This window comes from Takifugu rubripes, chromosome 20 (genome assembly GCF_901000725.2).
Source record: "Takifugu rubripes chromosome 20, fTakRub1.2, whole genome shotgun sequence".
Lineage (NCBI taxonomy): Eukaryota > Metazoa > Chordata > Actinopteri > Tetraodontiformes > Tetraodontidae > Takifugu > Takifugu rubripes.
Window position 1 is genome coordinate 14,196,337 of NC_042304.1, and position 144,179 is coordinate 14,340,515.

Sequence of the window (144,179 nt, forward strand, 5' to 3'; positions counted from 1 at the left end):
TAATCTGTTTTGTAGGATATTATCAGATATGTGTCGTGATGAAAAGCCACAATGGCCAGAGGACGGGGACGTTTGATGCATGGTTATATTGTGGTGATATTCATGAACAGAAAACTGTCCATAAATACAATAAAGAGAAACCAGTGAGATAACTGCAGGAGAAATGAGAGGGGTCAGCCCATGACAGAACTCACCACCTTCCGAACCCTTTGATCCTCCGAGTCCCTCTGGTTCTGGTGGAGCTTGAGTGGTGCTGCGGGAGATGACAGAATGGGGAACTGGCAGGGCTGAATCTTCAATGAAGAGCACACAGCAACACTGACGACAGAGAGGCCAAAGAGCTTCGATATCCTCAGCCGACTCTCGCCACCGACTCATCCATCAGCCCCCCCGCGGAGCTGTCGTTTCACTTAACTCTCCAGGGACTCCAGGGATCCCCCGTCTCCTGCCACTTTGTCCCTCCAGCTTATACTGTCACTCCATTTCACCCTCACACTCCGGCTCTCCCTCCCTCTTTACTCTCTTTTCTAAAAACAAAAGCTTTTCATCCACCAGCATAAACTCAGACCAAAAAAAAAAAAGGGTTGAGAGCCCAGAAATGAATTAGACGGTTTATGTAGAATCATCTAGCTGATGGTTAATTACCCTGAGTAGGGTCAGTTCACCCTGACTGCTGAGCTGTCCAAGGCTTGTAAAGGAGTCGGTCATTTTGTCCCATAACGTGGGCCTCTGATAACGGTGTGTGACGCATTATTTATGCCACGCGTTGCTAAACGTGCTGGATGACGTAGCTCAGCTGAGTGTCAGCAGCTTTTAAATTCGTCGCTCGCTCTTCTGGTTGTCACCAGTTTTCAAAACAAGTTTGTTCTGTTCCCGATTATGACCCAAAGGTACGTATTCAGTCACTGTTCTTGGGTCCTGAAGGTGCTCAGTGACTTTTGCGGCTTGTTCGGACTCATCACGCAGTTCTCCTGGATAAGCGTTGAGCTCTTTGCACCTTCCAAAGGCAGCCTCGGCGCTCCAGCTGCGTCAGGATGTTTAGGGTGCAGCACGTGTGTGTGATTCTCAACCAAACATTCACAGAAGCCAGATGGAGCCAAGACGCATCGTGGGACAGTTTTTATAAATTTAATATATCAATATATAGAGATATTTCTCAACAACTTGATTTCATAGAAACGTGGGTGAGACCATTTTGGCATACAGTACAGGTAATCCATGTCAGTACAGAAGCTAAGGTTTTCCCCCCTAACCCCTCCAATCCCTCCCTCCCCCCCCGCCCACGCCTCCCACACGCACACTCACACACACACACGCACACGCACGCACGCACGGAACACGGAACCAAAGTGAAAGTACGCAGGAGCACGAAACAAGGCACCAATAAATTAAAATTGATCTTTAAAATAAAAAGCAAAACCAAAAAAACCAAAAACACAGCACAAGGAAATCTACCCGATGGAAGTAAATACAGTGTGACGGCTAAAACTCTGCTGTTAAAAAGCAACAAACAAACGGAGCAGAAGGACAGGAAGAAGTTAAATAAAAACACTTTGGCAGATTATTAATCGTAGTTACAATCAAGTAGTAAATAAATCCAGTGCTCTCGTGTTCAAATAAATTCATATATAGTCTACACTCCTTTGCCCCCCAGAGGTTTATGTACAGCTTTTTTTACAGACTTAAAACATTATCAAAAAGTTGTTTTTCTTTTTTGCCGTATGAAAATGTATTTACAAGTCAGGATTCAAAACCACCGGACCGTACCACTGGACTAACCCCCCCCCCTCACCTTTTTTCTCCCCTCCTAAGAGTGTTTTCTCTTTACACAGTGCAGAAGGCTCCTTGAAAAGTTTTGTGCAACAAACAGCGTAAAAAAAAAAAAAAAAAGCCGCTCACATGAGTGTGGGGTGGATGGAAACCCAGGTAGATTCTTCTGGAACAAAACGTAGGTAGTTCTGTCAAACCTGACTCGGGTTGAAGTTCATCAAATAAGAAAAAGACGGTTTTAAGCCCAACAGTGTTGATTTTTATCAAAATATTGCCCCCAGATTCTACACTGGAACATGGAAAACAAAGAACGTCAGCATTTAGAACGTGTGACAGAGTCCAAACGCGACGATGGAGAAAACAGTCCAGCGGCGAGGCCTGAATGAAGCGCCGCTTCTCTTCGTCCCGCTGGTTCAGGATCCAGACGGTTCATTGGTCGCTCCAGTGTTTCAATCCTTCAAGTGTGCTTGTGTCGACCTGGAAACTGATCGCTCGCTGAAAGGAAGGATGTCACAGATGAAGATGGAGGTGGGAGGGTGAGGGGGATGAGAGCGCGGAGGCGGCCATGCTGACGCCGCTCTCCCAGCTCCAGCTCAGCGATCCAAAGCTCGCGGAGACGTGAAGGCGGAGAGGTTGGCGAGTGATGCTAAGGAGCGTCCTGGTTCCGTCTGGATCAGGAACAGACAGAAGCAGCGTGCAGAGAGGAAGCAGAGGACGAGCGGGAGGACGGGCTAAAACTGGGAGCACACTTCAGGCTTTGTTAGGAGAAAACTACTGAACCCAGTTAGTACGGCGGTTAGAATTTGCTCTGGCGAAGCAGAAAGATCTACGGACCATTTGGTCCTTGAAGCGCTCGACGCTTTACGATAAATCCACAGAGGAACGTGGAAGAGGACATTTCTGGAAAGACGGATATCCACCCTGAAAGCAGCCCTGCGACTAAAACAGCTCAGCTTAAAAAGCCCCCCTCTCTACGCAGCAACACACCTGGATTATCCAGGAAGCAGCAGAACCACGCAGATAACTCCTCCAGCTCTTCAATAGGAGGTTCAATTCCTCGGCTCAATAACAGCAGTCTGGGTCTCATGGAGCCCACCGATAGTAAAGCGTGATTGCTCTGCCATCATAGCACCAATAAGCCTTACATTTTATTAAAATACTATATATTCAAATTAATAATGCGCGCCAAGGGACGTCTACCCGCCACAATTACAGCATGATGAATGAAGCCGGCTCCCTGGTATCAACGCGGCTGCAGACCGAGCGAGCCAATCTGTCTTTGCGCCGGAGCAATAATAGGCTTTCTACAACATCAGGCTCAGTAACCTCAATAAATAAGCAATTCATACTCCGACTTCAAGCACTCAGAACGGATCCCAATTAGGCCTGCAGCAAACATGATGTGAGAGGAGCGAGCGCGCCGCGGCGTCGCGATTGTTTCATCTGCACTTCGTATCCAAATCCGACCTGTGGCTGTTTACTCGGCGACTTCGTCTTAATTCTTCCATTAGGATGGGAAGGCATGAAGTCCACGCGCGCCAGACGGAAGGACAGCTCGACGTGCCCGAGAGCGCAGCAAAGCGGAGCGAGGCTGAGCGCTCGCCGCCACCACGCGACGCGTTTTTATTTGACTTCATCTGTAAAAGATTAAGATGAAGAGTGAAGCCTCTCCCCGCCTTTGTGCTCAGCCTCACTTCATTTGATGGAACGGGCTATAATTTATGTCTCGCGCCGCGCGCACGGCGCCGGGCAGGAGGTGTCATTTTTCTGAGGGAGACGAGGAGCGAACGCCCCATTAATGCGACACGGCATCAGCAGAAATCCGCAAAAATACATATCCCTCCATCCATCCTCTGGCCACAGAGGTGTTTGATCGCTCAGAGATTTGTCTAAATTCTGCCCCTTTTTTTGTCTTGGCATGCGTTTTCCTCTGTCCCAGGAGGCCGGAGAAGAAGCTGTAACTACCATTAATCAAGACGAGCCGATTCTGAGAAGACTGGAAGACTTTTTACATCCTATTGTGTTTCTGCTTAACTGTAGTCGTCTAGACACACAAAGTAAGGAAGACCAGTTTTTTGCAGGACTACTGTATATTTGCAGTTAACTTTTAAAAGTGTTTCAGAAATCAGGAACCTCTAAAATACCCAGTAACGATAGTGACAAGTGGAATACAGCAATTTATGCTTCAAGACCGGTTTCGGCTTTTCTCCTGACGTGATTGCTCGTAGTCGGTGAGACAGTGAGGCGGTATAATCACTGGGCCCGGATCCCATCAGGCTGGGTTGGAAGTGTGTCTCGAGCCAATAGAAGATGAGCTCTTTACGCTGGTTTACAGTGTTTCCTCCGCGTGCACATCTTTCAGATCGCATCAATGCATATTAAAAACAAGGCCAGGAGCACAAGTGACATCATTCCTCTTCAGTGGACGTTTACAGCAGCAATGTTAACAATAAAAAGGCTGAAGAAGAGGGATCAAAACCAGGCTTCAGTCTTCATGGGCTGTTTAAACTTTGATAACACTTATACATGACAGAAGTCGGCACCATTTGCATATTTTAAAGCAGTCGCGGTGCAAATGAGCTGTAAATCTGCCAAATTCTGTACCTGGAGCAGCCACGCCTCCAACTCTTGGCGCAAGAAATTACCCATAATCCATTGCATTTTCTGCCCCGCTGCTTTTTGCTAGTAGGCACTAGCCTCTCGTGGCACGGATCCTTCTAAAAATGGAAACTCTCCCTGAACTCACCTCCAAACATGCAGGTAAATGCCATCATTTTCCCTGACTCCTCTCCCCTTGGCTATTCTTAGCTTTGGCTGCATGTGGCGCGCCGAGGGGCAAATCTGACAGAACGGATGAGAGTCCCGGCTTAAAAAAAAAAAAAGAAGAAAAAAAGAAAAAGAGGAAAAATCCATCCTGCTTGATTACAGGAGCCAGCATTTTCTGTTTGAGTGGTCAAAGCTTTTAGGTGCGTTTTCGTCACGTGTTTTAGTAAATTTGCGTTTGTGTGTTTATCCTAATTTATTAGTTGTTCCGCTGTTTTGCATCTCAACCTTGCCTTAATCACTTATTTAATTAAATGGCCGATGACTACTCTGTGTAAGCCTTTAGTGCATTAAAGAGAGACAACCCCGCCCACATATTTACATAATCAAACACAGAAACAAAGTTATGATCTGTGGAATTAAAAATGCTGAATGCCAGTTTGAGTCCCCTACAGCGGGCAGACAGTCTCCTATTTACAATGTGCGCTGAGACGGCCAAATGAGGTTAGTGTGAACAAAGTCATCAAGCAGCATTCAACACACCACTACAGCTAGTAAGAGGCAGACAGAAGAGAGGAGTGCAACAGACACCGTAAATACAGCGAGTAGTCATGCTAATGTTGTTATTCCAGAGGAGCAAACATGGAGAGAAAAATCCCATCCCCGTTTCCCAAATAGGGAGTCAAAGTGAGGACTCCTCTCTCTATATCTCGTCTGTGTCGTGTTGCCCTCCTTGTAGTGATGTAGAGGTTGTGGTGAGAGGAGGGGAGGGTGCAGCGCACATTAGCCCCCCCTCAGGGGTAACCATCATCCTCCAGACTGAGTGCCACGCGCTGGAAACAGCAGATAAAAAAATAAATGTTACCACAGCAAGCTGGTGAAGGCGGGACAGAGGTGAGAGGGATGGAAAAAAGCACAGCAGGGTGAGCGGAGAACAAAGGAAGAGAAACAGGAACGCGGCGGAGCGTCAACAGCGCCGGCGAAAACGAGTCCGCGCGGCGCAGCTTCTCCCGTCACTCCCTTAATCTCCCTCACAGTCCCCGGCTCCTGCTCCTCACCTCCCGCCTCTCACCTCTTCCCGTTCCAAAATGGTCTGTTTCAGCGCGGGGGACGCGGCGAGCCTCGCCTGTGGCTGCAAATGTGTGGCCCGCATAATGCCAACCTGATTTCCTCGCCATCAAACGAAGGCGAGAGAAGGAGGGAGCGGCGGTGGAAAGGAGGAGTAAAAAAGTAGAAAACAATAAGGGGGATACAAGTGACACATGAGCGCGAGACAGCACAGAAGCCACTGTTCAGTCCCCTCAGAGGGTGGCTGTATCGACCTTGAATATTAATGACTCAGATGTGCACCTGTTTATGTGTGTGTGTGTGTGTGTGTGTGTGTGTGTGTGTCATCTCCAGCCTGTCATCATGCCAGAGATACCCAGAATTCCTCCTCTCTCTAGAGCAACACCACACAAAGAAAACTGTGTTACCATGCCAACCACTAAAAGCGCCAGACCCCCCCCCCCACCCACCCTTGCCATAATCCTTTTTTGCAGCCTTCTGCTGTTTTCTTTTACACAAAAATGGATTCAACACTTAACGATATGATGACAACACGCTCTGATACACTGTTTTGAGGGGCTCCGAACGCAGCTGCCGTTGTTCCACGCCGCTCAATAATTCCATAAACACTTCACAAAGACGCACCAGCAGGAGAGATCGGGCCATCCTGCAGCTGAAGTCACGGCGGGATATTAGAAATACTCTCTCTCTCTCTTTGTTTTTGTTTTGCTGTCTCTCATTTGTGCTCCCAATTTCATCCCCAATTTCAGCTTAAAAAGCTTAAAACTCACTCGGCGGTGATGTGGATGGATCCATTTTGTGTGTTTGTCCTGTCCTCTGCCGTCCTCTCAGGCATCGTTCTCAAATGAAATGAATGCTTTTTTAAAAAAAACATAAATATATGTGTATCTAATGCTGTCTGAGCTTCACCGTGGCACACGTGTGCTGGCATTTCTCATGCTGCTGTCTAGTGACGAGCACGCCAGCTGCTTCTGTGTGACCGTGTAGAAATAAAACGAACATATATCTCCCAATTACCTCAACAAACACGTCGACATCCATTAATATGTACGATTTGATGGGAGGCTGGCGATAAGAAGGTGATGACGATGATAAAATGGACGTACTGTATGACTGCGGTCATGAAGATGACACAACGGTGGATGTAACGCGTTGGTGAATGTGCGCGAACCTCAGTGATGATTTAGAAATCCTGTGTGAAAGTGGGCGTGTGCAAGGCTGTTCTTTCTTTCCAGGCCGCGTGCAACAATGGTGTTGCGCATCCCTGCGTATCTGCAATATTTCAAACTGCCTTTCATTTGCTGCTGGAGAGCATCGGCGCCCCCGAGTACCAGTGGGAATTGCTGTCTGTGATGCCGCCCCCTAGAGGAAGTGCTAAGAATGGCTGACTGTGGCTGCCACTCACTGCTGGGTACACGTGGCCGATGGACTCGCTGTGTCGCCCGATGTGGATCTCGTCGTCGTCGTCCTCCGTGGTCTTGCGGTAAACGGGGTTGTCGAAGTTCATGCTCTTGGTGTTCTTGCGCCGCCAATTGCGCCAAACCAGGTAACCGCCGGTGCAGAGTAATCCGATGACCACTGTGGCAAGGATAGGGACTGCATGTGTTTAACACACACACAACAACAACACACGGCCGGAGCGTTAACACAGCCCAGGGGACACAGAGCGGCGCTTTAAGCACTCATCCAGCTACAAACACACTTTTCATATTCACCCGCACACTCAGGGCTCACTATTTTCTGGAATACCTAAGTGGTAACATTTAATTACGCCAGTCAAACATCCGCAAGGCGCGATATTACTGCTATCAGCCACTAGAGGGCGATGTAGATATTTGGGTTTCGCCTTTGAGAAAATAAAAATCTGTCCGTTTTCCATAATCTGTGGTAATAGCATGTGTTATGGCACATAATTAGCAAGTAAAGGGTGAAAATAATGAGCCTGAATGTATCCATCCGTCTCTAGGCCAACATCCCAACGATGATTACACACACAACAACACACACGCACAAACCACAGTAGAAAATGCGCACAAATACTGTGTGAAAAAACAACAATTGCACAAACCGATAACTGCACGGCACTTGCAGGAACACAGAGCAACACAAAATATCAAACTCATAACACTCAGTTATTGAATCCAGCAATTTCAAAATGCATTTGGATGTTATTCGTGTGGACAAACAGACAAAGGAAGAAGAGGGAGGGAAAGGGGGGAGGGCAGATTTGAGATAAACTGCCTCTCTCATCCCATTATCATATCAGCATGGCTGCTTAGCTGCCCAGTCGGACCTGTGTGTGCAGAGTGCACGCCGAAGGCAATCAGCGCTTCTGCAGACACAGCAGCCGGGGGCGGGGGGGTATTTATGCTGTTTAACGCCTATAGCCTTCATTTTACATCCCCTCTGATTCTAATTGCCCTTTTGCCGCATGGACACCTTTAATCCACGTGTGCGGGGGCGTTTTACTCAAATTCATAGATGTTCTTTTTCATAAAAGACACTAAAAACTGAAATTTCTAAAGTCTGATTTCATTTCAGTGAAACAGCCTAAAAACCAACAGCAGTAATTGGTCGGCTGCTTTCCTCTCGGAGAGCGGTGGGTGGGCACGGTGAATTAGCGTGAGTGGAGAACTGGGTTGCAGAAATCTGGCCCCTGTGGACCTCCAACAATAATTACTGTTTCAAATCTGTGGAAAAATACAAAATGAGGGGATTTATGGCAGCAGTGAGTGGCAGAAGGACACAATGAGGGGTGCAGGAGGAAGAGTTAATACTCTCAGGGGCTGTTTTAATGAGCTGATATCTCCATCACTGAGAAAAGAGAGCAAATGTTTTAGAGCTCCCATAATTTGTCAAAGGCTTCAATATTAGGGATGAAAGAGATGTTAATTAGGGACATGCAGTATGCTGCTACAATCTGAGCACCGAGTTAGTTTGCTAGTGACATTGCTCTAGGTTATTGATTAAAGTATTAGCCCCCTACACGTCTGTAATTTCTGATTTTTATGGAATAAAGCTATAAAACCTGCTGTAAGATCTACCAAAATCATATTTGGTTTTACAGTGGGGAGAGTCGGTCATTATTAGTGGATTTCTCGTGAATAACAACCTAATGAGCACATTTAAATGCCTGTTTATTACTGAATGGTAAACTCCATTACCCATAATGCTTTAAGCCAAATTGTTGTTTGATAACCTTCTCAGCCTTGGTACATTTAAACACTAGTCATTTGTGCACAAGAACATGAGCACTAATGCTGAAATCGACTTTTTTCTCCGTGGTATTTTCAGCTGAACTGAATCTTAAAACGTTAAATTTTAATCAGTTGGAATCCAAACATTCCTAATCACCAACACACACACAAACACACCAGTCCAGCCCTGCACATGCAAACACTACGCACAACTAGAGCAACAAGTAAAGACAAAGGAGCAAGCAGAGCGGAGCAGGCGAGCAGAAAGCAGCAGGAGTACTCACCGATAGGAATGACTATTCCCAGAACAGCTACGGTGATGTTGTTCCCTATGAGGTAGTGATCACTTCCAGCTAAGAAGGAAAAGAGTGGAAAAATAGGCAAAAGAATTCAGTTTTAGGCTTCCTGCATAACAAATATAGAGAACCTCGAGTGACACTTTGAGGAGCTCTCATGTGCACAAAAGATGGATGATTTCGCTGAAATATAATAAAGCCCATCTCTGAAAGAACAATGCATAAAAATACTTGCAAATAACATTCAAATTCATACCAGAGGAATGCATCTTTCAAATGAGCTTCTGAAGTACTGCAGGGGACACTGAAGGTGAACCGAGACACCCTGCATCTTTCACCACAACGTGTCTTTGTATTGATTATCAAACGGAACACAGCATACATTTGCATCCTTTAAACATCTGCCCTGGTCTCAATTAATCCAGCTCCTCAACCCAATTAGCAGCAGGCTAGCTATTAGCCAAAGTGTGATCAAGTGGTTATAATGAAGTCAGAAGAGATGGCTGTGCTACACAGTGCATACTGATTGGGCCATTCTGGATAGCGACACACAACGTGACCATGACATAAGGACCAGATGGGAAGTGCAAATGCATTTTAGACACCAAATCTCTGACAGTCAGCCATAAAAAGGTAAATTGCTTGTTTGGGAATCCACCCGGACGCATACTACAACAAAAGGCCCAGTGGGGAATCTCTCAGCACTGAATTAGAGCCTGAGTCAGCAGAACTGAGTTTAGCTTTTCTTGTAAAGTAGCGGTGAGGTCCAATGGGGAGGGGGGGGCTAAGCCTATAAAATAAATGAAGTACTTATGGAGGAATTCTTAAAATTTTAAAGAAAAGTAAAAGCTCTCCGTTTCACCAGCACTGCTGTTATCGGAGGGCTTTTAGGCTGCAGAAGTCTGATTAATTCATTACACAAACTCTTTTTTTGTCCAGAAAAAAATCCGACGAGCCGCAGCGGGCATCCATTCTGGACTTTTATGTGCCACAACTTTGTGGTTTGCCTTTTTTCCCTGAAACTCCTGGTTCCTCTTTGCTGCGCCGAGCCGGCCGCGGCGCTTCCGCATGCCTAACAGCTGACGCCGGCAAACTTGACAGTGTGCACTCAGTCGAAAATTACAACACATGGCCCGTGGGTTTGGAGACGCGTCTCGCTCGTGCCCCATTTTCCCGTCCGTGTCTGCTCCCCCTCTCATCTGGAACGCTTGTGTTGCAGTGAAGATGCTGACAACCTCAGAGACTGAGGAAACACTTTCCTGCTTCTTAGGGATTCTGGCAACACCACATTCTGGCTGCTAAAGCTGTTTTCCCAAATTCAAATTGTCCTCCGTTTCGTCTCGTGAGGCCGTTCTCCCAGCATCCCCGTTTGATAGCGGGCCAATGTGCGTTTTTCTGCACTGTTCATGTCTCCACTGCGTCCTTCCATCCCACAATGTCTCCACCTCCTTTTGTTTTGCACTCTTATATACAGTTTCCTCATGCGGTCATGTTTAATTGTTCTTGACATTTATTCACATAGACTAGTGCTCCATTCTGGAGTGGAACTTCTCTGATGTTCCCCAGAGCTCAAAATGTGAGCCTCATATGGCCGTAAACCACGCAAACACCTCTAAATCAGGCACTATTGGCAACTATAACCACAAAAAAAGTTAGTAAAATACTGGAGGGACTGTCAAGGTCTCGGTAAAAATCTTTCCGCTGTCACCATTTGCGGCTGCGCAGCAAACTCAATCGGTGGCGTCGCGCCCGTAGAGGGTGGTGCAGGAACAAAGAACGTTGTCAGAGTTAGAGGGGAAAGACAAAGAGAGGGAGAGAGCCTGTCAGGAAGTGAGGATGAGTGATGAAGGGTGGCAGGTAAGAACGCAGGGGACTGTCATCCGTTAGCGCTGACGGATCTGTTATATGCTGCTCATGAGCGAGCGATGAGCAGGCTGCCGTACACATGCGAGTGTGCACGTGTGTGTGAAAGAAGAAGAAGAAGGAATGAAAAGGAAGGAACAGCCAGAGAAAAGTGGAAAACCGGCACAACTTACAAAATAAAAGCACCACTGATTCTTACCTCTGTGGGAGAGGTTTCCGTTGCTTTCTCTCTGAATACTGTTGGGGGCCACCGGGGCCACCCGGGGAGTGCGGGTGGAGGTGGGAGCCTGACGCGTGCTGCTGAAACCCGTCGTTTCCGTGCTGGTGGTGGACGTGGCTCCTGGCTGCTCCGTGGACGTGCTCCTGGGAGCGTGTGTCGTCAGGCGTCTGACTGTCGTAGCCTCTGATGTGCTGGTGGTGGTGCTGGAGGTCGTTGTCATGACAGCAGTGGTGGTGGTGGTGGCTGTGCTGGTGGTGGTGGCTGCAGAGGTGGTGGTGGTGGTGGTCGTGGTGGTGGTTGGAGGCATCGTTGTTGTTCTGGGGCGAACTGGACAGGACAAAAATTCATCTATAATGTCAAATTCCACACAGACCCGGTTTTATTCAGGCATTCCACCACTACATCGGCTCTCTTCCCTGCAGCCATAGTCTGGTTAGTCTGGTGCCACTCACCAACGGCGCAGCGCCTCATGTCGGGTCCCAGTTCCATGGCGTCAGGGCAGGCACAAGTGTACCTGGGGGAGTGCTCTGTAATCTGTGGGGCCTTCAGACAGAGATACTCGCAGCCTCCGTTAGGCAGACTGCCCATGTTACAGGCATCAGGGGCTGGAGGGACAGAAGCAGAGTGAGCAGAGGATCCCACAGGACTTGCTGTTACACCTGATCCATTTAATCACTGTAAACATGGACTGAAAAATGAAATGGAATGAATTTTGTATGTGTTAATAGTCTTTTTTGTGAGACGAGACATCTGGATTACCGGTATATAAAATACACTTTGTTACACGGCGCCAGACACTCCAGATAACGCTACACACACTTTAATAAATTCATTAAAAGAATTTATGAATTCTTCGGCTGTTGTACAGACTTGAATATAAAGACAGGACCAAGGTGAAGCCACAGAGGCTTATGATCACAGCACATCAGTGGAAATGGATATTAAGAATTTAAGACAGGCCCAGTTTGGCTCTTGGTCAGCATTAGAAACAAAAAAGGTGCACTAAGATTTACTGATGGTAAACATCTGATAATTTGTACACATTCTCAATTGGTCCTTTGTGTGATTTCAGGTAAATAGCATCTTCCACCTATCAAGATAATCAGATTCATTAAGATAATCATGAATTTCTTGGTGATGTTAGAAGTGGAGGTGCAACAATAAGAGAAAGACTTGAGAAATTAAGAAGCTTTGTAGGTCATGATGGAATCTCCAGATTGGTGCAGAGTGAGCAGCACGTCAGCGTAATCATCAGGAGAAAACATGGACGGCACCAGATCACAAGCATGTTTCTAACCGGCTGGGATACATCGATGTGGAACTAACAAGGAATTAATACCAATAAATAAATCAAAGACCAAAGTATATACCTGCCTGCAAGATTATTAAACATAAAGCTCTGATGAGAATGTGCAAAAAAGCAGGCAAATGGTTTAATTCCTGCAATGAGTCTCTGAGGTCTTTGGATAAAAACTGAGACTTGCTGGAACATCAAAGCACAGCTGGATGGACAAAAGGAATACATAAATAAATATTAAAAAGGCCACAGTGGAGGGGGGCAGGGGAGAAGAAAGGAGCTTTTGATGAGACGCGTAGTTTATCGTGACGTTCGTGCCTTTAGTTTGGTTTTCAAACAGGAACAATGAAAAAAGCAGGAGACGAGTGGAGGAAAGAGCCTGGGTCAAAGGTCACATTTGATCGGGATTCATATCAACCGCAACCTGCTTCTTTATTTAGCCTGAGAAAAATTCTGTAATGTGTCTGATTTTTTTTTCTTTTTATTGTTAGAAACATGTTAGCTTTAATTTCTCAACAGAAAAAAAACCAACAAGGGAGATAAAGGAAGATCAAAGCTGCTCTACATACATGCTATATGATGCTTTATAGAAATAGTGACTCCACTAGAAGCAGTTCTACCTTCTGCTTGAGCTAACTGCAGAGAGAAGAAGAAGAAAAGGCCTTGTTGACTGCTGCTGCGGCTCTCACCTTTGGGCTGCCGCTGTTCGTGAAACACCACCAGGTCCAGAGGGTTGTTGAGATGCTCAGCCACCTTTGCAACATCGTGTCCCGTCAGGCGGTTGGCGCTGTATATGGCTTCATCCTCCACGTCCGTCCAGTACAGGCGATCCTGGAGAATTCCGAATAAATGAGAACAGCTCACGGCTACTGACATTCCATCCAGGCGTTTGCACGTTTTACTGCACCATTTCTACTAACAAGCACACGATTCTCATTTGTAAATGTGGTAACAGTGCTTCATAGAAATGAACGCGCACACTTCTGCAATCAAAGATTCACAAATTCCGTCTCAGACCCCCATGAAATTCTTGAAGATCGGTTTGGATCAAAAGGGGGAATCTAATTACTATCTGGTGGAAGAAAAACAGCCCTGGGATGTTCGTGTTCAATTGGCCAAAGTTGAAATCGGCCCAGGTTACGGTCCAATTAACTCAATAACAAGCAAAAAAAAGCTTCATCGTTGAAATGTTGAAGTTCTTGTTATCAGGAGAGGCTTCATTTCAGTTTTTAATCAAAGATAAATGAGATATGAAACGATTGCTATGGTTTTCTTCATTTTTATTGACATAAATGCAGCCGTTCTCAGCTATCCAGATAGATGTATATCCTTCATGTGCTCTGAAAACGCATGCATGTTTACTCATCCTACAGTTTTTCAGATTTGACCTTCTCTCACCTACTTTTTAATCTGCTATGCCCAGCTGCCTATCGCAGGATCTTGTCCTATGAATAATCCGATAACCTTGACTCAGGTGCGAGTGTTGTTGAACAAAGACAGAAAAAAATGTCATCAAGCGCGAATCTCTCGGTCCGTTTCGCTTCGCCTTCCTGCCTGGGTGGTCACGCTCTTTAACCCCTAAAGCTTCATACAGCAGAGACTCCATTGGCCCTTGTTGGAATATTTAAAGACACCAGCGTGGGTCTGAGAACACGGCTTTGTGTCGACGAGGCTCCATCGAGTCGCTTTAGGGTCAAACGTTGATGAACCTGTCATGATTCCACCGAGGACTTCAGGTGAACCTTTGACTGACACGGCGGCTGAGCTCTGGATCCCTCTTGCATATGTTACAAAAGGAAACCATGAATGAAGGCTGGAATAAAGGTCACCCTCTTTTAAAGCTTTCTGGGGCTTTGATGCTTTCACTGTTACAAAGAACCAAGGTGCTTAATGAATCATCTACTAGATCCAGGTTCTGTCTGGAGTGCGGCTGTTGAACAAAACTCTGTTTGCTCTGACTTTACGGTATCACATCATAGATAATACAGATGTGGGCTGGATAAAACATCCAATCATCCACTGACTGCACCAAATATAGGTCTGTGTGTGACAGTTATAGTTGGGTGAGTCCTTGAATAGAACAGAACATAAAGCACCCGAGTGTCTGTGTGAGCCTGTCAGAACCCCCTTAATCCACCGGTGGTGTTCACAGCAAGACAGAAAAATATTTACTTTCTCCTTTACTGTTTATGTCCATTGTCTTCTTTCAGTCCTCACCAACTCTCTATTTATTCCTCCAAAAGCCATCTCCCTCCCTTTCTGCCCTCCAGTCAAACACAGATGGGATAAAGAGAAAAGCAATGATACTAAAGCCGGAGAGAAAGACAACATGACTCTCTGCCGGCTCCGTGTCCTCCGGGCTTGTGTCGAGGCAGGGGGCTGACATCGGATTTATCAAACTCTGTCTTTTTCCAAGTTTGGATTTTCATACAGGACACCAAAATTTCAAGTTATATAGCTGCTGTGCTCAAAGATGGGATTTTATATAAAGTATTAGCCAAACTTTTCAGAGGCTTAGAGGCTGAATATTAGTGAATATCAAAGGTATAAACTGATTTATTTACCGGATATTTGTGAAAACGGTCAGATTAAATGAGATTACTGATCTGCAGATTATCCTCTTTATTTGACCAAATGTCAACAAAATGTGTTTATGCAAAAAGGGACAATTTCAGAAGGCACCAAAATCAGATAGGATACAAGCATAATTAGATGAACAGAAAGGTTTGGGGTAACTTAATAACCTGCCTAATATGCAGCAAACTTCAAAATCTCAGTCAGATGGGACGACGACAATCTGCTAAAAGGAGTTTAAATTGGATCTGTATCACAACAAGAAAGAGAAACCGACTGTTTTAATCTCAAGAGAAACCTCCATGGCTGTCTGAAACTCTGTTTCACTCTGCACACACACAAAAACACACACACACACACACACACACACAGCTAGACATGATGAATGTTCCTTTCTCTTCCTCGTTTCTCATCATCACGCCGTGCAGAAAAAAACACCGCAGTGTTCACATTTTTGGCTCCCTCTCTCCTCCCAATCCCCGCCCTGTGCTCCTCCAATCCTCTGCAGCTTCCACATCATCTATACTTGATGGACTTTGATGGACCGACTCCCCCTAAATACACTCAAATGAGTTTCATCGATTGCGCCGCACTTAAGTGTAACTCGCCCTTGTCAGCCTTCGAGAAGATAATGCTTCTACTAAGTCATCCGCTGTTCTCCTCTGGACTTGATTTCTCTTCATCAGTTCTTCAGCACCTCACACTTCTCTTTTTTAAGCAACGTCTGAAGACAGTCTCGGCAGGAACAAGAGCTGGAGCTGTCATTTAATGTCAGGATCTGTGCACGCAGCACCATGGGGGACGCACCAGCGACCACCAGTGACAAATTTCCTGATGCTCTGCACCACCACAGTTGGTTCCAGGTCACATTTTCCTGTTTCCTTTAAGTTACAGCTGATGGAAACTGAGGGTTAAGCTGACTGAATGCAGCTGTTAGGGGCAGCGATGATGTGGTTCCGTACCTCAAAGACGGTGACAGCGAAGGGGTGTCCCAGGTGATGATGGGAGGACAGCAGCACTTTGCGGTTGTCTCCGTTCAGATCCACGCTGGACAGCAAATGCAACTTTGAGTCGACCCAGTACAGACGCTTGTTTGACAAGTCTGGAGGAGGGGAGAAAGGGTGAGAGGTCATCCCAGGAGATCATTAACGGACCGGTGGCCACGCCATCAATCTTCTGTGGCAGGAGGAACCACACAGGTGCGATTGTGGGTTTGAAGACTCCTGATTAAGTGTCCGTCCCCAACAGAGCGGATGTTCAGTTCAAACAATCACAGTAATGCTGCGATTAGGCTGAAAAAAATCAGCTTTTTTTAAAGCAACATTTTTGAGAGGAAATCTAAAAGCAGCGCCACAATTTGAAAACAGAAAGCAGAAAGCAAACACAAAACACATTTCATTGTGACTCACTTCCTGAGGCAAACTGTGGAAAAAAAAAATCAATGACCCAAAAGCACATTTGCCATTTGTTAAGCTCTCCATGCAGTTTAGCTGCAATCTTGCCATTTGTTAAAAAAATTATTTTCACCGTGGAACATAATTTGTTTTCATACAGATTTAGAGAATTCAACGTCTGCCGCTCAGAGGCAGCACAAAGAGAACAGGGTATAGTCGTAAAGGCAGCTGAATGGGGGAGAGTCGGTATCGACAGCGCCGAGCGTCTGGCTTCATAGCGCCGTGGCCCAGGTTGACTGGGCTGATTGATGAGAGTCAGACACAAACTGAGCTTTAAGTTCCGAGTGTTTGTAGCACCACTCTGCGTTTTCTCCTCTCAGCTTTTATAGGCCAGCACTTTGGCTTCTTTCCCCAGCTATATTCTGTCACCAAGTCTTTCTTTCTGATGTATTCACACAAATTGTGTCATTTCTCTTTTTTATGAAACAGATTCTGGGCTGACGTTGGTAGTTTTCTGACCACTGAGCCCCATATGTTCATATTTCTCTCTTTCTTCTTACCAAGGGTGATTCCGTTGGGCCACTCGATGTGTTCAGACACCAGGACCTGTCGATCCACTCCATTCAGGCCGGATTTCTCAATTTTAGCTTGACCGCCCCAGTCTGACCAGTACATAAACCTGTGGGAAGATTTACACAGAGACTTCAGTTTCTAAAAAAAAAAGACAAAGCTTTCAACTGGAGAAGAAATCAAACTGAGAAATAAATGGGGGGAAAAACAGGGTTCTTTGGAACCGACATGGAGCTGCACCATCTACCAGCTCGAGCATCATGACCCTGCAGCTCACCCCTGGTGTGGATCCACTGCGATGGCCCGCGGCTCGCTCAGCTCAGTGGCGATCAGAACCTTCCTCTTCCTGCCATCTCCCGAGGCAACGGAGATGCTCTTGTTGCCCGAGTCAGTCCAGTAGATGTTCTTGTGGATCCAGTCGACGGCCAGGCCTTCGGGGGAGTGCAGCAAGTCGACGAGCGTCACCTGCTGAGATGAATCGCCGGCCTTGTTGATGTAAGCGCTGGTGGAAAGCGGAGGAGGGCCTTGTCAGTGCTGTTTGATTTATGCCACCGAAAATAGTCACATCAGGACGATCCGTCAAAAAAAGTTAGACTTGCTGGGGCTCCGAGCTGGAAAAAGACTGAAATGAACTATTGTGGTTATAGCGGGGAGCAGGTGTTCTTTACTCTGGATGATGGGATGTCAGGGGCTCCTGAAAGCTCCACCTCCATCACAACCTCTACCAACAGCTCCCTGGATGAAAAGGGCTTTTTCTACCAGCAGCCAGCAGAGAAACACGTCTTTTTGTCTCTATTCTTGTCTCCTTTTGTCACCCGTTCCCTCAAACTCTGCATGTAATGCGGAGTGATGCCGACATGCCAAACATGACACACTGGTGGTTGTTCTGCATGCGTGTAGAATGTATAAAAACACCATATGGTGGTGCAAATGAAGCCAACATCTTGGTTTCTGCTGAACGGGATGAAAAAGCGGATTTAACAGAGCTAAAAGAGAGAAATGTGGTGAAAATGTGGGACGTGTCAAAGATAGATGAGGCAGGAACTTAGAAGCAGATTGTGGCGCTAATTGAACTGTTTGCTATTTTCATCGGTTTGGACCAAGTCTGCAACCGTCCCGTGATAGATAATCTTCTGCTTCTGTTCTGTCTGCCAGGCTTTTTTTTTTAGTATTCTGGATTGTATTTGGGAACTAGTCAAAATGAAGGTGAGAATGAAACAACACTAGCAGCCACAAATCCTAATAAACCTAAAATTTATTCTAAGTAGAAAATGTGAACGCAGATTTTAACATACAGTAATTCAAATCAGATCATTTTAATCGTGTCCCTTTCTAAGGTGCAATCATCGAAGCAAAGCACAATAAATGGATTAGAGAGAACAACACGGGGCAGAGGAATAAAGACAGGTGAGTCCAAGCCCACTGAGCCCACTGCAGCTTTATTTGGCTCCACTACTGTTGATGTCAGAACCAGCAGGAACCCATAAGATCTGATCATCAACATAGTCGCGCATCATTTTGAGGCTACTTATTTCTACATTATAATGTCTCTCAGTGAAGCCAACCTCATTTAAGAGATTCAGTGAGAAATCAGGGTGTGTGTCCCCTCACAATTACAGAATATCAAGAAGCAAAACCCTCATTCTACTAGCGAAATGGGGCCATGTTTGAAAAGTGGGGTCATTTTGCTGGTCCTCACAACCAAAAAGGACTGTTTGAGGGTTGCAGTATTGTTTCGAGGTTAGATTTGGGTTGAGGATCTTAGTTGGGATGGTTAGAGGCAGGACAGCGAGCTGGGTACTGTATTATGACTACAAAGTCACCACTAATATATAAAGGTGAGGATGTGTGTGTGTGTGTGTGTGTGAGAGAGAGAGAGAGAGTGTGTGAATGTGTGAGAGAGAGTGTGTGTGTACAGATGTGCATGATGGGATGAATGATGGTGGTTATTATTGAGACAGTAAAATTGAAGAGAACATATGGTTATGCTGAAAAGACAGAAAGCTTCTGCCTGCCACCCATCATGCTGACGCACACACGTTCGATACATGCGGACCCGCTCAACATCTGCGTGAAGGGCGAACGCCTCCACCTTTCAATAATTACCAGACAGACGACACAGGCCCGCAGGGGTAACCGACACACACACCCGCGCGCTCACAGGCTGCGTTCCCGTCGCGCAGCCAGAAGGTGTGACAGGTTGAACCAGGCAAGCCGGATGATCCCAAACGGGTTCGGAAAACACCGCCTGACCTTGAATGTCAGAGCACCCCGGCTTTGGGCCTACCTGTATATCTTCCCGTGATATAGATCACACCAAAACATCTTGTTGGTGGACACGTCGACGTCCAGAGCCACAGCGTTCTTCAGCATAGGAACCACCTGCGTGTACTCGCTCTTCAGCAGATCAATGCGTCGGATCTCGTGGCGGTTGGTGAACATCAGGTACGGACTTTTTCCTGATGGAGAAAGTAAAGATTCCAAGGTCACAACCCAGGATTGTTCTTGTCGAAATGGGAAACGGCTTGACGGGCGTTAACCTTTCATTATGTAAAGACATACGAGTCATGTTTAATATGCTCGCTCGATCACAGGCGTGCGGTCGTGCCCGACCTCGACGGAAGTGCCCGTCGAGCTGCGGTTCAAAGGTCACGCAGGTCTGCGTCGTCGCCGATATGTAGTTGACACCGTTCCCAAGGAGACAAGGTCAGATTGACTCGCTGGCAGAGCGATTTCAAATAATTCCGTGCAGCCATGTGTCATCATGTCGCATGGATTCACCTTTTCACGCTGTTGCCTGCGCCCTGCTTTCCTCTACACGTCCACTAATAGGTTTTAATACAGCTCCTTTTAAAATGTTGATTTTCTAAAATGATTATTCCATAGAGGGCCACTTAAAGCTTGACTTAACTTATGAATTAAGACATCTCGCGGTTCATTTCTCCTGTTCCAAAACCTAAAAGCGTGCATTTCTGATGATGTGAGCATAAATAAATCATCCAAATAGACCATTTAACAGGGAAATATATTCTGGACAGACTCATTCACCATTATGCCTGCACGTCCTTTTCAGCTCAGCGTTTTTGTCATCCAATTAATTATTCACACAATTATGTCCTGGATGGAAATAAAAGGCAATTTATGAGCTGCCTTGCTGCTTGAGGAGGCAAGAGCGTGTCGGTGGATCAGGTAGCTCCAAAACTAGTGTGACAAATGTTTCTATTTTTAGCCAAACACCTCGTCAGGAGTATGTTCCTCAGGCGCGTGGTGTTTGCTGTCACATCGGTAGCATGGGTGGGTTTTTTGCAGCCTGCTCAAGGTGAGGGTGTCTCTGGCATTACAATAATTGCAGTATAAAAAAAATAAAAATGATGCGCTTCATTTATTTTATTGACCCCTGGGTTTCGATCTGCCTGCCCGACTCACTTTGCATCCTTGTGCGAATCGCCATCCGTTGGACATGTTTTACATCTTCCTCTCCTTCGCTTTTTATCACACACACACCTTTGTACTACTATCTTTGTGAGGACCGCCGTGGGCATAATGCATTACCTAACTCTGAACCCTAACTCCATTGTAGCAAGTACGAGAACACACACACACACACACACACACACACCACCCACAGTCACACACGCACAAGGAAAATATATCTACTGTTGGGATGCAATCATTTTTCTCTACTTGGCTCGTAACCATCACCTGCTGAGGGAGAGAGAATTGTTTAAATTGACAGAGTCGGACTCTTTAAAAGACAGCTTGTGCAGCTTCTCTCAACCCGGCAACACTTTCTATTTCCTTCTGGCTTCGCTACTAGACATGTCATCAAAAAGTGTGAGATTATCTCGGCTAAAAAGAGTCCAGCAGCTAGATTTCCTAATAAGACCAGTCCGTTAGATTCATTTAAATCGGAACCACCAGTCTGGGGCTGTGCTGCCACAGCAGCCAATTAAGATAATGCAGTGGAAAAGACAAATACAGAGCGGGAAGAAGCTGCCAGATGCTGCGAGAGCATCCATTTGCCTCAGATCAAAGCGTGTTGTGATATGCAAAGTAACAGAAAATAATGCCACATAAAGGGAAGCAAAAGGTCAGAGATCCTGCAGGGTAAAGGGGATGTGCGGCAGCTGTGATAAAAGATGCTGGATCACATCATTAGGATGATTTTATGACTGAACCCACATAGGTTCAGGTGAGACATCCTCATTAACTCATACTTCACAGGACATTGTACAAAATGACCGTCAGCGTGAAACAGAAAGAGAAAACTGCCAACAATTTGTGCCGAGGGGTGAAAAAAGTCCTTCCATCCTTCTGCTTCTCCTGCTATAAAAGACTTGATGTTTTCAGCAGGGGGGAGACCAGATTCCAAGAAAATACTGTATTTTCTTCTAATTGACACTTGTACCATGTACACATTTCGAACTTAGTTTAAATATCGTGGTGACCAGGGCTTTAAACCATTTTGAAAACTGTGTGCTCAAACTGTCAAATATGGCAAAAAACCGCTCCTGGCACTTGGATGAGCCCACGGTGTGATGGCGATGATGCAGGGAAGAGCGAGAGACAAGAGAAACAAACAAGAGCGAAAGAAAGCGTCTACGGGCATTTCCTCTCCATCTTTTTGACAGCCTGTGCTGTTTAATCAGCTAGCTGATGGTTGTTTCTGTAGCATTTCCCATGCTCTCACATCTCCCACGTCCTCTGTCGCGCTGCTGTCTACATAATCCAACAAAGGTTTTTTCGCTTCCTTGAAGAACACGTCAGTCAACTGTTCACTGCAGCTACATTTGCCTGTTTTCCTAAAAGCACCTAAAAATGCTGCCAAAACTCTCAGTCGCCCACCTTATTAGCCAATCAGGCCGCGGTTCTCTTTGTAAATGATGTTGTCCTTCAGCCTTTCTAATGAATCGTGCTGCTACAGTTTGTCGTGCATGAACCCACCCTGCTCGATAACAGACGGACACAGGAACCCTTCAGGTTCAGACACGTCCGGGCACATGCTGCCCAGCTAATCTTGAATTTGTAGCCCGTGTAGCATACCAAGATGTGTATTTACACAGCAAAATCAAGCCCGAGCGCTCAGCAATTCGCACTGCGCAACAGTAAAAGTAGACACAAAACAAAGAATGCAATTTGTGCGCAGCAAGGACTTGTTCAGCTACCACATCATACAAAAGCAGCTTAGATGGGCTTCACTTTAAATTAGCATAGCCAGTCTGGATTTATACAACACAGCCTCCCGTTGGGACTTGAGCGAATCAAATATTGTTTGAGGAGGCCGGAATGCTGTTACTTAAATGTGCCTGACTTCCCACCAACTGGCATAAATAAAAAAAAAAAAGCAAAATAACAATGAGTGGAAATAAAACCGCACACTTGAGTGATGTGTTTATTGCATGCAAGGAGCATCCTGACATTTGTAGCCTGAATTTCAATATGAGCAAACGCTACTGAAGCTTGTCACATCTGATCACAGGCTGTGAGACTCCTCTGGGCCCGCCAATTACAGAGAAATTGTTCCTTTGGATGAACTCTGGTGCCTCGGCCAAAAATGAATCCGTGCGTCGCTCTGTGACTGGAGTCCTGAGTGTGTTGGAGTGCTGCGGTCATGAACGTGCGCGGTTGAAAACACACATTTGGGAATCTGCATATAGGACTGAAGTCACTGCAACCCCTCCATTTGTGACTCGAGATTAATAAACGAACCTCCTACGCATTAACTTTGCAAGTGTTCCTGTGAGAGCACAAATACCTCTGCAGCTGCTTGATGCCCCTGTACTGCCCTCTATAATAAAAGCAGCAGCCTGAAAAGGCCCATTTGCCCTGCATAACACTAATAAAGACTCCCACGGAAAGACATGAAGGAATCAATGATGGTTTTTATGCTACTTACCTTGAGAGTGAGGTCCTGTCTTACCCATTAAACCCGCTCATTAACAGACCAGTTAAGCCTATAATGACTCAACCTAAGACCGATGGCTGCAATCACCAACAACACTTTTCTCCCTCTTTACCCACAAGGAAAAATGAATTTGCTGCAAATTCAATCAGTTCAGTCCAGGTAAGGATGTTGCTCCCATAAAAGGTAATAATGCAGATAACAGTAATCCACGTGTGCGTCTGCAGGTATCCAGATTAAAATATGCAGTTTTGTACCATCAAAATTAACTCAATTATTCATAATAAACCGAAACGGCTCCCGTTCCTGCCACTGAAGTCCAGTCCTCATCATTCTCTAAGAATTCAAAGCAGATGCACCTCAAAGCTGTAACTGGAGATAAACTAGTGGCTTTATGGTCATCAGGTGCAGAAGCTCCTCAGCAATAAACCAAAACTTCATCAGTGATGCCAGAAAATAACGGTTGAAGAATCAGAAGGACGATTAAAAATACTCGGTATTATAAAAATCTTTCCTGGATCCACTTTTCTGCAGTTTCTGAAGCCAAAACACGACGGCGCCGCCTCGAACGCTAAACTTCCCGATCGAGTGTTTACGAGGTTTGTGTTGCGCAGGTTCGTCCTCACGGCATCCTTCCCTCGACACTTCAGGCACATCAGAGGCTGCAAACTTTTACTTCTGAATGCAGCAGAAAAATGTGGGACGTATTTATCTTTGCTCCGATTGCTGCGTGCGTCCTGAATACAGAGCAGTTCTTCCATTTTACAGCGTGAGAACTTCCAGTCGCCACAGGGCAGCTGGAATGGGAAGGTGGCGTGTTTGGGGTGTGCGTGAGAAAAGTCCTGTGTGGTTCTTTTTAAAGTACATTTGTGCCCATGAATATATTTCAGGGGGAACATCCATCACCAGCAGGACTGTATGAATAAAAACAGGCGACTCACCCACAGCCTTGCAGGTCTTGGTGACAGGGTCCATCTCGTAGCCTTCGTAGCATTCGCACTTATAATCTCCTTTGTAGTTGATGCAGATCTGGCTGCAGGCATCCGGGTTCTCGCATTCGTCGATGTCTGGAACCCGAAGAGGAGACGTGAGGATCGAGTGACGGCGGAGAGACAAAAAGTCACCGTAAAATTACACAAAAGGATGCTAATCTCTCCAGGAAGTCCATCATTTGAGGTCCAGATTGATCTCCATTTAATGGGTTTAATATGGTTCAGCAACATGTGTCCTCAAGCAACTTTTCAGCGTCATGTACATAAGTTGTGATATTTTTATTTAATATGAGCCTTTACTTAAAGCAGAAGACACATCGTTTCTCTCCTTTACCTCCACAAGTCTTTTTGTCCAGGAGTTTGTACCCGGCGGGGCAGTCGCATTCGTAACCGATCCTTCGGTCCCTGCAGATGTGGGAGCAGCCGCCGTTGTTGTCCTCGCATTCGTTCATACCTGCAGGAAGAGGGGAAAGAGGACGGGGGACAGGGGACAGGAGACAGGACGGGCACAAAAAGAGAGGGGGGGAAGGAAGAAGTGAATCAGATAGCCTTTTTTAACAGAACAATTGAGCCTGCATGAAACACAAAGAAAGTGTCTCTGCTTGGTTTTAATTATCCTGCCAGGATAAGTTAGTGTCCCTCAACGCACCATCATTCCAAAAGAAAGAGTTTTAGAGGACACGGAGAAACACCTGAAACAAACATCTCCCCAACAGGGACATCTGTTTCTTTAATTTTGAACTGAGATTGGTCTCATTAAGGCTTCCTCCATGTCCACATCATTCTGTGGGGAGGTTTTTGTCTTTAAATCACCCTTCAGGGGCAGAGAGAGATCGCAGCACAAGGCAAACGCTGCTGCTTCATTACCAGAATAAATTAAAAATTGAGGCTGTGGGGCTTCAGAGTCTGCTGTGAGAGTTCAGAAATCCGGGGTGATGAGCCTGGCTGACGAAGGACAGAGTATTTTCACTAAATAGTTTGAAATTTGCCACCAAATATAGTAAATTCATAATAAAACAGACAGCAACCGGTTATGGATCGGTCACACAGCACAAAATAGACACCTACAAAACTGAACAGGAGCACATTATTCCTCTTTTAGCCATAGATTTACTATGGAATGATGGGCTGGAAACAACAGGAGTTCTCAGTGAAGAGATCCAGGTTCCACTAAAAAACCTCCTTTGTCTTTAATCATAAAGGTTAAAATGGAAAATCCCTAAACTTCCTCCTAAATTTCCCTGGAAGACTTCAACGCTGTTGCAGCTGCCTGCTGATTAACCGCGGCGCGAGGCAGACACCTTCTCCTCACGGTGATGCAGTCAGGTCACGTTCTCCCGGCTAAGATCGCTCCGGAGGGCACAGAAACATTCCTTTGATCATAACAAGACAGCTGAGAAATGGCGTGATTTACTCCGCCTTGATCAAATGGGGCTCCGTTTGCGAAGTGATCGCCCGCATTACCGGCCGCTGATGGCGCCTGAACACATCGCTGCTGAGAGGGCGAGCGGAACGACCCTCGCGTGCGGACGGATTTAAAGAAAGAAGCGAAAGGGAAGTGATCTCACCGCACTCCTTCCCGGGCTCATCGGACCAGTCCTTGCAGTCCTTCACGCTGTCGCACACCCTGCTGCTGTCGATACACTCCCCGTTCTTGCAGCGGAACTTTTTGAGCCCCTCGCACTTTGTCACTGGTGCCAAAACACAACAGAAATGTCCCAAATCTCACGTTTGCCTCGGTGATACAAATAACACAGAATGAAAAAGGGCATTTTTAAAACAGAATGAGGTTCATTATTTTAAAAGGTGATTATAGTTTGTAGAGATCATTTTAAATAATGCATTTGGTTGATTTTCTTTAAGTTATGGTAGCCTAAAGCTGCCAAAAATGACTTGGTTGTCCTTTAAGTGACGCCTGTAACGCTGCACATACAGCGCTCCACTGTATAGGCATGTACGTGCACTTTGACCTTTGGAGAACACAAAAAAGACCAAAATTCAATTTCAGATTCACAAACGAATTTCAAACCACCTTCAAGATAAGTCCGGTTGCAGTTCTGAAGGTCGTTTGGCGTCCTTGAGGTTTTATCTGGACTGCTGGCCGACAACAAACACATGCAAATGTGCATTTCGCAAACACGCCGACGCCTTAAATAATTCGTCATTACGCTCATTTACACTTCTGTTCCTCTGTTCTTCTCCCTTTGGCAGAGCAAAATTAACTTAAAAATGATCTCTCAATGGGCAGATTTAACGAGCGCGGCCAACCGCAACCATCTGTGCTACTTTGTTTCACGTCCCCAGTGATTCCTGCGAGCGGTGTTAAAGTTGGGGATTTTGTTTTAAAGGGTGATCAAATACGATGGTCGATGAAGTGCAAGCTGTGCTCGCTGCTCCGGGTTAGCAAAACAGCTTCAGAAGACGTGCACGTGTTGAGTGTTGCAGAGCAAACCGGTTCCTACCGTTGACACACCCGGCCTCGTCGCTGTAGTCCGGACAGTCGTGGACCTTATTGCACTGTTTGGTGCCGTGGATGCAGGATCCGTCACCGCACTGGAACTCATCGGGTCGACATGTCAGCAGAGCTGGGGGACACCAGGGAGAAGGAAAAAGTTAGGGGCACATTTCCAGGAGCAGTTGATCGGATTTAATCCCGTTCCCAAAAGTGCTCCTGTAAAGATGCAAACACCAGTGTAACTAAAGGCTTCCTTTCCGACCCAGCGGTAATCAGTCAAACCAAACTCTGGATTATAAAGGGGAAAAATCCGGCGGAAATGAAAATCATGTGGGTTTTTATCGACTGTCGGAGGAAATCCCACGTACACGGATCTACGGAGGAACTGCAGAGGTGCGTTGGGGCATTTTTTCCTGCTCTCTGTAACAGCGGAGGGCAGGTTTATTTAACTCATTCGTCTTTTTAACTGGCTGTTTAATAATTCATGCGCTGGGTTTTGGACCGTTCCCTGCCGAGGGAACGCGGGCGGACGTGATCGATAGCAGCGGAAGCCACAAAGACACCTGGCGCGCAGCACCCGCCCGTTTTCGCGCCAAATGAGTGGACATGCACGGCCCACGTGAGCACGCCGGCGTGGCAGTCAAGTCAACGGACGCTGGGAGAAAGAATTAAAATGACAAAGAATTAAAAATAACCATATTCTGACACCGGAATCAGCGAATTAGCGTGCTAATTACGATAAATCCCAGCACAAGTGGAGCTAATAACGGACAGCCGTCGGCAGGTGTTTATGAATGCAGATAAACCTCGGCTGCTTCTCAAGCAAATTAACCTCCCGTCAGCGTTCCCACAGTGTCTGGTCTCAGCACATCTGAGTTATGACGCACGCTCACTGAGATAGATGTCTCAAATATGTGGGAAATCATATCAACAGGACGATCCGAGGAGGAGCGCACGACCCGGAGATGTGCGATGACGCCCGCATTTCTAATCTCCATTAAAATGATGCATCGCTCCCAAACAATTACAGCCGCTTGTATTCACAATCTAATGAACGCCGGCCCGAATACCTGCATCTGTCTCGTGTCGGAGTCGTGATATCATGTAATTATGTAATCGCCCTCCTGCGCTCTCTCAGGTAATTACTCTAATATCAAGCACAGAAAAAAGGCTGTAAGCAATCAGGATGTACAGAATGTGGTAACGTACGTAATAAAATGCAAGTAATGCTATTTAATTTTGGCATTGGAACAAGGTAATCTACATTTGCCCATTTTAAACTGTTTAAGAGAGGAACCATAGGAACTGAGAACGACATGGAAAGATCACACCAGTCGTTTAATCTGTGCAGATGAAAATCTCTGGATGTCTCCTGATTAAAATAATAACTTTTTCTTTCATTTTTAGGTGTTTACACACGAGTGGGACGAGCGTTTGGTATGAAAATGTCGCTGTAAACGCACGTTAACACGCGGTGGGTCTCTCCACACGTGTCTGGTGTGGATTCATGTCACATTCTATGTGTGAAGCTGCTGCCATCTTCAAAAGTGGTGAGTGGGTGTGTGAAGAGCAGAACAGATGGGGGTCTCTTGTGATGGAGCTAGACTGACACACACACACACACACACACACACACACGCACGCACGCACGCATTCGCTCCCTGTCGCGTTTCCACAAGTGACATGGTTGCATAGCAACTTACTCTTTAATAATCCCGATAACATTAGCCCTCAAAGGTTTTGGGGAGCACCACATAAGGAGAACGGGAGCAGCGTGGAGCCACGAGGAATATCTGGTTACTGTTCTACACTTACTTTATGGTGTTTATTACAATTTAACAAAAGCAAATTAAAAACCTTTTTCCAATTTCAGGAAAATTCCCATTGTTGTAACGAACACTGCGGTGGAATTCAGCTTTGAGACAGCGTTCTGGACATCAAGGTCACTCTTTGGAGATTGAAAAGGTGGTCCCGAGGTTGCCGTAGCAACTGCATCGGCTATATTTGTGCCGATTAAAGAAGGAAAAGCCCCTTTGATGCCGATTCGCCGCACACTTACGACAGTTCGCCTCATCCGACTTATCCTTGCAGTCGGCGTCTCCGTCGCACTTCCAGTTCATGTGGACGCACTCCCCACTGCCGCACTGGAACTCGCCCACGGGGCAGCGAGGTTTCTTGGGCTCCGTCCTGCGGCTGCAGCGTTCCATGGACTCGTCCGACTTGTCCTTGCAGTCCGGGTCGCCGTCGCAGCTCCACAGCGTGGGGATGCACTCCGAGTCGTTGCAGCGGAACTCGTGCTGGCCGCAGGTCGGAGCCGAGCACTTCTCTTCGTCGCTGCCGTCGTCGCAGTCGTCGTCGCCGTCGCAGACGAAGATCGGCGCCACGCACTTCCCGTTACGACACTGGAAATCGGTGGAGGGGCAGGCCTTGCCATCTATAGGAGGATGGAGACAAGTTAGCCAGGTGGAATGTCAGCTGAAGACAATGTTTGTGGAGCCCAGGCGGAGTTAGCTGAATATATTCCAGCTCCTTGGGGGAGAAGGAATCTGACATCTTCGTTCTAGCTGGAGATGAAGAAACACAGAAAACATTTGAGTTCCAGCGTTGGCGTTAATAAGCAAAGGGTAATTCCAGTTCATGTGAGCGTGCTCTTGAGTTATTGCCTTTTGGTAAAGGAGCGTGATCTGAAGTCAAGCGGATGTATGTCGACACTAATGAGGAGCGGGAACCATCAAACTGGGAAAGAGCACCAAAAAAGATACACAGTTATTAATGACTTGGTAATAGACTCTTATCAGCATGTGTTCAATATCAGCATGCGTCAACTGCTACAAACCAACCCAGCTCATTTGAAGCGGTGCAGGAAGCAGGTGTGTTATGAGCACAGATGCAGGTGCACGTTGCTGCCTGCGAGCAAATGTTACCGCAGGAATGCCTGTGGAGACCGGATGTGTGCCATTTTCAGAGCATTTCGGATTCTTTCTTTCACACATCGCGTGAACGTGATGGTAAGCGGCGCGTTTTCTTCTCGTCGTTTGGGACATTAAATAAACCCAGGTAGGTCGGACAAACCCAATAGATTAATATTTTCTACAATACAACCAACTTGTTAATCGCTAACTCTCGGTGTGACTGACAGAAGTGCTCAGTTAATTCCACCCCCACCCCTCCACACACCCACACAGTGTGCCAAAGGGACTCATTATGATAATAAGCTACTGGATTCCCTGCAAGCTATTAGTGCTAGCATGCTAATCACGTCACACTCATATCCAAGTAATTTAATTAACAGGACTGTGTAAACATCATCACTGGCACATGCCTTGGTGGTGGGACAACAGTTTTAGTGCATTTTTTCCCCAACATTGGACAATTTTTTCCCCCTATAAAAGTTTACAGAAATGAGGCTATCGGTCTTGTCATCAACTGAAACTGGCGTAGCACTGGGGCATGAATATCCACATCAATTGCTTGTTATTTCCTAACGAGACACAAATAATACTGAAACCGAAGAGTTAACAGAATTTCCTCAGTCCGGAATAAAGTTAATCGTCTCTGAGAACTTTCCTCAAAGTCGACACAGAGCACAAGAGGCCCTCGGCTCTCCACAAAACCGTTCCCTCGACACTTCCTTAACCTCACCGCGCATCAGCCGACACCTACCAAGGAGGTTTCCGTCAGTCACTCGGTGAGTGTGATGTCGTGGCAGCGGAACAAAAGTGATCCGGAGCGCAGACGTGCTCAGGGGAGCCCGGTGGGTAAAGCTGCTTCAATGGCAGAGTTGATAAGAAAATGGCATTTTTATTTTATTTATCATAAAGGACATATCCCTGGAATGTCAGACAAGTAAAGTCAGAAGAAAAACGCTCAAAGTTGACAAGGATGTTAATTATCTTCAGAAACTCCACTGAAAATATCTTGGATTCAATATACTTGTATTCTAAATCTGGGTCTGGACAGTGGTGCAGTCCACTAATTACAAGTTTAAATTGGCCATCAGTAATCTAAAGGTGATTACAGCTCCACAGTGACCTAAGTCACCCGCACGTGAGTGTGTTTAACTCTGCATCGCACCTTTGTTTCATCCAACCATCCCTCAGATCCCCCGTTGGACAGTTAATAGATAGAATAGAGCGATAGCGCCACAGGTCATTGACCTTGGCCTGGAGGACAAATGATCCCTCTGACCGATCCGAACACAATCATTACAGAACACACTCAAACAGATGCACACACACATGTCTACATGAACATCAGTCAAACTGAAGTTACAGACTGAAGCTCTCCGAACAGGGCTAGTTTGGCTAGCTAGTCACAAAGTTAGCAAACTGTGGATTACTGGCTCTGCGATGTACCAAGTCAAACATTTCCCCGTGTTTGGTGGCCTCTATGCCTAATATAGCAGCAGTGATGGAAATAAGCTGCCTGCAGCTGTAGCTTGGGCTGAGTGGTGCCTGTATACCTTCTGTACTAATTACAGAGATTCGTGTTTCCGCAGCCTTGAGTCCGATGCAACTCCGGCCTCACATGTGAGCCAGCGAGCCGTGGCGCGGAGGCGTTTACACCTGCGCCCGCACGTCCAACCACGCGTGTGCACTGCTGGCTAGCCTCGCTTTACCAGGTGCGCAGGAGAATATTTTTCACGACATGAGACGATTTAAGCAGAAACTGAAGCCCGACACAGGAGGGGACAGATTGTTGATTCAAACACTACACCCAAATCATCACCTACTGTATATTTATAAGGTTGCTGGGATGAAACAAAACACAAATTCCAGAAAAGCAAGAGGGAAATAGAAAATCAGTTCAATAAATGACCATTAAAAACCACACTGGCATTCAGAGTTACCATCAGTGGGCTGAGCAGAGCGACTGCTCGCTGTCTAAAAACCTTATTTTCACGAGCAGCTGAGCACAGCAGCCGTCTGGGGGTCTTCCCAGCACTTCTGCTGGTTCCCAACAAGAGCAAAAGGAGTCATTCCATGAGCTGTACCTCCCAGTTCCCACTAAATGAGCTACCAGAAGGCAGGACCATCACCATACCAAAGCAAATGTGCAGGAGCAACTATTGTTATATCTTAAAATGCACCATTTTTAAGGGAGCGTCTGGACCAGAAGCCTGATGTAGACAGTGTATATTTATCAAATTTGATGCTATTTTTCATAAAACTGAAGCATGAGCTTAAGAATTATCAGAAGGAGCACAGCTCTAGGAAAACACGCTCTCTGTTAAGGTCCCACTAATGAATTATGATCCACTTCTCCAACGCCTCCACACCTACGGCAGATTAAAAATAACACAGCTTCGAACGTAAAAGCAGCGTTGCACAATTACAGGGTGGCGGTTTCAAACTGCAGAATCCTGAAATGACTACAGGAGTTTGATTCACAAATTGATCCCTGAATCTGATTCTTTTCTTTTTTTTTTAGTTATGGCAGCATTTGCAGGGTAACAGGCACCATTTTCCCCGTCAGACGCAGGTGCAGGTGCAGAAATGTGCTGTTCTGTAGGAGATTAAACAGAGTGGAAGAAAGACAAGGACGAGAAGAGGGAAGAGAAGGACATAATGAAACATTTAGCAGGCTGGACAGAATTGCCCTGCGTGTGTGTCTGTGTGTGTGTGCTCTTCTGAGTACCAAATCTGCATTCTACTAGCAAAGTGAGGACATTTTGAGGGGTTAAGACCTGGTTTTAAGGTTGAGGTTAGAATTGGGCTTAGGTTGGTGTAAAAGCTGGGAAACACTTCACGCATTACGTAAGTACAAGTGTGTGTTTGTGTGTGTTTGTGAAGTCAGACAAAAAAAATATTCCCTGATCTGAATTTCATCCCAGAAGAATCAAAAAGTCTGTTTCAAGTTTCAGCACATTTGGAGGCTCCGACAGCCGCAGACACACTCACCAACGGCTGAGCAACAGTCGGTCCTCAGCCTGCAATAAAAACCGTCCTCTGTCCTTAATGGAATCCTCGGACAGTAAAGAGGGAGATGGAATTCTGAATACATTTAGCAGCGACTTCTAAACAGAAGGCAGGAATTTAAAGCACGGCCCAAATGGGATTGACCAGGATCCGAGCCAAGATACTGTATATCACTTCAGTGGCATTGGTGTTGTGTTTGCACGGGGGCAGGAAGCCTAAATGACCTCACAGAACTCGGAATGAAATGATCAGGTTTGCAGCTTCCCTCACGGAAGCTGAAAATCTCCTCGTAATGGAAAGTCAAACGCTTTAACGCGCCCGTGAAACCGAAGCCTTAAATGTTGTCATTACTCAGAGCACAAATTGAATGTCAACGAGCTGCACTTTAGCTCGTCAGAGATTTTTAAAGCCTCACGAAAGATTCCTGGATTTTCCCAATTCCTCCGAACGTAGACTCGGAGGTTCGACTGCGGATCTTTCTCCTCCTTGTTTTATATTGTGTTTCCTAAAACTAAACGTGTCGTCATAGAATCGGTGCATTCCTTAAGGTGAATGCTGTTATTTCCTTACAGGTCATTGAACGGGTGGTCGTGGTTTTCCGGGTTTTCCGATTTTTCCTGTGACGTCACTGAAGATGTGTAACAGCAAAAAACACACAAATATCCCTGAAAAACGGCTCCTGTTAGGCTGCTGTCCACCTGGGAAATTCCTTCTCTTTCGTGATGACAAACACACACACACCTACAAACACACACACGTGCACATAAACTCAATATCAGCTTTTAACCGCCTGGAGAGCAGCTGCAGTGGATGAAATGTGCTGAAGGAAGTCCAGTCCCGGAGTTCAGCGGGCTGCAGATTTATGCTGGACAGGTGAAGCAGGAGGGAAGCGGCGCTCATAATGTGATATTTCACTCCAAATTAGCCATTTAATGCAATAACAGCTCACCCCAGAGACTCTAAATCTGCCCCCACATTGAACACACACAACAGTCATATATTACCCCCCCCCACACACACACACACACACACAGAATACGTACATGCAGTCTGTATTTTCGCAATAGATGCTAAATAATGCCGTTACTACCATTTGTATGACCAAAACCTTGTTTTTTTATTTTTTTTTAGCTGTAAAATTCAACCTCGTGTCCTCGTCTGCCACATTAAAGACCATCGCCTGAGGAAATTTACATGGAGAACAACTTTGCAATTACCTGGGAAAATTAGCTGAGAAAAATGGAAGTAAGTGGTTTAATTGTAGTTAATCAACATAGCCAAAGTGTAGATGTGTGTCAAAGGTGTATGGAAAATAAACATTTGTCTAAATACTGAAATAAATGCATTGAACGTGCTATAAATAGCAGCTCATTAGCTATTTAGCATAGATAGACGATCTCTGCAGAGTAAATCTGAAAAAGAAACACGAAAATGCGCTGCGGTATTATTTTTGCTCATCTCTGACAATATTTTTACCAGGTTTGGCAAAAGAAAAACAACGTTTTCATTAGAGTAAAGGTTCTATTTTACGTCAACGTTGACGAGAAAGAAAAGAGAGCTGGCAGATGTGATGTCAGCCAAACCAAACGACCGTAACGACATTACAGCGTTTGTAGGTCTTTGAGAACGAATGAAGAGACGTGCATGAATTAAAGATACTCTGAGTTCATTGTTTCCACAGGTACAGAGCAAAGTTGGAGCAAAACAGCAACAAGAGGACGAGCTGGTTGTAAGGAACCAGCCTCCCGTCTCTACAAGAATCAGAAACGCCCGTGGTGGCGCGGCGAGCCTGTTCGAGCATGAGGGCGCCATTACATGACACCTACGCACACGGTGAGAGGAGTCAAAGGATTATAAATGAAGGAGGATGTAATGGGAAGGAACTACGAGATGTGTGTGGGGGGGGGGGGGTTACCGTGCAGTCGCGTCTTCTGCTGGAAACCTAGTTGAAGATAAAAGAAGCCACAGCAGTGCGTATGCAAAGGTTCACGCTCGCACACCTGATGGCTCGTGGGTGGACTCTTATTCAGCCATTTGGATCTATTATCAAATATTAGAGTAAATTACTTCATATCTACAGAACAGCAGTGAGGTATCTGCTCCCCCCTCTGCACAAACAACACACCCCGACACACATGCGCACTCCCGAGCCTTCATGCCCTGCTATGAAACACCAAATAGCGCCTCCCCGGTGGGTATCGAGCTGCCAGCATCTTGCTGGAATGTAGCGCTGTAGCACAGTTTGATATGAAAAGAGCAACAGGTCCCCGGGGCCCACCGGAGCCCCTCTGAGTGCAGCCTGCACCAGAGGCTGGGCAGCTGACAGCAGGGAGCCGGTGCGTTCAGGAAGTGGTGGGAAACAAAGCGCTTTCCAGGAAACAGATTCTCGACAGATTGTCAAGTCCTTACAAATGGGCCATGAGTTTTCTCCGGGTCTGGAACCAAACAGCATTAGAGGTACTTTTTTACCCCAAGACCAACCTAAAGCCTGCAGCTGCAGGCGTCTTTGTGTCTGAAGAAGCACTTTCACGTCAACTTGAATTAAAGTTCCTACGAAGCCAATTAGGTAACCTGTTCTTCAGATCTCCTCTTCCGATCTCGTCCCCAATTGTAGCTGCTGTGCTGAGACCCTTTACCAGGTTTTGGGGGGAATTTTACTGTTCTAAAGTCAAATCTATTTTTTTTTTTTTTTGCAGCAACACATTTAAAATATTTTTGCAGAATTTTTTTTTCAATTCCCTTTTCATGGTCAAGTCAAGGTCACAGCAGTTTAAGATGCGCGATTCAAAATAAAGCCAAAATTTCAAGATCAGTATTTTAGAAAATGTGTAACTAAAGTAAGTATTTATTCCAAAGTGTTTCCCATTTTTAGCACCAGACCAAAATAGGATGATTTTGATCCAACAAGATGGACGCTGGGCCTGAAGCAGATCTCTGTGGGCTTTTATAGCAACGCTGAAGCAGGAAATCAGTTATCGTGAAGTTTGAAGGGATTTATTAAGAGAAGGTCGAAGGGGTCCAAGATAAAGACAGGAAACAGATGTTGTCTGAGTGACCCCAACATCAATACGCTGAACCTATAAAAAGGAATGAAAAAGGTGGCTGGGATGGACCAGAGAGGAGAGAAAACACTCTTTTCAAAGAGAGGGATGTCAGAGGTGACCAGGACCAAAGCTCAGGATGCTTTACTACGGCAGCAGGACGGTCATGGTGGTGCACTCAACAAGGTAGCAACACGGGGAGATAAATGAGGGGAAAGTCAAAGAAAACAGACGAACGAAGGGGAAGGGAGGGGGGTGGCTGGTAAAATGTGGTGGAGCTGCGGCAAATGTATACATTTCAGCCCTTTGCATCACCAAGGCACATGCACGGCATGTTCAGTTTCTGCAGGAAAGCCCAGGACCTTTACATTAATCATGAATAGCTCGTAAACTGCAATGAGATACATCAAAATCTAAAAGAGAACGATCGAATAGGAGTAATTAACATTTATTTCCTGTACCTTTCATAAAAAGATAGAATGTTATGATGATAACGGTGGAAAAAATGGTTTCACAAAATTTAGCTTGTGGACATTGTGGGAAGATTATGAGGATAGTGTGTGTGTGTGTGTGTGTGTGTGTGTGTGTGTGTGTGTGTGTGTGTGTGTGCAGCACATTAATTATACATGCATGTGCACGACGCTGCATTGTTCATCACCTCCAGCAGATGTGGGAATGTCACTGTGCCTGAGGGATGATGAGAACATTATGCTAACAAAGATCTCTCACTCTCTCTCACACACACACACACACACACACACACACACACACACACACACACACACACACTCACAAAAACAAACACACAATCTGCTACTACTGAGTTTTACAGTGACAGTAGCACTGCTCCATGATACTGACACACAATGAAAATTAAGCGCTTCCTTAACACTTGTAATATTTGTATATCGATAAAAAGTCAAAGACAAACTAAAGGTTCCCGTCACCTCCTGCCAACGACCCCGATGTTGCATATTTCACCTGCTTTATTCTCTCAGGAGAAAGTGAAACCTACCGGCAGCACACTGCTCCTCGTCTGCTCCATTCTCACAGTCTCGCTCCCCATCGCATCGCCATGACAACGAGACACACTTGCTGGTGGGACCCCCACAGTCGAACTTCTCAGGTGGACAGGTCTGTCGGCCTGGGATGGGAGTGGTGGTGGGGAGGGGGATGCCGATGAAGAGGAAGGAGTTGGGAAATGGATTTGGGGAGGAAATGAGCGAGGAGACGGGAGGAGGTGAGAGACAGAGAGAAGGGACAAACAGTCAATGAAACAGTTTGATAACTTGGTTATCTTGTAGACAGAATCGATTTCACTTGGACACGCGGCGAGTAAACAAGGCCCACAATGACACACACAGAGAGGCAAGAAAAATCTCAGGAAGACACAAAGCCAAGAAAACACAAAGAAAAACACAAAGGAAACAGGACAAAAGGCTCTGACTATAACATAGTAACATCAATAAAACCATATTCATATACTTTGAGGGCTTCACTGTTGCAAACGCCTACCCCCTCAAACACACACACACACACACACACAGACACACACACACACACACACACACACACTCTGATGTTGCATCAATGTGATAAAATAGTCCCTTTTGGTAAAAGCCCATTACAGAGCAGAAGGCCGTGCTTCGTATATGTGGAGCCCACGGGATTCACACAGGGACAGAATACACACTTCTAATACATCATATTTTTTGCCGTGTGTGTCTCAACCGCAACACGCCAACCTCAAACACACACTGATCGACCTCAGATCCCAGCTCTCATTACTTACACACATTTATGATGCAACAAGATTTCCTGTAAGCCAAGAAGGCTGCTTTCACTGACCTATAGATCCAGTAGGATTTGGCTATTCTCAGATGCACTCATCTTTAATTTCTCTGTTTCAATAATTTTAGTGCAAGTGATTGAGAATAAATAGCCCACGGAGCGTAAAAGCCACTTTATTCCTTCTATCTGTGTAGAGCAGCGAGGGAGGGGGTGCTGTCACAGACACAGAAGACTGTCCCTGGGGGGTTGAGTCCAGTAAGTGTCTGACTGACAGCCGGGTTAAAAGGATGTAATTTGGTAAGTGACCGTTTCAGGGCCAATACGCGAGGTAGGCGGAGTCAGCTGCAGGGTCAGCTGCCGAACAAACGACCTCATATAAGCGAGCAGGAACAACGGGAACCACGGCCGATGTCGGTCATGACAAAAATCCTTAACCCTCCTTCTAGCCGTGCTCCGTGTAGGTATGAAGGGAGCGGACATGGAAACGTGACGCTGCAGCCGTCGGGGTTCCGTTACGTGACGAATGTAAGAAAGGGATAATGGACGCTCCGAAGATTGGTGGAATCCTGTGGGATCCACAGCAGAGTTTCCTAATTGCCTTAATCAGTGTGTCACCATTCCCACTGAGCTGAAATCAACGGGATAAGAAGTCTATTCCACGAAGAGGCCTCTAACGCTTGTGGGAAGACTATTGTGACGCCAGGAGTCATAAGATATTTAACCAGTAGTTCCTTAGAGGATATGCAAATGCTAACTGCAGCTAACTGCTGTAGATGTAAAAGGCTTCTCTTTGAGCTACCTCATCACCATATTTCACCGAATGGTTTGAGTGATTACTACTTCATTCTGAGGGATATTCAGCCTTTCATGAAGTTCAGAAAGTGTGATTGAAGAAGTTTAGCTGCTCCAGAGGTCAGAACATTCGTTTAGCGCCGCTCCTGTCGCGCACACATCCTGCAATTCAAAACAGCTCCTAACCAGAAGTGGAAGAGACTTGTCACGGGCGCGTGGAGCTCAGAAAAGCACTGTTTGTCAGTGACTTTAACACCAGCCGGACTGACACAGACACATACCAACGCTCATTGATTATTATGAGGGAGAAAATCAAAGGGATTCCCAGGAGACATCAGCACAGTGATGTTTTTGTGGTTATCAGACTCAAACCAAAGGGTTAATCTCTGCAAATGTGACGGAATGAAAAGGTTTGTGAAAAAATATGAAATGGGTCTGAAGGCTCTTGGTCACATCATCAGTCAAACCTAAACTAACAGGCGGTCTATAACAGCCATCGTCAGTAAAATAGGATAATTAAATTCATGTTTCAGCCGTGAAGTTGCCCCATAAATTGGTAAGTGGCTGCTTGAGAACAGTAAATGTTTATTACTTCGAAGGAGTGGGGGGAGATGCCGCGGCGACTTTGACTTCACACAGGAAGCACCCAGAACGCACGTCAGGGTCGATGGGTAGGAATCTGATCAAATTAGGGCTTTTTCTGACCCGGAGGCTTAAAGACGACGGACTTATTCAACCGGAAACATCTCTACGACCCAGCGCAGACATGCGTAGCGTGGAAAAAAACACAAAAAAGGAAACAAACATGGGGTGTGGAATGTAAATTTCCCCAGGTTATGCTGTAAGCTAATGCTCATGAATGTGCTGAAGTGCCTCTGATAGCATACTCTTTAATGAGTCCAGTATATTGTTCACTTCATGGTTTCAGTGTTTGACCTCCATATTGTCCCCCACGAACATGCAAGAAATACCAATTTTTTTCAGTTTTAAACCTTGAAATGAAATGAAACCAAGACATTTGACAAGATGACATCACGACAAATTGCTTTTAGGACAGGCATGTGAGCTTTTTCACGTGTAGCCACAGTCGCTCACATCACCACGGTGATGCTAATTATCCCCGTACACTGTGTATATATGTGGGAGGGGAAAATGTAAATAAAAAGTGGCTTTATGCAGCATGCACCCACTTAAGAACCTCACGTTTGAAGCCTGAAGACAGATATTTCATATGTATGCCCCACTTCATGCGCATATGCATTCAAACGCGGTCTGAGGAGGGTTGCGTACATTGTCGTCTGAGCCAAGCATGGATACATCAAATACACGGAAGTGGAGGAGTCTGTGAGCATCTAGGATTATCTACGTCCGTGAGGAAAACGGACATAAGGAATGAAAAGGTGCTTGTGTTTCAGGCCGTAAATGTTTCAGGACCCCCACGTAATAATGTTCTATACATGAGACAGCCATTGACATAAAGAGAAAGCTCTCTGTGCAAATTTAATCTGATCGTTTGTGTCCTTTATCAGACTTTTCTGATGTAAATGAGGAGTTTAGCCTCGCAGGCCAGAGCTGACCCACCACCCCCCCTGCGCCTTGTCCTTCAAACGCGAAATCCAATTTACGAAAAGGGCGCTTGTGGTTAATATCAGATTACATTTTAAATGAAGGTTATTGTTGATTAGTGGCTTTCATTGGAACACTGATCTCCTGTTATTGCAACCCTGATGTAGGGAACAGGAGGGGTGGGGGAAGAGGAGGACCAAAGTCAAGGGAAAAAGGAGAGAAAAACAATGGAGAACATGTTCTGCTGTTTAAAATAACTCATTCATGGGGACTGTTTGGTTTTTTGAAAACCTGGTTTTGCATGCGTCTGATTGGCTGGTGTGATTTTAGACCCTTAACCTCTGACCTCTCCACGTTGCTGCGATCTTCATTTTGCAAATGTTGTATATCGCATATCGACTTTTCCGTGGAAGATTTAGGAATCGGCCTCGGCAAACGCGTCTTTGTAAACAGCTCCACGGCACGAGGACACGAATACATTTGAAAAAGTTCACTATGAAGACTCTGTTCTGCCGTCCTGATGCTCCTCGGGGACATTTCTTCAAGAAGGATGTGCAGTGGTGTATGCAACCTCACTCTTCTTCTGTTTCTCTCACTCTCAAGGCGGTGTGAAGGAGGAAGAGCCTATTAAATGTAGTACCATTATCACGCTCTAGACTGTAGGTCTGCCAGTGCCGCAGGGGAAGAAATGCAGCGCAACACCAGCAGTCTCATAGGAAATTGCCACTTTCTTCCAACAGGTTCCTCTTAATGGTTGTTTAGTGGATGGCGCATCGGGTATTAAAAATAGCGCCAGTGGCTGGTGCCACATCTCAGCGAGGCTGCAGAAAGAGGGGAAAGAGCCCAGAGAGGGAGAGTGAGAGGCAGGTCCTGTGTGATGGGATTCACAGAGGACGGCGCTGAACTCAACAGCAGATCTCTGAGCTCATTTCCTTTGTGGCAGGTGATTCACAGTCCAGGTCGGGGCACAGCTGCAGAGATGGCTCGTAAAGGCGGACTAATTATCTGCTATCTGAAGTCTCCTGACTGGATTTGTAAGTTTTCCAGTACCTGTGATGCTTTCATGACAACAACAACAACAACAATAATACCTATATATTCTGCAGCCGTAACCAGAAATAACACCGATGTTAGCAAGCAATAAAAGTCTAGAAGTGGAAGGAAAAAGGACGAGAACAGTGCATACAAAAAATGGATGCCTGGATTTGCTCAGTATATATTATTTTTCCCTATAATTGATTCGATGACCTTTGGTATTTGTATTAAGCGATTGGTTCAAGATGAATGCTGTTTGCGTTTGTTATGTTAAAGCAGGACCTTCCTGTCTGTCTCCAGCTGGGCTCATATTTGCCTTCAACACTTTTTTCCTGCTAGGTTTCAGCTGAGCTTCCTGACCTTCTTGAAAAGAGAAGGATTTGGACACAAAAACCAAAGGTAATAAGCCAGTTGACACGATTTCATAAGATAATGGTTGTCATGCTTTTGCACACAGGTGGAAATCGCTGGCAGAAACAATCCCATCAGGATGTTTTAGCTCCTCAGGACACCGAGGAGCAGAAACATATTGATCACTAATCAATGGTAACCAGCCACAAGCAGGGGTCACTAATTGAATTGAATTGAGTTGCAGGAAAAACGGCATGGCGGCTGCTGCTGCGTCGGTGACTTTTTCCCGTCTGATTGGCACGTACAAACTAAACAAGGGAGGAGGGTTGGCATAAACAGCAGTTCTTGTTCAGTTAAACACACACAGTTGCTGATATAGGCAAACTGGAAGCGTAAAGAATAAATTATACAGATATGAAAACAAGTTTGCTTCACAAGAACCTGGAGCCAGTTGATAAAACTGTTGTGCTGATGTTAAATGTACGAGCAGAGAGCCACTCCTGTGTGAACTGTTTCCTATTTTCGATGGCTACATTTCTGTTTCTTGCTTGTACTGCAAATCCTGTTTGGTAAAGAATCATTGAATGGAAGTTTGTGTGCCAAACCGTCGCAGCGGGTCCCTGAACAACAGTCGCGGCAATGCTGCTTTAAAAACTGTTGCGATATTAAACTCAACGTCACTGATAAGTGTGTTAATCTGCAGTGCAGGGAACAGGGAAACTTGTGTTGGGCAGGTAATTGACACAGCCAAGGGAAAGAGTGTGTGTGTGTGTGTGTGTGTGTGTGTGTGTGTGTGTGTGTGTGTGTGCGTGCGCGCGCGCGTGTGTGTGAGAGACTCACATCAAGTAAATTGAAGCATTCAATTGGAAAAAACTGTAGCAGATTAAAGATAAATTATATCAGTCTGAAGTGAAATATCAGAGTGGCCACAGCGTGTGCACCTTTCAAATGCCAGCCTCTAACACACACACACACACACACACACACACACACACACACACACACACACACACACACACACACACACACACACACACACACACACACACACACACACAGGTTTGACCTGATTGAATGAGAAACAAGGTTACTGAGAGAGAAAGAGGGAGAGAGGGAGACGCCACCTGGGAAATTATGTCTGGTGCTAACGCTGCCTCAAGCATGAAATTGAAGCCATCCCACAATGCAACTCACGGGATCTTTCCCGTTCATATTCCAAAACAATTAACCAGCGTGACCTCTTGCCCCCTCGCTGTAATATGGTGGGCCCGCCTATTGTCTCCGGATCCCCGGCTCAGGAAAAACACACCTCAGTCGACTGGGGCGGGCGGAGCTGCTGACAGTGGAGCTTCGTCAAAGTTAAAGCTTTAACATTAGATGTTGGGATGGACAGCTGGCATCGCAGCTGCTCTCAGATCAGCATCTCAGACAGATTAAAACATCTGTTCCACACTTTTAGCTTGATCAGAGTACCACATGAGCACAACTGAAGCAATACTGGACTCATTTAACCATTTAAAATTGGTAAAATAAAGTGGCTCAGCCAGCACCATTAATAGTTTATTCCTTCTCCTTCCTTTGTAAATAAACTTAACAACAAACACAATGCAGCCTTTCTGAGCTTAACCCAGCAAAATCTTTCAACCCCCACAAGACTGAATTTTATGACTGCTTAGAGACCAGATTGGTGAAGCTGCGTTTTCTTCAGCGTTGCCATGAGCAACACTTAAATGCCTTTATTTGGAATGAACGTTTACAGTTTTAACATCACTGAACTGGAATCAGCTCTTGTTTCCCCACTCTTCTAATTTAAAATGGTTCATGATGGAAGTAGTAAGCCAGAACAACCAGATGTTGCACAGCTGTCCTGCACTCCACTGTCTACAGTTACGTCCCATAATAACTCTGTGAAATAGAAAAAGAGGAAGTTTGCAGAGGCCCTGAAAATCAAGGCTACCAAAATATGGGGAAACCCCCCCGCTGTGATGAAAGGCTCCATTTTGACAGTCTGTGTCTTTAGACAAATCTGCACCAGATGGAGTTCAATAAGAAGCAAAGTTTGAGTCAGAAAGTTTTGGCTTGTGCTGTGGAAGAATCCTCAAAGAGGCTACATGTTTTAATCAACGCCTGATTGTTGCTGAGTTATTTCATTAATAAAAGAGATGATCAGTGCAAAGGCCCAAAGTTTCATAGTCTTCAATATCAGCTCTCATATCAGCACCTCTGTATTACAAGAGTTTGTGATTTTTAGAAGGATTTGAATCTCTTATCTAATTTCTCCTCTTTGTCTTTCTCCTCTTAATGCTTAAGAATGAGGTTTGAAGCTGTTGAGCAAAGCCCGTGTCAGGATGTCTGTGGCTTTTTCTCATGAATATAAAATATCTTCCAAATCAGACAAAGCTTAAGTGCTCTTTGCACAGCATTTGACTTGATTTCCAAACATCAGAAGCATCACTTTGGCTTTCGCATGGCGGCCTGATATGTGGCTGAGAGTCACTCTAATAACCTTTTATTTTGTCACACTTGGGTGGTGAGAAGTGCTCCTTTAATCCCTGGAGCGCACCTATGCAGCAGCAGAGCAGAAAGAGACCCCACGCATTAATTTACTCTGGAAATCGACAACACGGCTCCTCCGATCTGCACTAATTTTCAAACTGCAGGATTTACGACACCTGGAATTTGATACCTAAATCATGCTCGGAATACAAAGAACCCACAGAAAAGACGAGCAGCCAAAAATTAAAGCAGTTTCTCAATGTTAAGGACGCCAGTTCAAACTTGTGAGCTTGAGCAAGTGTGTACTTTACGCCATGGCTGCTGCAGGTCATGGCCAAGGTGAAATGCATTGTGGGATACAAGTAAAGGCTGATGAATAGGTGTTAAAACGGGCCGATCATGTAAACTTGGAGCATACTTGCCCTTGTGCACTTGTGCATTTGAGGACATGGGGAGATGGGGACAGTACTCGGGTGGTGACAAGTGCGTATTATAATTATGAGCTAATGAAAGAGCAATCATTCAGCATGTTTATTGGATTGCAGACTGCCGTACAACAAAACAGCTATTATAGTTTTAGCAATTTATAAGCATTTTTTAAAAGCTTAGTACGTATAGATGTAAGCTTGTGGTCTGTTGTCTTTAAAGGAACTTTATATCTCACAAGGGTGAATAAGTGCTGTTGTTGTGAAGAATAGGCTGAAAATGTGATGACATGAGTCCAAAAAAGGAAGGCCGGGGTGTTAAAAATGGGTTGTTCTGGGTTGTGTTAGTTGGTGGGACCGATAAACACCTCGTATGAATTATGTGGTCGCTGAGGACAGGTTTTTAAAAGCAAACCCAGCAAAGGAAATTAGCAGTGTTTCCGTTGAAGCTACATTGACCCGTCCGCCTTGTTTATTTTCATCAATCACCCGTTTACTCAATAGGTTCTGGTTGCTGCTAACAGGACTAACGCCGCAGCGAATATGACAAATGATATCAGTGCTGTACATTATTGCAGAACACAGTGCGCAGACAGGCCCCCTCTTTGATGCCTAAACCACCACTCTGATGTGAACATGGTCCGCAGGAGCCCCTCCAGGCCCAGATTCATTTTCAGATGTGTAATTACAGCCGGCTCCTGAGGAGCTTGTGAGAGATCGTCTGCTCTGTCAGGGGCATCATCGGCGGTCCATAGTTAATCAGCAGTCCGCCAGCGGTCTCACAGATCAGCCCATTGATTCCCTCGGAGGGAAATCGATTCAATCAAAGACTCTACTTAAACTGAACTAATCAAAAAGTGGACGACACGACGGAGTAAAGAGGATGTGATACAAGCCAGCGTAACATGTTCAAACCTAGATTACATGAAGCAAAACCAAACTGTATTTGATGCCTTTACAGGACTTTTATACGCAACGCAGGATTTAGGCTGATAGGTGAGTCTGAGTGTTTGCTTTAGTTGTTGAATTATTTTTTGATGCTTTTGAAAACTGCTTTAACCAGTTAACTGGCCACAGGGTGATAATATTACCAACAGATATTTTAAATACGTGCGGGATATATTTTAAAGAAATGTACACATGAGAAACCATTTACACTCATCTCTCCATTCACACACGCTCACGGATGTGCGTGTGGCCGACGGGATCGATGCGTCTGAAAAGCTCTCGCGGCGTTCAACCTTGATTAGATATAATGAGACGAAACCACAAGTCCACTTATCTGATGAAATGACTCACAGATTCACCTTGTGATGAATACTAAGTGCAGAAATCGACTATACACAAGTCAACGGTATGCGAGGGCACACTCCGCAGCTGTGTGAGTGCATACAGACGCTTCTATACACGTCACAACTGGCCCGATCACACTTCCAGGGTCTTCAAAAGGGTCTTTGATCACCTCTTTCAAAATCATCTCAATAAAAAATGCCAGCTGGTGGCAGTTGAAGCCGCGAAGGAAGTTCTGATCGGCGGAAAAATACACAAGACTGACCTTTAATTTGCACTCGGTTCAGTGACTTATGAAAGACCGGTCGCGTAACACTGATGTATAAATTCAGGTGGAAACGTTGCAATATATACGTCTGCATACACGTCTCTACCTTTGCTACAATAACTGTTGAGTGATTTGAGAACAGAAATCGCACAACTACTGTGGGAAGTGTTCAGTTTTCATCATTGTGGCAGCATGTGGCCTCGACACGCGTCAGCGTCTCCAATAAGGGCTGTTTCTAAAGTGCTCAGTTTCTCATAATTACGTGATTACATGCTGAGAACAGACTGTAAAAGCTGATGAAGTATGTGAGTGCAAAAACACGTGACCTGCTGCTTGCAAACACAGCTAACAATAACTGCCAAATGCATTCCTATACGCACAATTATTCATTCCTGAAATTCCGAGCTTTATTCCTTGCCTTTGGAACCTTGAGACAGGTTTATGTGAGCTGATGTAGTGAGACACATATGGCTGGATTGTTTAAAGAACACAGTTGGCGCTCTCCCTTACTGCCCTCAGCTCTAGCAGAGTACGCAAACTGGAGCCGTGGCGTCGTTCATCTCGACACACAGCCGTTGGAAATTATACGTCTTTGCAGCTACGATACTTACTGCAGATTGCATCAGCCTCATCAGAGCCATCGGCGCACTCTGGCTCGCCATCGCAGCGCCACCGGGCTGGAACGCACTGGCCGTTCTTACAGGTAAAGTCCGTGGTCGCGCATGTCTTCTTTGCTGTGAAGGGAAATATCACATTAGCAACACCACAACAAGAGGATTCAGTCCATTTTCAACCTTTTAACACACTTCAGGTGTAAAATTATGTTAAACGCTCTTTGCTCCGAGCAGGATGATCGAAGAATTCTGAAGAATAAACCCAGTTCGACAGGTCTGAGCATCGGAGTGGATGCTCCAGGGGTATTTGAGCTCTTCTGTGGTTACCGCGCATTGGCAGCCATAGCAGAAGCATCAGTGGAAGCAAAAGCACGGAAACTACAGGGCATGTCTCATTCCATCAGGACATCAGCCCTCAAACGGATGAGGAATTTTTCTGCTCGGCCACCATCAGAACCTGCTTCAGATTATTATAAAGTTTCTTTTGACTCAAAAACTATTTCCACACATGGGCAAACAATACCAAGCTTGAGGCTATCACAGTAAAAGTGTGTGTGTGTGTGTGTGGGGGGGGGGGGGGGGGCTCTATTTGACAGCAAGAGCCGCTGGAAAAGAGAAAGCACTTGCTTGAACCTGGTAGCAATGACTTTGGCCTGACCATGATGAAATATACTGTATACAAGGGGGGTAGGTGGGTGACAAATGGCGAGCGTGTGTGTATGAATAATGCTGCGAGCTTTCTCTAGTGCCATTTGTACAGGGGTGATTTCTTCTGATCAGCAGCGAAAGTAACTGTGTAGGTTCTCATCTTTCACTTAAGTCCGGCGCTGCTGTGGACCACCTCCGTGACCATTTATTTAAAGCTGATGAAAATGTAACTTAAGCTGTGTCGCGCTTTAAATCACCCTTATTCTATGGTAACAAGGTAGCTCCAGAGCATTTCCTGTAGCACACGACTGTTCAGTCACTCAAACTCTACTTTTAGCTTCGCACATCACTAGGATGGAATTTCTTCTGTTGCTTCTCCTGTTGCTTCTCCTGTTATTTCCTTAATTTCAGGTGAGTTTGTACTGGTGATCGGTGTTTTCCAATGGTTCAGTACTGCAGTCAACCTTTTACTGCCCTGAGGATGTGCTACAATAAGCTATATTCAGTGTGTAAATGTATATATTAGCTTCTATACATGGTTGGCTTTGAACAGTTTACTGTGCAGATAAAGCATGTCTACCATTGCTCATTATATTTGTATGTATGAGAAAAATATGGCCAACAAACACAAAGGGACCTTTAGTGTAGATTAATAATTCTGAGAATAGAGGAGGAAGAGAAAGTCTTAGAGTGATGGAATTGGAAAAAGGTGAGGGCCTAGAATTAATAAAAGCGTATCCCTGGAGACCACAGGGGGAGCAGAGCTGCAGACAGAGGTAAACAGACAAGATGAGGGGAAAGGATTATGGGTGCAGCAGTAGGAGACAAGGTTAAGAAGGATGCAGAGGTGGTGTGTAGCGGACTGGAATCACAACAGACGGAGGAAATCCTCTTCTTCACATCAAACACAAAAAACTGTACCCCCCCCCCCCCCCCCCCCCCCCCCCCCCCGCTGAACATCTTTCCCTCCATCTCTGCCTACAGCGTGATAACAGAGCCAGCAGAACCACAGTGGAGGTTAAAACACACATCCGCCTAGATTAATCTTCACCTTTAAGATCCCAGCAGCGCTCACTATAATCCCATTCAGTCCATTCAATTTATGTCCGGAGTCACTGGTGTTGTGGACAATATCCAAACCCCAGAAGGATTCCTTAAAACCTGACCACACTTTTCTGTAATCCTTTGAAAATAAAAAAAAACCAAGTTGCTTCAGGAATATGATTCACCTTGGCCCTTCCCCACTGTACACAAACAAGCATGACCTTTTATTTCTGTAAAAATTACGCCAGTGGATGTTAGACATAAGACAAAAGAGCAACATCTGGTCTAAATGTTGAAGGACATCATACATAATGCAATATATGGATATTCGCTGCACCAAAAAACTGCACCACACACACACACACACACACACACACACACACACACACACACACACACACACACACACGCACACACACAAAACAATAACTACTTGAAAAGACACACATACACAAACACACAAGCAGCTGCTTACATTTACATTATGATGCACTGAAAGGGGCCGTGCATGATGTGTCATCCATATGGATCAGCCCAAACCATCTGTATGAGCTCAGGGAGGGAACATATATGTGTACATACTGTACTGAGGAACCGTCATCGATTTAACACTTTCAAATTTTACCCTGAGGTTAAAAACATGATAGTTTAACCTATATAACATGAAACTGAAGAGTTTTGTTTTTTTTTTAACCTCGATATGTTCACATGTGCTGTTTTTATTCATCGATGAATCCCATAAAAATCATTTCTGCTTATAAAATTCCTCACAAAAGATCGGGAAAACCTACAGTTGTGCTTTGCACCCATTACTGGATTATCCCAGCAGGATGGCAGGTAAGTATGGACCAGACAGGATCCATAAAACTGCCACAATGAAACAACATGTAGATATTATGTGACAGATTAGGAGACTTATTTTACCCAAAACTGCATAGTTTCTCAGAAAAGTATGAACTTGAGAATATATATGAGACAAATGTTATGGGCATAAACAGTTTATTTTTATGCATTTACGCTTGTCGGTCAGAGTGTGTGTAGAAAGTGGAGGGAGAGGCGAAAAATGGATTTGCCTCTGCTGTTGCCCTTGGTTAAAGAGTTAAAGAATGTGGAGCTTCAGTATCAGGACAGAGGCCGTTTATCAGCGGGCAGAGGCTGAACCATTACTGCCAACCAGTGTGACAGTACGGGAATAACCAAACATAATTTTAGTTTTGGAAGGGATTTAAAAGCCTGTGCAATTAGATTTCTTTAGATTTGAGAGGCCTGCACACGTGCGTGCATAAACGTGTGTGTTCAACACAAACTACAAAAGCTGGAGATGTGAGGATCCGGCTCTCCAGATCAAATACACCACATATTCGGCTCCATGGAACACATCAAACACCACCCACTGGTTCAAAGGAGCTGGCTACCATTTCACGCTCCCTCTCTGGACACAGGTGCGTCACGCCCGGGGGGCTTCGGTGAGTCAAACGCAGCCGCGAATCGAACTTGAGAAGTTGAACAGAGTAAAGGTGATCCTGCATGAAGGTACAACCATCAACGAGCTTTCATACGTTTCATTTTTTTGGTGGGATTTACATTAAAATGAGCAGCACGTGGGGTAGAATAATTATATGAGCATTTGTTGGGGAAGGCAATTAAATAAATAAATATGTACATGGGGGGATCATCAACAGGAGCGGAAGGGCTTAAACGGCAGCCTCTGCCTGCAGTCTGCGCTCTCTTTGATCACATTAGCAGAAATAATTAAAAGCACGCCCTCTGAGTCAACCATCTATGCCTAACACCTTTAACAAATATTAATTTAACATTACAGCTCAGGCTTCGCGAGCATGTAGTGTAGATATGCAACATAGGCCTTGATTAATGTGTCGATGTTTAGATTGGGAAAGCAAAATCGACAACACATATGGTACAGGACTAATTTATCCCTCCATGCATGCACTTGGCCGGCGGAAATGAAGCATCTCTTTGGGGCATGTTAAGCCATTGTCCTCTTGGCTTCGTGTTGTTGCCAAATCCCTGGATTTTTACTCAATAATGATGTCTGCCAAAGCTGCAGACCCTCCAAATCCTGGCACATTCTGGGCTCCTGATGCTCGTACCCTCATATATAAGAATGGCATTACAGCTCAGCAAAGCAGCTTAGACATAGAGGGCAACAAGGATGATGGTGTTGGGGGGATTAATGACCATATTATGATCCCAAGGAACATTAATGGAAGTTAGAAAATGACAAGTGCCAGTCAGTGATACTCTGCCTCCAGAATTTTCTCTTTAACTGCACCACCAGACATTCAAATCATATAGAATGATTTTAATTACTTTAATTAATAGTTGAGACAGCAATGTTTAAGCTGTGTTTAAGCCATGCACTAATGAAGTTGGCAAGACCAATTTTCCAATTTTTAAGATGTACTGTAAACAGCCCAGCTTTATACACACACACACACACACACGCACACACGCACACACACACGCACACACACACACACACACACACACACACACCCAGCAACAGGCCATCTGGGTGACATCCGGCTCTCCAGATTGACCTGCATTGATTTATTAAACAGTCAGACACTGATACTTGCCCTGTGATGCACATACACACACACAGACGACAAAGAAACACTTAATACCTCACCAGCCCACCCACCCCGGTGCTCCAATCTCATCAGACTATTGGACGGTCACTTTCCTAGACGGGGTCATCGTTTTAATGACATCAACTTTACGATCCTTTAGCCCATCCCCACCCACACATATAAAACCCCTACAGCACTAAATTTACCAGGGGGCTGTCAATGCATTTAAAGTGATGTCATCCCCAGCGAAATCGAGATGGATGAGCTTCCTCGGCGTGCTTCACTGTGTAATATTTCAATTTGAGTTTACAGATGTGTTTTTATGGGTCTGAACGCAGCTGATGGGATTTCACTAATTGGAGTTATAATGTGGCACAGTAGGAGGAAAAAAAGTGCTTTTATGGTGACCTCGTTTCAAAGGTCAGGAGATACACTTACACACACCTACTCATGCGTTCACTCACACTAAATGTCCCACTGGAGTCATAAAGCGGTGCGATGGCGATGGACTGGGGGAGGGGATATACAGTACTATATAACACCACAGTTAGTCAATCCCTTTGTGGTTACCCACACGGATACACACACAAACACACACATGTGCAGCCCGCTTGTGTGTGTGTGCTGAACATGCAGGTACATATTTTTAGATTTTCATTGTCGACACAGAAATGTTGACTGATAAATAACCTGATAATTCCAGAAAAGTCATTTTTTTAAATAGATCGCATGGTCATTGCTGATCCTGAAGGTCAACTCCAAACATTAAAGCAGCTGCACTCCAGTGGCAAAATCAAGATTCATCAACACAGCTCTGTAATTACTCTCCTGCTGAGTGACTGACTGACACTCAGACGCGAGATACCCCGACCCGATAACAATGAGGAAAAAGCCTTTCACGAGAAAACAACATTCCCGCTGACTGTATGAATCTATGCTCCCCGCCACTCTTGTATTTCCCCTCATTTCCACCCCGGTGCTTCCACCATCGCCATTCAAGCCCCGAATCGCAGGCATGGGGCGCGCTCGTCGCTCCACAAATGACAAATTACTTCTGGGCTTATTATCAAAAATCAGCGCTGGCCAGAGGGAGTGGTCATGGAAACGGGGAGAGGAAGAGGTGCTGGGGAGCCAAACAAAGCCTGCTGAGCGTTTGCAGATAAAGAGGGGCACGTTTCTCCCCGCGCAGACGATCCAAAAGAAGCCTATTCGATCACAAATGGCTGTCAGGCGGAAGCGACGCTCAGCCCTACAAAGGTCACCAGCACTTGGGTTGCTTGGACAATCTTGCTTCTTTGTGATTTAGCTCAGATGTGCATAAAAGAGAACTAATATTTGCCAAAGTGACAAAAACAAATCCTGCGATGTGCTTTTGTGCAGCGCTGTGAGCTTTGTCTGGTGACTGTGGAACACCATTATGTTGTGTGACGCCCCGACCCCGCCCCTCTCTGTGTTCTCCCAGTTAAACAAACCACTGTACCCAGTCGCCGTCTTTTGTCTGCTACGCTCCTCTGACACACTCGCTCGCATCCTTGGCACTTTGGCTCCTTCTCTCCTTTCTTCTTGTCCTCCCATCCATTTTCCCTTTAGCAGACAGTTGTGTCTTGTGACGCACGGATGGTTTTAAAGCGCAGCGAGTCCTTAAATGAAACCGTTCGTCTGTTTGAAAATAAATGTAAAAATTAAAATAAATACTGGGTGAAGAGATTGGTTTGAGTGCTTGATTGAAGCAAGGTTAGGAGAAAAGTAAAGAGCAGGATGCAATTTCTATGACTGCACCAAACAAACAAAGAAAAGAAAGGAAACCAACTAGAAGTAGGTTATTTTGTAGTGAATTTCAGGATTATTTGGTTCCGTTGGTGTAATTTCTATGACTGTTAACGTTCTGTTGAATACACCAGCACTGTGGGAAATAAAGTGATTTGTCTCTCTAACCAGATTGTGCATCCTCCCCGTGATCCTGATCGGTTCCTGACATTCCCACAGTGCTCAGCAGCATCTCGGTGCGGACTTTTTCCCCGAACTCAACGTTGTGTCTGACTGACTGATTTCATCACTGGTGTCTAAAGCACAATTTTACCAAGTTCAGATAATCCAATTAAGGCCTACATGTAGCAACACTGATTAACTGAAAGATGGATCGACTCTTCGTGGCCCCCCAATTCTGCTTGCTCTGGGAACTTTATGGGAGGGAAGAGGAGAGCGATTTGACACAGCCTTTGTTGCGGCTTATGAATCATCTTTCTTTATAACGCGGCCAAAAGAGCTCGTCCGTCTGCTGTAATCTCAAAGCATCTCGGCACAGACGGGAGAAACTCCTTGGAGCAGCTCTGTGGTCATTAATGAGGTGTGAAAGTTCACATTTTACAATTAAATCAATGGCATGGGGGGGTTAGTTTGTCCATCCAATAGTTTTAAATTACATCTTTGCATCAAAACCCCACCATAACTAACGTGAACATTGGGGTCTACACAGCCACATGTTCATCTATAGACTATATTTACTGTGCTGTGGCTGGAAAGCTTGTAAATCAGTGGTATCGCTCACCAAACCTTCAAAAACCCAAAGGAAAAACCCATATTTTTAGGTCAAAAACCTTGCAAAATATAACAAATAAGGCCATTTCCTCTGCAGGCATCTGCTGATTTAACATAGCGGGGATATTTATGATAGATAATTATTCCTTTCATGTTTCTGTCTTTTGGGTAATTTGTTTAAATTTACCGCGGGGAACTGGGGCAAGGTTTTCCTTGTGAGGATTTCAACCCTACTTTCCATATATTAATTCAGCAGAAGCATCAAATTACCATCAAACAGTGACGCAAACCTAATCAACAAGGATGGTAGCCACAGATGAGGACAGTTCTGGACAGAAGTGACCTAAAGTTACCTCTCACTGTGTGGCTCTGTTGAATGGTGTGGTATCAGTGGGCACATTTGAGCAATAACCTCTTTCCCATTTCCTTTTTATGCATGCTTCCCAGTCACCTAGGTGTATCCACGGATACCCAAACCCACTGGAATACAAATACGACCCAGACACTCGCCTCTCAGCCCTATTACTACCCAAACACACACACACACACACACACACACACACACACACACACACACACACACAACTTCTGTCTGCTCGGCCGTCTCTCACACCATTCCCCCTTCATTAAAAGCTTCAACAGGCAGTCACAGGGGAGTACAGAGGAGGTCTGTGGGGAATCTTTCTTCACTTTCACTTCAAAGATAACTCAGAATTTAGCTGGAATAAATTACAATCTGTGCAGTTAATCCGACAAAAGTGGTCCTGACTTCAATCCATGTATGTTAAAGTGTTCGCGGATGACGCCTTGTTTTTCAGATGGGTGAAATCTACATCTGCTGGATTGTAAGTGTGTGTGTGTGTGTGTGTGTGTGTGTGTTGGGGGGGTGCCCTTGGACTCCACTGAAAAACCCCAGAGAGGGCTGATGAAAGGGCTCCCAGCAGGTACTCTTGGCCAAACAACACAATGGTGGAATAACCACCGTCCATCGTAGCCAAAAGTAGTGCCAGAAGGGGACGTGGATGAAGGGCAGAGGGTGGGTGCCCGTCCGTGGTGGGGTGGGCAGGTTTTAGAGCCTGCAGTGTGCGGGCACGGCTTTTCGATAGTACAGAACAAAACCAACCTCTTCATGGCCATCCAGCAATGCAAATTGGCCTTGATCAAGGTTTCACACTCGGCTTCCAGCGAACAAAGTGTAAATGCCGGCTCTTTGGCTGGATCCTGAAGTAACGACCCCGTCTTCTGTCCTCTTTCAACTGGCCAATTCATTCACTCTCACAACCAAGTCGCATTTGGACGCACACAGGTCATTTTCATCCAGACTAACATTCTCTTCCAATCCACGCAGGCCCAACTATCTCCCCTCCGGCGGTTTGACGCAGAATCCCGCAGGGGAATTTCTCATCGAGCTCAGCATGAAACGCGTCTGATAGCAGTCATCAAAGTCGTCTGTGCCAAAGGGCTGCGACAGGTAAGACTCAAAACTAGGTGCACAATTGTGGGACAAAGCAATCAAGAAAGAAAGTGATCGCATGCTAAACAGCTTCTTAGAGTTGGCCTCAACCTATTGAGACATGTCCTGGTGTCTAAATGTATTTATCATATCAACAGATCACCATTTTTGATGTTATCCTTGATTAGCACCGATTGGTAAAGTATCTCCTGATACTTAGAAAAGGGGTAAGATTGGCATTTATCTGTTGGAATGCTAATTTCAAATGTCTGATCTCAGTTACACAACAACCCACAGCGCATCTCTATTTTGTTTGGCCCTTTCCAAATAATGAGAACAATACGGGCCCGGCCATTTATCATATGTCTCCTGCTATTTTTCCTGAGTCCCTTCCTGATTACTCCTTAGAGGCCAGGCTGTTTAATATTCTTTAGAGCTCTATGAACAGGACAGGCCCACAATCAGAATGCAAGGAAGTCCTCTTTCAGGCGGTGAAGGAGTAATGGTGCGGGGGTGAGGCAGCTGAGGCTTGTCTACCATGTAAGCAACGCTTTAAAGATCACTTTTATAAGCATGCAAAAGAGCGCGGAGGAAGGTGGAAGTATCCTGAACATCTTTAACAAAGCTTTGGTAGCACAAAAACTGTTTACAGACGTTTGTGCGGAGCCGCGTCTGAATACCCTTCTGATTTACTACGAGTGAGAATGTTGCTTCTGAACCTGTCAAAGGACAAAACTGAGAAGAGGAAGCCGCGTTGACAGTAGGAACAAAGCAGCTAAAGTCAGGAGAAAGTGAGCGTTTCCTCAGAGTAACACCGACACCAAAGTCAGTGTAAGTGGATGCAAACTGCTCAGCTAGTTAGAGAAATAGGGTGAGAAGTTTCACAGCTCGTCTGAAAAGAAAATACAGGAGGAATGAATCCAGAATGTAAATATTCATACCAAAAAACCCAAAATTTCTACAGCTTCAGGCTTTTAATGTCATTTTCATATTTGTAGAAGCTTGCCATTGATAATTTAATTCAATATCTACATTATGGTGGTCTAATTATTCCAGGATTATTGCTCTGAACTGCTTTGCTCTGCCTGAGCACTGTATCACTCACCTCCTGTCTATTTTCTCTCTCTGCACACTAAACAACCTCTTTATGTGCTGCATGTCACCGAGATTGCCTGGCTGAAGCTTTCATGCCTGACGGATAAGGGGCCCACAGGAACCGACTGGGCCCTGATAGAGGAATAGCGGTCGGGAGCGAGCGTGTGCTCCAGCCCCCTTTAGCACCCAAGAGGAATAATTTACAGCTCTGCCACAGTTGATTTCCCTTACTACATCTAAAGGCACTCAGAGGCTGGACGAAACACAGCGAGCCGAGTAGAGGATCCCACACGGGCGCTGAAAGGAAGCGCAGTGGTTGGTTTTAACGTCTATGGATGCAAGACATTTGGCCAACTGTCCAGAAGACCGATTTCCACATATTAAACCTCTGCTATGTAGAATCTACTCACTTCTTATTTAACAAAGATCTACTTTTGTCTGTCATGCGCTGAAAACGTCACCGTCTCTTAATAACTCCAATTGTCCTAAATGCTCAACACTCCACTGACTTTTTCATTTATTCCACATAAAAGTAATTCTCTCAACACACACACACACACACACCAGTTGGGCAAAAAAGAAGAGATTAGCTCTGACATCTGCCTCAGTGTGTATTGTCCTCGTCTCATTTGTATGGAACCTAATATCACCCTAACCTTTACGCCGTGCGCTACTTCGATTGCATCAGAATAAAGCTGCCTCGGCAGCGAGCCAATTATCTTCTGAATGGTACCACAACACTGCCCACACCACCGCTGAACGCTCCAAACAACCAACAGTGCTGGGAAAATGACAAATCTGGGGCAGACCGGTGACATAAGAGAGGAAAATCCAATTGAGTACGTAATGAAATCCCTCCCGCTAAAAAGTGCGTGAGGCTGTATTTTTGACGAAACTTAATCTGCATTTAAGGATGAAGCAAAATTCTAGTTTCCATTTATTCATTACTATTAAATAGCATAGAAAGCTGGATGACTGGTAAGCATCATAAGGATGTTTAACCTTGAAATCTTTAAGACATTAAAAAAATGCTGACTTTGAGGGTTTATTTGATGAGTTTATTCGTCTTTCAACCATTGGTTATTTTAAAATCCATGGAAAGGCCATCAGTGTTCACATCTACACCAAAATATCCATGATAAAAGCAACAATTTTGCTAACGCTAACATGTCAAAGGATGTGTGCTGTATTCTACACATGTTATGTTGAAGCTGTGTTGTGTTCAAGTTGTTAAGTAGAGAGAAAAGTGAAAGGTTGTCAGCGATGCTCCGCGCCCCCATCAGTTCGCCTCCACACAGATAAACAGGTGGATTTTCCCAACTTCAGTCAAGCATGGAACAATCCACCTTTCAGCCCTTTTATTCCTGTGGATCCTAACTGAATTACTTGAAGTCATTGGAGGGGAAGAAGGAGCATCCTGACCTGGCTAAAGCTGAACAGACTCGGAATTTTGATGCGAGACGGGATCTCGCGTTGAAAGTCTGTAATCTCTGATGAAAACAGAAGCTTCTTTGCCAAATATGCCCAAATTGCACCTGCACCGTCCAGGCCGACTAAAATAGTCCCAGCATTGCCATTGACAGATGTTTGGTTACTAAAATGTTTCCACAGCGGGTTTGAATTTAGCAGCTAACTCACAGGTTTTATTGTAAATAACTCGCGTAAGTAACTCACAACAGGCAACAGTTGTGAATCTGTTTTATGTTTAACACATCAAAGCGCCATCACGGATACGTCACGAGAGACAGTTATGGTGGTAAAGCAAAGCTAGTTGGCTACTTGCTAGTTGGCCATTTATAATTTTCATAAAATATATAAACAGATTAGATAATAGAAGTCTTTATTCCCATCAGGGGATCAGAGGAAAAGGCAAACAGAGAAGGTTGAACTCTCCGTTCCCCAAAGTAACTTTTGAGCTATTAGCTAAATGCTAATAATTGCTGCGACGACTTGGGGGCATAATGGATGTTTTTGTGGTGATACTCTATATGAAGCTTTGCTTAATGAGAGAAAACGGAGATACACTACAGGGTCAAATTGGACACTTGGTGAGAAAAGATCACGTAATGGGAGCAAAGTGAAAGAAAAGGATGTGGAGGCTAAACTCTGAACTCTGTTTTCCATTTTCTCAAACACAGAGCAGCCATTGTTCACTAAAGGTCTTTAAGCCTGTGCATCAGTCTGCCTCAGCCCTTCCACCCCATACAGGCTGACAACTATAGGCTTGAACTCTGAGATTAATGCTGTCCCCTTCTCTCTCCCTAACATGAGCCCTATACTTTATAAAGGGCCTCCTCCCCATCATTTAGCCTGGACATCCACACATTAGCGGACAGAGCCCTCAACAACTCTTTGGCAGGAGAACATTGTCGAGGCGTAAGAGATGTAGTTTCAAATGCTGGAGATGACTGGCTGAAGGGTGGCGTCTTTTATAAATCGCAGCCTGTAGAGCTGGAGGAAACATTTCAAGCTAAACTAACCAAGACTTCCATCGAAACCTGGGATTGCTGAAGTCTGTAGCTGCTTGCGAGACAAGTAAGCAGAGGTGAGAAATGAGAACATGTCAAGTTCTTTGTGAAAACTCGGGGCCCCCTCTGATAAGAAGCATACACAGATCAGACGCAGTGGAGACAATTTACAATGTGGAAAAGTGCAGAGATCTCTGCATCCACGCAACTGCATTGCAGTTATTTCTACAGATCTCAATCACTGAAATTGGGAAATTTACCGATAAGAATAAACAAATGGAGAAAAAAGGTTGAATTAAAGGATATGAAAAAGCAGGAAGTGGAATAAAAATGAAAACCAGGCCTGGATGCTGCTGGTAGAGGTGCAAAACAAGCACATCTAAAATAAAGGCAACAGCCAAAAAGGCAGTTTAAACAAACAGGACAGTAATTTGCTAGAAACTTTCTGATAGATACTAGTGACAGCAGGCTGTTTGAGCAATAAGTACCTCTAATGGCAAACATGGAGATAAGCGCCGTCCTTACGCAGCTTCGCAAAACAAATGGTCTCATTATTGCTGATTAAAAGAAGGTGGAGAGCATTTTATCCAGAGCAGCCAATAAGAACCATTATCTCTTTGGCCACTTAAAGATGAATTCCGCATAAACACACAATTATTGCTTTAAGAATCTCGGAATTAAAATGATAAACGCACCTTTAAGCTCCTATTTTGCTCATCACACATGCTCGTCTCTGTTTGCTAAGCACACAGTAAAAGCTTGAAGGTGCCAGGATTTGCAACAGTTGCCGCAACGGTTGTTTTGCCTTGTCAATATACGACAGGAGAGGCTGAGGATGAAGGATGTTGGCTGAAAAAGCCTAAAACGCAGGATGCTGCAACAGAAAGAAAAAAGAAAACACAACAGGCCCCTCTGCCAACACTCCAACTCAAGCACATATATGGAAGCTGATAGATATGGAACCATTCAACACGGAAAACTGGCTGAGTGTGTATTCAAATAGGATCTCTCTGAGGTGGCCTGGACCTCACAGCTCTATACAACAATTTGTTGGCCTGATGCTTCATAGAAGGCAAAGAAAACCTGATTTTAATGGAAAGTTCTAGCTTATTATGGACCAGCAAATTGCTCTTGACCATTGGCGTTGCAGATATTATACAAAAAAAGTGAGACATTTCAGGAAGAACATACTTTCAATGCAGGTATTCACAAAAGTGATCACATTAATTGTACAATAAGTCTGGAAAACACACATAAGTATAATATATAGAGCAGTTAAAATATTTATCATGGCAGCAGGAAAGCTGCCTTCCAAACTGAACTGAACAAAAGTAATTAATTTAAACTGCCAAAAAAACCCCGAAGAAATACTAATAATCATTGCATTTTTAATAGTGCGGCAGCATTTGTTTGTTTGAAGTTTATATCAAATTATCAGACGTGGATCTGGGCAACAACATAAACCAAATTGGATTCATTTAATGCATATCATTATCACATCATTAGTGCAGATTATTCTGAACCCATAAACTATTGAAACGTGAACCGTAATGAATCCACAAATGCCAAAAAGAAAGAAACAATCTCAAAAGCTCTCGCTAATTATGCAGAGGCAGATCCACCATGACCATTCATCCTCAGTCTGAAGGAGGACTGGAGCCCAGGGGGGGGTCGCCAGGTCAGAGGGGAACAGCAGGTATCGTCCTGGGCTTGGCAACGAGGCCCGTCTCTCTGCAGGAGAACCAGGAAGCACCCGACAGAAACCCAACCGCAACAGCAGATAAGGCAAAAAATAAATTCAAAATTCTGCTTAGAATCAATCAGCTGGTTTTAAAAAAAATCACGCAGGAAAGTGAGGCCCATTTTCAGTGACTGCTATTGTTTTGAAAAAGAAATAAATGGAAAAACTCTGCAAAATGTTAAAATCTTTCATTTGAATTGATTTTTTTAAAAACTATTTTCACTCCCGTTTAAGCGGACCCACTTCAGATTGACAGGAAAATGCCAAAATGACGGACTTTGATCAAATCTCGGCTCATTCATTTCGTCATCTGCCGTCGCTGTGAGCTCTTGGCGGCTGACTGCTGCCCCTTTGATGTAAAAACATGCCCTTTGGCAAATATACGGCTGTGGAGAGCCCTGCTAAATTATCCAAAAACATTTTCTTCATGCACTTTCATCACGCCCAGAGAATACAAGCAAGGTGAGCGCGCGGCTTTAAAGGATCGGCGCCGACGCTCGGATGTGATGGACGATTGATTGAGATGCGGCTTCAAAAGGACGTCTACCCAGAGCGGCGCGAGCGAGCGCGCTTTCATTGTTCCGCTCATCATCCAACAGAATCATTTATGACATTCCAACCGGCTGCCGAGCAAACATTGGCTCTGGACCTGCTCTTTGAGAATGACTAAAGCCATGGAAGAGCTCAAACCAACGTGGTCTGACTGCATTTGCACCCCCTCCCCATTCACCAATCATTCTTCAAATCATTTTATTTTACTTCTCTCACACGAGAAAAACAAGACAAACAATATCTGGCTCAATATTTTGCTGCCAGCTCAGCAGAAATGTCCTCCAGAGAAGGCTGAGATACGAACCTTCACTGTGTCTCCTGGATCATTGGGGTCAAGCACCTGTAGAACTTAAGCAAACAAAGCTTCTCGCTACGCTAATCGTGTCCGTCTCACCTTTAGTTAAGACTGGCTGCTTCATGTGCTTAATATCCCCAACTCATTACACCGTACAGTATTGCCTCCGCTGGCAGGAGGCAGCTTACAGAGCTCAGCTGCATCGATCCATCTCGGAGATGCTTAGACATGCCTGCGCCGGGGCGAGGAGGAGCGGCGGGGCAGCCGGGCGTTCACTCCGAGTGAGATGTGGCCTTCTTCCTCAGTGAAGTAATGATAGTAGTGAAATCTCATTTCACGTCTCACTGCCGTGTTTGCAAAAGCGCATCGGCGGAGGCACATCCCCGGACATCGGCCCGGCGCTAAGCTCAACCTGTCTGGCAGCGGGACCCGTCTCCAGAAGATGGAGAGAGAGAGCGAGAGAGTCGCCAGGATGGAAACTCATGGGGCACGGCCGAGGGCGACGGTTCCAGGACAAATGTTGACCGCGTCTGCTTCTTTGCTTGCTAATGGCTTATTGATCACACAGCCCATGAATCTAGCTTTCCTTCGCTGAAGTCGTCTTCATCCATGTGGGTGAAGGAAAGCCAGATTGGATCACTCGACCTGCAAAGCTGTTGTTCTTTCCACTCAGTCCAGCTGGTCAAGGACCAACGGTGGCTCCCTCAACTGTGTTTGATGTTTTGTTTTTTTTTTAAACAAAAGGCTTTACAGTCAGACAACTATCAATCACTGTCAATATAGTGTCACATATCAGTGTGTGACGTTAACTGTTTGAGATATAAGGTCATTATCTAATCACTTCATTTGGTCTTGTACTTTTCTCTTTTTCTCCTCTCATAACTTAATTCCACTTTCTAACTGGCGCGCACACACACACACACGCGCACACACGCGCGCACACACACACACACACAGAGTCATGACCCCTAATAACCTCTGCTTTCTGTGAATCCGTGCACACAGATTGGACCCTGAAGTCAGGTTCCTGGCCTCACTTGCTGTGCAAATGAAGGTCTTGAGGAATGCTTTCCCTTTGTAACTGGCCAAAGTGTGTTTGTTCTTGTCAGCCCTGGGTAGCTGATGAATGGAAGTCTACGACACAGCTTTTCATTCCTCCGTGCGTCTGTGTGTTGTGTTTAGGGGGCTATGTATTTGCCTGCAGCTTCTTCCCCTCCCCTCTGCTCACAGACTGGGTTTTTCGACATCTTGCATCATTTAATAGGAGGCAATCTGCTAACCCTAACCCTAACCCTAACCCGTGTATGGAAATTATGGCTTATCTCAGAGGCAAATTTAGGCTCAGGACATCAGTTACTGCAGTCATTCTTCATATATGGTACCTGTATTTAAATTTAGACCTGGTTCTTCTACACCTTATGAATGAATTAATACAAGAATATGTGAGACTTCTTGTTCGGATTAACAGTTTTGGGCAGAGAAATATAACTGAAAATGAACTGTGCAAAAAAAGTACAGATTATAAAATATTTTACACCTGATTTGCATTTAACCAGGACAAAATACACCAAAGTGCCTTTGAAATTCTATTATTAAATGGCAAAACCTGACTTGAATGTAGGAAGGATTTAAGTGTAACACACTTCTAAAGCAGCCAGTGAGATGCGTCACTCCTGCAAACAATCAGTAAATCTGTAGCATCTGAGAGACCCTTTCCTGCAATCTAGATACAATTTTTACACAAAAATACCAATTAAAGGCTCAGAGCGAGTCAATTTAAATAAATTAATTCAAAAAAAATATATATATACACATATAATTCTGCATCACAATAATGTCGGATTTACAATTCTTAAACAACCAATCTAACATTTCTGTTTCCTTAGTTGAGATTCGGGGAGGGGGGTGGGATCCCTATAATCCATAACCATCCACTAGAGTGTACCACAGGGCTTCAGAGATGACTTCAGTTAAAGGGTGAACAATATAGATGGTGCAACCTAATCTCTGTACATCCACGGGCCTCGTTAGAAGATCCCTTTTTCCAATCCAATCTTCACTTCCCATGAACGTCCACAATGAATGTTAATCTCCTGCCATCTCTGATGGGATGATCTCACAGTGAAGTCCAATTATTTCAGTGGTAAAGAGATTACACGTAACATGCAAATCCCCTCTCTGCTCCTGTGACAAGGTACATTACAAGGTAATTCCTCTATTATTCCCAGTGATGGACTATATGGACGATTCTTCACGCCGTCCCCCTCTGGATGAGACCAAAGGTCTCATTTTGAGGTCACTGCAAAGCAAAACTCAAATTTCACAAACTTCTGCATTTGCCAAAAAGTGCTGTGAAGGCAGCTGCAACCAAGATTAAGGTCAAAACAGTGTGCGTATGTGTGAGCGTGCAAGTGTGTGTGTTTGTTTGATACACATAAATAAAAATACATGCGTAGGCAGCAGTTAGTAGGCCACTAGATCCCTCAGGACCTGCTGAGAATCTCCATCATTGCTATCTATATGTGACGACCTGGACCAACTCGGTGTTTCCTGATTGCTTTTTAGCATTACAGCATAACAAAAAAACAATAAATGTTCTCTTTTTTTTGTATCACAAGGTCACCAGATCCATGCCGGGACACAGAGGCTGTGGGGGCCGTGAGAGAGGGCCGGTCCTTTGAACTCTGCATGGCCAGGAGGCTGACGGCAGGGGAGGGAACTGCTGTGACCTTGGCTTGGCATTGCGGTGCCCATCAGCAGAGATCAGTGTATGAAAATGTGTCTGCATACTGGCATACGTGTGTGTGTGTGTGTGTGTGTGTGTGTGTGTGTCGTCAGCCAATTCAGGCTCCTTTTGAGGTTAAAAAAGTCACAGCCACTCACACACTGCCAGAATTAAACCCCAAACCTTCTTTCTCCATGTGTTAACTGCATCAACGGTGCTTAAGCCCAAGTAAAGGATGCTTAGCTTAGTTTGAGCTGCAACAAGAATTGATATAAACTGTTTGTAAGGTAGTTGTTGAAATGTGTAAATCATTTTCTGCTCCGGGCCTTCCATCCGTCTTAATTCTGTGGCTGCGTGTTTCCTTCATCTTTATAATGATAACGTGGCTCTGCTTCTGCTGGCAACGTACACAGTTCTCCAGCCATTAGAGCTGAATAAAGACATCACTGTCTGGCAGGAAAACAGATGATCAGGACATCATCACACTTTCTGTCTGCGTGAAGAAATGAGCAGTGACAGCAATGTATGTTCTTTATGATGTGAATAAGAGGGGGTGTGAGGGAACAGGAGGGAGGTGGACAAGGAGGAAGGGAGGGAGGAGTGTAGAGAGAGAGAAGAGGGTCCTGGTGTGGTACAGACCCGACAGGTGGAGTACTGAAAGTATCCCAGGAAAACCAATTTGTCCTATAAGAAGATTAGTCCCTGATAAAGTCTCCTCATTTCCCTTCTTTTGCCGGACATCTCAAAGTCTCCTTTGCTGCTCAACAAAAGGCTGAAGCTGAGTGGAGAACGCAAACAAAGAGGAAGACAGCTCTCGTCTGTTATCCCTGAATCTGCAGGCAAGATTGCAGCCAAGAACTGAAAAACAGATATTTACTGACTCGACTTAAGGAGCCGAGCAAAACCGCAGTGAAGAAAAAGCAGCGTAGCACAAATAGTCAAGTCAAATGTAGAAACAGGATGCCAATTTAGGCATTAATGGTATAAAAAGTAATTTATCTACATTAAACCACACTGACGATTAGTTTTAGTTGTATTCTATGATATAATTCATTACAAAATAAACAAACAGTAGTTATTTCCTTCAAAGATAAGAAGACAAGGTCAGACACTGCACAAGGTAGTTTTAGCAGAGCAAATAAACAAACACACACAAACACAAACACACAAACACACGCTGTGTTCTCTGCATATGTAAGCAGACCCTCTCTTCGCACTGCCTCCGCCTATGGCGCTCCACTCCAGGAGAAATTAAAGCACGTAAACACATTCCTCATTACAACTAAAAGAACAGTTCGCTGTTATGCAAGAGGGAGCGCTCAAGGCAGGTCACGAGGATTTCCCGTATGCTAATTCAACATCATTAAATGTCATCAATAATGCATTTACCTGGAGTTGGTGCTACAATGGATTTCATAACGCTGTTTATAGTAGGAATTAATATTGCATGATGGCTCCTCATTGGTGAGGACATAAAACGAGGGTAGACAGACAAACACACAAGCTTCTGTACCTCCTCAACACGTGCATTTACTGGAATAATACTGGCACTCATCTCTACAAATTAACCCCTCATTCATAATCTGCAGATGTAAATCAGGGCACAGCAATAATGCAGGAGAACATTATAAATATATGCAGGTGTTCAGGATGCTTCTCCTTTGTATTAATTGGTTCTTTTTCTGATACACAACGTTGCTGCTGCGCACACGCGAGCAAAGGTCTGTTTTTTTTTTTTTTTTTGGGTAAACCTCACAGAATCAGTATCAAACTGCTGCTGCTGTATCTGGTTCAATGTTCATTACGCCTCACGCAACAAACTTCAAGCCATCCAACATCACATTTATCTGAATTCTGCATCCCGCTCTTACTGCCAGGCAATTCAAGGGTTGTCCTTGTTCCTTGTTTTCAGGCAGGTGCAGCCGATTGAAGTCACTTCTCTAAACGTGCAGTTCGGATGGAGAGAAACACGAAGACTTGGAGTGAAAGACTAAATGAAGGAGCGAGAGATAAATACCAAAGTCAAGCGGTAGTCACGTTGAGACGCTAGAGGGAAGGCTCAGCATGTCAGACGTGGATCCTAAATGTTTGACACAGTAGTTTCATGTCTGTTGAGGTTTGTGTCACAGGCTGTGGGACTATCTGTGACTCTGAGAGGGCTTCATAACCCTGTCCTGTGGCAGTGCTACAGTAATCCTGTTTTTATTAAAGGAGAATATAAAAGGAAACCATTTGAAACAGGTCTAAGCCCGTGTGAGAGCACAGGATTTCATTACTGGAGCTCAGAGAGAGCGCGAGAGAGAGAGAGAGAGAGCGTGTGTGTGTGTGTGTGTGTGTGTGTGTGGGGGGGGGTTCTAAATAAATTAAGAAGTGTAGTAATGTCACTGTCAAAAACATTCACCATTTACATCTAAAAATTCTTGGTTAATTATTTATATATTTTTTTTTGCAGGCTGTTCAGGTTATTCTGTTGAATTCTGATTTTCTCTATATGTGTGTGTTATTCTGCTGTAAAGAAAAAACCTGCAGCCTGACGGGAAGAGCAGGCGACACTAAATGAATGGGTATTTTCTGGATGATCATTTCTTCCAGTTCAGAGTGTGCAGGGTGGTCTTTGTCTTTAACTCTGTGCCAATCATCTGGTCCTTCCTGAACTTGTGGTCGACTGCTTTAACGTTAAAGAAAAGCAACCGCAAAAAAGCAAGAAAGAAACTCAAGAAAGCACCAAAGAAAAGAAACTCTTCGGTACCCCCGTACCCAGTTTGCCAGTCATTGTTACCAGCAGGACAACCCACCACTTGAAGCTGCTCTTGTGCTGTTTACAGCCCATTTGCCTCAGAAAAGCCACCAGCTGAGAAGAACTTCTAGCAGGACTTGATGACAGCATGTTTCCCAAAATGCATACAGAATATTTTTATCACCTAAGGAGCCAGGAACCATCCATGTGTATGAAAATAGCAAGAGCGAGGCGGGATGGAGGGCCGAAAACTAAAACCTCCACTCATCCCATGTAAACAGACTTTAAACGTTATAAGCAAAGCGAAGCCAGAGAGCCTCTAGTCACCTACAGAGGGGAACAGGTTGAGGTGTGCGTAGGTGGAAAACAGCACTGATAATTCCATCAGCACCTACAGGAGCAGGAGACAGAGTAAGAGCGCTGTGCGGCTGCGAGGCACGTGAACTCCCAAACACAAGCCTTCAGCTTCTTTTAAAAAAAAAATAAAAATAAAAAACTTGTTACAAAATCTGTCAAATTATCAGCTTTTACAATGCAAATGCGAAGGGATGTGACGCCTCCCAGGCAGACTCATTAAACTACAAACATGGCTGCCACATATCGACAGCTACGCACGCATGCATGACAGGAAATGCCGATATTATGGGAGAACACGTTAAACAGAAGGGCAGATTGAATGCTGATACCTTCTGGATGAATAAACAATGACAGTAATATGATTATCGGGGGCAGGCATAGAGACTGGGGGGGTTACAGATTTCTGAGTCAGCATTAAAGAGAAATTAATCCAATCCTATTAAATCAATTTAACAATCTGCCTTGGCTACAAATCTAAGTGATATCCTGACCCTAAATTTAAAGAATGCTGTTCTATAAGGTACTAAACAGGGAAATCATTAGAATTGTGGCTTTTATAAACAAATATATACAGTACAAGAGATAACCTCTGGCGGGACTGTGACCAAAGTCTCTGCATCAGTGCTGCACGGGAGGGGAACAAAAACACTAATACTTTAATGCAGTTACTCAACGGATAAATGAGTTCATGCGTGGATGAGAGCAGTTTGACGCCTTGTACAGTATCACATCAGACAGCCGTGCTAAGAGACTGAGAGATCCTCACACTGCAATGCTGTCGGGACTTTGAGCGTGAAGCGACCGAAAGACCGGTTTTCAGTAGACGCCATCTTTGATTACGGTTAATATTTCTGGTGCGTTGCTGCAGCGGAGCTGAAGCAGGAGGAGAGACAGAGGAAGTTGAAAAATGAGAGGAAAAAAAGACAAAGACTGAGGAGAGGAGAGGAGAGCTTTCATACCAGTTCAGAGGAAGCAGGAACAGCAGCGTGGCAGTGATATCACGGTGATATTACCAATACCGTGTCTATGAATGTCAAAAACAAGGGCCTCGAGAGCAAATATGCTCCCCCCAGTGCTTCATGTGGCATAAAGGGAGTGATACAGTATATGAAAGGTAGGAATCTAGGTGCACAGACAGATTTCAGATTTCATTTACACCTCTCTCTCGCTCTTTCATCACACTCTCTCTCTTTCATTGTGTCACACTCGCTTTTCCTCATGCATCCTCACTCCCTGTGCAGGCTTGGTGATAAGTCATTATGCCACATCACACTTGGGTAATTGGGCCATGCAAAGCGGAGTAATGTATGCAAGGGGAGGAGAGGCACAGTGACCTGCATCTCTCTCCATCTCTCCAAACCCATTAGCCACAGTAAATACTTATTTGCCGCACTTATATTTAGATTTTACAAATGTAGACGTTTCAGAACATAATTGCTGTTATCCAGCCATCTCATGGGGGCCCAGAATCTCATCATGCGGCTATGAAGACTGACAGTGTGCAATTGGTAATGCTGTGGATCCCAACTTGTTCTTCCAACAATTTCTACAAATATTTACATTTGTGATACTGTTAAATTACAGTTTTTAGCGCATATCCATGAGCAAGAAGCCTTAAAGGTTCCCTTCAGAACTGTTGGTGTACAGTGTAAAAAGAGGTTTTCGTTTCCTTTTTTTCCAATATATGTTTTTTTTTTATTGCATCACCATTGCAGCCACTCCTACACTGGTTATAAAGTTGTGAAGCCTGCAGGATGCAACATTAAACATGAACATCTATTTGAATAAGTCTATATAGCCTGCGCTCAGCGTTGGACTTAAGCTCCTCTGGGTTGTAGATGCCAAACCAAGTGGGGAAATGAAGCCTCAAGCATAGAAGCTGGCACTGCTGACTCGCCGCTACATAACTCTGCACACGAAATTCTCCAAGTGGCTCTTAAATCAGAGTCTCTCTGGGTTAAATTGTAGTGATGTGTGGCCGTGTGTGTGTGCGTGTGCGTGTGCGTGTTTCAGTCAATAAAAATCTATTTATCCTTGACTTCAGGTAAACGGTTGTGAAAACTTTGAAGAGCTCCCATCCTGAGAAACCACATTTCCAAGATGGATGAACAGATGGACAATACAAAAACACGGCGCCTCCGGCCAAGGTTGCCGTGGTGCAGAGGCACGCAGAAGACTCGGCGAGAAGACTCCGGGTTCAGCAGACCAGATGGAGGCGGCATCTAGTGACTACGGTGTGAGTTTAAGTCCCGTTCATGGTCCATTATTCTCTCATACTCCATTTCTCTCCATCTCCCGTTCTTGTTCCTCTCCGCTCTGCAAATGCCCTTAACGCGCCTGGAGTAATGTGAAAGCATAAACTGCACTTTGAACATCATCAGGGAAGAAGTGCCCCGAGGGGCAAACTGTGCGGCTCCTATGTGGGTTGCTTTTTAACAAAACACCTCGTGACAGTTTGGGGAAAAACATCCTCGTTTCCCTAATAAAATGTCCTGCAGAGGGATTTCACCCTGTCTGCCAGGGTGTAAATAAGATCAGGTCAGAGGGAAAACAGCCAGGTCCAGATGATGTTTTCTATTATTTCACTGGGAACTTTGAGGGATTCTTTAAATTACAGAAACAGAGATCAGGGGAACTGTTGGGCATGCTGTTGGTTGGTGGGTCGATAACTGTGCAAGTGTTTGTCACAAACTCCCTGCAGAATTCTTCCTTACTCTTAACTTTCAATGTTGTCAATTGCGTCACTCCCCCCTAACTCTGCAATAGCCGCTCAGTCTGCTCAGCCCTTGAACCACAAAAGTGCATCATGCCATAAATTATGCTAATGCTCTGAATACACAGGAGGCTGCTGGGAGTCCCAACCAGAAAAGATGACCCGCATCAGCTTTCCCCATTAAACACGCACACTTTTAATGTCTTCTACCAAATTTTGGTTTGTGCATTTTTATTCCAGTGAAAGTACAGCACCTGGAAAAAGCCAGGAAAGATTCTACACCCATCCTACACACACACACACACACACACACCTATAATACATGCATATCCCATCTTAATCTAATCCATTAGTCATATTGCGCAGATTTGATCATTTATATGAACCAGACGTCTCTACAGTATTTGCAGCCGACAGATGTCGAGTTTTCCACCTAAAACTTCAGCCAAAACAAGCATTATTACATTATTATAATTCACCGCCATGCCTCCTCTTGATTCAGGTGAGTGGGAATATCAGCATAACGTATTATTAGGACTCCTGGTGCTGGAGCCTGTTCCTGTACCTTCCAGCAGCCAGTTGAGTGGCTGTGACGGGCGAGGGGCCGAAGACAGCTGCTGTAATGACATTTTCCCGGCGAGCAACAGAACGGCGTGTTGTTTTCTTGCATGGATGGGGAGCCTGCAGATTTAGAAAGGCTCCACCAGGCATTCCAATTCGAATCAATATTCTCACCAGAGGTCATTTGGCTAGTACACATGGAATGAGATGGAGAGGAGAGAAAAGATCTGTGGGCTGCGATTTCAGCAAAGCGCTCCACACAACGCCAAGTCTGATAGGGAGGAATCGTTTGGTGTCACTTTCTGGACCCTCTTTTTGAAATGGACCCAAGTCTCTCTACCCCCGGAAGATCTGGTCTTTAAAATCATTTAAAACCACAGCAAGCACAGCTGCTAATTAAAAAAAATCATATTAATGTACTTGCAATGATAAAACAGTTTTTTTTACTCCTTTTAATACATCACAATCATCTGATCCCTTTAAACATTTCCATTAGTAATATAATAACTATACATCTGCGGCAGCCTCTTTTCCTCGAAAGAAAATCTTCTATATTATGAAATCATCCCAGTCATGGCAGCTCTGACAGCCTACAGAAGCAGAGGAAATGGAAATAAAACATTGCAGAAATGAGGCTGCTGTCTTTCTGTCTTCCACCCTCCGCTCAGAGTCAACTATATAAACGGATGCCAACACTGTCATTTAGTTGTTCCACCTTGTCGTCAAAGACACCCACAGTCTCGGCTCATCCTCTTCTGCGTCAAATATATGCTTTGCAGCCTGATTGGAAGCCACCAAAGAGATAAATACAGGTCTGGCCTCCTTCCAACCACAGTTTATTTAGCAGCCCGTGCCTGTCTTTGTAACTGTCTGTGTCTGGTAACTGTGGGAGACAAATCATCACTTAATCACAGATTTTGTTCTCTCATCTCAGTTTGAGACTTGAACTGAAACTGAAAAATGGTTCCCAAAAATGTTTATCCTGATGAAATGGAGAAGAAACATGGAGAGAGAAATTGGGGGTTCGTACTTTGAGACCAACTTAGGACACAGATCAGAGGGTACACCGATGTGCACAGAGCGACAGATGACATGGATGAGTCTCACTTCCAACACCGGCATGGAAAAATGGAAGTTTTCAAACTGATTTTATTTGTCATACTTTTATCACCACCCAGCTGCTGAGAGGAGGCAGCTCAACACTTTTCCATTATTTAACGGATCATTTCTGTCTTTAGAAACTAGTGCTTGAGTACTTTTTTACACAAGTAAACTAAAGTCCATTGATTCACTTTCTGCCTGACAGGGAAATGTCATTAAATCCAAGGAAAGACGCAGAGAAAGTGGACTAATACTGCCCAACTGGTGCATGTGTGTGTGTGTGTGTGTTTGTGTGTGTTGAGGATGAGGGCGATGTGGTGAAGATTAACTATGATCATTAACACAACACGCGTCCATTAATCCTCTTCATGAAGCCTAAAATAACTGCGGTGAAAAGCTGCAGAACGGCAGGAAACACACCTGCAGTAAAATGACTGACTCGTCTTTGGAATCCACCCCGCTGTAGGTGACCGCACGAGATCTCCACTGTGAGGCATATCTAAAGCCTTGAATCCAGGAGGCGCTTTTATTTAAGGTTATCAAAATTGCATTGGGACAAAACATGATCATTAGAAAACAGCAAAAATCCAGTTTGTGCTCCGGAGGAGTAGGAATGATGAGAGTTGGCCTTCATCCCTAAAAGCAGCTTCCTGCTGCATCTGTAAACACTGCTCATGAAAACTGAGATCTCCATTATTGAAATACAATAATAAAGCTGCGAGCCAAAAACTACAGCATGAGAAAGAAGAGAATTGTGAAAAAGAGGGGGGAATCAGGTGCTGAGCGCTGCGGGGGTCATGTGACCCGGTTATCTAATGCCTCCATATAACGAAGGGTCTCTGCGGATTAAAAACAGACACCTGCACTGAGACGGCTGGACTTTGTCAAAATGGATAATCCTTTAATTTCTCACAAATCAGCCGGCTAGACAGCGATGATAAAACACGGAGACGCCGCCACATATGACCAGTTTCTCTCCACCCATATTTGCTTGCATATCTGTCAGCCCATTTTAATATTAAAACACTGTTGCTGGCTTTATGTTTAGTTTGTTAAATATGCAATTATGGCCCCTGTGCCTGAATGATACCGTTAGATGCCTCCTATATATTCTCATTTTTCTTATATTCCCTGCAGCAGTTTGAGCGAAGCAGCTCTACAACCTCTTCAGGTGCAAGCGTTTGACTGAATGGTGGAGCCGACGTTAAATGGAGTTTCAATAAGGTGCAGCTGGTGGTGAATTAGCAGGGAAAAAGGGGTGACCGTCATTAGGGACCCCGTGGTTTGTCTGCACTGATAAGAGCTCAGCCCAAGTGAAGCCCGGCGACTCATCAATCCTCCACAATGAGCAGCGCGTGTCAGGCTGGAGCACGGCTATAGATTAAGACTTAATGAAAACCAAATCAGACGTGCTAGAAGTAGAAAGAAACGGAGCAACTTTGATAACAAGAAACGCCAGAAGAAGACGGTTGTGTGTGGAGGGATGAACTTAGAATACAGATTCCAGTGTTTAGCAGTAACGTTGCTCTGGTGTATTCTTCCTTGTCCTCACACATCATTTCCATTTACACTGTGAACAGTGGAAGCTATAATGTGACTGCTGTGCTTATTAAACAGACCTTTCTGACAATAGCACCACTGATAATGTTGCTGCTTAGCACAGGGGTAGTTAATAGAATGCATTCAGGTGAGACAGAACTTGTCTGACTGACTTTATTTAGGAAGTGAAACTACCCTGAGATATACTGCTGCTCCCCCCATAGGACAATGACTGGATGGGTGGGTGGATGGACGGATGGATGGGTGGATGGATGGCTGGATGGATGGATGGATGGATGGATGGATGGATGGATGGATGGGTGGATGGATGGATGGATGGACGGATGGGTGGATGGATGGATGGATGGGTGGGTGGACTAGCAACACTTTCTTGCCACAATGGTTGTGAAACTGGTTCAGTGATGCAACTTTAGTTAAAATGATGGTGACCGACGGCTGCCGAGGGTGGTGATGAGAACACTACTCGTGACTTTAGCAGGAACTAATCCTTTGGGTCTACTGTCCCAACACCACTGGAACACGTGCACGTCGCCTCTGCGGCCCGTGAGCAGACTCCTATGAAAACAGCCCGCTGCTGGTTGGTGGATGCTGGGAGCTCTACGGATGAATGACTCCGGGCTGATCTCAGACCTTATCAGCAGCGATTCAGTGTTTCGCTATTACAATCCTCTGCTTAGTCTCGTGACATTTCAAGACAATATCCGACACAAAGAGGTGCAGTGCGCAGAGCGCCCCCCCCCCCGATCTAATGAGGTGACAAGTGAATCGTGAGGGATGAGTGTTTTCTCATCAGCAGCAGAATTTGGATTTAGCCCTGTTCAGATGGAGGTCAGCATGCTTTTAATAAGGAGCTGCGCGCTCTGCTGCCTCAGATGTGAGTGTGTGTGTGTGTGTGTGTGTGTGTGTGTGTGTGTGTGTGTGTGTGTGTGTGTGTGTGTGTGTGTGTGTGTGTGTGTGTTGGCCAAGATGATGGACCTATGTGCATGAGCAACACAGATATGGGGGAAAGCTTCGCCGAGTGTGTGTCTGTACAGCCTGATAATGAGCGAGTGTGTGTTGAGGATGGATCAAATGGCATCTTCCCTCCTTTTTAAATAACTTTCTCAATCAGGCAGGCACCGCTATCAGCTTTGCATCCTGTCCCGTCCCATCTGCACGATGTGCCTTCGCACCGCTACGCGGAGTACGCGCTCACGGAGGGGATAATTAGTCACTTCCCCAACCTCGGTGTGATGTCGCGTGCATGTGTGTGGCTCTCTCCATGTGCACGGTGCCTGATTTCCTTGTGGCAGATGGGCCCCCACAGCGGCAGTTCAAAACGCGGTGGCATGAAGTCACTTTGGATGCAACAGCCTGAACACTTCCCAAGAATTTTTTTGGGGAAGGGGGGGGGCGTAATTCCCGTTGAAATGGACGGATTCAAGATCTGCGCAAGTGCACTGGCATAATGGGCCTGGCCGATAGAGCACAAAATCGGTCCAAATCAGGCCGAAGAGGGCCAAAGCACACCAGGCTTCATACCAAGCGCCTGTGCAGAGAATTGGTTTTTAATATTATGGAAATTGCTTTGGTAAATGCGGCGTCAGATACAATTGCCGGCCCCATAAAGCACTGAATAAGCAATGAATGGAAATTCCAAATTGAATTGTAAATTGTGAAGTGAAGGGAAAAGTAACAGATGGAAGACACAGAAGGAGAGTGTGGGGCAAATGGACACAGTCATCACTTCTGCTCCCGACTGTCACAGCTTAGAAATATTAGGAAATATATCTGTACGTTATTCAGGGGCTCCATGTTGTCATTTTTGACTCTCTTATGTGGGTCTATCAGTGAAAAGGGATGATAGGATAATTCCAGATGAGCTGAGGCAATGAAGTGTTTCATTGTTTCATGAGCGTAACAAAAAAAGATGTGTTTAATGACTTGTGAAAACTGTAGCTGTTAATCACTGTTTTTATTGGAATTCTGCACATCTAAATTGCCACTCAGACGTTTTTATGGGGAATTCTCTCCTCAATGCCGCTGATATCAAAGAGAAATGCCTTTTGACTGACCAGGTAATGCGAACAAGGATATAACATCTTTACAGACATGATGAAATAAGGGGCAATAGAGCTGGCGTACGACACACAGCAGCCAATTAACATTCATCAAAAGGGGATTATGAGGACGGTTCACATTTACTGCATTTTACTGCACAGAAAGACGCCATTACAACAAGCAGGATAATTATCTACAATTGTCTTTGTCATCTTTGGCCTTTTTATTGCCCCTTGATGAAGAGCCCATGGAAGAGACTTTGGAGCTGCAGTAGAATTTGCATCCATCTGTCCTTCAAAAGCTCAAAGAGCTTTGAATAAAAGTGAATTTCTTCCTCTCATTTGTCCCTTTGTGGGAGAAAAGAAGACACTGGTCCACATGAGTTATTTGCATGTTTATTGTTAATGTATACACTTCAGAGTGATGCATCCAGCTGTTGATGTGTATATAAGTAAAGCCTTTATTCAAACTAAAACATTAGCGTCAATGAATCAGGAAGACACAAAGTGTAAAGTCAAAAGTATTTTTTTCAGGGTTTCTGCCCCAATACTAAAGCCCCCCAGCCCCCTCATCATGTGCTGCCCCCTGCTCTCAGGTGTGAATCTTTAATTGCTCCTACAATAACCTACGGCCACTTCCTTATCCTGCCACTATTACTGTATTCATTTACCGCTTCGAGTCAAAGCCCCTTCTTTTCCCGTCTCACTCCGTCCTCTTTCTTCCTCTTGCCCTCTCTTTCATCCCTCCCTCCCTCTTTCTGATGGTGTGCCACTGTGCCAATGAGGAGGAGCAGGAGGAGAAAGGAGAAATGAATCTGGGTCACAGGAGGCCATGCATCTCAAGTCTCCACTCGGCCACAATAAAACGGAAATTGATCTGTGGTTTGCTAGCTCTGCTGTTCCCCTTAGCTCTGAGCAGAAGCAGATGGATGGATGGATGGATGGATGGATGGATGGATGGATGGATGGATGGATGGATGGATGGATGGATGGATGGATGGACGCACACACTCACAACAGAGTTGGTCCAAAAAAAAAAAACAACCTGTGTTTATCCGCCTCCTGGACCAAGCATCCGCCGAACAAAGCAGCAGGTGTGCCCACGCAGAGGTTTGCGTCCCTGCACCACCGTCCCATTTCTGCAGTCCTTTGTCAGCTTCAAAACTCTGCCCTTAAAACTCTGTTTTAAGATACAACTGAGGACTTCCTCCCTCCATCAATTGACAGTATCCTGCGTTAACCTGCTGCCACGCTGTACATACAGCATTCCTCTGTTATTATTCTTGAAATGTAAAGAAGAGTACTGAAAAGCTAGAAATCAAAGACCCTCTGAACAGACTGGATTGTGCAAGTTACAAGTACGCTCACTTTATTCATAAAATATAAACACATTCTGAACGATATCTCCTTACTGTAGATGGTTCTCTCTCAAGCTGTACTTGTGCATTTTGTCGCACAAAAACAGCAATTGTGCGTTGCCTAATCAGAGGATTCCCGTGTGTCTACCACAGAACCACACACACACACACACTGAACTGGATCACACTAGCAAGGAAAGTCAGTCATCTGATCAAAACGTCATATTTCAGGGTTTATGAATCCAACATTTGAAAGAGAAAGTTCGAGTTTGCCTGAGAACGCAGCAGCTTTTTTAGATGTTAGAAGTGGTAAAAAGTGTGTCCTCAAAATATAAATGTCCAGCTAATCAAATAGGCTGGGGATCCGTTTAACAGATTTATAAATATAGACTTCTGATATTCCAGGAGATAAACGGGGATTTAGCAAATGCCCATTGGCCAGAGGCATGACAGAGGCAGAAAAATGGTAAAATCTCAAGGGGCCATGCAGCAGAAAAGTAAATCTAATCATTTTTCCAGGCTCTGCTTCCTCAGTCAGTTGAGCTGATTTGGAGTAAACAGATTATGTTGTTCGATCACTCCTGACACATTCCAGGAGTGCACATTTCTGAGTGCACGCCGTCTGTTTCCGATTACCCCCCAGTGCTGCCTGCCCGTTTGCAAACGCTAAACTCTACAAGATGAGCGTCACTCTTCATTTCCCTGAATAAGACAATCACTGTACAGTTAAATCCCAGTGTCCCATCCCATAATATAATATACCTGTATAATATACTTGAAGCGCCAGTCCTGCATTATTTGGAGTTCAAGCCATGTCTGGGGATGCCAGCATCATTACCATGGCAACTATGCAGCTTGGTAGTTTCGAACAAATCTGAGGCAGTAACAATAGTGCCGTACTTCAATGAACTATTAACATCTATGCGCCATAAACATATTTCTTGCCTCATATCTTTCCTCAGACGTCAGCGAGCGCTTTGTTGCATTAATGGAGCAGTGTTGGGTCCGCGGGGGTCACTGGGGAACGGCTGGACCCGACCATAGGGTCACCCTCTTTCCAGTCCTTCACAGCTAATGAACATCTCAGGGAGCATAAACAGACACATAGGACGCGCAGGGGGCTCTTCATCTTCGGGACACCTCAGGAGCACACGCAGGCACACACATCTCATTAGCCAACGCAAAAAAGGTTCTCTCTCTTCATCACGCCCACACTAACATGAGAAAGGAGTCGATATCATCTTGGAACGTGGAGTCTCACAAATGTGCTTTTCCTCACTTAGCTGCAGTTGTTTCCTGGACGATTTTATTTCAAATAACTAAAATACAGGTGAGTAACCTAAAACCTTCGGGTGTGTGCAACCATGACGGAGACGATGGCAGCGGCAACAGCAGGTGGGAAAAAAAGCACAAGTGATGCTAAAGCTCAGCTGTTTTACTTACAATTTCCAAAAACCAGAACTGAAAGCACCACCAAAGGATTATTTATGGCAGGACATTGAGAGTTAAAAATATTTAGAATTTTCCAGTATGACGACAACCTCAAAGACATATATAAAACAAAAGGGAAGCTCAGGGCGAAACCGGAGTAGGTCAGCAAATCAGAAATTCTCTCTGAAACACACTGACATGAATACTTGAAAAAGAATATGCACACAATGTTGGGAATATAGATCGGGCATGCAGATAAAGAAAACCCCAAAAAAAAGGAATCCAGAGAAAAGGAGCACGTAGAACAGGAGCCTTAGGAGAGCAGTATAGGGGATTTTCATCTCTGCTTAATGAACGCACAAACACAGGATCTAAACCACAATGCCGCCATCCCTTTATAGATTTGAAGGGGGGGAATTAAATGAAACATGAGAGCAAGCACACGATTAAAGATTTCTTCGGCCCAGGTCCCCCTGGACCTTTCCATGTTCACCCACATGACAAATACGCAAACCTTCGACTGTGACCATCTGGAGATGCAGCAGAGAGGGCATCGATCTCATAGAAATACCCAGGATTACCACTGTGCCCCCCCCCCACCCCACATCGCAAACACCCCCACTGTATCTGTGTGTAATTTACTAAGTGTAGTATAAATGTGCCATTTATTTCAATCAATTATCCGGGGGAGTCGCTTTACTTTCAACACATCTACAGAGACCCTCTGGGGACCCTTGTGGCGCGAACAGCATCTGATGAAATTTAAGGGGAAAAAAAATCACAACACACACACACACACACACACAGCAAACAGGTGTTGGTTCAGGGATAGAACTACATATAGATTTTTCTCAGGCATGTATTTACCTTTCGTGAGTACAGTATTAAAGAGGGGCAACAAGAGAAAACATCAGCAGACAAGAGACGGGAGCTGTTGATGCAGCGGCGTGTTGCGACCGCGCCAAGTGTCAGCTGAGATCAACAATGACGGACGCAGGCCAGCGCGCGCCTTGGCCAATGTACCAGAGCAGAGCCAGCGGCGGAGTTCGCTCTGCCAAACAATGAAATCAAATCGCCAGAAAGAGTCACTTTGGAAAATAAAATAATAATTGGCGTATTCAATCAAAGTCAAACACACCCGCACAGCTTACATATAAACACATTAGACGTTTGCAGAAGGATTTATCGTTCAATTTCCAACACGCTGCATTGTGCTGGACCATCTTATCTTTACAGATAGCAGCCCCGGAGGCATCGCCACTTTATAGATTCACTCGCTCATCCTCTTATCAATTCCCGCAGCACCAGAGACCATTTCTCTAAAACAGCAAGGGAAGCTCATCTTCCCCTAAAATGTCAAAGATTAAATGGTCCAGTATGGACCGTTGTGTCTTGACTACATACGTTCCAGAACACATTTGTCTCATCGACGAACAACGTCGGCTGACTCGATTCATTATGTCAACTATTCCCGTAGTGTCCGTGCGTCTGCCCGTAGAAGCCGAGCGTCTGTCCACTTCAATGGACCAGAATTTTCACTGCCCTGATGGTTGTTGGAGAGCCTCTGACCCGTCCCTGGAAGCACAGTGGGGGTGAATGGAGCAGGCCTGGACGCCGGGCCTCCGCATGATGATCAGAGGCTCAGTCAAAAGGCTGAATCCCTGTTTGATTGACAGCTATTTGGCAATATACGACCGTTGGGAAGAACTTCCCACCCATTTCTTAGCATTTGCTTAGCGAAATGGCTCGACCATTTCCATTGTTCACTTCTCACACTGTAAATAAAACTCAATGTATTTCCTAGATTCAGTTGAACACCAAGTTCAACATTTTCCTCCTTTATTTGTTTTGTTAGTTCAGTCGCTTCACCCAAGGCCACGTGGTGGTGAGCAAATTAACTGGAGAAATCAACTATTTTAATGACATTTTCAGGAAATGTGGATAATTGGCCAAGGAAGAAGTGATTGTGAAACGTTGATGACGCGTCGGATTCCGGAGGGCCTTTGATCTTTCAAAGATCATTGGCCAAAATCAAAGCAAAGCATCCGTTAGGTAGGTGTCTTTGTATTTACAACCCAAATTTTTATTTAATCAATCCTAAAGCAACCTTTGTATATTATAATATACATCAGGCATCAGCCACAATGTGTGGAAAAATGAGCTACTTGGCAGAAGTCTGAGCTCTCTGAGTGCTTTTTTAAAAAAAAATACTGTTCACTGTTGGGTAGGAAAGACGACCGGCCGCCGCTGCACAGCACATGAAAGATGATCCATCTATCTTTTGATCACCTGCAAAGCTGCCATTGCTTGCAAGCCATTTCATCACCTGTAACGCCTCAACTTTATTATAGCACAACACAAACTTTGTATGAGTCTTTGAGGTTTTTCTAATGCAGTCACACACATCTCTAACAGCCACAGAACAGAAGATGAAACACAGCACCGATGTTTATATCTGAATGTGAAAATGAACATATTTTTACTGTAGTTTTTGGCTGTCATAGTCTGGTCTTTCAATGTTGAATCGTTTAGCAGGAGGCTTGAAATTATAGATGAGCTTAATTATAGAGGCTGAGCCGAGAGTGTTCCTCCCTCAGCTAACTGCTGACAGAACAATGTGGTGATATTTGAATTCATGACATTTAACATTTTGAGGGTCTATTTCAAATGAGTAGCCTTTTCTTTATTTATGGGTGCAGGAGACGTACGCCAGCGTTGACGGTGGTTTTTGCAGGATCTTTCAAGTTGAAATGAAATCAGTAAGAGACTGCGCTAAAGTTCCTTATGAAACACTGAAATTGTGGCGGCTTGCAGAGATGTCCAGTCATTCACGGAACAATATCAGAGCAAAGGCGCCTCATCCGGGTGAAAGAACGAAGCCCAACACACAGAGAACTTGCAGCACAGTAACAGCAGCACATGGGAGTTAGCCTAAACTACTGCTGTCATAACTGGGTCACTGGGTCTTCCTCACGCTGACTGGAGCAGCCACACACATGTAGTGGGGACTCCGTTTTGCACTAGTGTCATTATTTAATAATAAAGTTGCAAACGTGTTCCCTCTCTAAGAGGACAAGATATGAAAATGTTCTCTTTTCCATCCGACCACATGCATGCCATTACCTTTATCATCAGGTTAAAGGTTTCACATTAAAGGGGACTAACTGGACCTGCCAAGCACTGATAATACGATGTGATGGTGCAGATAGCCGGAAAATCCTTGAAAGAGGGCTATTAAAGTGGTGTCTGTTACATGACATGAAAAACTCAGGTGAGGTCTCTCATTGTGACCAGCTGGAGTGCAGCCATTCGGACTTCAACCAGGCAGATGACAGCAACATGGAGAAACCCTGAATCCATACAGGGGGCAAATGACTTCAGCACAACCACAGTTATCCTGTAATGGGTTTATCAAAGAAAAGGTCACAGTGTTCAATCGCCAACCTACTGCAGCTGCCAAATAGCTGAGACAACAAGAAAAAACATCCAAAGCGGCAGAATGTAGATCCATAGATTTTGCAAACATGCCAGTCGGTACATGTTTACTTGCAGCTGTTTGCACGTTCATGCTGTGCTTGCAACAATAAGCCAAGTGTGCTCTGTTTGAGCACTAAAGATGTAGCACGATTTGCAACACAGCTAACATTCTAGCAGGAATTGTAGCATCACACAAAAGAGTGAAGCCTCACACCACAAGAAACCAGATTCAACCCCAGCAAGAGGTCTTCACCCAAATAACCCTCAAGTGTTTTGCGTTGTGTCGGTCTAGTTATTTCACTGCTACAACCATGATCCCCTGATAGAATAACCACAATAGCCCATTAGAGTGAAGATCATCGTGTGTGTGTGTTTGGGGGGGGGGGGGTGTTCAGTAGCACACTTAGCCTTCATATGCCTTCAATTGGATGGCTATAACGAACACAACAGCAGTTAACCAGCCCAACAGGCGCAGAGGCTGTTTGTGTGTGAGTGATACAGACTAATGGAAACTTTGTGAATACGTGATTTTTCAATGCCGACAAATGTTCTCGGAAATAGCCGCGACCCAAGAGGGCTAAGGCACGCAAGGCAACAGAGCTATTCATGATGCAGTAACAGCATGTATGTTGGAAATGATTCTGAATGTGCATCTGTTTGTGGGTGGGTCCCCCCTGCTTGAAAATATTCATCGCGGAGACATAAAAGGTGGTGGGAGGAGAGGGTGGAGGCAGACGGGTTAAATGGACTCAGAACGCATGCCAGAAAAGAAGAAAGGCACAAAAAGGAGACCTTGAAAAAAATAACACATGGCTAAAATAGGACAAAACAGGAGTGGCGATCTGATGAAAAAACATCTGCAGTAATTCTCCAACAAGCCTACAAGAGAGAAAACTCAGTTCTAGTACAGCGATCTGCTCTTCCCATTTGTGTTAGACTCATCTTCACAACCTAAAATCTTTTAAATACGTATGTGCTGAAAGTTGACCTGTCATTTTCTGAAAACAAATGCTCTCCAGGTCAACATGTCTTGACGGGCTCTCTTTTGGTACCAAGAGCAAATCAGAATCAGTCTTTTTTCAAATGCACAATAATCTCCTACCTAAACAGAAGGGCTTTTTTTCCCCCCTTTTAATCGGGAGCTTCAGAGGATAATCAGAAAAGGAAATGAATATGTTTTCATTAAACAACAGTAAGGTCCTTACCATAAATTCCTTCATTATTTCCTTACCCCTCCCCGACACAGTGTCAGCACGCTGTGATAGCAAAGCAGGTTGCAGGTGAAAGCTATTTGGGGCTTGTGCTTCTGGAATTTCAAAGATTTCTTATCCGGCCAGCTTTTTATCCTGATAACTGGTATTACTAAACATTTGCTCTATCATCAAAGAGCGACTCCCCCCTCCACCCCTTTCCACCAGCCTGCAAGGAAAGACAAGCTAAATCCCCTCAAGGTAAAATACTCCTGCTGAAGCTTCAGGCATGTGTATGGCAACAATACATTGGGTTTCGGCCCATGTGCACGTGCATTCATGCAAACTACATAAACGGCTTTATTCAAACCGTGGATACAGGGAGGCTGACAAAGGAGGGAAGCTAAGATTATGAGGGTAAGGAAGACAGACTTGTCAGAGGGATACACACTGTACATCAAAACATCAGCAGTCTGCTAAACTAACAGTTCCATACCATATGTGCATGTGGAAATATTGTTTTAAGCAGTATTATTTGATATGCAGCCTTATGCTGTGATGAAACATGTGAGTGAAGTTCTCCAATATCCTCCTGCGGTTCCCAAACACAGCATGTGCAATGAGAGTCGTAGCTGCACAGCTCGGTTTTGTGGAGCCCGCCCCTTATATGCAAAAGTAACAGCGGCGGTAAAATAAAGAGGTCTTATTGCTCCAATTTGTAACTTACTTGTAAAACTTGTGCAAACTTTTGACATGTTCTCAAGGGTTCTATCTCAGTTTCAGCCCAAACAGGCTGGTATTAGCAGCCATGTTTTATTCATCATCATTCAAAGTTGTTGTTTGATACGCCGCTCCCTGACTGCGTACACCGGCAACAGAGCGCAAGGTGAAAAACAGGATTACAGCAAATGTAAATAATAAAACGGAGGCACATGAAGATATTCGGTTAATCTGAGCCGCGGATTAATGTCATGATACCCTGTCAGACACAGCTGGGTTAGGGAGGACGGGGGGGATAACAACAGAACTACACAAGCATAAAGCGGCACATAAGGCTCAGCAACACATCCACGCATACGCAAAGACGCTTGGGAAATAGGGCAGATGGGTTCAACTGTAGATAGACAGCGACACTGCAGCAGTACTGGCAAACAGCACAAGCTAATCACCCTGAAAGACTGAATTCATCCTGACAGAAAGGAGGGCAGCAGGGGCCAGGCAGGAGAGAGAAAGAGTGGAACTTCCTGTGCACAAACTTTACAAAGTTCATCCAGTGGAGGGTTTCCCACTTGGCAACAGACAGCAAACAGAGACCAAGAATTCAAAAATGGACAGTTCCTCTGGCCTCTGACACAAGATGGACACTTTAACAGGGGAAAACTGCATTATGGGGCTATTATGAACCTCAGAAACACCAACAACTACAGATACAGAGATTGTGACGGCTGCAGCGGCACTCCTGGATTGAGGATTCATTATATTTTAACAGCGTGTTTTCAAATGTATCATTTCTATTGTTGACAAAAACATTGAATAAGCCTCAAGGGCACGGTGTGGATCAAAGCTGAGCATCAGTGCTTGTGAAAATGTAACAAATGTGCCTCACTAATCTCGCCTTCACCGTCTCCGTAATTGGATTAAAAGAAAAAGAAATCAAACACAAGTCTCGTCGTCCTTTCCATCAGCACTGTAAACATGTTAGCAAAGACAGAGGTGAGAGGTATCGCTCAAAAAGAGGAGAAACACAAGGTTAAAAGGTGGACAAAGTGAAGGAGATGGACGTCGATATGATATGAGAACGAGGGAGGAAAAGCCCGAGGGCAGTGCTGACCTCAGCGATAGCGATGACTGCTGCTGCGCTCAACATCCACAGTCTCCTGCTCGCCGTCCATTGTTAGGCTGTAAACCACGACACGCAGCGTGACAAAGGTGGCGCCCCGGCCGTTCGGAGCACGGCGCCCGTCAGACTCCAGTCAATGCACGCGTCCATTTAATTACGCTTCATATTCGGTCGAATGGCTGGGAAAAGGCCTCAGAGAATAACGGAAAGCACTTCAATAAAAGAGTTCTAAAACTCTAATGTCTTTTTGTGTATGAATTTACAAGTCTGCTTACACTAGAACTGAAAAACAGCACATCAGTTAAAAAAAAGGCCGACACAAATGTCCAAAGTTCTCTCCTTCCGCAGATGTTAAGAGGGGGACTGTGGCCATCCAATTAGTTTATTGTGCATTAAGCCTCAGATAGCTTTGGTTAATTAGGTGATTAAACCCAGCCCTGGTAAACCACCTGACACAGGACCCATTACCCATGACCCAAATTAACAAAACCGAGCTTGTGGCACCCTCCAGACCCACCGACAACTGAGATCACTAGGTTTAGATTAGTGACAAGGGACTAACTGTACATAATGAAGCGACCAGCCTTTGTGTTGAACCTGTGGCTTTTTACCATCTCACACACCACACAGGTAACACCCACTGTGTGTGTTAGTGTGTTTGTGTGTAATTGATTAATCCTCCCAGCCCCTGCCTGCCTGCCTGCTCCCATTAGAAGTCTGACCTCAGCCACGCCGCAGTATGTATGTGTGTGTGTGTGACAGCAGGTGACCAGAATGTGTTTCTCTGAGCTGTTCGTAATCATGCCTTTAATGCCCGAAGCGCTGGTGTGTGTGTGTGTGTGTGTGTGAGGGCGGGAATGCGCGGAGAGGCCAGCGTCGCAACACATATGCACATGGGGCCGGAGCCGGGTGGCGTGAAATGCGTTGTGATGTCTCCTCTATGGGAAGCTGTTCTCAGCCTGCGGAGGAGACGCTCCCCTCCTCAGACTCATTGTCCTGCCACAGCGCGTGCACACACACACACTCACACACACACAGCAAAACAAGAGCTCTCTTTCCACCCTTGTGTATTATGTTTCCTCATAACAAAGGGTCAGCACGGTGTCATTTCTACTATTTGCCTGTAATTAACATGTTTTTCAGTTTTTGGCAGGACTCATTTAGTCTTTACACTGTCAAAATGTGTCATTTCTGATAATGTTGTCTTCATTATTATCATTTATAAATACAAAAATGGCTCAAATAAACCCACACCACGACCACAAAACAATTAAAACCTGACATGAGGTTCAGATCTGAGATGATTTTACTGTGGCACTTTGGATTAGGCATGTTTAAATCCACTCCAATCCGATATAAAAACGATAAGGCTGTTTAATGTATGTTGCGCGGCAAAAAATATGGGTCACGAGAAAGCCGGGTGGAAAGTTGCCGTATGTGTCCCCGCGCATGGGAAAGATCTTCTTCTCACACCACAAAGAAAGTACATGCGTGCACAACCCCCCCTCCATCATATTGCCATCGCCACTGTACCGTCTCCCAGGGCAACAAGAGCGCAATATACCAGGAGGCATGTTGAGGAGAAGGGGAGGAGGCGAGCGGGAGCAGGAGGAGGAAAATGAGGAAGAGGAGAGACAAGGGACAAAAGAGAACCAGATCCACCAACTGTGACAGACGCGTATTGACTGCAGCACCTGGGTTAGTGTGTCACAGGAAATCCTACATGCCGTGTTTACAAGCCCGTCATGACCGTAGGTTGCGCACGGTTCATCCGTGTTCATGCAACTTGCTTGATGGCCACCAGGATCACAAAAGCCGATGAGTGACTCTCGGCCACAGTGTTACGAATGCTGCCGGATGGCTGCATGTTTGTGGGAAAAGAGATTACCACAAACATCAGTCAGCACATCACCACAAAGAGGTGGACGAGACGCCACAGGGGCATGAGTTTGAATACAAATGCCACTTCAGACACTCCTTTACAGTAAGGCAAAGAGCTGACCACACAGGCAGGGAAAGCCTCTACATCCTGACCACTGGTTGTATCAAAGAACAAGAGCAATCATTTAGACTCATCAGCACTGAAGCTTCTCAAGCCACTGCGCTGATGCATGACCTGGAAATCATCAGGAAAATGTCTTTTTCTAAGGAAATGTTCAATTCTTTCAACTCTGCCTCCATGTTTCTCATTAAAACTGCCCTCCTCCCCTCAAACAAACCGCGTCTATCTTCCCCTCCACCTCCTCCTCTTTGCAGGGCTTAACTGGTGATATTGGCTTTTTTTAGGGGGTGGGGGGCTGAGCACAGTCCTGGCATCTGTTCCAGTGGGGTGGCTCCATGCCAGCCCCCGAGCATCACTCTTGCAACCAGTCATACTCTTGGATTTATCTGCGCCCGAGCCATCAGCTGTGGCAAAAACAAGTGGACACAACCAAGTGGAATTTGCACTGCTGAGATGCTCGAAACAGATGTGAAACTGGGGAGATGAATGAGAAAGAAGGGGAAGACAAAAAAAACTTTCCCAGTGTGCAAACTTAGAGAAGTACGCATGAAGCAAAAAGACAGTGCAGGGGAAGAGTGGGAGACTGGCAGATAAGCCCAGGAGGAAACCATGACAGCGTGTGCAGTTATCAGGAACTCTCTCCAAAACACAGTCACCTTGCAGCTTAAATCCTCGTCTCTTCCAGCAGCACTAATGCCAAACAACAAAGCAAGCCACACCTGTTAGCTCATTAAAATCTAATTCCACTCCCATCAACTACTGCCCACTAAATGTCCCGTAATCCCCGTCGGCCTCTGCAGTCAATGAGACATGCATGTAAATGCCACAGCACTCATTTGAGAACCTCCACGAGACATCGGGCGGCCACGGTTGTGGCGCACATGTGACACAGGACGCTCATGTGCCTGGTGCGCTCGCCGTACATGAGCGATGAATCAATTGCCCTGCTAATGCAACCGTTCAAGCAATTAGCAGCATGACGAATTCATAAGCCATGATTACTTGGCCGGTTGTCGGGGCGATTTGCAGAATGGGGGAGAGTCCTTTCTGAATGGAGTGATACAATATTTAATTGTCCAATATTCTATGTCTAATACTATATGAGAGGTCTGTTTGTGTCGGCAAACGCAGAGGTGCCGCCGAGAACAAAGAAGTGGCTAATTTGTGGCCGGCCATATCTAAGAGCTGCAGTGTTTGCACTGTAGCGTGCTGCATTAATCATCAACAGGATTCACTTCTATCAAACTCGTTACCAAGCAGGACAGTAGAGCTGCATGACTCACGACTGATGTACGTTGTAGCAACGACATAAAGAGTCTCGCTTCCACGCTTGTTACTGCAACGCTCATTGTGTCAGAGGTTGGAAAAATTAGCGAATAATTGGTTTAAATTCCTGCGGCCATGTGACCTGATCTTGGATCAGCAGCTTATGCTGGTGTCTGTAGAATATTAAAACTGAAGGGAGATTCCAGAGGGGCCAGCAATATGATAATGAGCTTATATTGAGTCCAACTTAATTCATTTAAAGATTACAATATGGATTTCATCGGTTACCTCCAGCATATACTCCAATCCAATTAAATACCGGCGATTAAGTAATAATCTGGCTCCTGATGTGTGTCAGTAGTGTTTGTGAGTCCCAGATGAAAGGACAGGAATATCCAGAAGCCATTAGGCAGCAAGACTGGCCATCTCCAAGGGAAACAGGCATGAGGGTACTTACGACAGTTCTCCTCATCGCTATTGTCTGAGCAGTCGTCGTCATCGTCGCACCTCCACAGGGTCGGGATGCACCGTCCATTCTTGCACTGAAACTGTCCAGTTTCGCACTCTGACACCGTATGAGTTCCTGGAGTGTCACAAAGAGAGGAGAGACATTCAGAAATAATGGAACAAGTGAGTGCTTCCTCCAGGTCAGCCTTTAAAACTCAGGGATCTGTTTACAGATACTGACAATTAAACTGCCGTTTACCTCAGGAAAACACATTGGTGTCAATCACTATAATAAAGACGTCACTTCTTTAATATATGCTATAATTACTGCCACGGTGCGTTGTTGCCGTTTTTCTTTCCACCCCCACAACAAACAAAACAGAAGTCAGACTTCTTTCTGTTGCGCCTGTGATCTGCGTCTGTCATTAAGGTCTGGTGACTCTGCCAAGTCTGCTTCTTTGAGACACGACTGACTTTAACTGTCCGAAACTGCAGCTGCAAACACCGAAAACTGAGCTGCGCCTTGACTTCCTTCCACCAAGTTATTTTCTCCTTGTATTTGAACACGTGTTCGGCAGCAGACTTCCCTCCATCCGGACTGCCACCTCCTGACCGCGTTCGATCCCCTGGCGGCCCGAGCCCCGCGGTCCAGGTGTGAGCCGTGCGTAAAAAGCCACCCAGCGCGGCGCATCAGGGCAGACCGTCGGCAGACCCCGATCCCCCGCCGCGGCGGAGATGCGAGTCCGCCTCCGCGGAAGAGCGTCTTACCTTCAGCGCAGAGGAGCTCCGTGAGAAACAACTGCAGCAGCACAAGCCTCCCGACGTCGGTCCACATCTTCGGAACCGGTTGTGGTCATGCGAGTGTGAATACAACGAAGGATCCCCGAGATCTCACACGGTCCGTGCGTTCCCCTCTGTGGCTCCGCTCCGGAGTGTGTGTGAGCGTGTGTGTGCTGCCGGCTCCGCGCTTTCTCTCCCTCTGCCTCGGCTGTAATTTGAATAAGTGACGCTGATGGGCGGGATAGTTGCTAAATGTGGTGGGTAAAAAAAAAAAAGATTCCTGCTACCAAACCAGGCCAGCAGCTCTGCTGCTGAGTCACAACGGCTGTTTGATCACTGATCAAACGAAGTGCAATATTTGAGCCAACATGTTGAAATGCATAGGAAAGAGTTTATTGAGCTTTCTGGTCAGTCGTGATTCAGCTTTTTTGACCAACAGTTGACTTATTTTTAAAAAAGAACAATAAACTGGCTTTATTCTCAAATATTTCGTTTTTAAAAAATGCATAAATACACCAAACTGGGAGATTTGGCTCTAATGTATCATTTAAAGTGAAAGTATATTTTTGACCCACTTTCCTCCAACTCTGACAACAATTTGCAAGCGCTTAAAGACAAAAAATTGGTCTGAAAACACTTGACCACTTGACCAGGCGTATGTCTGATGTCAACTGGTCTGGTCTGCATTTGTCCCTGCGTTAAAAACAAGGTTCAATTCACATTAATTGATCCAACTGTGGGCAGGATTTGGTCCAGTCTGGCATCTGGAGGAGTGAATGGGCTGACTCAATGATCCAGACCGGTATAAAAGAGCAAAATAGACAAAATCCATTATATGACATTTTATTTTGGTGGTATGGACACAGGCAAACTAGAGCCTGTCAGGAATGGGACAGTAATCCTGTAAACACTGAGGATTTAATGCAACTTTTATAGTGGTGGTGTGTCTAAAAAGTTTGGTGTGACTTGCAACCAAACGGGTGATTGAAATAACTTCACTGCATGAATCGAGACATGAATAATGAATAAAAGTCACACACCAACTGAGGGAGGCACCACCGACATTAAAGCTGGCAGAGGTGCAATTACATCACGGCTACCTGGGGGAGGTCAGACTCCTGTGCATATACTGTATGTATTATTTGGTCTATCTCTGTGCGCATGTCTCTGGTTTTCTTGTGACCCAGACAGGGACACAGCTGGTGCTTTGTTTTATGTGTTTTTTCTGGTTTCATGTTGGAAGTAAGGCACGCCTGTGTTCTCTTACCGTTTGTCCGTCCAGCCTGGAGGATTAGGCTGCGTACTTTCTATCGTGCTGTGTATCCCGGCAGAATGAGCTCACCGATGAGCATGAATTAGAGCAGAAGAGAGACTTTTTCTGTCCGGACCTGCTTGGCAGCTGTCAGCCGCGGTGTTCTGAAAACAGGGATGTTTACGTTGCGGTGGATTAAAGGTCAAAATAAGTCAGACGTTTCCTGAACGTAGATGACTAAAACAGCAGCTGGCTGCTTCAGAATCAGAAGAATCAGAAGAAGGTTTATTGCCATTGTACATGTAATACACAGTATTACACAAACTAGGAATTTGTCGTGGTGTGCCACGGAAAGAAACTCAAATCCAACACTGGTTTTGGTTCTTAGCTGCCAAGTTTACACATTCATAACTCAGATTAAGTGAATCCCAAGTCAATAAAGTAAGCCACCTCAAAAAGGGTTCAAATTCAACATTTATGTACCTAGGGAGGAACCAGGATGGCGACATGCCAGTGCCACACCTCCTGCCCCCATTTTACCATGTCTGCTCTTCATATCTCTGGCTTCACCACTGGAACTGTGCTCATCCTTCATCCCTGCACTCACAGCTACCACTAACTCTTGCATGGTCTTTGCCTCAGGACTGTAAGTGAGTCTGACTGAGACCTTAAGACCTGTCAGATGATTACTTTCCTTTTCTGCCTCTTTATCTTTCTCCCTGGCTTTTCTTTCCTCTCTGTTTCCCTGCCTCTGACTCGTTTTAATCTCTACCTTTACTCATTCCACTTTTCCCGCTTTATCGTTTTCTCCCCTCCGTCCTTTCACCATCTCCGCTCCTTTCTGACTTTTTTCTTTCTGGCCAAGGACAGATATTGAAAGCATCACGCCTGATGGGAAGCAAAGCTCATTGCTGAGCAGTGTGTGATGCAGGAGAGCAGAGCCGCATGCTTTCCTGTCACAGCTTCTGACCCCAAATAACACGAGAGCCTGGTCGATAGCTGACCAGCTGGGTGGATACAGGATGGATGCGATCAGGAAACCGTGGCATCATCAGACAGTTTAGCTGCCGAGCAGGTCAAACGTATGTAATGCTGCTCAGTCGGGCAGTCCTGCCTTTCTTACCTGTTTTTAGGGATCACAGCATAATCGCTTCCAGCACAAAGAAACATCTGAGATGGCCTGAAAATGACTGAAGGAGTTCCAGAATCATTATCTCCATTTGCTTTATTTTTGGTGTCGCTGCGTTCCTTTGGCTTCTGGCAGCCTGACCAGCACATTTCCAAAATGTCCAAATCCGCTGAGGGCAGCGGGGCCACAGCTGGAGCTGTCGGACCAGAGTTGAACCACTGAGGGCTCTTTGTCTCAGCAGATAGTAACAGTGACAATGAAACAGGCGGCGAGAGCGAGGGATGCTGCCTTTGAGACAGGTGACAGCAGCAGAAAAGCTATTCACTCTCAACAATTTCTCAGTGTGAGATAATCCAGTATCAAAAGGAAAAAAGCTTGTAAGGGTTTAAAAGTGTTCATTTGGCTGGTTTGTTTGGTCTAAGACCAAAATAGCTCCACCATTTGCTGCCAAGCAGGCTGTAATGTTTCACACATGAGCTGAACTGAACAAACCTCAATACCAAAAAGCATTTTTGGAAGCGTAATCTCAGAATTGAATACGATTTGTATCAGAGAAACTGGCATATCAGGCACCAAAACGTGTTTCTTATCATTTCTTTTCCAACATACTCGCTCTCTTTACTGAAAAGTGCACCACAATGATCTACAAAGCATGATTCACTATACTTCCTTGTCCTTCACCTGATATGCTAATAACATTTGCAGAGCTTGTAATGCTCAACAGCATCTCTGAAGGAAAATCATCACACGCTGGGACTCATATCTTACTACATGAACCTCCCCATGCATCATTCAGAGGCAGAGTTTTTCCTCATGCTCTAGTAATCTGGTTAAATAATTTGGGATTACATTGCCTCAACTGTACACCAGTGAGGGGATCAGCGCTCTGCCCATGAAATGCCCTCTGTTGTCTGGTACAAAGGGCATTTTATTTGCCCGTGTGTTCGCAGGCTGGATAATCTCTGGCTGCGTTTAGCACCGAACACGGACGCGCTTTCATATCCGTTACTCTGCTAACAGCTAATAAAGCTGCTCACTCCTCTTCTCCCATTCCAAACGGAGACTTTGATGGAGACAATTTAATCACAATGCAAAAGGCAGGTCGGGTCCTAATTGGAAAAATCGGTTGCTTTAAATTTGCAGCTTGAAGAGTAATGAGGAACAGCGAGGTCAAAAGGAGAAAAATTGGCATTTAGCAGGCATATTCAACAAGTCTCGGGAATGTTAAAACAGAGGTGATTTAATCACAAAATATTGAAATTCTGAACCAATTTTACGCTCAAACTCTGCACTGTTACTCATTTCTCTATTGTCTACCCGTCAGTAGCCCATGGCTGCTTCTCCCCACCTCTGCCATCAGTATTCTGCCAGGGTAACCTGCTCCGTCCGGGCCCAAACCGCACATTAATGTAACAAGTGAGCAAGACTCCTCATTCAGATTAGACTCAGAGGCAAAAGGAAGAGAGATATTCAAGAAACAGAGGAGACAGAGGGACAGGTGGAATGATTAGATGCGGCAGACAATTGTTAAGGTGAATAGAGACAGAGCGACCAGCGGGGCACACCCCATCTGCCCACCTCCCTCCAAAGTCCTCAATCCCATGATCCCCTGGGAAAGAAAGGAGAAACGGGGAGTGATGGTAAGGAGGGAGGCAAGAAGGAGAGATCAGATCATTAGAGAGCGAGGTGAGGGGGTCACAGTAGGGGTGAGACTTCAGAAGCAGTTAACAGGAGGGGGAGGAGCGAAGAAGAAGAGGAGAGACGAAGAGGAGGACCGAGCTGCTGTTTACACTGAGTTCCAAACTTCTCATCTTTCTATTGATCATGAAACATTTATTCTAAATCCTGTTGGTGCTCTGCGTATCCGGTAAGAAAAGGGTGACTTTGGAGAAGATGGATAAAAATTGTGGTACATTAATGGGTACAAATAAAGCAAAGGTGGTCCATCAATAAAGACAGTCTTCTGGAGCTTCCAGTCTGAACAAGTCTAAACATTATAAAACACAAAAAGATTTGGACACTAATTATTAAAGGCAAAAGCTCCAGTTGGTGCCTTTGTGTCAAAGGTCACTGGAATTGCACAAGCCGAATTTGAAAAGAGATTTGGGAAGTTTTGGGAAGATTTTATTATTCCTAACTTTCTTAGATCATTATTTTGCTGTGATCAGCATCTTCACTGTTATCATTATTCATGTTTAGCCACATTAATGACTGCCATTGGCCAATAAAGCTAGTTTGTAGTCTCTGTAAGCTTGACTGAATGTGTATAAATGAGCAAGGTCTTCATTTTGTCGCCATGTCAGCACCGTTGCCTTCATTTCCCTTTTATTATTAAGCTCCACAGCCCTGATCGTAACTATATCAGCACACAATTCAAATCTGCCCATCTAAATACAAACCAAAGATGGCATTTTCCCTCACACACACGTGAAATCTTTTTAGCACTGTACGAATGGGACTTATATGTCAGTGTGTAACCTCCTCGAATTCCATCCTTTTGTAAATATTTGTGGTTTCGATCAAAACTCACGTCACTTTCCGACAGCGTGTGTCTCCGTTTCTGTTCTTCGGGGATTTAATACAGAGCTGCTACAGCGTTAATGACCAGAGATTGAAAAGTAGGCTATGGGGATAAGGAAGAAAATTAAGACTGAGCTTAATCCTGTGGAAGAAATAAACAACTTGAAGAGAAGCGTAAGCACAACGAGGATGTTTACTCAAATAATCAGATAAAGCGATGATTTATTTCTCTCAAAAATGTCTAAATGGAATTTAGTTTCCAATATAGAGGTTCAATCTGAAGATGTGTCTCCTTAGTCAACTGCCAATAAAGATCAGGAAAGTAATAAATAATAAAACATTTCTTTCTGTGTTGTGACTGACTGACACGCCTGAATTGTGCAGGTTGTGCAGAACCAGTTAGAGGAGCGAAGCGGTGTCTTGTCTTGACTCGCTGGCACAGTTCGTTTCAAGTGTCCTTTACGGAGCCGTTTGGGAGCCGTTGGGTCACACTCCTGGGTTGGGTTGGTATGGCCAGCTGTTAACCCCGAGATGAGTATTTGTCAACTCGGGAATGACATAATTAACCACCTCACACATTATCACGCTCACTAAACCATCGTGCAGCTGCTGCACAGCGTCTGTCAGCTGAAAGAGATGGAATTAAAGCACAAACCGCACAAAAAATGATTTGAAAGGCTGATGTTTGTGAGCATTAATGTTCTTTCTCAGTACGCAGGCTGAAAATGTACCAAATGGCTGCACAGAGATGGAAGAGGGGGTGAACGCAGAGTGCCGCTGACTCAGCTAAGCATAAAAAATAATTTCATTTTTGGCAGACGTGTGCTGGAGTGCGTGCATTTAATTTCACTAGGATAATGAGGAAGACGTGGAGTTACACCTGGAGTTCGACGGCTGAAGTTTGCAGAGGCGCCTGAAAAGTGGAACATGCTGTCACAGCTGACATAACACAAGGAGATACTGAGGGAAAGAGGAGGGAGGTGGAGTGGAGCCGCGGCAACACACTGCGGTTAGTATTCTCCACAGGGGGCTTCGCTATCCTCGATCGCTCACAAACAACCTCCACCGGGGATTAAATGTAAAGACTTAGACCAGAACAATCAGCCTGGGATCTGTTTCCTGGTCTGTGCATTCTATGATAGGAGTCAGGTCAGATCAGCACGTGCTGGAGCCTAAGCCCAACAAGATCAGACTAAAATGGGTCATGGAAAGATTTCCCAAGATGTCACCCCTTAAAGCCAGCCTGGAAACATTAAGGAGAGAAGATCGATGGGACATGAACAAAGCAGACGTGTCTTCCTTAACTGTTGTTCTTGTTTTTTAGCTTCTGAGGGGGACCGTATGTGGGTTTTGCTTGAAAGGAACTTGTGCCTATTATAGGATTCTGATAGCAACACATACTGTCATCACGGTAAAGCAGAGTGATACTTAGAGTCAAGCGTCTTTACTAAAGAAGCCACATCTGTGCGTAAACACAATGGTTCGAGACAAGCTCTGTTTTTATCCAGCTTGGAGTCAGAAATGGGTTCCAAAGACTGAGGTGTCATGACTTTGATAAACTTTTGTCATAAGATAGATATTGGTGTACAGTCTTGTACAGTTGGAGACACATAATTTGTCAATGAGATGGGTAGAGGAGGAATAATCCTCCATCCTGCAGCCATTTGCATTTCTGTCAGATCTGATGGACTGCAGCCTTGGTTGATTCTATCACCACAACAGAGCATCAGGGAGTGTTGCTGCTGCTACACACAAATTAAAGAGTTTTACTTCATGTGTAAACCCGTTCCTCTCTGGTTTTGGCTGTCATTTATCAAACTGAGGGTTCACATTCGAACAAGCAGGACTGGCCTATTTAGAGGGTTTAGCTATCTGCATCTCAGGACACCACTGTCACCTATCAGCACCAGTAAGAGACATACAGTATCACTACTGATCCCAGTATGAGTATGAATGCAGAATAAAGAAGATCCCAGTGTGGTTTCTAAAAAGCCCGGATTGCTTCACATCATCTACAACCTGAGATCTTCCCCTAATGACTGATATTACAAAACATGTCAGACGACTCATGTTGAAAGACTTGCGCACGGGTGAGGGACAATCATGGCCAGCATGGGGGGTATAAACATAGACTCCTTGTTTCTGGTTCACACGCACACACTGCAGATGTCAATCATTGTGCAGCTCCTTGTCCTCCTCCAGCTCCTTTTATAAACCTCCTGTTCACACAGAAGAGGGGCTGCTTCCAAATGATGTCACTCAGCTCCAGCCAGCTTCATCCATGTCGCCCCTAAATCCCACTTGACAGATGCTTTGTCTTTAGTTTAGGGCAAATATAAACCGGCTATAGGAGGACATCTGCTATTGAAAATGTGTGTAAGGACTGAACACGTAGACTTCATTCTATATATATTCTGAATAACTAGAGTTGCCGCCTTTATTAAACAGATTCAGTCTCGTTCGTCACATACTCCGCGAACAGTCACAGATGTCAGGTGCATGTGCACGCTGAAGAGGAGCCATGTTTCCGCTGGAGAACAGCTGTATTTACGGTGGGGATGCGTGTTGGACGACTATGTGGCTACTGGGATGGGGGAAGAGACGAGGTGGGAGCTGCTGCTAGGAGAGACTCGCGGCTCGGTTCAGTAAACAACACATTCATTTAACGTCCAGGCATGTGCAGTGACCTGCTGAATAAAGCTCTGTTTCTCTGCCAGCGTTGGACTCGGAATACTCGACATGTCCCTTTTGATACCCAGCCACCCACAATCTGGTCTCTAATGAAGAACACAGGTCCTAATATATAACTCTCATCTTTGTTGTGTTCCCTGACCTCATCATGCTCATGCTAACAGTTTTGCTATGTTCTCATCCAAGCCTGTCAAGTGTGCCTAAGCCTCACTTCTGGAATAAAACAGCAACTGTAATACGCTTGACCCATAATAGGAACTTGTATCTTTAAATCCTCCCTCTGATTTCAATGTTTATGCCTCAATCTGCACCCTATAATGAGACCACAAAGAGAATAAATATGTAAATAAAGAGGCCGAAGCGGAAAAAGTCATTGAAAATAATACCACGTGGATTCCCGCAGCCTCAGCTTCACGTGGCTGGTAAAGCAGTTTAATCTGTCTCTGTCACACTTTCGTGCTGGCCTCAACTTGCCTGAACTCAGCCAAATAGAGCTGCTTTTGCAGATAGATGGCCCAGATATAGTTCCAGCGCCATATTGCTGATTTCCTGCTTTGGTATATTCATCATCCTTGGTTCCTTAAAAAAGCTGTCTGTTGTTGGTTTCCATAGCAATGTCCAAAATGTCCAACTCACACTAATGAATTATCTTTATGAAATTATAAAAAGGAAAGATTTTCACTGAAATGCTTATTAAACCTGTAGATCTGAGCATGTGTTTGATACATTTGTCTAGTCTGGATATTGTTTAAATTTAATTGCTTCATCAAAAAAAAGGAACTTTCACATTGTTATATCTCATTTTCAAATATTTGTCAAATATTTTTAAAATAAATATGATGACAGCAGGTGGCATCTTATGAGGAGTGTTTATGCTGTGCAACACTGATGTTATTCCAGGTACCTTTCTTCAATTCTATTTATATTCTTTCATCACATGGCTGTTCGTGTTTGAGATTCTTCATCCTAAGCCGGTGCTGCAACTCCTCTTTTCTCCAAACGGAGTGTGAAATATGTCATTTTTGTTCTCCCCATTTGGAAGTGGCGACACGCTGTGAAACAAGGTCACTGGGTGGCAACAAGTTGCTATCAGTAAACGGCACATCTGGTGACGATGAAGTGGTGGCTGGAAGTAAAAAGGAAGGCTAACAGAGATAAAAGAAGTCACAGCTCAGTGTGGATTGGCCTGAACTCAAAATGGTGCTCTTATTTGCCCCTGTAGTAGCATAGCGCCTCATTGCTAGGCAACCGTTGCATTCATCTTGAAGAAGACAATCTTCATCTTAAACATTTGCCTTTCCTGCACTTGGCTAATCGCCATTTCATGTAGAAACTCTTAATTCTCTGCCTTCATGTCTTTCTCGGCGAGCAGTAAAGGCCGACGCGCATCTCTTCCACCGATAAGGATGAGTGATGGGATTTAGCACCGAGCCAGGGCGCTGGTCCAGGCATCCGCCGCAATGACCTGTGCTAGCCCCAATCCCACCAGAATGGAAGCTTAAGCGTGTGACATCAGTTTCAGTGAGCTCAGAATGGCCTTTAATATCTCTTCTGTGGGGCCATAAACACAGTGCATATTCACATAAAGTGTGGCAGCGTAATCAAAACAGACTTCCCATACGGGAATCTAAAAAGTGATAATTACAGATGCAATATGTACTCAGTATAAACATACAGGTTACAGTTATGGTTACCTGCTGTGGAATCATAGCAATGACATTGCTACCGGTCTGGGAGGTTATCCGTTGTTTTCTATACTTAATATAATTGGCTGGAATGTAGCTAAAACTAAAGATTTCTTGAAAGTGTTTTGACTTAAATGAACCTTAGCCAGAACATAATGCTTTAAGAGTCCCAGCTACATAATCGGGTGGTTATTTGAGTCACTGTTGCCTTTCTATCAGCTCGAACCAGTCTGGCCATTCTCCTCTGACCTCTGGTATCAACAAGGCATTTCCGCCCACAGAACTGCCGCTCACTGGATATTTTTTCTTTTTCGGACCATTCTCTGTAAACCCTAGAGATGGTTGTGCGTGAAAATCCCAGTAGATCAGCAGTTTCTGAAATACTCAGACCAGCCCTTCTGGCACCAACAACCATGCCACGTTCAAAGTCACTCAAATCACCTTTCTTCCCCATACTGATGCTCGGTTTGAACTGCAGGAGATTGTCTTGACCATGTCTACATGCCTAAATGCACTGAGTTGCCGCCATGTGATTGGCTGATTAGAAATTAAGTGTTAACGAGCAGTTGGACAGGTTTACCTAATAAAGTGGCCGGTGAGTGTATATGATTATCATGTTACAGGTACATCATAAATGTGGCATTCCTGAAAGCGCATGAGTGCAGTTTACTTTTACAATAAACCTAATGATTCTGTGATTTTAGTCAAGAATAATAACAGCATTTACTGATAATCAAGCCCTAACCATGATAATATCCTCAATATAGGTATAAGCGATTGAATACGTCTGTGTCTGGGAGTGAGAATCAGAGTACAGCATTAATAGGGTCAAAGGCACCGAATCAGCTGTTCCTGAACATTATCGTTGGAAGAATCAAATAAAAAGGGCTGATTTCTGAACATTAAAGAATGCAACGCTGTTGAGACAAGTGAATGAAGATTAGAAGAATGGATTAGCAGGCAGAAAAGAGGGAAAGTGTTTAGTAGACATTCAGCATGGGAGGTGTAAAATGTCAGGATCACAAGTCTGCAGCGGGCTCCACAGGCAGGGAACGTGTGTTGGGGGAGATCACGTCAGTTAGAGGAGAGAAAATGTAAGACAGAGATGTACACTTCTGTAAAAACCAAAGAAGAAGTCTTTCAGCAGAGAACCGGAGGTTTTCAAGGAAACAATTATGCTGCAAGCCGGCGAGTGGAGTCTAAAGGTTATCCTCTGATGATGATTGAATTCTTCCTGCTCCTGCCTCCTGAGTTCTACAGAGATGTGCAAATGAGGTCTTTTCCTTCCATTTCACTTCACCACTGTCCGACGCGTGCGAGGGGAAGATGAAGGGGAAGACTAGATCCTGTCAGCAGAAAAAGTTTGATTGCGTCCAATCTTCTTTTGAAAATAGGGGCAGAGGAAAGGGAGTAATTTTAATCAGCAAAATGTCAACCTCCCTGACCCTTCCTAAAGATTGCATTTGGTTGTTAGGCCTTTTTGGGGGCAGGCCACGATCGACTCTCAGAGATATCATTGTAAAAGGCTTCTCTTTCTGGGTCGAGAAACCCTCATTCAGCAGATTATGGTGAGTTCAGGCAGGTCACAGAAGTCAGATCCCATCCCCGGCAAATCAGCTGCTTTCCACCCAGCTCACATCAGCTGATTCCTCATGAAATGAATTGGCAATTCTCACACAGGGGGCCCAATTTAATCTGCTTTGGCAGGCCTTCTCTTCCCGCTTCCGCTCTAAGCCTCTTTGCATCCCAACGCACTGGTATTGTCATTGATGCCTCTCTTCTCTTACCTGGGATCAGGTTGTTCCACAGTTTAATGTGGGATCTTCCATGTTGGCGCAGTTTGCTTCTCTGTGTAAGAATTCTGACTAATGATTCTTATTATAGTGCATTAAATGTGATAGGAAAACACATTAAAATCAGACTACGGAGGATGCATTTACCAGGTAATTTATCTATTTGCAAGAATAAATGAGAAACACTATCATGTGAGGGTGGAGGAGCAGCAGACGGTACAACAGTGAGAAATAGAGGGCAGAGATGAATGTTGGTGTGGCAGAAATAAAAATGACTGACTACAGGAAATTGAATGCTGGGCTACAGTTAGTGAATTAATAAAAAAAATGACAGATTTAATTAAACAAGCGCAACGAAGAGAACCATTATGAAGCAGCGACAGACAGGTAGAACCATTATCTGATGGATGTGGTGAAGCAGAGGTTTGCTCACACTCAGGGATGCTCCAGTGGACTGGGCATACACTGTTGGTGGAAATTCACATTATGTATGAAATATAAAAGTCTTTCAGAGACTTCAACAGGAGGCAGGAACCCTTGAAGAATAACAGCATTTCAGTGGAGTCCCGAACAATAAAACCACTGGGTGGGATGATCTGGCAACGACTGGATGTGAGGTGATAAAAGACGGGGGCGTGTGGGCGTGTTGAACAACCAGCCCACAGCTGAACCCAGGCAGCCCCCAGCAGCAGAAAGGGGCAGGAAACAGTCTTTATATAAACATTATGAAGCTGTTTTTGATTTTATCCACATTTTATGCTTCCCTTATTACTTCATTACACATTGTTAATGATGCTGTAAAGAAGCCACAATTTATAGCCTTGCTCCGACTTATACGTGACACATTCATATGCTGCTCCTGAAAAGTGTCCTTTTATCAGCCTGTAGGCTGCATTATAGTGTTTAGTTAGTTTCATCTTCTCAATGAAATTGTCAAGGACTGAGAAAAAAACAGGTTAAAAAAGGCGCACCGACAGGAAATGGAGAAGAAGCTGCACCCACCTGCTGTGACTCCTCTGAAATACGTGCAACAGAATGACAGCCCTGAAGTGACCCTTAGGAAGGGTCAAGAGAGGCGAATTCTGGCTGGAGTCGTAGCTTTGCTTCGATGGTGCAAAACTCTCAACCATGCAATCATCCCACTGCAGGCTGGGAAGGTGGAACATAAAACATGTACAGATCATCTGAGCATCAGAGGTTTTATGACAGGCTGCTTCAAAGTTAAACACTTGGCAGATAACAGAAGCATGGAAGGGAAGGAAGGCCAGGAGTTTGAACTCCAAATCCAAGCTTAAGATGCCTACAAGGAATAGAACAGAAGAAAGGTGTAGAAAAGCACCTTGAGCGATAAAAGCTTGAGGATTTCAGCAGATAAAATTGAAATAAATAATGACTGCGAATCCATGAATCCATGACTGCGTGAAGAAAGAATGGTTGTAGTCACTTTTATTCTCTGCGGTGGATTCAGAGCTCTTAATTATAGATTGGGCTCCTCTGGAAGAAAGGCGGAGCAATGCTAAGGTGAAAAGAGAAATCTACGGTTCCATAACAATAAACTGTGACATGAAACTGAAAGTCACTCAACATATAACCCCATTAACGAGAGAGGATTCGCAGAGATTTGTAGCAACGCTAGTGAAACAGATCAGACCTCATCGCGATCCTCTACGACATTTTTCACCAACAAATGTTTGTGTTGATCATACACATCTCACCTCAGCCCATTTTCTATGCTGTTGGTGTTGATTCTGTTATGTGTGTTATTTAATGATTTTTGTATATTGGAGAATAATAAAGTCTCCATTCAATACAAGTTCATGCGAGAGGGTCAATAAGTAGTCCTGTTTAATTAGAGTGAATTTAGGAATATTGACTGTGTAAGTTGGATCACGTTTTTGCCAGAGTTGATCAGCCCCGTGTGACGGCTCGCTTCACCTCTCTGACCTTCTCCTTGTCTGCATGCGAAGGTTCGAGCAATTACATCTGCAGCAAATGTATCGGGGGGGGGGTATTCACGACAAGGGAAAACTGGAGAGGCAAAACTTAACATGGCCTTTAAGAGATTTACAAATATCCAGCTGCAATAGCTATAAATCCAATGTTTAAGATAGATAGATAGATAGATAGATAGATAGATAGATAGATAGATAGATAGATAGATAGATAGATAGATAGATAGATAGATAGATAGATAGATAGATAGATAGATAGATAGATAGATAGATAGATAGATAGATAGATAGAAACTTAACATTAAAGATTAGCTGTGCAAGGTTGATGCTAAAGGTTGATGCTAAAGGTTGATGCTAAAGGGTAAAGCTCATCCGTCTGGATGAGAAACAATGAGCCGTGGCACAACGTCGATTATGTAGCATTTACCATGTTCTTTTGCCCCTGAGGAGCATCCTGAGTCAGAGAGTTAGTGTTAGGAAGCAACACAGGACAATATAGACACCACATCAGCTTAAACGTAACATTATTTCAAACTATAGTGGCATTTATGACATCGAGGGGAGCTTCAGCATGTATGTGTGGGACATAACGATACAGAGGCTCATTGACGTTAACAATTAGGAAAGCAGGTTTTTTCAGCCTGGCTGGATCTTCAATCACCTTATTTCCCTCCGAACTGCAAGTGTGGCCTTTTAAATGTCTGCAAATGCCTTTTGTTGGAGACGTCACACGTAATCACAACGGTTTTGTACGTTACATATGGAGGGCATATGTGGCTGCAGTAATCCTGCCTCTCGTCCTCTGCTGGGATATTTAATTAGAGGGTGTGAATGTTGTAATTATCAATAGAACTTCTTTTAATTCTACTGTATATGAAGTTGCATCCACCCTGAATTCATGGAATAAAGAAAGTTACAACAGCAAATCAGAACGAAGAAGACAGACGGTGCTATATTGAGGATTTAGTCAGAGAACAAAAGGAGCACAAATTGACTTGCTCTGGAGTGTTTGTCTGTGTCTCAGCAGAGGCTAATCATCATAAACTGCACACAGCCAAATAAACAGATGCTTCAATATTGCAGCAGTTCATTCACAACTGCACAATTCCACTAATGAGGGAATCTTAGGGAAGGAAAATACAATCTTCAACATGGAATTACTGGGTGGCCTTTATGGGCAAACAGAAAACCAGTTTAATAACGGAACAGAAGTGAGGCTAATAATATTGCATCAGGAATGAGGCAGAAAGCCTCGAGTTGGCAGATGGAGAAAAGCTACAGAGAGACAAAAGCCAACAGCGACAATGTGAAAGACACGAATCGCGCTTATTTTGGTGGAGTAGAAATGATTCATACGTCTCCCAGCCAGTCACAGCAGGTGACTCTCATCAGAAACCACACATCCATTCCAATTTTTAACAAACCTCTTTGGGCCCTGAACGAGGGTTGGCAGGTGGAAAAATGTTACGTCATGTTAGAAAAGGGGTCTTTTCTGATTAATATTTCATCCCTTTTGTGTTATTAATACTAAATGATGGTTGATAATGCACAATGGTGCTTGTGTTTGAGCCCGCATGTCTATAATGATGTTAAAGAGATTATTTATGGAACACAATGGAGTTTTATAGCAGAGGAGCTCTGGTTGCATGTGCGTTATGGCTGTTTTATTGGCAGCTGCTCGTCTCCCCCATCCATTAAGAGCATTAGGACAAATGAGATGATCGGGATGACTGCAGATGCGTCACGCGTTTGAACTTCAACAAAGCTGACTCCTCTGACCGTTGTTCTAGTTTTCCAGGCGAGACACATTTACACTTCCTGCAGGGTAAAAGCGTGACCCGTTAAAGTTGGTGGTCAATAAATCACCGTTTCACCTATCACTCCCCAACACATTTCTATTCATTTTAAAACCCCTATTTATATTTGAACACTAGATCTGTTTTACAGCTTCAATAAAACAGATATGGAGGACTTCCTCTTGCTCTCCGTCCTACAATTCTTAACTGGTCTTTTATATATGTGCTCTATGAAATCATAAAGTAGTCTTTAATTCACATTTAGAGTTTTAATTTCCATGGATTTGCTTGCGGTACCAAGTCCAGCTCTGTATTCTACTACAGTGTTTTCTTTTGCTTCCATTTTTCTTTCCCTGTTGTTCTTCCTTCCTTTTTCTTCCAATATGGATCTTTGGTGAAAGAGTGCAGGACCTCTCGGCACTGGGACCATACTGGAAGATGGACCTCATCAAAGGTTCAGATGGAGCCAAAGTATTCCAGCAGATGTAAGAAGGTCTTTTTTTCTACGCCTCCATCTGAACGCTAACTTTGAAAGACTGAAACAAACATTATCGGTTAATGCTGCACACTGCTGGTTAAATCTCGGAGGAGATAAGGAAAATTAATTTCAGATGACCTGTTTGGTTTACATCTGTTCACAGAGCCGCACAGTTGAAGGGGGGATTGGAAATGAAGGCTGGAACCCCCTAGGTAATACACATCTGTATGTATGACACCGCCTGCCTCAATTTAATGTAGAAATGTGGATCAAATGGTGTGCGTCATGGCGAACACGCTGGCAATGCTGTACATCTGCCCTTTCTCTGAAATATACCACACACGTGCACATATATAGACCCTCCAGCATTGCAATATGCATTTATATGACCGTCTCCAAGTGTATATACGGCTTAAATACCAAATCGTTGCAAACCAAGTTGCAGGGGATAGTAAACCTACACATAGACGCCAGAGCAGTCGTACACACTCGCGCTCATACTCACATGCAATGTGGTCACACACTGACTCAGTGGAGGCAGCGCAGCCAGACTGAGCACCCACAGGACTGAGCTAAAGGCCAAATGTGTTTAGTGACTCCCTTTAGCCAGACGCCTTTCGGCATGAAATGGCGGCTAATGTGAAATAATTAAAACTGCAACGCACAGACACATATTTTGAGGGATGACACACAACTGGAGGACAGAAGTTCCCGAAGCGAAAGAGGCGGAGATAACTATCGGTGCTAAGTGGTGAGGAGTGTCCTAATTAGCAAGCAGCGGGAAAGTAACGGATTGGACCGTCTGTATGGTATAGATAAGGTCAGAAGTTGTCCTCTCAAGACTCCGAGAAAGGTAACAAGAAACAACCCCTAATTATTGTTCAATCAAGGCAAACGTTTCATTCAAGTTGAATTTTATTCTAATTAGTTTAAGGGTAATACTTTCATACTTTTAATGTGATGAAGTCAGAAAAAGCTTTCCAGTTGGGTGTGCTTTATTAAAGATGCACTCTCAGGGAAAACCTTTCCATTTTGAATCTTGGAGAGTAAATGCAGGCCTGCACACACAGAGGGAAGAGGCTGCACAAGTGCCCAAACAGAGATGAATATAAACCCGGAGCGGTGCTCCTGCTGTTGATGCTTTATACGCCCCATCTGCAGTTGCAACGTGTTGAGGAGCGCATGAATGTCACTCTGACCTTCGCCGTCATCCAGGTCGCGCAATAAAATAACATTCCAACAAAAACCCCACCAGAACTGAGTTTGTTTTTGAACATGCACCAGTGCTTCAGAGTGATACTTCACAAGCTCCTAAACAGCTTTTAATGACCTTCTTTTTTTTCCCCTGCCTTGTTTTTTCGAGAAGGAAAAAAACATTACCCATGAGCTTTGAAATTTGCAACAAGGTAAAATAAAGTGTATGTGTCTGTTGCTTGTTCCAATATTATAGAGTATACAACACTTGTGCACTTTATCTAAAATAGACCTGGATTGAAAATTGAACATGTCCTTAATTTGGCCGCCTGCTAAAGTTTAAATTCCAATGAAGCTGAACAGCAGACAGATAAAAAGTTATTCACATTAACTCTAGACTGAAAGGCGAATGACAAACAGATTTGCCTGAGTTAGATATAAATGTTACTGACTTATAAACCAAAACATGAATTTGATTTTATTTAAAAATGTATATTTGCATTTGCGTTACAAAGTCCATGTCTTATTTGTTAGTCAAAGGCGTCGCTCCCAGCTACTAGATGAAAGCTTGGCATGCTGCATGCCAATCATTGGAAGGAAATTGTTTTTTGGTTATAAATATTGACAGCGCCGTGCTTTAAATAACTAATTCCAAAATGTTTTTCCTCTGACCACAGGAGTAGTTCCAGCCTCAAATAGATATGGAACTAAAGCCTACAGAACCAACTCCAGATTATTGGGTCACGTTAACTTAACTGTCCCGTTCTTCCTTCCTACGCTCCTCTTCCTGCTCCTCATCAGTCAGCATCTAACCATGCTGCTAAACCTCCTCCTCCCTCCATCTGTATTTCCATGTGATCTCACAACTGTTTAAAAGGAGAGCAGTGGCGTCCTGCTTGGCGGTGGTGCTCCGTCAAATGTGTCTTTTAAACCCGTTTCCTTCAGTAGAAGGACACAAGCAAGCCATGTGGTCCAAACACAGACTAAAAGCTGGATCTTCTCCATCTTCAAAAACAACTCATCAGCAGAGGATAGAAACTTGTATCAAAGTGATAGATGCTCCAAAAAAATCTTCAAATAGAGTTCACTCACAGGAACGTGTCGGGGTGTGTTATGGTTAAAAGCTCTTCCGTGCAGCTATCCGATGATGAATGCAGGGCGCTCTCCGCTGAACTCTTGTTGAACTGCACGGCAGCCGGGAAAATAGAGACTGCTGAGTTGCTTGACAGGTCTGCACTGACTCCGACTCTGACTGGATATCAGCTCACTGTGTCAAAATCTTGTTGAACCTCTGCAAACTCCTCGCATGTGCAGTTACTGGTATACTTTAATTAAAGTCCCTGAACACACCGCAGCAACACTAGCTGTGATGTCATGGCTCACGTAAAAATGGAGAAAATGAGAATCTTTGAAAGGCTGCTGAGAGAATGGAACCACCCCCCCCCCACCCCCACCCCCACCCCCACACACACACACACACACATGCACACACAGACTGCTGTGGTTTTGTTCAGACTCAAAGATTGATGACCCACAGGGAACGTCCCTGACAACTTGGGAGGCCAACTGTCCATCCACACACGTCCACGGCTTTGATTTGCGCGACCTCTTTTTTTCCCCTCAATAAATGATGGTTTTGATCTTGACAGCACGAATGTGGGGATGACATATATGGTCCGGCCCCGAGGTTAGCGTCTCGACCCGGTTCCTCATCACATCTTTGTCATCGCCCTGCAGCGGGCCGTTTGTATGTGTTCACATGAACGAATGTCACCCTGCAGACTTGGAGCGTGCGTGCTCCTGTTTGCTGTGGCGATGTTGCATGTGGAGAAGCGACTGTTCTGAGGCGCCACCTGCGTGCTGTGACAGCAGGCAGCGCTGCAAGAGCGGACTGATTTCTTTATCTTCTTAGACATGCGGGAAGGGTTACGGGGAAACAAAAGTTCAGCAGCAGAGACGCATTTGCATACCCACCGCTGGGCAGGTGTGGGTCGATGGGTAAACAAGACTGCTGTCTTTGCACATCACAGAGTGACGGTTTTAAAGGACACGACAGCAATGCACACACTCATCAGGGAGTGACATTTAACTGAGCTCCAGCAAACAGGAAACGAATGAGCGCTTTGTTTTTTCACCAAAGGTTACACTTTTCCATTCACCTGCATCCCTGAGTTTTCCAGTATTTGGTTTTTCCAGTGGCCAACTCTTACCACCGAAGACAGGCTGTGCCATGTGCTGCAGCTGTGATGGGTCTGAGGGGATGCATGGGTACCATGCGGGATGATAAACCCATTTCAGCTTTAAATAAAAATGCCTGAAGACTGACGTTTCCCTTCCCAGAAACAGGGAACAATAAGACAAAAGAGTTGCTGGTTTGTTATTGGTAAGGGACCTGTGTTCTTTATGTTAAACGCCTCTTTGCCTGACTTAAATCTGTCATCAACTCATTGCATTTTCACAAACATTTGCATATAGAATTACAAATGTCAAATTTCCAGGGTGTGCAAAGATGATTCGACTTGTGCTTCAAAGGATCCATACCATTATGGAGGAGACACACATATACTAGAGCCCATCTCATCAGTGAGTGTGTCACTGCTGCAAGTATAGGACACACCCGCTGTTAATCCCCCAAACACAGATTAGCATTTAAATAACATTCTACCGATGATGTACAGAATGGGGGTATTGTTTATGTATATACAGAGAGAGAGAGAGAAAAGCAGTGTTTTCAAATCATCGCATGTGTCCTATGCTGCGTGTCTGTCTAAACCTTGTTTTTGAAGCTTAAGTGGATCTTTGTCCTGGTTCGTTCCACTGAGATTAAAGACCCCGCAGTGACAGTAACAGGATATGTAGTCAGACGGAACAACAGCACAAATATCTCAGGAGGAGAGGAAAGCACCGAGGGAAGAATGCAGCCGCAGTCTCTCTCTAAGCCTGCATTTTTCCCCCACTGTTCCCTAAAAATCTATTTATTTTTAGGAAGTGAATTTAATAAAGGGCATAAAAGTGTATGTGAATTATTTAAGATTTCCTAGAGTCCCAAATTGGATATTGGTTGGATGTAATATCTTCTAGCACTAAACTACAATCTCCCAAGACGATGCTAAACATGTCTGCTGACATTTGTTTTTGTCAGCTATCGTGCTTCCTTGCATGATATTGTTAGATTTTCTCTATTTTTTATGCTGGATCCCACCTCTGAGAGTGCTGCCAAGTCCAGTTGACTTTATTTACACCACACATTTAAACTACCACAGTACTTACCAAAGATTTAAGATGCAGCAGCAATAAACAACACAATGCCAGACTTGGTTCATAGTGTAATTAGTTATGCTGATTAAATATATCAAGATATTGTATATTAGAAATTAGACAATGATGAATTACAAACATGATTCCTCACCCCAAACTCTCCACCAAGATCATTTCCATGCAGCGAGATTCCATCTTCTCCTTGCGAAGGTGCCAGAGGTGCCAGCGTGGAGCCTGGAATGGTTCATCAGCCCAAATGTTTGCTCTTGCTGTGGGGGGGGGGGGATTGTGCTGGAACGCCGGAGGAGATTAAACAGATCCCATGAATCAGGGACTTTGCGCACACAGCCACTGGTGTGAAATTTATGCTTCTTACCTCCCAGAGCACAGGCGCAGATCAAAAATTAAAGAAGCTTCCTTCCGTTGCAAATGTGCTGTGCAGTGTGGCTGCGCGCAAAGTGCAGAGAGAAAAGCTTTGAGGTTTTCACGAGGAAACATTTTGAATGGTTCAGTAATGTCCAATACATAATCGCTGACTTTAGACGGACAGACACCATCAGCATATCATCACCTTAGAAATTCAGGGATTCGGAAGGTGGACAAAACAAGAGAAACTGGGAAAACAGAGTCAGCAAGATGTGATTTTAGAGCCTAGAGGGTGTCTCCATTTCACTCGTCGTCAGCCAAGTCACACACATCCAGCCAACATCGAACCAACTCCAGCTAATTGCCAGTTAGGCGACCTGTCAGTCATGTGAAACTGCCTGCAGAACCGAATTTGCATAATTTGTCATAAAGCCCGCCGCCCGACACGGGATAACACTTGATGGCCAAAGAGAAGACAGAGATTTTGCTTTCACTGGAAAACAATTAACCTCACATCAAAATTCCCCCGTTTGAAATATGCATGCATGCATCTGTGACTATGAAATGAGTAGAAGATTACTTATACAGGAGGAAATGGACCCATTCACAAGGATAATAGACCAGAGAAAGACTAAAGTCGAGGGGAAGACTTTACCATCAAAGTTAATATATATTTAGAATATTGTGATACAAATAGAACTTCAAGTAAATGGACTCAGCGCTGAAAGGACGACCCTGTTAAAGATGAATAATTTGTATATTTGTCTACATGCAGCAGTAGAGTCTCCCGTGCATGTTAAATCGGGTCTGCAGGGGAGCCGTGCTGAGCATGACCCACCACTGGAGTGGAAAATAACTCACCTAGAACGTATATGCAGCCCAGTAAACAGTGATGGTGTCTCTGTGGCTGATTTAGACTTTAGGCTGCACATCCTCGTTGTTCTGTTATTTTCACCTTTTTTTTTACAACCTTATCAAATAAATGATTGATGATTTATTCTTGAACAGAACATATGGCTAATGTAAAGTACAAAAGTATTTGTTTGTGATAAAATATCCCATCTAGATGAGGTAATGATGTGCATTATATATGTGATTCAAGCATTGTTAAAATACATATCATATAATAATCACAGGATAATTTTACTATTTAGTAAACTGGAGCACTTTGAGAGTATAAATCAAATAATGTCTTAGAAACATTCCAATCAATAGTCAGTTCAGCACAGTTCAGACTTTTAATGGTTTTGCCTTCGTAAATGCCACTTCTTTCTTCTGACTATGTGCCATTGGTCTTTAACAACTGTCCACTTGACTCAAATAAATCCACAACAATATCGTCCCTGTTCAGCTTGCTGTAATTAACCTCCACCGTCTGCCTCACCAATCCTTACTTTAACCTTATCCTGCTTTTACTTATTGATGGTAAACTGAGCGTGCTTCTGTTTCTTTACGATCCATATTTCAGCAGGACTGGCTGTCAAAGATATTAGCAGACCATTACAGTCTCCTCCTCCAGGAGTTGGGCTGCAAGCCTCCACTGCAAACCCCTTCATCTCTTCATTCTTATCGTTTCTGTCCCAGTGGATTACTCCTGCGCTGCTATGCTCTCAATTTTACAGTGTTATTTTCACTTTTCTTTTTTTTTTTTAAAAAGAAAACCTCTTTGCACTTTAAAGATAAAGTAGAAAGCTTGCAGTGGGAATCAAACTAAGATATCAGTGCTTTGCAGTGCTGAGGCTGTACTAACACATAGATACTTGAGTGTAAATGTATGCAACTTTTATTCAATCATATTTTATGTCACTAATATATCCTTCAACACAGCTGTAAACCTTGAAATGCAATGCTCAGTCTTTTGTCACAGTTTTCCCGTTTTGACTTTGTCAGATTCACAAAATCTGCACCTAGGTCGGGGTTCTGGTGCTGCACCGTAGTTCCACAAAGAAATATTGTCACATTTCTAAAGCCCAGCTGTCAGCGTTCAGTCATACAAAGCCTCACTGTCATACCCGTAATGATTTTCATGGTGGGGCCACTTGTTCAGAGCAAGGAATTTCCCTACATTTTGTGCTAGAGTGGAGAGTCATGCGACCTAGGCTGAACCATAACTCTACCTCTGAATGTACCAGAAACATAAAATCCTAAATTTGTAGGAGACACTACCTACTCAGGACGGGGTCGGACCGCTGAAGTGGCGGCCACGTGTCCACCCTTCCCCCCGTTAAATGCCATGAAAGCTCGCGCCGGCCCCGTGTTTATCTCGCTACTGTTTCTACCAGGTTTCTGATGTTGCTAACAGGAGGACAATGTGTTGTTCTTCAGTTTTTGTTCAAAAAGTTGCACTTAAATACCAGAGATTTTAAATGTGCTGCATAGACTAATGGAGCTGCAGTTGTCTGAAGCACAGATTCACGCCATTTAGAATTCCTCCCACTGTTCCCATTTAGTCAAACAGCTGCCGAATTAATTCATTTTGACGTAACAAGGAGACAGAGAATATCGGACCAGTCTCGGGTAAAAAAAGAGGACAAATTAGCTAAGCTTTTTTGATTTGAAAAAAAAAGTAATTTTAATTTTTTGAAAAAACACATATGCTTTGGCAAAATCTGAGTTCTTACTATAAAGTTCCTGTTACTTCCGTGAGATTATTATGTCCTCTATTTCTCTGGGAAGTCCCTTGAGAATTCACCCGCACTCTGGAAATAGACTTTTCACTTTGAGATCACCCATCTTCTGTTTACATTGTGGGCTCCGCCCATGTGAAGCGTTCAATCGTAACATTTTCACAGCCGGGAATGATTTCATTCTCCTCTTCTTGTGAATACGAGGCATTGATAGTGCTGGGATCTGGGTTGTTGGGTTGGTTCAGGGTTAGATCAAAAGATTCTGGAGAATCAAGGATGAACTTCTCGTAGACCTTGGCGGCGCTGTATGATGTGACGGGATGCTGATAACATTTCATGGCATCAAAGCAGGACCACGTACTGCAAGACAGCAAATGATTCCATTAGCAGCCATCATTACACATGCGGCCACCAAATAGCATGCAAAGACACATCAGTGAGTTCAGCTACTGTATGAGAGGTCTTGAAGGAGACGTAATATTGTCGTACTAGTTGTTGGGGAGATGGTCAGAAAAGAAGGATAAGTTGGTGAAAGGATGGCTCAGGGCCTCCTGTGGTGTGATGCGAAGGGAGGCATCCAGTTGTAGCATCGCCTTCACTATGTCCGCAAACAGGGACAAATCTAAAAGTTCTGAAAAGACATCTGAATAATATGTTGATCTGAGTGGCCAGATCTGAAACATTAAAGAAAAGCAAAGATAAAAGTCAGATCAGCCGTGTTCTTGGAGTTAGTTGTTGTTTTGTGTGTCTTTGTGCTTCAAAGTGTCATACATGCAGAATGTCGTCCAGAGACTTCGGCCTCCATGTCCTGGCCTCCCAGGACACGGCATCCTTTACGTCTGGTGTCTGCACAGAAAGCGTTGTAGACAGATATGAGATTCCGAGGAGCTGACACTTCACGCTACAAACATGTCACAGGACAGACAGAACTGGTGGGTACCTTTAGACTCCATAAATTGGTGTTGAGATCCTTCTGGAAGTACTTATATGTGTACATTCCAAACTCCAGCATGCTGTCAGGTGGCATGTGCTGAGTTTCTACCATGTACCGCATCTGAGGGGGAAATAGATCAATATTTATTGTATTTTTATATCATATTTTCACTCTGTAGATAAAAGCTGAACAACTAGCCCCCACCATGTTGTAACTGCTGCTCCCAGGGTACAAGGGTGTACCGAGAAACAGTTCCGCTATGATGCAGCCCAGGGACCACATGTCTATGGCCTCGTTGAAGGGAAGCCCCAGCAGGATCTCTGGCGCCCTGAGAGAGGTCAAACAAAATTTCTACTGCAGCAAGTCCAGACAAACACTGTGTAACTGCACATTAAGCCTGCAAATGTCAATAAGACAGTAGCTCAAGACTAAGAGGCCTCTATGCCTCACCTGTAGAAAGGGGTTTGGACATATGACCCATAAACAACAGCTGATTTATCACAGGCCAGGCCAAAGTCAATCAGCTTGACTTTAAACGGAGCTTCTTTGTGGTTCACCAGCATGATATTGTCTAGCTTCAGATCCATGTGTATGAGCTCAATATCCTTCAAATGTTGCAGTGCAGTAGCCAACTAAAAAAAGAAAAGGAAGGAAAGGAAAAGTATTAGGGTGAGATCTGTTGTTTGTGATTAGAGACCATTCAGTCACCGCAAGTAGAACGAGAGGAGCACAGACCTGCTGCACTATTGGTCTAATTTCGCTTAATAAAAATGGCTTCTTTCTTTCTGTCAGCAGATGATAAAGACTTTTATCCAGGTTCTCAAATTCTAGACATATATGTCCTTTGTCCTCAAAAGCATTGTACCACCGAACAATATTGCACTTTTCCATGTTCAGCTTCCTTATTTTTCCCAGGTTGGCTATCTGTGGATGCACAATTCCATGCCAGACTGTTAATGATCAAATAGAAAGGTTTTTCTCTAATCACTGTGTTAATACACATTTTTGTTTCATACCTCTTGAACCGCCGCCTCACGATGAAAATTATGGATCATTTTGATCGCTACGACCCTCATGTCATTCACCCTGGTGCACATTACAACGTTTCCATAAGCACCATATCCCAAGAAGGATTCCACCATATAAATGTTGAGTTCAGATATAAGAATGACTCCTGGATATACCAGATCTTGGTCAAAGTCGTCCATTGCGGCTGAATCCCTCTCTTGAAATCCTATTGAAGTATATTCGGTGTCTATACTATTTGATCTACAAATCTAGAGGCAAATTACATTAAAGTCAATGACTAAGTCAATGAATACAAATCCTTTGATAGTAGAAGACATCTAAAGACACTTACTTGATTAGAGTCACGAGGTTGACTTAAAGTTGTTGCTGACATTTTCTGTCAGTTTCAGATATATGGTTTGATCAAACGCACTTGTAAAGTTTTCAGGGCTCACCTAAGATGTATAAAAATGTTTTTTGTCACACACACATGAAACATATGTCAAATGTAATTTCTCTCCAGTAGGCAATTTAACAATGAAGTCTATATTAAGAGCTAATGTAGAGTCATCTGACCTCCAGGGTGGATGACTGAAAAGAATTTCAAAACAGCTGAATATTTTACCATAACTCAACCTCATCTCAGAAACAAACGACATGATTTTGTATGAAAGCATTTTCATTACCTTAAAAACAGCGGCACAAATGCCCTTTGATTTGCCTTGGGGGGCTCCGACACTGCTGCAATTTTACCAAATCTCATGAAGACCTAACCATGATTCAAGATAGGCTGCTTTGTGATCAAAGAAATTAAGCATCTTTGATATCTGAAGATCAAAGCCATTGCCTCTAGGAATCCAGAAAATTGCCAAAATCAGCTTAATCATCTGTTCATTAGCCCTTTGTCAACATTTCCTCTGGGTGGGGGATAGTCCAAAGTTACACTGTAATGCACTTTAAAGTTACCCTCTAAAGTGCATTCGTAAGTGTGTATACCATTGTGTAGGCATCTTGAAATGTTAATTGCTGATGTCTGTACCCTATGTAGTGCTCTCAATGTATCCCATAATGCACTGCACAAATAGTAGACAAGTGATGTTCCCCAATCAAGCGCTATGTCCCATCATACCTTGCAGTCAGACTTGAGGAGCTAGACGTGATGCTGATTATTTCTTGAACATTAATCAAATGGTAGGACATCAACAAATACCCAGCGAGTGTTTTATGTCTATTAATCAGAACAAATGAACACAGTTATTCAACTAGCACTGACATCCATCTAGTACGTATTCATTATGGGACACAGATGCAGTGGAATTGTGGAATTAACTGCTAATAACTGCTAGTTAACTGCACACTCGTTGGTGCAACGGTGACCGCAGCAGCATCAGACTTCATCTGAGTAGTTACTCTAAATTTGGGATCATCGTCATCTCATTGTTGGAGACGTTCATTTAGCCTTTTCCTCTAACTTTGAAATGGGCTGAAATTAGTAGGAAGGGTGGAAGCAGCACAAATGCCAAGTGAAGAAATCAGTTTAAAAGGATTTCTTTTTAAAATCTGTGTTTTCAAGTTGTCACCAGGAGCTTGTACGTTTGTTTGTCTTGTTTGCATCCATTTTCTGTTGTCAACACGATGTTTTATTTCACGTCACCATGTGGGTTCACTGGGCTATGAGGCAATATTCTTTTGATCCTGCTGCAACTTTGATAAAACCACCACATACATATATAGTATGTATTGCAAGACTTTTAGTGCTGTGCCTTTATTCAATCCCCAGACTTGTTTTCGTCTTACAGCAGTAATTCCTGAAGCGCAGACGGGTCTGGTTTTATTGTTTTGATGGATGAGCGATGCCATTGTTCAGTTTCACTCGGCTGTCACATTGGTGACATGAAAAAGGGGATTAAATCCATGATTTTAGATGGTACTATTATGTGAGAGTATCTTTAAAGTGAACCATAAAAAATACATTAAAGGTGCAATCGGTCTCTTTATAGTCGAGGTGCATGCAGTCTTTTTTGGATTCCATTGACACCTATCATAAATTCATTACTTTCTTCTTTTGAAGGCAGGAGAATCCTCGGTGCTCCAGAACGGGTCTCCTGGGTAGCCGCCTTCAAAGAGAAACCCTGTGATGTCCAATTCTCTGTCTTATGCCTTGTTTGTTTGGTTACCTCTCTCCCTTTTCATCTAATTTACCAGAACGTGGTTTGTTTGCAGCTCTCTGCTCTGGCTTCCATCTCTAGTGTCTGGCACACCAGGTCAATAGGTCAACAATAGGAGCCAGAATGTATATGAGTTTCTAGCTAAATATTGCCCCCCCCCCCCCCCCACCCCCCATTTATTTGCCCTTTTAACTTGCATTAATTCCATCACTGTGATTTATCATGACAAAAATACAGGTGGAACTGAGGGGGAAAAGACGGATGAGAAAAGAAAGCTAATTTGACTCATGATTAGATTTAATGAAAGAAACAGCAGAGCGTGAGATCTTCCACCAACTGCTACATAGAGTCTCTGTGTGACCCGCAGCCATCGGAGAAGAGAGACGAGGCGAAACTGCGCTTTCCCCAGAGCTGGAAGGAGCGGCGAGACATCAGACTCTGAAACAGCGCCGCTTCTGCTGGGAAACTCAACATCTGCCTGCCGCCAACGCACTCATCATGATCAAACACCTGAACGCAAAGAGCGCAAAGAGGCGGCTCACAATTAGCGTCCAATCATATGCATGGCTCCTCTCTTCCCACTACCTGCTTTCTTCCCCTTCAAAGGCAACATTTGTCGGCGGATATCCTCTAATTAGCATCATAGGACACACTCGAAGAGACACATCAAGGTCTTATGAAGGGACACGAAGCGGCAGGGGGTGTCCCACCTAAACCAATGTCAGCAGAAGTGATCTCGTGCAGCATATTTGTGTCAACATTTCAAGCTTTGTGATGACAGGTCCTGCACCTGGTCTTGATCCTATCATGTCCCCACTAACAAAGAAAGAAATCATTTTATTTTTCAGCCAGAGAAAGTTGAGTGTTTGGGTTGTCCTGATGATTTCTGTGTTTAAACCATGTTGTCGGTTAGACTGAAAGAAGCACATTACTAGCTTTAACTGTGGAATGGAAGTCAGGCTGTTTATAATCGTTCAAAACTTATTCAAGTACTTACTTGGGTTCTTATTGAGCTCGTTTATCTAGAGGCTCATTAGTAATCAGACAATATCGAGTGCTGGGCTTTGTGTCTGAAGGGGCATTCTTTACTATTCATACAGTCAAACCTGCAGTGAGATAGTCTGAGACGGCCCAAAAGACAAAGGAGCCAATAAACCTGGAGCAGTAGATCCAATCAGATATGGAGGCAGAGGGAGAGACTAAACTCTGAGGGTGTTGTCCCTGCTCTCCGGCAGAATGAGGGTCTCCGCTGGGGAATATGAGGAGCCTTAAATTACATGTCAGCGTAGAAAACAATGACTCCGATGTAGAGGGTGGAGAGCAAATGAAACCTGCGCGCAATCTCAGGCGTCTCCACCAGAAAAGGATGAATGAAAATGAGGTGTTGGGTGGAAAAAAAATCCAAAGGAATGAAAAGGTTTCCCTGTCTGGTGGTGCAGCACACTGTGCTCCATGTGCCTGGTGCAGGTCCTGCCTGCATTATTTAAAAGCTCTCATTAACCCGAGCCCACACCGACTGAATCAATAGTCCGAGCAGGGACGCCAAGCCTCTCAGGGTGTTACATTAACTGCTCCCAGAGCAGACGCGAGGATGCTGATGATGTCAACCTGCGGGGGGAGGGTCGGGGGATCCTTTCATCCAGATTACATAACTGCTGCGGGTTGGTCAGGAGCCAGCAGGCGCTCATTGATCCAACTTTGATCCGTCTCTGTGAGTTTGTGGGAAGCGACATGTCCACTGACGGTGTGGTGTTTCAGTTTGGACGCTGTTGTTGGGGGGTCAAATTGCTATATGGATCAGATATTGTCAGATCAGTTTTATTTCACACCACTGCACGAGGTTATTCCATATTCAGGGAATTTAACACAAACAGTGTTGTGGTTTCACACACCTTTGTTGCACAGTGGATTTGGATTTTTTTTTTTATTGTTGTGGGGGAAAATATATCATATATGTGTATTTAAAACAAAGTGAATGAGCACAGGACAGTTTTAATTAAATGATAGACCATCTTTTTAAGTTCCGTATAAAGTGATGTTGGAGGAACTGGGGGAATATAACATTGTTCTTTTTTAAACATGAAATAACTGAACAGATTGCCAATTAATTGAAGTGTGCTTTGGGCATTTCCCTGGGCAACAAAATGGAAAAGAAAAGAAAAGCCCAGTTGTTTCCCCTCAGATTTTCTTTATTCTTTCTTCCTTCTGTTTTGAATAAAGGCAGATATTTTAGGAATTTATTGTTTAGTGAATTATTTTGGGAGTTTTGGGGAGAAGGCAATGTTTTTCCTGTATTTCTTTTTCATTTAATGCCTTTATGTTTTATTTTCTTCTGAGTTAAATATGAATGCTGTGCTGATGAGTTCAGTTTAAGAAGACACTAAGAGGCACCAGAGGAGACCACTAATAAAAGAAATGTGGATGTGTAAAGGACAGGATAGACCGAAGGAAAAGGGATGTTGGAGCCAACAGCGCAACGTGTCAGATCAAATGGACCATGAGGAGGCAGCTTCTGTCTCCTGGATGATTTCCTTCAGGTCATCAAGCATCACATCATGAAGACACAAATGTGACTCTGGACAGACCCACATGGATGCAGACGCAGGCCTTCATTGCTCTTCATCACCTTCATCATTCTTGTTTCCTCAGCCTCCAGCATTGCCTTTCCTGGATTTAGCATTCCTGTTAAACTTGTTGACATTCAGCTGCCGATATGATGTCATTCTTGATGAAATAGAAAAGGAAACTCAGACACAGCTTTTTGTTTCAGGCCTGTTTGCTTCTCTGTCCTCCAGTCAGCTCCGCTTTGGTGCCGCGGTGCTCTTTAGATGTAAATCCTAGGTTAGAACAGTGGTCAACATTCTACCCCCCAACCTCAAAGAGCACAACTGACACCTTTAATTTTGGTTTAATAATGACCAAAAACCAAAAAGGATGAATAAAGAGGTTTGGAAAGGCCTGAACGGCTTATTTAAATGAGCTTTTCTGCCCAACAACTAGATTAAAAAACTGCTGTTCTTATTGCATAAGGTGTAAACCAAGGAGTTTTTGGCAGCTCTAAGAAAAAACATAAAAATTCAAATGCAAATGCTGATATTGTCATTATGGAGGTGTAACCCCTTAAATAGACTGCCACCAACACTGAGCTTGCAGGTTTCCAGTTTATTTATTTTAGTTCTTGAGGAAAAAATCATGAATAAAATAAAGATTCCTGTTAACCAGGAACACTGGCTTGAAGGTTTGGGGTCATGCAGACTGCAGGACTGCGTCACGTCACTTAAGTTTGTCTTTAACACCTTTAAAAAGAAAATGCACAAATCCAGAGTGAACATAGATATCTCAGTGGAACCAAAATAATACAAAAACTCAACAAGCAGCGAAAGCAGAATGCAACAATTTATATAGGAGGGAGCGAAAGGGCGCACAGGTGAAACACATGAGGCTAAATGCAATTACCGGTAAGGGAAAATGGAGGAAGTGGTGAAACAAGGACCCTTTCAAAATAAAACAGGAAATTTGGAAGATTCAAAAGCACAGTACTTTATAAACGTCAGTGGGAGTTTGAAACTGAAACAGTGGACACACAACAGTGTGAAAAACCTAGAAAACGGAAACAGAGGTTAGCTCAAACAAAGACAACAGGCGCTCAAAACTTATTCTAGTAACTGTTTTTAAAAAGCTTGTAGCACAGCCTTTGAAATTATACTAAAAAAAAAAGGGAATAAAATCTGTACTGGAAAAACTACTGGAAATAATAAAAACTTTATCTGGATAGTTTTGTTTTCTAAAGCAACAGCCGCTTGTTAAAGTGACTGTGACCGTGTCAAATATGGTGAGGTTAGGAGTGCATTTATTTTAGTAAGCGTTTGTTCCCTCTTAACAAGCTTTACGTATACTCTCCCAGGTGCAGGTTAAACCACTCCTGGAATAGCTGTCAGCTTAATGGCCTCTGCCTGCTGCTGATAACTGCCAAGGTGTCTGCTGCTCTTTAGGAAGCAGGTGGATGAAGTTGTAGGAGCTTTTGTGTGAAGGTGCTGTGAAACAGAGCCCAGTGTCTTTTTATAGCTGTCTTTGAAGGGAATTGACATTCAGCTCGGGATTTTTGCTTAAAAAAGCCGCCTCCCTTCACTGCTTTTGCTTTTGGAGACGTCCTTGAGTCTACCACGCTGGTTGTTTGCCATGTTGGTGTTTTGTCTGAGCCTCCCCCAAAGACATGGATAGAAAAGGACATGTTGGCAGGACCGAAGGTGGAAACTATGGAGTCTGTCAAACTCTATCTCAGCTATAAAAAAAAGGGAGTAAATGGTCACAACCCACGACTGCCGGGTGCAGAGAGAGTGCAGGGAAGAGCTGAACGTGGGCCCAGAATGCCCGAGTACCAGCATGTCACTGCTGATGAGAATCAATTCGTCTGAGTCTGGGGCCTTTCAGCGATGCTCTCCGCTGCTGGCAGCCGGTCTGATGGGAGGAACAGTCGGGTTACCTGCTGGTTTCCACACACATCACGTACAACGCAAACATAGTCATTATCCACCGAGTCACTTGTCTTTAAAAGGGACAATTTTCTGGATTCTTGAACATCTTGAACCTTTAACACATGTTTGATAGAACCGACACTGTTGCCTCACAGTTGGGTTTTCTATCAGACATTTAACAAGGGATCATTTGAAGCTTTAAATGTATTATTATTTGCGTCACGGCAGGTTTCTCTCTCTGTTACGGCAGTTCTTGCTCTTCCATCGTGATGTGACTGCAACGGTGAAGGCTTTTAAAGTTTGCCCATTTCAAATTCTCTCTAAGCCATGTTGTGGTCTGGTCAAATAGCTTCCTGACTGACGTGATAGCTCATTTTTCCATTTTAGAATAGAACCAAAACCAACCAGGTAATGTCACATCTTTTATACTGTATGCTTTAGCTCAGTTAAAAATCCCCCAAGCTTTCTTGACAGGGCTGGTCCTGGCTATTTCTAGTATCAAACTTAAAAGTAATTAAAGCTGTCCCATCTGAGCCCCCCCCCCCCCCCCCCAAGGCTCTGATAACTGATCTATTTCGACAAATACCCAGTGGAGAGAAATGTGTCCATGCTGAATTGTTCTTAATTGAAACATATAATTCATACTGACAGGCCACAGTGCTGACCTTTACATGCAATATATCTGGTTCTTTTTCTTTGAGGTGATTCAGACATCAAATAAAATTACACCTACGTTAATAGAATCTAAATGTCACAGGAGGGCAATAAAGCACTGATCATATCTCTGCCTCTGCTGCTGAATCCAACCTCGGGCCTTTGAAACATGATAACAAGGCCTATACAGGATGAGCTGCTCATTAATAGCCTGAAATGTGAATAGAAATATGTGTTAATTGGGTATCATATGGTGAGATGATCCCAGATGTAGAATCAGTTCATTTAGGTCACATGATCCACTGATGATGGAAACATTGGTGGAAAAAAGAAACACGTTTACAATAATTATCTGTACTTAATAAATTAATCCAGCAGGGTGCGCACTTTTCATGCCATCTCAGCACCGAGGCGGTCGAGAGAACAGCAGTGTTAAATCTTATTTTACTTGAATAATATACATGAATGAAACATTTTATATGACAATTTCTTTAATTTCTATATTGGTATAACTCCCGTAAAGCATAAATGTAACATTTCTATGGATAATTATCCGTTTAAGACAATAACGACACCAGAAACACCAAGAAAGAGACCACACTATTTTGTACAAAAGGAAAGAAAATAAGTTATATAAGAGAATAATCAAAACTAAATATAGATATCTTCTTTCATCACTCTGGAACTGTTCTTTCCGCGCGTGCGTAATTAGTCCACAGTGCCTAATCGTGTTCTTCAGCTCCAAGAGTCCCCCCGCCCCCCTTACTACCAATCATATCCGTCAAATGACCGTATAGTTCTATGTCACACTCCTAAATCTGAGATGAAAGATGATAAGCTCCTCAAAGGTGGGCCGGGCCTGGCAGGTAGGGGAGTTTATAGGGACAAGATGGGGGCCCACGCAGGAGTCCGGCACGGTGGCCCGGGCTGCAACAGGCTGCTTATGGACACAGATTCAGCTCAGCTGAGACGGCTCAACCTTCCCAGCGAGCGGAGGCTGCGAGGTTTCCAGGCTGACGCGAAACTCCACCTGTTCAGTATCGGGACTATTGCTGTGCGCAGCCACGTTGACCCTGGAACCAATTAACGCGTCGGTTTTGAATGTCGTTAAAGGGAAATGTTAATTACTGACTTCTGTTTGCTAAATATAGTTGTTAATGCTTGGTTAAAATTCACCAGTAATGCAAACTTTTATCACACTTTATTACACCGCAAAACATATCTGCATCTTTAAAATGTCAGCAGCAAACCAGCTGGAACAGTTGTGAAAGACTTTTGAACATTTTGTTCAGATTTTGCGTAAAAATCTGCTCAACGCAGCAACGTCATCCACCACGGATTAAAGCTGGGATTCCGGCGCTCTGAGTCAGATGTCATCTCATCTGGGAGGGGGCCCACGGCTGGAGACCACAGCAAAACTAGATGTACTCAAGAAACTTACTGGCGTGACAGATCCTGACGGATGCGCCCCGCAGTGCGGCTGCCGCGGGGACGGAGGGGAGAAGAAAGCGTCTCTGTCTTCAGAGCGCCACCAGCAGAAGCCACGCAAGATGTCCCGGAGTCCAAAATGCGCTCGCTGTCGGAACCACGGAGTTGTTTCCTGCTTGAAAGGCCACAAACGCTTCTGCCGCTGGAGGGACTGTCGCTGCGCCTGCTGCCTGCTGGTGGTGGAGCGGCAGCGCGTCATGGCCGCGCAGGTCGCGCTGAGGCGACAGCAAGCGGCGGAGGTGAGGAGAGCGCAAAGCCAAGTCAGAACCCCAACCCGAACCCGAACCCCAGATGGCAGCAGCTACGACAACCAGGTGATTATTATTTGAAAAAAAGACAGACTATGATAGCAAGAAGAAAGAAACTTTTAACTTCTTGGGAGGTCCGAGCTGTGATTTTCTTTCATCTGTAATGAAAGTGTCATTTAAAAGAGAAACCCATGGTTACTCTTGTGTTCCTATTTTATTTGACATTTATACAAGGCTGTAAAATATGTTTGTGCATATCTTTGCCCATTTTCAGTCTCCTTGGCCCTTTATAAATTCATACCAGAACAGTTATTTATTTTAGTAGAAGAATAATAACACTACTACTACTACTACTACTATTACTACTACTACTACTACTACTGCTGCTGCTACTACTACTACTAATAATAATAATAATCATCATCATCATCATCATGAAAACCCATTTTTTGCAAACAGAAGCCTGATTAATTTGAAGCAAATTGTAAAATAAGAAGCGTTGTTACAGGTTCTGATTTGTCTGTAAATCTCAGTGAAAATGAAGGAATAATGTAACAGAGAAAGCAAATTTTAAATATACCTGTATAAATAACTCCAGAATAAGTCTACTACTGTATGCCTTTACCTTCATGGCCTTTTAACATGAGCTTCTCTTGAGTTCCATAATGCATTAGATACAGGTAATTACCTCTACAGTGCGGCGCCGGTGCTGTATGACCGTGTCCAAACGTCTAATTCCTGTTCCCTGGTTTCTTCCAGGGTAAGAGTGGGGTCAGGTGTGCAGGCCCCCTGCGCAAGCCTTCATATCAACGTTACACCAGAGCAGCTGAGCAGAGCACGCTGGCTAAGACCATCATACAGGGTAAAGTGAACACCCTTGCTTTCATTAACACAGAACTTGTCTCCCTGGCTCTAACATAAGCTGCAGTTTTATTTTAGTATCGAAAAAAGCCAACTTCGTTGCATTATCATGATGCAACAAATCAACAAAGATCAATATGATGGGATTTTGTAAGGCGATAGCAACCTCGGTAACCCTTTGCCTGACAGATGTGTTCGGCCCGCGTCTCTCTTACAGGCATGGATTTGGATAACGAGTCGTCATGTTGGGCGAAACAGGCGCAGCGTGAACAGGCGTACTTCACACTCCCCTCCATCAGCGCTCGGATGAGGAAGAGGCGCGCCTTTGCAGACAAGGAGCTGGAGAGTGTGATGCTGGAGAAGGAGCTGAGAGAGCGAGAGCTGCAGAATGAGTTCGGCTACCCTGCCCTTGGCCCCGTGGTTCACCCCGCCCCCCTGCCCCTCTCCCCCAACCTTGACTGCTGCGTTATCAATAAAGACCCCCCGATGTCTGCTTATGTGTCTGTATATAAATGCAAGCCTCTGTTTGAGTGTGACTTTCAGTTCTATCAGTTCTTCCACCTAAAAAGCTGCTCCTCTGCAGAATGTACTGACTTTCAGCAAAGTTTAGAACAGTCCAGACAGGATGAGGTCCAGAACATCTGCAGCGTCACTAATGAAGCGCTCATTGAAAAGCATGGTGGCGACACCTTACCAGGCCCGGAGGCCCTCAGACCAGAACTACTGGACGCCAATGGCTCTTCAGGAAACTCTTGCTCTGCTTCTGGATCAGACGGGGTCACAATTGGTGGGAAGGACGTCAGCGAAACCAGCAGGACTTCTGAGCTGAGATCAGTGAAGGCCTGGAGGACAGACTCTCACATGGACCAGTCAGGTGCTGCTCACGACTCGGGCAAGAGCCCTCAGGGCGGCCCGGTTGGGTCTCCTGCTGCGAAGCCTTTGCCGTTCTCTGTAGAGGCTTTGTTGAAAGCCTGACCAGCAAATGGCAACGATGTGCACTTTGTCCCACAATAAATATCTGCTCCATCTATATAACGATTGCTGTATGCATCAGAGGGCTGTAAATTTATATATTTACATAAAAAAGAACAGTCACAGTTTTGTATTTTCCCTTAAAATGTTCTATATTTTACTAATTAAAAATATATCAAAGACACATGTTTGATTGTCAGTTTTTTCAATAAATACACCTCAAAAATATAAAATTTTAAAAGTCATCGCAAATATTATTCTATCACTTTAAAATGCTACCAAAATCAGTTTTAAACATCCAAATGACACTCAGAAGAAATTCAGACGGCAAACTGTGGGAGCCAGTGTTGCCCGGGCAACATTGTTCTTCTTTGTATGCTGAGACACGGGCTGAGGTTGTTTGAACATGCATCTGATCTATATCCACCTTTCTTCCCCCCATCTCCACCTTTCCCCCCTTTTTGTTCTCTGGAGCGATCTCTCGTAGATGGAGGTCAGATACTTTTGACAATTCTGGACCTCGTGGCGTCAACACAGAAGCGATAGCGCGCTCCCTCGTGCCTTTGTGTGCCAGTATCTACCAGCATATCAACATACCTTTCTCCAGCTATTCTCACACACATGCAGACAGTCGAGACTGGCCCAAAGAAAGATGAGTTTATAAGCTTGAAAGCACTGAAAACCAGCCATTATTTGGCTTTGTAACACATTAAATGTGTCTATTTTACCATATCAAACCGCACCGATTGACATTTTCCCACTGCAATAAGGAGTGAGCATCCATCCCAAAGAGGTGATAACGACTGCTGTGAAGAATAACGCAGAGGACATAAATCGATCCTCCGCTCCGCTGCGCCCGTTCCCCCCATCTTTCATTCTGAAGTGTCCTTAGACCAGATGGCCGAGTGCTTTAAAGAAAGCCGGGCCTTGAAATGCCACTCACGTTCTAACATTCTTGTCTGAATTTGGCCGGCCATAGGCGGATTATCTTTACGGTCCGGCGCTCTTCTGGAAGGGTTGATTCAATCGGCAAACCCCAGTTTATTAACATTTTCCATTGTAAGCTTGGAGAGGACAGAGGAGGACGAGGACACGTGGAGGTTGGGGGTGGGGGGTGGGGTATTGGATTCAGCCCATCTTGCTGACAAAGCAGTTTCAACAGGTTGAAACATGTTTTTGGATTTCTAACCCCCCCTCCCCAGGCTTTTAGTTGCTCACCTCTGCTGTTTTTGCTCTTCGTTCGTCGTGTCGTCGGGCCTCATTTCCATTTCAGCGGGATTGATTTCACTTCGTGCGGGGCTGGAAAAGCGTCTCTTTTCCCATAATCCCGATCTTCATATTTTCATCACACAGACTATCAGGAGGGACCGGAGAAATGGCCCGGCAGAAGACGAGGGCGGCAGACACACGACGGGCTGGATGAGCCGCACAACAAGAAAAGAGAGGGCAAATATTTTAGTCTTAATATCTTTGAATGAAACTTAGATGAGATTTTACACATCAAGAGAACGATTGTCAAAAAAAACATTGTTTTGACAAATTCAAGTAAATTTCCTTCACAATTCCAGCAGAACAAAAAACACTCAGAAAGCTGCAGACAACATAAAGTGACATATACTACAGGTATATATGTGTATATACAGTATGTTTGTGTCCATTACGTGGCTCCTGTTTGCAGCTGGATGGGAGCGTAACTACAGCTTGAGAAGAAGAGTAACTGTAATAATAAAGGCCAACTGTTTGCAGTGACATTAATGCTCCCTCCTGCACAGCCAGAGGCTCTTTTAGCCGACGGTTTAACACCTGATCGTGTTTATAATTCCTGCAAACTGCAAAGCCTTGAAAAGTTTGTTTTCTTTTTCCAGCCGTGATCTTTGATGCCAAAACTTAACCTATATTTAAGTTTTAGTTGAATCTTTTTAATTGCCGTCTGTGGTGTGTTGCTAGGTGTGTTTGATGTCAGTGGACTTCCCGCTGTCCCCGGACTCGCCCTGTCCTGCAGCCGCCCTCATTACTCCGGGTGCAGGGTTACACTGCAGCCCTCTGCTGTTGCCTCACTCAGCACATTAAATTGCATGAAATAAATGTTACACCAGCAAACTCCATTCCTCAGGCTTCGTGGTGGCCAAACAACATTTTAACCAATAATACGTGAAAATGGGAGTTTGAAATGCCGACCTTTAATTACACAAAACCCCTCCAAACAAAGACAGAATCTATTTGGTCCGTCATCCGTCTGATGTTCAAAATGTTCAAAAAACTTTTCTCTTTCTTTTTTTTTTTGGTTTTTGAAGAATATGAAACATGGCACGATGACAAGGCCAGAAAAATACAATGAAAACCTCAATAACACAGGGACGCATCAATATAATACATTTATATAATTTAGATCGGAAATTGATTTATTTCATTTATGCTTTTTGCTCAGTAAAACAGTAACAGTAACAATATGGATGGATGGATGGATGGACGGATGGATGGATGGACGGACGGACGGACGGACGGATGGACGGATGGACGAACGGATGGACGGACGGATGGATGATGGACGAACGGATGGATGGATGGACGGACACCTCAGAGCTTTATCATTTGCACCGTGAATTCACAGTGCAGCTACTCAGTAAAACACGGCTGTAAAAGAAAAGCTACATCTCGTCGCCCTCTGAGAGACATTCCTGATGGACTCCAGTCAGATTCCGGTCTGCCCACCACCTGCACCAGCGCCACCACCCTGGACTGAACAGGAGAGCAAACACACAGTCGGCCCTGTGTGTAACCGACACTGTCTTGGTTGGATAAGAAATTTCACAGCTTTAAAAACATCTTTGAAACAGGCAGGGTAGAGTTCTCTCCCGCGCCTCCCCACTTACCCTCATCCTCTGCCTGGTGGGCTTCTTTCTTTTTTTTTTTCCATGCACGTACAGCATTTGTGAGCATGAATGTGTGCAGAGCTGTCCTGTCGCTATTCCAGCAGCCTTGGGGACGGCTAACGCTGCAGCTGTGTTGCGATCCAATTACCATCACATGGTTCTGCTTGGCCTCTGAAGAACTACCTCTGCAGTATTAGAAACCAAAGCAGACCACAGGGCTGCACTCTCACTCACCTCTCTCCCTCCTGAAAATATTATGCTATTGAAAAGATGTTGATGCAGAGAATAGAGTAACACCGAACTGTGACACCCTGTTCGATTTATTACTCTGGAAATTTGGCACATTCGGCTCTTCAGAATGTCGAGACAAAGCAAAACCCATATCAAGAGGACGCATGGTTCTGCTGGAAAGGACATTTTAACCATCAGTCCTTGAGAAGTGACCAAATTTAAACGTGCACGTGTCCAGTTATTGAGGGGGGGGGGGCGCATACGTGCATGAATCCCGTCCCCCCGCCTCATCTCGCTGCTGACAGTAAAGGATTTTTTACGGGACTTCCAATAAGTGTGACCGCACATGTCATCCCACATAGGTCATTTGATTCCAACCACGAGGAACGCATCCCTCATTGGTCGCCCCCTCGTGCTCGTTTTAGGGTTTGGATCCTCATTAAATGCTCAGCACGAACGCAATCTTACGAATGCTGAAATATCCCAGCTGGTTCGCCTGACAACAGGGATCAATTGTCATAAGCGTGGGAGATGTTAGCCAACATGCTTCATTTTAAAGTATTAATAATCTCTTAGGAACCTCTTTTTTGGGGAACCGCCTGTCATATAAAACATCTTTCTTCTCTTTCAGCCTGTTATATTAGCATCCCTCCGTGCTCGCTACAACCTCTGGAGCTTTACAAGCTGAACCCAAGCAAGCAAAGGGAGCGCGGGGACGTTATGATCCGGAGGTGGTCGCAATAACATCAAGGCAAAAGCAGCCCATAGTGCACCACCATTAAAGCAGTGTTTACCCAGCTTGCATTAAGTTTTATTTCTCAGAAAATTCCACAGATTCAAACAGTCGAGGTACTGACTCCTGGTTATCTGATCCTCCTTCGTATTATTCATGTCCCCCCCCATTCTTAACATATTGGCGCCATCTTACATGTGATTGATTATTTGAGGCCAGGAAAGAGCGGATGGCGGCGTGTAACGACACATAAAACCCTGTTTTGATGTCAGGTTCGAGGACCTTTTAAAAATAACAGCTGGCACGGGCAGGGAGCTGGGAGGGAATCCTAAGTGTTCAAGGAAATGTGTGGGCAAGTTTCGATGCCACGATAGCAGGAACCCTGGAGCTCAATATAACCAGAGCTGCGCTGCGACCTGCCAAGATCAGCAAGATGTTTTAAAAGCGTTTACTTTTATTGCAGACAAACCCCCTCGACCACCGCAGCTCCCAGGCAAAGAGATGAAGAAGGATGACGGATGTGAGTGGACCGAGGTTTAACAAATAAATAGAGCAGAGATGTTTGGCTAAACCTCAGTGGTAAAACGTGTTAGAGGCAGATAGTTAGCATTGCTATTGTCTGTCTGTCTGTCTGTCTGTCTGTCTGCCTGCCTGCCTGCCTGCCTGCCTGCCTGTGACAGATTCTTTCACTCCGTCTAAATTCAGACAAACTGACCACGAAAGTGACCATTTCCGGTCTCCGGGGTTCAGATCAGTCAAGTTTCTAACCTCAATCAAAATAATCAAAAGCCACATTAAACAAGAGAAAACTTTTTAGTCGGAAACATAATTAGAATATCCACATCAATAAAGTAAGTTAAGTTCTTATTTTCTAATTTACCTTAGAAAGGACTATTCTATCACTCTTGCATTCAGGGTTGCATTCAGGGTTTTTATTAAATGTGAAGATTAGATGCAGATGATGTCTGAAGATGGTGTCTGGGCTAACTGGAGACCAGGGTTAGATTAGTCCTTTTACTGGTTTATAAACTGGTGACTGCATGGCTGCTCTCTGCCGAGGTCTGAATCTGCTCCATCTGAAGCTCTCTGCGCTTCGGTGGACGGCACATTTGACACCTGCACCATGCCATAAATCAACTGCTCTTCTCTGCAGGGCTCACAGTAAGAAGAGGAGAAACAAAGTCATTAAAGTCATTTTAAAATACCCAGGAATGTTAAAATTCAAGTAAATATTGATTCTTGTCCGAGTAACTGACATTTATTTCTAATTGCTGCTGGAGTTTGTCTGGAGTCACCAGACTGGTCCTGCTGGATACACACAGGCTTGAATGACACACACACAAACCTGGATTTCAAAAATAAAATTAAAAATCAACATTCTGATTGAAACGGTGATGAAAACAAACAAACAAAAAAATACGCTGTTAAATAAACTGTTAACATATGGTTTGATGTATGACTGCGAGCTGGAAACTACTATACTTCCAGTAAATAAAACCTCTAAAGAAAGAATCTACTGTTTTCTCTTGTGATTGACACTTTGTATGAGAGATTTACTGCATTTTCATGTGTTTGGTAACTATGATTAATACCCATTTGTTACAGAAATGTCCTTCATGAGGATTATTAATGAGTAATCTGGGCTGGATTCGATGTTGTTTGATTGTGAAACATTAATTTCTGAGGTCATCAACCTACCATCCAAATTTTCTTAAAGATTTTAGCCATAATTTGTAAAATAACGATTAAGAGATGTGTTTTCATGGCATATTTCAAAACAAGCATGGGTGATAAATAATTCAGTTTAAAAACGCTCTGCCACTGAGCCCAAATAGTTCCATTGGAACACGAGAGCCAATGCCTCGTGTGTTCTTGCCCTCCTGAAACTGATGGATTTTTTCCCAAAAAGATTTCCTGTGTAACACAAGCTGCTCTGTCTTCTGTTTTTACATTAAACAACCAATTAATCACCTTAATCGCCCTCAATTAACCCCCTAACCAGTTGCTGCCGCTGAACGCCAGCGCTCGCGCCATCGCTCGTGCCGACACCTCTGCCATACAGCTGATGAATTGCCACCAGAAGGCAACGCCACCACCGCCTAATTCATATGATATCACAGCTACGGAGGACAAAACATTAGTTGGGGAGAAATGAGAGGAGGGGTCACGGGCAGGACACTGGAGACCAGTGGGGGGGGGGGAACAGAAACTTAATTTTAATGTTAATTAATTCCTGTGTTTACATCCGAAAGATTCTGGAAAACACCGAAACAAATGTTTTCTACAGCCGAAACCAAAGGATGAATATAATAGCACTTTATAACAAGGGTGCATTAGTTAATGCGATAAATTAGCTTAACTTCCCTCAAACTTCCTTAAATCACTGAATGTGTGAATGTCATTACAAATGAATTAATACATTATGCATTGTGCCTAAATAAGCCTTAACAGCCAATAATTAATCACGTGCTACATCTATCTCTCTGCTTGTTACTGTGCTGAGTAAATGTGAGCTCGATATAATCAATAACAACAAGCTATTACATCTTGCTAGCATTTGTGTGAGACTCCACACGTACGCGCTCCAAACCTCTGATGTGCCAAAAGACGGAATTTCAGAGCACATCCCTCAAGAACAGAAGCTCTCAGATGTCATTCAGCTGCTGCTGTGGGAAAATGCCCCAAAACGGGGAGAATAGCCCCACATCAACGAAAGCAAAATGGAAAACAGTCGTTTAGCGTTAATAGTTTCGCCATAGAGTAATAAAGGGACGTCTTGTTTGTGAATTATCGCTGGTTTCAACATGAAACCCGAGGTTATGCGATGTGGGGGCCAGCTTTTTTTCCCCCTTTGCATTACTCACTGGGTTACTCATGTGAATGGGGTGCCAAGCATTTGATATCCTAGATGGAGGCATGCTCCTTTGAAAGCAGCTTGTGGCAGCCTTTCGCTCCAGCGTAGCATGAGCCGGAGCCCGTCAGGCCGTGCCAAATGTGCTTGTTGACAGCGAGCAGAACAAGTGCGGATTTCATCAGAAATCCCTGGGTCAGATCCGCATCACACGGCGTCGTCTTTCTTTGTCGAACACGGAGCGTAATTAAAAGCGGGCCTACGAGCTTCCGCTTCTTATCGCGCCGCCGCAGTTGTGTCTGAAGATGAAAATCAGCAGGGAACAAAGAGTGTCCTAAATGGGTGGCAGAGATGGCGACAAGAATGGCAAAAGATCATTCAGAGAGCCTCGCTGAATTGAACGGGATTGCATGACACCGTGTAGCGACTGCGGGACGAACATGAGCCTCTCTGACCGGCAACAAATATGTTTATGGCACTTTGGGGAGCGAGGCTTGAGCAAAGGCTGAGCGGATCCGAGCGTTTAAAGGTTAGAGGATAACAGCCCACCTGCTCGCTCGCAGTAATATGCCCTGAGCTGTTCCTCCTGAAATAAAACCCATTTGATGTAACAAACAAACTCCAAAGGGAACAATAAAGTCCACTTCAGCCTTAGCTGATATCGTTGCTAACCTGTGTCTCCAGTTTAATGTGGGACAGGGAACCAGTTTAGCATGTGGACCCGTTTAGATGAATCATGGCTGCTAACAAGACCCATGACACTTTCTGAAAGATGTCCAACTATTAATAAAGACATTATCGACCTAGTGGACTATTTAATGTGGAGGTGACCCCTCAACCCTCAAGAAAATGGGTGACAAGTCAAAAGCAATAGAGATCTGATTCTGTGATCAAGAGAACCTGGTGGATCATTGAGGGAACCCTGATTCAACACTGAGCTCTAGTTTGTTTAAACCTTTTCAACCATAGAATGAATATTATCTATGGGTTTTTATAAAAAACTGTTCTCTTATGTGGGTTGCTTGACGTTAATTCATATGAAGGTTTTTTATTGTGTTTAATAGCAATAAATCAAAATTGTTTTCATTGCATAAATATAAGAGGGAATAATTCATTGTAGCGGTAATTCAGATTTCATTCCATGTTTAAATGTAGCTGATGTACATTGAAGGCAGCCTAAATTGGATTAAAATTGCTCTGTTTGGTCAGAACTATTTTCTAACGATCCATCAAACTAATGAAAAAGGCCTGAAGTTGAACAGAAACGCCTCAGTCAACGAGGATTAGCAGCGTATTTGCAGACAGTGGCCAGACTGTTACAGGTAGAAGGAAAGAATCAGAAACAGAGAGACGGCCAAGTGAGAGATCAGTGGAAGGATTTAGTCTTTAGTCTCTCCTCACTATATGTAAACAGCCCCCCCAACCCCCACCTCCGATCAATCATCGCACTCGGAGGAAAAGCCCTTTTCTTCCCACTTAAGTTACCAGGCACTAAATCAGGGCTCTGTGGCGAGGCTGTGACACCTGAGTGAGAGTAAACGATGAATGAGTGAACGAACGCCGGGAATTAGGTTGCCATTAACTCACAGACCCGAATCGCTGACAGATAAATGAGGGAATGCAGCAGTGGCGGGCAGACGAATGGGGCTCCTCTCCCCTCAGCAAACCCAGAGTGTTTCGGTCTGCGGATGGATGAAGGACAAAAGCTGCAGCGGCGATTACAAGTCCGGCTTTCCCAACTTCCAGGGAGTGCACGCGCGAGCACCCAGAGCGGGGCTGTAACCTGAGTGAAAACAGCTTCAGACGGGAGATTTAGGAGGACATGTTGGCTAAATAATGGAGGGGTAAATGTGATATGATGCCCATCTTTGACTTCAGACCATTTGTCCAAGGCTGAACTGCTGAAACAGTCACAGTTCAGGCGAACAATAACAAGACAAACACAATATTTAATTTCTTGAAGTGGGTATTTGCGTCAGCGTTGTTCTGTGGGGGTCAGCAGACGCACACAGACAGGTAGAACTGTGATGGAGACAGAAATGCTCCTGATTGTCTGACTGCGTGTCAGGCCTGACGCCTTCACCCCCACCCCAGCGTTCTGTCACGGCACAATCTGTCCATCACACAGTCGTCTCAGACGCCATCTCTGTTTTTCTCCTTCCCTGACAGTGAAATGTAAATTCAGATCAACCGACTTTCCTAAATCAGGAGCGCTTTCCCGATTTCCTTACGTGTTTTGGATTTTAAAAAAAATGCTGGTGAGGGTCTGTTACCGATAAGGAAGCCGCTATAAAGTGATTTTCATCTGGAAGAAGTAAAAGAGACGTACGTTTAGATAATCTCACATCTTACAGAAGTGTGTTGTTGTTGTTGTTGCCCGGTGCCTGGTTGTTGTGTTTGTGTGAGATGGATACTATCCATCCACTGTATCTGTCTCCAGACCCACTCCGATTTGCAGGATAGACTGATGAGGAGCAGATAGTGACGCATCAAACAGCACATGCAGGGAGAATTTAAATTATTTTTGCGGTTTCTGACAGCGAGAGAAGGAGTTTGAGGGAAATGAAGAAGGAACATTGTGTGTATGTGTGTGTTGTGGGGGAGCACTGTAGCAACCAGCTGCCCAGAACTGATGAATGTGGCTTTGTTTGTCACATGAGCCAGAATGTTCATACTGTAAAGGCAGAAATTAATCCTCACAGGAGACCTCAGTGGCTTTCTCACAAGCACAAACCGAGTGTCCAGCTGCGTCCCAGGCTGTGTATTTACTTAGCTGTGTCTTTAAATGTGTGTTTTTAAGGCAATGAGTGTAATGACAGCGGTTAATGATGCAATGTGTCATGTCATGTCACCTCCTGCGTTTTCATCCAAACCCGAGCCACATAACTGATCACACTTCAGCAGGCTAATCAGCGCACAGAGGAGGGCTTGTGAGTGTTGGCGGAGGAGGAAATGCTGTCTGCATGTGGAGGGTTGATGGGTGGGAAGCAGAACCTCGTCTGTGAGCCTTCTCTATGACTCCGGAGAGACAGTGGGTGAGGAGCGTCTGTCATAACCATCAGGAAAATCTCTTTGATCTGGACCCCTGCCTCTACCCACCTGGCTGACATTTGCTTCTTTGGGCCATTTTGATGTCTTGATAGTTGCCTATGCAGTATAGGTGTATGAACATAAAGTGCTTTTTGAGCGTATAATGTTTCATATTTCAGAGGCACTCCTGCCTAAGAGGTGTTCCATCCGGCACGACCCTCGGAGGGCCTATAACAGCACCAGGGTAGCTCTTGTTCCTCTCAACTGTAACTCATTCTTTATGTGCCGGTCCAGTAGACGTTTATGTGCGTACTTCACACCATCCAGCGTGCCTCAATAGCCCTCTTTCAATGGCACACCGGATTCTCTTATTTTCCTAAAAGGGTCATGATAAAAACAGGAGCCTGTGCGATCCTGAGCGTGTTCTCCCAACACCATCTGGCGTATTCAGATATTACATCTGGATATTCTCTGTGTCTAATTTGCAAGTTAATCTTATCTATCAGGTTTCCTGTCATCCACGTAATCCCCGAAGGAGCCATTGCAAATCATTCCTGTCATCAAACTAATCCCAGAACACAGGTTGCTCCCGCTTCCAGTCTAGTCTTCAGCTGTTTTGAGTGGGAGGAAGCGACCCTCGCATTGCTGCTACCATTGGGGTACAAATTTACCAGAAACAGACCATAGTCCACTGGCCTCCCAGTAGCAGAGCTGCCGACACAGAACCGCAGCGATTTGGTTCCATCTTTTATTTAAAATTCCCAAATATGGGAATGTGCCAGTAAGGAGCACTGAGAAACACACAATTATCAAACCAAATCATCACACCTTGGTTGGAAACTATTGTCAATTCACCAATTCCAAAAAGGAAATGCACGTGACTGTTGTTATGACAACAGTTATAATCACTTTAGAGATAATGGGAGTCAGAAAATGATGCACCGGCCTTCACTGACTCTCCGACAGCCCTTTTCCCTGTTACATTACCATATCAGACAGGGTTCAACAGGGGAGCTATAAAAAGGATGAACTGTGGAGACACTAGCAGGTTTAAAGTGTGCTGATGGGATGTTGGCAGCTGCTGCCGGCTGGATCAACAGTCCATGTACAGCCGTGTCAGCCCTCCAGGTGTGTGTGTGTACAGTAAACGGTTGCATGTGTTTGAGTGTGTGTGAAGCTATGTACTGGGCTTGTTCTGCATCTCTGTAATGGAAAGCTGCAGTCAGCAGGTTAGCTGCGGCGTCAGAGCACAGGGGAATGCTTAACCTGTGGAACAGCGCTCCACTTCACCTTTCTCCTCACACGCAGACACACAAAAGCGGGTTTGTTCACATCGGCGGTTTATTGAAAGTGGATATAGATCAGACAGGTGGTGTTTGCAGCCGTGCCAAGGTCTTGGAAAGGACTTCTGTGTGAACGTGTAAGAGAGCAGAAGCAGAACAATGGCTGACCTTGATGCAGACTTAGATCTCTGCATCGATTACTCCGAAAACTTTCACACCTCTGATGTGCAAAGACCAAACTGATACTGAGCCAAACTGAGTTCTGGAAGAAGAAAAGTACAGAGTAAAGGAACAAAGACGTGCATATTTAATGCTCGACTGACTCTTAAATGTGTTACTGAAGCATGTCGCATCAGTATTGCTAAATCATTCGCTCAAAAAAAGAGACACACTTTTTCTTTCATATCTTCCATGAAACTGTAGTCATCAGTTTTAGTGTTTGGCTCTTTATGATGGACAAGCTCCATTTTCAGCAGGCTGCCACAGAACTGACCTGCATGGTGAGGGACTCCAAACATGCTAGTTTTAATGAGATGTCTGTCACGGAGTCCGCCTGGATTTAATAAGATCATTAATCTCTATCTGCTCTCCTCCGGGCACAATCCAATCAGAAAAAGAAGAAAACAAGCAACGTGGGTCTGGATTTCCACCTTACAGACAGTCCTGTTGATAAAGCGATGTTCAAGAGTGTGTTTACTTTTCTCACCTGTCATTCGGTTTTATTTACCCACGGATGGTGTCTAAATGTTGGGGACAAGAGGGAGACGGTGATGTAAGGTGAGCGGAGGAAAGAAGAGAAGAAAAGGAAAGGGATTGCATCGGGATCAAACACCTTCAGAGGCTGATGCAAGGCATGAACGAGCGGACGAGCCCTCTCTGTCAGGAGCATATGCCGACTCTGGCGGCGCCCCGTCACTCATGTATTCATCCATCACTCTGATGCAACAGGGTGAGCTTGAGTTTGCATTCAAACGAAAGCGTCTCTATTGGAGAAACAGGTTAAGATAATGTTTGTCTATGTTGTTGTGATAGAGGTGATCTCCAGAGATGAAGTTGCTAAGCTAAGAACACATTATAGGTCTGAAAAGGTATAGGATGTCTATGTTATGGGATGCCAAAGTTTAGCAATGTTTGATCACACAAATGCGTGTTAAGATTAAATACAAATGCAGCTTGAGTGAAATTCCCAACATGTGTCAAGTTTCTCCTGATTCCGCTGAAGCGCAGCAGCAACCTGACTCCGCTTTTGTCGCCCTCGGTAAGTGGCGGCCGTTGACGGATATGGTATTTATCTGAACCATAAACAGGAGAGAGAGGAGGAGATTTGAGCGCTGGAACCTTTCTAGTTCGGATTCCTCCGCCTCCTGAAACTGTCCCTGTCGTTGCTGATGTGAATTACTACACTTGTTCTTTTTATTTATTACAGCAGGCAATCTTTGACCTAAAACTTTGACCTTTGCTGTAATCAGGCCTTATTATAAATGTACTGATACACGCTTGGTGAAAGCCGGCTACACCTGGATTTAAACACTCTGAACTTAAACACGCTGCCAAGTTATAAGCAGACGGTTTTAGGTTTCCTTATTGATAGCAGGATATATTTATAATCCCTGCATGTCTGGGCTGTTTGGGGTGTTGTCCTCTTCACTCTGCTTCTAAAATAACAACCAGTTGAAAACACTTCCTGCTCTCGTCAGCGTTTAAAGACTGATTTTAATGGTGGAAGGCAGAAGGTCGTAGTGGGCCGAAAACACAAGAGCGGATGCGACATTTCACCATTATTTCACAATTTCACCATACAACATTTATATTATACAAATATGTTGGTTTTGAATTACAACGGCGACATGTTAGCCCGATAATTTCAACCTCCTTTCTCCCGGGGGGGCAGCAGCAGCCGATGCGTGAAATACCCAGATCTTTTTCCCCAAACAAAGTGGCCTCTTAGGTGAGGAATTTGACAAGAACAATAACCCCCGCTGCTCTCCCCCAACAATATTCCTCTTCCTTGAGATTTGAGCCGTGGAGGCTTGCTTAGCTTCTCAGCTACAGAAGGTTAATGATGCAAAGAGTTCTGCTGATGAGGGTGAGAGAAGGAGGCAGCAGAGTCACATTCTAACATCATATTAATGACTCATTCTAGACCTTTTCTCTTGTTTAAAATGGGTCATGTTCCAGTTGCTCCCAACAGTCATGGGAAGAAAACCAGTGGTAGTTGGGTTCTCGATGATGACAGACTGGGTGTTGCTGTTTGCAAATAGACTCACATCTAAATATACAGTATCGTGTCCCTTCTGACATTAAATGTAAAATTGAACTAAAATACAGATAAAGTGTCTTACAGACATTAAAAAACAAGGAAAGACAATAAAACCTGACCCTCCCACCTCCACATATGCACACACAGACCCAGACACTCAATCCCACGCACACACAAGCTGTCACTCAAGAGACCTGGCCGGGAACCGAGACCTGAGACGAGGAAGAAGCTACCTTTGGGGGGCCAACCCCACTGAGAGAGGTCACGGTACCTGACAGCAGGGAGTGCCCTCACAGAGATGACCCCGACCCGGGCAGATAAGAACTGCACCCTCTAGCCACCTAGGCCTGAGCCATCTGGGGGACAGCTCCCCCATCAGTACAGTAGACATTAAACACTGCCCCCCCCCCCTCCCCCTCCCCAGGAAATGCTGGAGTCTGTAACAACACAATAGCTGGGTTAACTCACCTACAATTATTGACACTGAGATTTCTGCATGTTGCTAAAATAACATAAAAATCTGCTTTTAAATGAAAAGGAAGCACATCAGTTTGAGCAGTTAAAGTAAAAGCTGGACAGTAATACAGTTAACAAGATAGAAAACTGATTTCTAATGTCCAAAAGTGCATCTGATGGTTGCTAGGCTACATCCTACAGTAGAAATTTGCCTTTGAACCTTAAAGCCACAACAGTGATGAGCAAATGTAGCTAGTGCACCCTAAATATCTCCTTTGTATGTTTCTGATGTGGGGGGGCACTGAGCTGGAAAGCAAATGCATCACAAGTTCATCATCAGAAATAAATGCAAATATGTATAATGACGAGAGAAGACTTGTTTCATCCTGCATCCTGTTTATGCGTGCACACTCGCGAGCACAGGCAAACACTGGGGCATCTTGTCTCGCCGCCTCTTACACCAGCTCACATTGAGATAATCACATGCTCACGCTAGCAGGCGAGCCAGAGAAAACCCATCTTCCTGACACCCTCACTGCAGGCCATCGCTGCTAATGAAGACAAGCCAGTGCTGTCGGGAGGCAAATGTGAGGAACAATTACATTATGAGCCTTTGTCAAGCAGCATGAGACGGCTCGCGCTCCTTTGTGTCGTTCACCTTCATTGGTTGAGATTGAACGCTTTTTGAGCACTAATGGTCCACAGTTAAAATTCCAGCAACTTAAAATCTGTTAGTTGTGTATTCCGGATGTGTTTTATCGAGGGGAGCAGAGGTGTTTCCATGGGGCTGACAAGCAGAAGTTTTTCTGACTGAATTTGCCAAGAATTAAACAGGACATCAATCACCATCATCACGCTTAACGCTGGTGATTATCCTGCAATCTGCTCTGGAAATGGCCTCAGGTTAAGTGACTTCATGACATGTCCGTTTCACGGTTGTCCGAGCAGAAGACAGATTTAGTATGAATGAAAAGCTATCCATCCATTCCGTTTCACTGGAAGCAACCATGCTAACTGAAGTGAACTAAAGCATGATGGTGACATGTTTTGATGATGTGTAGCTATATTATATGTTTCTCCTATTTATCCTTGTTTTCTACCTGTGTATTTACAATCCCGGTGGTTTCTGTTGTTTTCCTGGTTTTACCTGTGACCTGTGTTGGACTGATTTTCTGTGCTTTGTTTAAACCTTTACTTCTCTGATTTTTCACTATTTTTGGATTTGTTGTGTTCTGATCGGAATGCATTCAATTTTTTGAATGTTTCCACTCATTTAATGTGCACTGATGTTTTAAAACAGGCCCAAACAGAGCCTAATTGACAAGTAAATTAGAAAACCACCATTGGGAAAATGGTTCAACTGTGTTCTAACTTCAGTCAGACTGACTTTTACGGGAGGCGTCCTGAGGTGTGACTCCACATTAGCGTTCTGTCTGACATGTGGAACAGAACTAAGACCCAAATTCCAGCATCTCAAAGTAGGTTATTAAGTACATAGTAAGCTGAAATAATTTCTCTGTTGCTGTAGTTAAAAACATACTTGCTCCTGTGCAACATCAATTGATTTTCTAAACTGCAGCCAAAAAAGTGAAACAAAGCCAAAGAACTGAAACATCTGGGTTGCCAAGTTCTGAGCTGCAGTTTGTTTTGTTGCATTTCTAATACAACACTCTCTTATTGGCAGAGAAATATAACCTAATCTATACGACAGCGATCTTTGTCTGGTTCTGAGAAAGTCTCTATCAGTGAGACAAAGACAAAACAGAAGATTAAAGACAAGAGCTGTGGTGACACCACGCATCTTTCCCACGAGCATGATGTCTCCAGTGGGCCCCAAACACCTACAGGTCGGTCAAAACAAAGCAGACCGCACAATTGTGTCTGAACGTGCATATTTGTTGGCACCTGTGCATATTCTGATATTAGCCACTTATTTGGAGGTAGACCAGCTAAAGCTGTGTCTGACTGTGTTTGGATATTGTTTGTCTGTGTAAAGATGCTCTGTTTCTTCTCCAAATATGAGCGGTGGGAATAAAAATCCATAATCAGATACGAAAACATCACTCTGCCAGGGTGGGGGGATCAGATAGAGAGCTGAGATAAATCATTATCACTGAGCGCAGGCAGCCAAGGGGCCAGGAGGCTGAGATTGTACTCCCTTAGATTTGGGTTCTGGTTGACTGGCAGCCACAGACGACACAGAACACGGGGGGTCCAGTGCCAAACCACGAAACCACTTTCCCACGGTTGAAACTGCCCCCCCCCCCAAAACACGGATGTAATGGCTCTTTATTCTTGGCCGCAGAAAATATATAGGTTAGTTCTGCATTTACACATTGGAATTCGTAATATTGGCCTCAGCACCTCTTGTAAAAAATAAAAAGGAATAATACCATTTTCTTTTGTGAACCATGTGTTTTCTCAGCTATAGAATGGTTAGTACACCACATGCCAATGCACAGAATAAACACGCTTCCCTTTTGAGCACATCACCATTTAGCTTTGGCTTATCCCTGACGTCTGTGGTAGATTTATAGAGCTACTGAAGCAGAGTTCAGGCAGACAACTCAAAACGCATGATTCCTTCTTCGGGTTTTAGCAGCAGTGAGCAACCGTGATGTTGCATTAATGCCGTCTTTAGATCCTCTTCCTCACTTAGTTCTCAGATCTTTTGAAATAATGCAGTAGAGGTCAAAAATTTAAAAAAAAAAAAAAAACTTCTTTCCTCTTACTCGAACACTGAACACTCGCCTGAACAATGTCGTGGTTGGGCGATGTAGCTCAGACTAGGCTCCAGGCACGGTGAGTAGCTTCAAAGTATTTTTCAGTGTTTTCCTTGTTTTTTAAACCTGTGATCACGTTGGAAGATGGCCCCACATGGCTCGGGGCAGAGCTCACATATTGTTGAAACTTGCGTCATGGCGATCATTGATTACGGTATGTAGCGCAAATAGGTTTTTTTTTAAGGCGGTGAAATTGTTTAAAATATTCACGACATCACCAGATTTGAATCTTTTCCTTCATTTCAGTCTAGACACAGTGAGCTCATTGCACTTCATCTTCATTTTTTATAAGCAACATTTTGGTTGTCTGATGTGTGTCTGTCAGTGTTGTCAGAGACTCCTCGGCGCTCTTGGGATGACAGGAAACCGAGCATCCGTCATTAATCAGGGAGATTTACATTATGTGCCCACATATCTTATGTCCAACGCCCCATCAAACCATCTGATGAAATCATATCCAAGTGGGCAACTGCCATAATTCATGCTCTCGATCGACCTCTTGACATTTTCCTCGGGACAAAAGAAGGGGACAGATGTGTGTACCCACACAACACAGGACACACACCCTTGTTGGGCTTTGATCTACAAAAAAGCAGACAAACTTTGCTAAAAAGGTCTGAGATCAAAGTCAAAGCCCTTAAGTTAACAACTTAATAACCAGGTGGAGTAGTTTCAGGCAAGATTAAAACAAGTTGCCAAATAATATTGTATAGTGATAATAGGGAAATAGTGAAGGTAGACATGGAAGAGAAAGGACACAGCTGGAAGACAAAAGCTCAGCAACCGAACCTGGAAAATGAAACAGCTTTTGACAAACTTTTAAAAAAGCTACAAACTATTGAGTTCAAAAGTCACGAATTTTTTAAAAGCAGGAAAGAAAAAGACCAGGAGTTACTCTTTCAGAATCAACAACTCACCATCGAGGTGGAGCAGTCTGAGCACAAGCTCAAAGAGCTTGAAGTTACAAATGCAGGACTCAACAACCAGGTGATGCACTCTGAGGAAAGAATCACACAACTTACCAGAATGCTACAGCGAGAAGAGGAGCTGAACAATGTGACTCAATATATCACCAATGATATTATCAGTGTTGCTGTTGTAAGAATACTGAATGAAGACATGGATAAGAAAGAGCAGAGCTGGAGGAGAAAAGTTCAGCAGCTGGACCTGGAAAATAAGGATCTTGTCAAACAGATTCAAATTAGCGAGGTAAGAAGTCACGAGCTCATCCAAAAGCATAAAACCACAGAAGCAACAGTTGAAGAGTTAATCCTTCAAAATCAAGAACTCACCAACAACTCCATGCAGTTTCAGACCAGAATCGAAGAGCTTGAATTTATAAATGAAGAGTGTCTTGCAATTACTAAAAATGCAGTAAGAAATGTCGAAGAGCTGATGCAAAACAAGGAAGAACTTGATAATAAATTACAAGCCGCTTATAAACAGGTAAAAGAACTTACTGCTGACAATCAAGAGTTGGTCATGAAGTGTGATAACTTTAAAAAGAGTTTCTTAAAGCCGGAAGAGAGCAATGAAGAACTGGCCCTTAAATATGTCAGCTCTACAGAGAACAACTTAATAAAAGAAAATAAACAGGAATTGCTCACCAAGCTATCAGAGAAAACACCCCAAGAGCTGTTGGACAGCAATCACAGTTTGGAAGAAGAGCTCAAACAGTCCATGAAAAGAGTGACGGATCTTCAGGAACGCTACCACAAAGTTGTCCAAAGTAATGAGGACGTGGACCTTTTTCTTCAATATTTTGAAGACATCTGTGGAGAGATATTTATAAAAATGGAAGCCTTAGAGGCAAAAATCAAGCTAGTGGAAGAGGAGAACCAAGAACTCTCCAACGCTCTTGAAGAAAACGTTCCTCAAATGCAGCTGCTGCTCAATATAAAAGAACAAGCTGGAAAAACCATCCAAGAACTTTTAGAGAGGACTCAAGCTTTGTCCCAAAAGTATAACAACTCTGAAATGTGGGTGAAACAACTGGAGGTCATGAATCAAGAGTTGACCACAAATCTTGAAGGATCTTTCACAACAATTCAACAGCTGGTCAGTGACAAACGAGAACTGAAAAACACCTGTGAGTCTTCTCAATCCAGAGTTAAAGAGTTGGAGGAATTGACCAAAGACATGGCCGAAACAGGAAAATGTTCCAAAGTGGACTCCAGAGTTCTGAAGGACAAATATCTAGACATGGCCAATAAATATGAAAGCTCTCTGAAAAAATTCAAAGAACTGGAGAACAACTACCAAGATGTGGTCAGAAAGTTTGAAGCCTCTGAGACTGAGGTCACCCTGTTGAAAGATGACATCCAAGAGCTTTCCCTGAAGAACAAAAGTTCTGAAAGAACCATCAAAGATCTCCAGGCTCAGAATCAATTATTGTCCAATCAGAGTCAGACCTTTCAGAGGAGCCTAAAGGAACTGGAGGATGAAAATCAAGAATTAAAACTAAAATATCAGGCCGTGGCAACCGAAGGTAAAGATCTGGAGGCTAAAATAAAAAATGTATTCAACAGTAATGACAATCTATTTGCAAAGGTTAGACAGCTGTTGGAGATCAGTCATGAGCTCAACGTAAAATGTAACAACTCTGACTCAAAAGTTGACCAGCTGGATGGCAAAAATAAAGAACTGACCGGAAAATATGAAAAATCCGAGACAAGCCTCATACAGCTGTTTGACAATACCAATGAAGCGGCCAGTAATTATAATTACTCTAAAAACAAAGTCCAAGAGTTAGATGAGAAAATAAAAATCTTGACCAAGAAAGACCAAGTGGCTGAGAAACAATTACATCTAATGGAGCAACAGCTGACGGAACTGGAGCAGGTCTATCAGAAGCTGCATAAGAAGAAGAAGAAGAAGCACTGTGGACTTTTCTCTTGGTTTAAGAAGAAATTCCAAACCAAATGATAATGTGAGGGAGACTCAACTTGATGAGTGTTCAAGATAAATTAACAAAACTGGGGGACATTTTGTCAGATATTGGAATTTGCTTGATCGAATTGATAACGTTTTTTTCTCATCTGTTACCACCTCCTCGATGGATGCCAGCATGCACTTCTTGGGATCCAGTGCCAAACCACTAAACCACTTTCCCACGGTCTAAACTGCCCCCCCAACACGGATGTAATGGCTCTTTATTCTCGGCCGCAGAAAATATATAGGTTAGTTCTGCATTTACACATTGGAATTCGTAATATTGGCCTCAGCACCTCTTGTAACAATAAAAAGGAATAATACCATTTTATTTTGTGAACCATGTGTTTTCTCAGCTATAGAATGGTTAGTACACCACATGCCAATGCACAGAATAAACACGCTTCCCTTTTAAGAACATCACCATTTAGCTTTGGCTTATCGCTGACGTCTGTGGTAGATTTATAGAGCTACTGAAGCAGAGTTCAGGCAGACAACTCAAAACGCATGATTCCTTCTTCGGGTTTTAGCAGCAGTGAGCAACCGTGATGTTGCATTAGTGCCGTCTTTAGATCTTCTTCCTCACTTAGTTCTCAGATCTTTTGAAATAATCCAGTAGAGGTCAAAAATAAAAAATAAAATAAAAACTTCTTTCCTCCTACTCGAACACTGAACACTCGCCTGAACAATGTCGTGGTTGGGCGATGTAGCTCAGACTAGGCTCCAGGCACGGTGAGTAGCTTCAAAGTATTTTTCAGTGTTTTCCTTGTTTTTTAAACCTGTGATCACGTTGGAAGATGGCCCCCCATGGCTCGGGGCAGAGCTCACATATTGTTGAAACTTGCGTCATGGCGATCATTGATTACGGTATGTAGCGCAAATAGGTTTTTTTTTAAGGCGGTGAAATTGTTTAAAATATTCACGACATCACCAGATTTGAATCTTTTCCTTCATTTCAGTCTAGACACAGTGAGCTCATTGCACTTCATCTTCATTTTTTATAAGCAACATTTTGGTTGTCTGATGTGTGTCTGTCAGTGTTGTCAGAGACTCCTCGGCGCTCTTGGGATGACAGGAAACCGAGCATCCGTCATTAATCAGGGAGATTTACATTATGTGCCCACATATCTTATGTCCAACGCCCCATCAAACCATCTGATGAAATCATATCCAAGTGGGCAACTGCCATAATTCATGCTCTCGATCGACCTCTTGACATTTTCCTCGGGACAAAAGAAG

The 144,179-nt window shown here is 44.3% G+C and overlaps 3 protein-coding genes and 1 long non-coding RNA gene across 7 annotated transcripts; 2 read left to right on the forward strand and 2 right to left on the reverse strand.

Annotated features, from left to right (window-relative positions):
• Positions 1-1,289: 1,289 nt before the first annotated feature.
• lrp8 (low density lipoprotein receptor-related protein 8, apolipoprotein e receptor) lies at positions 1,290-88,161 on the reverse strand. 4 transcript variants are annotated; one of them, XM_011615113.2, is made up of 19 exons: positions 87,949-88,161; positions 87,191-87,316; positions 45,946-46,068; positions 36,336-36,464; positions 28,421-28,795; positions 26,369-26,491; positions 25,475-25,597; positions 24,241-24,360; positions 23,856-23,981; positions 19,300-19,471; positions 17,290-17,514; positions 17,003-17,121; positions 16,011-16,150; positions 13,164-13,305; positions 11,630-11,782; positions 11,157-11,504; positions 9,083-9,151; positions 7,007-7,179; positions 1,290-5,366 (listed from the first exon to the last, which is right to left on the reverse strand). In XM_011615113.2, the coding sequence occupies exons 1-19, from the start codon at positions 88,013-88,015 to the stop codon at positions 5,328-5,330; spliced, it is 2,892 nt and encodes a 963-aa protein (XP_011613415.2). In that variant the 5' UTR covers positions 88,016-88,161; the 3' UTR covers positions 1,290-5,327. The 4 variants fall into 4 exon arrangements, with proteins under 4 accessions (XP_011613415.2, XP_011613414.2, XP_011613413.2 ...); XM_011615112.2 differs by having other exon boundaries at positions 7,007-7,197; XM_011615111.2 differs by having other exon boundaries at positions 1,290-7,179.
• Positions 88,162-110,682: 22,521 nt separating this feature from the next.
• On the reverse strand, positions 110,683-112,843 carry LOC115247250 (homeodomain-interacting protein kinase 3-like). Its single transcript, XM_029828396.1, has 8 exons — positions 112,652-112,843; positions 112,371-112,559; positions 112,086-112,267; positions 111,840-111,963; positions 111,642-111,755; positions 111,473-111,547; positions 111,191-111,375; positions 110,683-111,061 (listed from the first exon to the last, which is right to left on the reverse strand). The coding sequence occupies exons 1-8, from the start codon at positions 112,841-112,843 to the stop codon at positions 110,815-110,817; spliced, it is 1,308 nt and encodes a 435-aa protein (XP_029684256.1). The 3' UTR covers positions 110,683-110,814.
• Positions 112,844-114,685: 1,842 nt separating this feature from the next.
• LOC115247292 (uncharacterized) lies at positions 114,686-115,584 on the forward strand. Its single transcript, XR_003886345.1, has 3 exons — positions 114,686-114,777; positions 114,867-114,907; positions 115,049-115,584. It is a non-coding gene; the product is annotated as an uncharacterized lncRNA (long non-coding RNA).
• Positions 115,585-120,775: 5,191 nt separating this feature from the next.
• Positions 120,776-123,693, forward strand: dmrt2b (doublesex and mab-3 related transcription factor 2b). Its single transcript, XM_011615109.2, has 3 exons — positions 120,776-121,742; positions 122,436-122,538; positions 122,755-123,693. The coding sequence occupies exons 1-3, from the start codon at positions 121,311-121,313 to the stop codon at positions 123,510-123,512; spliced, it is 1,293 nt and encodes a 430-aa protein (XP_011613411.1). The 5' UTR covers positions 120,776-121,310; the 3' UTR covers positions 123,513-123,693.
• The last annotated feature ends 20,486 nt before the right edge of the window (positions 123,694-144,179 follow it).

What these genes read in the sequence shown, in the direction of transcription:
- lrp8 (XM_011615110.2), bottom strand. Translation starts at nt 88,015, where the DNA reads ATGTGGACCGACGTCGGGAGGCTTGTGCTGCTGCAGTTGTTTCTCACG. An exon ending in GCCCAACGGAATCACCCTTG is followed by an intron (nt 16,151 to 17,002) that starts GTAAGAAGAAAG and finishes CCCCTCCTCCAG; the next exon opens with ACTTGTCAAACAAGCGTCTG. An exon ending in CATGAGGCGCTGCGCCGTTG is followed by an intron (nt 11,505 to 11,629) that starts GTGAGTGGCACC and finishes TGTCCTGTCCAG; the next exon opens with TTCGCCCCAGAACAACAACG.
- LOC115247250 (XM_029828396.1), bottom strand. Translation starts at nt 112,843, where the DNA reads ATGGACGACTTTGACCAAGATCTGGTATATCCAGGAGTCATTCTTATA. An exon ending in TTAGACCAATAGTGCAGCAG is followed by an intron (nt 112,268 to 112,370) that starts GTCTGTGCTCCT and finishes TTCTTTTTTTAG; the next exon opens with TTGGCTACTGCACTGCAACA. An exon ending in CTCTGGACGACATTCTGCAT is followed by an intron (nt 111,376 to 111,472) that starts GTATGACACTTT and finishes TTAATGTTTCAG; the next exon opens with ATCTGGCCACTCAGATCAAC.
- dmrt2b (XM_011615109.2), top strand. Translation starts at nt 121,311, where the DNA reads ATGTCATCTCATCTGGGAGGGGGCCCACGGCTGGAGACCACAGCAAAA. An exon ending in GCAGCAGCTACGACAACCAG is followed by an intron (nt 121,743 to 122,435) that starts GTGATTATTATT and finishes GGTTTCTTCCAG; the next exon opens with GGTAAGAGTGGGGTCAGGTG. An exon ending in GGCTAAGACCATCATACAGG is followed by an intron (nt 122,539 to 122,754) that starts GTAAAGTGAACA and finishes TCTCTCTTACAG; the next exon opens with GCATGGATTTGGATAACGAG.